Here is a 144,179-nt window from a genome sequence, read left to right on the forward strand (position 1 = left end):
CTATCGGTCTATCACGTAATAGTCTGTCATAAATTTTTCCTTTCCCTAAAGCAGAGAGAGACTCCGCACATAGAACATTCCAATAAAAGAGAGTACAGTTCTCTGCGCTAACAAAACTCGGTTGGTATATTTCACAACACGAATATTAATTCTTCTATATGGTTTATAATTGGTTCAAATATCTTTTTTGTGTGGTGAAATCTCTTAGCCGAGTTTTGTTAGAGAAACGGATTTTAGCAGGGAACATCTAAAACAAATAAGGTGCAATAAATGTACTAAAACATGTGAAAGAAATCACCATAGCAAAACCGAATTGGATTTTAATTTAAAATTTTTTAAATAATAAAATATATCGGCCACTCTGTGTCAGTGCAATTCGTATGTTACACAAAGCTGCTTTGTACCAAACTCATTCCATGAAAACAACTACAAATGAATACAAAAAGCAGATGACACCTCTGATAGCAGTCATAAAAAATCTGTAGCAGCAGCAAAGATAGTAGCTGAAAATTTATGAAAGTTTATTGAAATAATTGGAAAAATGCAAAAGTCAATTAGAATTTATGCAGTAATTGAAAATAAACAATAATTAGAAGCCTCGGGGGCATATAAATGAAAAAAAAAAACAGTACTTAAGTTGGTTGTATGCAAGCAGAAGTATCAACAACGACGACGACGACCTCCATTCAAGGAGGAAACGAAGTCTAGCAATTGTGGAATTCCAAGGTGTGATTAAGCTTGCTTTTTGCACAAACACAGATTGATGTAGAAATAATCAACGTTCATAGATATGCAATTTAGTTAAATAAATAAGTTCTTCAAATAAACAAACGCAAGTGGATAAAAAAAATATGACCGGCAGAATGCGTAACACAACAAAAGTTGAGGCACTTATTGAAAGCTGTCGCAGCGAAGGCAAGTGGCAGCGTGTCATCGAGCTGACGGAGGAGCTTAAAACGGGTTCGCCCAACAATGGTGAGTGTGCAATGGAAATATATCAGCAATACGGTTAATCTAATTAAGCAATTAGAACGCGTGTACTAGTTTTAAAAGATTTCTACAAATTATTTAAAAGTGTGTAAAATAAATAAGAAATGGATAAGAAGATAAAAAACATATCAAGTCTGAATTCGTTTATTGAACTGGGCAAATAAAATGTAAAAAAATACAAAACTTGCTGGCAAGGTTATTATGTCATCAAACAACTAATAGCAACAAAACATTAAAAAAACACTTCGCATACGACAGTAAACACAACAGAAGTATTCATATGTTGTCATTGCCACCCCACCAAAAAAGGGGTCACGCACACACCTATACAAAAAACAATTAGCTTAGTAATCTGCGAAAAGTAAGACAAAAAGCAATTATTTACGTTTGAAACTATACCAGAAACTAGTGATTCATATCAGTACTTCGATTTTAGGAACTAATTTAGTTGTGTACCAACTCTTAATTAGTGTGAATTCAAATTATCAGTGTTCCTTTACGTTTGTTATATTATCAGGTTCAACTGATAAGGCATGCCTTAATTATTGTTTTATAATTAGAAAAATGGGTTCAATTTACTATTTCACTCACTTTTCAGAATGCCTTGCAAATTTCTTAATTGGTGAGGCGAAACTTGAAAACTACCTCGAAGAAAATGCACCCATCGAAAGTAATTTTGCCAAAGCCAAAGCTGGCCTGCAAGATGCACGCCGTTGTTTACAAATAGTTACCGGTGAAAATGGCCAGAAGGCAGGCATTGCGCTGGATGCTTACTTGCTCTTGGCTAAGCTATGCTATACCTGCGGCGAATACGAAAAAAGCTTGGAGAACTTTGTGAAAGCTGAGCTCAATACGTTAGCGGAAAAAGAATTGACGCTGTAAGTTGGAATATATTAAAAGACAAAAAAAAAAACAACAATTAACAAAGTTTTATGTTTCAGACGTAGTTTAAAAATCTTAGCGGAATCATATGCCATTAAAGGTTTGTGCTTGGAAAATCAAACCAGTAAACCAACCTCGAAATTCAAAAAAGCCGAAAAGGAAGCTGAAATGGTAAATACTTTGCAGTAAGATATCAAATTCTACACTTCCTCTATTGAAGTATTGTTTTCCTATTAAAAAGTGTGTCATTAATAGTTTGGTTCTTCGAAATTTTGCACGTAATATTTTCTCATTTAATCTTCTTTTTTTTTTTGTTTTTTAAGATTACTTGCTTCGAGCGCGCCACTGATTTGGGGCTGCTGTATTTGCAAGAGCAGGATATTGCCACATATTCATCAGCGACGAATAACGCTGCCAACGCCGGTTCCATGCTAGCCATAAACACCACTAGCAACATGAGTGGTCTGCAATCTTCCCTGGGTGGTAGTAGTCTAACTATAAGTACCACCATACCCGCCAATCCACTTGAACTAAATCGTCGCATGGGTGCCATACTCGAAACTGCATTACAACGCGCCCCCATTGTGCTCATCAAAGCGGGAAAATTGCAAGAAGCAATCGAACGCTATCGAGCCATGTTGAATGCCATTGAAACAAAAACGACACAGTCTTTGCGCTTGACATTAGCACGTCAATTGGCCGAGGTGCTGTTGCGCGGCGTCTCTGGCACCATTTATGCAGCGCCTTTCACCAAAAAGCCAACAGGTCAAGCACTGCGTTCGACCACAACAAAACGTTTGTGGAAACCGCGTAAATACGCGGCACGCAATCAATTCAACCCGCGTAACCATCACGAGGAAACCCTCCTGCTTTTACTTATTTCAGAGGCGTTGGCGGTGCGCGATACTGTGCTCTCACAGAGTCCAGAATTCCGTGTTGCACGTCAACATGCAATGGGCAACGCTTCTGCAGTCTATGATTTGCTCACACTCGCAACGGTACGATGGGGCTTGGTGAATATGCTACAGGAATCTTTTGAGAAAGCGCTGAAATTCTCATTCGGTGAGCAACATGTATGGCGACAGTATGGTATTAGTCTAATGGCCGCAGGCAAGCATGCGCATGCGCTACGTGTTTTACAAGAATCCATCAAATTGACGCCAAGTGATCCGCTGCCCTGCTTGCTGGCGGCACGGTTGTGCTATGAGTCACTGGCATTAGTCAAGGAGGGTCTTGACTTTGCGCATCAAGCACTCAAACGCGAAACGAAGGGTAAGCGCTTATTAATTGTACAGTAAAATGAGATAAGAAACTTCTATCTTGCAACTTTCACAGGCATACGTCCGTCGCGCAGTCAACTTTTCGTCGGTATTGGTTACCAACAATTAGCCATACTGACCACTCTGAAATCCGAACGTGATTCGTACAATAAATTGGCGTTGGAAGCGCTAGAGAAGGCGGTACAAAATGATGGCAACGATCATCTATGCGAATACTATCTTTCTATGCAATATGCGTTGCTCGGCAATATCGCCGAAGCTCTAACACATGTACGCTTTGCGCTGGCGTTGCGCACGGAACATGCGCCCAGTTTGCATTTATTCGGTTTGCTTTTGACCGCATCACGACGGCCACGCGAAGCATTGACTGTTGTCGAGGATGCACTCGAGGAGTTTCCGGACAATTTGAATTTACTGCATGTTAAAGCCCACCTGCAATTGCATTTACAAGACGCCGAATTATCGCTGGTCTCGGTGCAAAAGATGCTGGCCATTTGGCGCGAGTTGTACGAGGGGCAAGTGAGTGTGGAGGAGGAGAAACATTCGGATACGAAGAGTATTGTGGTGCATATGAATCCGGCCGCCGTCTCGTCGCAAATGTCCGACAAGGATTCAAGTAAGTTGAAAGTGACGGGGGAGAGAAATGAAAATTAGAAGATTTAGCAGCATTTAATGGAAATATATTTCGTTATTTCTAAATTGATTTATTAGCGCTTCTTTTTAGAAGCGCCAATTCTTTTGTGTACGAATCATAGTTAAATATTAGGTACGTGCATGTAAAAATTATCCAGTAACTTAATTTCCGAGAATTCGCTTTCAAAGGGAAAAATATTAAAAAAAAAGGATATGAACACAAAACCAGTAACAATTTGCAAGTTTTACGAGCAGCTGATTAAATTATTGGAAGGAATCACAAAAATTAAACATTTTTTCAGTTGAGCTACCTCGTATTTAATAAAAAAAGAAATGCTAAATAATGAGCTTAACATGACTTTATTTTGTCCTCAATAATTTGTTCCATTTCATCTTCGCTGTCAGATGAAGAACTTTCCATTAGTCATTGTATTGTTGTGACAATAACAGCTTTCTTCATATTTTCGATTTGTATTTCGGAAACTGCAGCAACGGTGACTGGAGGTTATGGTTCAGAAGTAGATACTTGTATATCATTGGCCGATTTCTATTTAATATATAACTTGAAATAAATTGTATCTAAAATATATTTACTTACATTTTCCATTTTAATTATCATTTTTATTTAAATTTAGAATTTTGACAAAATTTGCAGATTTTAATTCGTACTTGTTTTTACTTTGCGATCAGCTGTTTTTCTCACTTGCAAATTCTTACAAGTACAACTTTATCCAGTAAAATCTTGTAACTTCCCCTCAAAACGAAATGTCGTTTCGCTCTCTCACTTTCCCCTACTTTGTTAGTTTTTGAATACATGAACAGCAAAATTTGAAAATTTTAACAATTGTTACAACAATTGAACAGGCCTATTTTTAGAACATACCAAACTGGTTTATGTCAAATTCGTAGTTACCATCCGTAGAGAAAAATTTATTGAGGCATTTTATGGTCAATTAGTTCAGTATTTATGTTTTATCAGAAATAAGTCAAATTTACAAAGAAATATGAAAGTTTTTTCAATATTTATTAATATTTTATATAGCTGCAAATGTTTCTTGAAATCATAAAAAAAATTTCAATAATATATCTAGTTTTTGGCAATAATATTCATTTACATTTTCATAAATTTTTACTACCACATTTCATGTCTCGTATACAAACATTAGCGTCCAAGAATCATGAAATAATCTAATGAAAATAATTTTGAATAATTTCAACTAATTCTCATTTACTATACTTTACATACGTATACAAAAAACTGTCTAATAATATTTACTGTTGGCCACTTTTCGCAACAACGTATTTGAAATTGTAAGTTTAACTGTTTATCTCCACTTTTTGTTAAAAAACAAAAAACATTTGGCTATGCTTGCGAATCACACACTAGTTCTCTTTTCGAGTTGCTTGTTTAAAAATATTTGAAATTTTACAAATTCTAGACTAAATTTTCAAAAACAAGCCGCAGCACTCACACCAACTAACAGACTATTGCTATTTGCAAGAAACAAAAAAAATCTATTAGATTTATTGCTACTCATTCTCTCAAGCTGTCCTTAGCTTCAATCAATTTTTCAAGTTGGCGTTTAGTTTTTGCAATTATTATTTTTTTTTTTTTTTAATTATTAACTACGTGTTTCAAAATTTTATGACTTCGTTGTCCATAGATTCTGTATATGCTGCTTCTTTGGCGGCAGTTTCACGCGTCGAACAGGCTTTGAGTGAAGCGGCCAGTTCGCTGAGTTCTTTTACGCCACGTCCCGGACCCCAACGTCCATGGATGATACAGATAAAGGTGAGTTAGTTGTGAATAATTTAAATCAACGTAAAATTTAAAAATCCATTACAGATTTGGTTGTTACTTGGCGATGTCTACTTGAATATCGAGCAACCGCATGAGGCGTTAAATTGCATACAAGAGGCATCACAAATCTATCCGCTCTCACATCAAATTATGTTTATGGTAAGCGAAAGTTATCATCATTTTAAACTTTTTTTTCTGCTAGTCGAGACAGTGTGAAAGAAATCTATGAAATGTAACGAAAAAGAGAATTTCAATAATAAGCTGTTATATAATGAGGCTTTACTAAAATGCTCCAGTCAAAGAGCACAAAAAAATGCTCAGCAAACAGTTTCTACTCGGATGCTACCGAAAGTTTCACTTCTGTAGGCACCAGCTGCCTCATAGGCACATCAGGAGGTAATTCTTCAACTATTCTGACGGAACTCAGGACAAAATGAACCCACAACTACTGTAGTGGACTGTATTTAGACATAGATTCCTCACCAAATTAAGGCCGGCGGGCCAATTAGATGTCCTAAATTCAGTAGTTTTCGCGAAGCGTTGTAGGATGAGAAAAAAAACAATTAGCCAAATGAAGTTTTGGGGATAGTTTAATATATATTTGAACTAAAAAAAAAATTTGTACAATCTCCAACAATATATTGTAAGCCGAGTTATCAATAGATTCCCAGAGCGCCTGTATCCAACTTCTGTACAAGATACAACTTGCAATTTTCATCTGAAAACAAAAAAAAAAAATTTATTAATTTTGATGTAATTATCTTCTATGTGAACTAAAAAAACATCCAAAAACTTTTTTTAAGCGACTTTTTTACCCAGTTGAAAAGTTTTTTTTTTCCTTGAAAAACCACTTTTTTTTCTACCTTCCCCAAAAATTCGAATTTTACGTGTTTCTCCCAATTTTCTTAGTTCACATCGAAGATAATTACATCAAAATTAATAATCTTTTTTTTTTTTTGTTTTCAGATGAAAATTGCAAGTTGTATCTTGTACAGAAGTTGGATACTTCAGTGGCAAGGCGCTCTGGGAATCTATTGATAACTCGGCTTACAATATATTGTTGGAGATTGTGGAAATTTTTTTTTTTAGTTCAAATATATATTAAACTATTCCCAAAACTTCATTTGGCTAATTGTTTTTTTTCTCATCCTACAACGCTTCGCGAAAACTACTGAATTTAGGACATCTAATTGGCCCGCCGGCCTTAACTGGCCTTTCGTTAGTACGGTGGTTGGCTTCATCGCCGAGCACCGCCTAATGTAAACACATGATAAACGTTTGAGATTTCCCTCAAATGTCTTCTTTCGCAACTGCAGGAGGGATGAAGAAGTGGAGAGCGTTAAGCACTGACAAGCTTTTGCCAGAATAGGATTTTGATGTCTAGCGGACTAAATTCTACACCTAATTCTCTTTTTACGCAATAAAGACGTTCACAAAAAATTCCTGTAAAAAGATAATTAGTGAAAACAATATTAAAAAATTCTTTTTAGAGTTCACTTAAGGGGTTATATGCAGTTATGAAGCAAATAAAAGACGGGTTGTCAAGGATTTATCCTGAAGAAACTTCAGAATATTTTAATTTGAAAATTTTTGGCGGTTATAAAAGCGTCCTTCAAGAACGTAACAAAATTTTTTATTTATGAAAATGTTGATTATAGAGCGCGCTGCAGGCGATTTCTGGAACCTCCTTTAAAAAAAGACGATTTACGGTGTACATCGTAACTCAGGATTGGATTATCTGAAATCAAAAAACCAAACAAATTTTGTTAATATATTAGATTATCTAGTAATTAATCGTTCGGCTAATCAAAATAGTGAATTTTCACAAAATGGCAGCTTTTAAAAGAAATGATTTCGATTTTTACGTTAAAATTTGGCCGTAAATTGATTATGAAATGGAAAATAAGTATCAGATTTACAAAAGGAACGATTAATTACTAGAAAATGTATCTTTAAAGATTGAGTTAAAACGGTTGACCGATCAAACAAGCCGTTTTCGAGATATCGTGTACACCGACTTGAAAAATGCCGTTTTGAAAAAAACACGTTTTAAGTTTCAATACCTACCTTAAAACGTGCCGAGGCATCTCTACATATTTAGGTATAACTCCGAAAGTATTGCTTAGATCTACTTCAAATTTCGTGCGTATACTTTTGAATATATGTTCATTACAAAAATGCAATAAAAAAAATCGATTTTTTTGAAAGTCATAACTGCGTATAACCCCTTAAGAATTTATTTCGTGCTTACACATTTTAATTCATTAAATATACTATACAAAACAAATTATTAAACGGCGAGAGCAAAATCTACCCAGTTTCAGAGACTTTTCATGAGACTAATTTAAAAGCTTCGGGCATGCGTCGAAAAATCTCACTCTATTTGCTCTATGAGATTAAAAAAAAAATCATCAAATATTGAAAATCGTGTTAAAATAAAGCAATTCGTGTGAAAAGAGAATTAAGTGTATTTTACCGTTTGTTCGTGGGACGAAGTATTTTCACCACATTGGGAATTAGTGACAGTCCTTCGGCGGATATAAATCCATGCCGTGACAGGGGGTAACTTGAGTCCAAACTAGTGGTATAATAATTTCCATCAAAGCCTAAGTGGGCCCGCGCTACACACTTATGCAGAGTGGCAACCACCGTAGCCTAACTTAACATACGCTATAGCAACAACAACAGCGACAAAAATCATAAAATATTCGATCACATCTATCATGTTTTTCTTCTATATGAAAAGTCAACCAAAAATTTACTTAATAATTTACATTCCTTTCAGCGCGGTCAAATTTACTTATATCTGGAGCAATGGAATGATGCCAAACAATGTTTCCTCAATGCCGTATCGGCCAATCCAAATCATACAGAGGCCTTGCGTGCGCTTGGCGAAACACATCATGTACTTGGCGAACCAAGGCTAGCGGAGAAAATGTTAAAGGATGCAGCACGTCTAGATCCCAACTGTCCGAAGATATGGTGTGTTGCAATCCAAAATTCATTTTTCCATATTTTTTTCTAACAAACTTTAATACCTGCTTCACACTACTAGGTTCAGTTTGGGCAAAGTTATGGAGACTTTGGGTGATTACACTGCCTCTGCCGATTGTATGGCGACAGCGTTGCAATTAGAGCCTACATGTCCTGTACTTCCATTTACCTCAATACCACTAACCTTCGATTGAGGGTGACAAATGCAATGTTGGCGCGTGATGTTGTTGTTGCAATTCACTGATTGTGCGTTAAAGTTTAGCAGCGTTTGATACGTGTAAAGTATGATGTGAGCAACAACAAGCAGGTGGAAAATGAGCACTTACTACGTAGAGTATAACGTAAAAATTTACTTTAATTAACCTTATCGGTGTGTGTGTTTTATTATTATCAATTGTTAAACTAGTTGATTGTTAATTATAGACCGTTAAATTTGTATTTATTTATTTTTGGTTCTTTAACGAGTTATAGGTATATTCTAGAAGTTGTAAATGAATTTGAATAATGTCTGTAGTTATGGTGTCTGGTGGTAAAACAAGGTTAGTTTTTTTTGTTTCTTCTTCGACTCCATACAATTACATTACGCCTTTGGAAATTGCAATATTTATTCACACAGTTTAAAGTAGATAATTAAATTTAATAAGAAACAAAAGAGCATCATTCAACAAAGCTGATGTAATAAATGTGTGTTTCAGGAATTTATAATTAAACATTTACTTATATACATATATATTTAGTATATGAATTATATATACCTCCTCCGTATAAAAGTGTAACAACTAAAACTCTATTTCAAATATACATGCAAACATATGGAAATTAATAAGATACAATTATTAACACTTCACGTATTACCAAGAGAATTTACAAATACATACCCGCATACCCTTATATCTAACATTAACTAATATCAATATTTGACTTACGACTTACGTACATACATACATATGTTATAAACTAAAAACGGTAATAGTTATGCTAACATTACAAAATGAATAATGTACGAAAATTCAATGTAGAAAATGACACTTCAAATTATTGTGTACAATTATCAACAACAGTATTACAGCTTGTTGTATTTATTATTTAAACTGAAAAATTGAAATTCGAATCGAATCACAATTACGTATTGCCAATAGATGTATGATTTTTAGTTTGTTTACTCGCTTTTGTTCAGTTCCAAAAATCGAAATTAAATGTACTAGACAATGTGTCTTACCAGTAACATATCTAGAGTTCAATTTATTATTTTGACTTAATGTTTTGTAGACTTTAAAATTTCGAAATGTTTGTTGTATTCCCTTCTTGGCAGTTTTTCAAAATTTTAAAATTACTACTAAATTATAATTAATTAAAAATCATTATTAATAACAATACGGTAGCATACAGTTTTAAACAAATTTTTAAAAAATGTTGGTTTTGAAAATTTTTGAAAGAACAAAATTACTAACAGTTTTCGAAGTCGAATTTAAAAATATTCAAAAAAATCCAATCAAAATTTAAGTGTACTTTATTTCGTTATATATATGTACTTAGTCTTGCCATAAATTCTGTGACAAATTTTACAATACATACGGCAAGAACAAATTTGCAAACAAAAAATTCCGTTATTTTTGCTTTTGTTCGTATGCATTGTCTATTCGAAAATTATACTTAGTTTCGTGGCAAATTTCGCTCGTTAACAAAGGAGTGGGGAGCTACGGAAAATCGCATGGCAATGGTTGCATTACAAAAGTATGGTAAATGTTGAATGTGAGATTCACGAATTGCTGAAAAAACTTAATATTTCAAGAATGTTTGTTTACCACACGATCAATCGTTTCTCCCAAACGTCTGAAGTGACAGACAGAAAAAGAAGTGGTGGTTCGAACTAGTGCAGCCGTAAAAGCAGAAAATCATGTCATGGGAAATGAATGTATCGAACAGATCCACGTCAATACTAGTCAAAGATGGTCTCCATATGAGAGCCTTTTGACAACACACTTGAAGAAAATTAGGCTCGACAAATGCAAGCAGCATCTTCGGTGACACGCGGTCAACGGCCATGACAATATTCTTTTCTCAGGTGAGAAAATGTTCACTGTTGGAGAAGCTTTTAATAATCAAAACAACAAAATCTATGCTAAAATTTCTAAAGACGCAAAAACAAAAACTGCTTGGAACAACGTGGCCACTATCCAGCCTATGGTTTGGTTGGGAGTGCCGTGGAAAAAGGGGGTTAAGACCAAGGCAAAAGTGAACCAGGAGGATGTCTTAGAAGGCGTGCTGATGCAGTTGAGCAGTACTCTCTTCCATAGATAGCCTTGGATCTCCCAGCAAAGATTCCGCTCCAGCCCATAAGGCAGAAACAACCCAGCAGTCATTAAAAAACAATATTCCTGGGCTCATAGCCCCAGAAGATTGGCTGTCTGGAAGTCCAGATCTAAATCTATTGGGCTACAATTTGTGGTCAGAATAAGAGAACATGGCCTGTCAAAGACCTCACAGAAATTTGGACAGTCTCAAATCATTGGTGCCGAAATAGCTGAATGGCTTAATCGTTTGAAGGTTTGTGTAAAAAAAAAAGTAGTGACCATTTCGAATGAAAATAAACTTTTTTTTCTTTCTAATATTTATTTTGCATGATTAAATATGACGAACTTCATTAAAAAAGTATTATAATTTCATATCTATAACAGACTTCACTTGTAACAGAACTTATGGTAGGACTAAGTATATATACAAGTAGTTCGCTTTATTCTCTACACTTCGACAAAAAAACGTAGTTTAAAAGGGATTTAATCTATCAAAACGTTATTTGTTGAAACAGCCCCTAAATTCCACAAAAAACACATTTTATTCGTTTACTAACGCGTTAACAAAGAAAGTTTAAAAAACAATTTAAATTTTGTGTCTTGAAAAATTTTCAACTACAAAGTTGTTGCAAAAAAAATTCATTATTTTTTATTTTTTTGTTTTTATTAAGAAAGTTATACTTAGAGTTAAAACTAAATTACAACAAATATCTAAGCTATGGCTACGGTGGCCTAAAGCTAAAAAAATTGTAAGTAGATTTTATTTCCATTATAAAAAATTAAATGCAGCCGAGTTAAACTTAATATTTTACATACAACTTAAAATAGTTTCCAAAAACTGAAAAAAAAACATATTTTTAAGTAAATTCATTTCGTTTACTGGTAAGGCACATTCTATAGCAGTTTTTAATGTAATTGGACCGAACTACCGAAAGTATTTTTAATATCTTCATTTCGAATTTTTATTTTTATCTCGGCGGCCGCTGCGATCGGAATGGGTTAGTGCGTGACTACCATTTCAGAAGTGCCGAATCTCCGGTAATTAAACGCTAGATGATAGTAGAAGTGCTCAGCAGGCAATGAGAAACCTCCGAGTGTATTTCTGCTATGAGAAAACTCCTCATAAAAACACCACGTGCCGTTCGGTGTCGGCTTAAAACTGTAGGTCCCTCCATTTGTGAGAAAAGAAGCAAGCCACAGATCACAAATTGGAGGAGGAGATCGCCCAAACACCCAATAAAGGGTGTAAGCGCCAATTATATATATAATTTTTATTTAAAATAATTAAATTATATAAAAGCATACATTTTGAAAAGCAAAAAATTCACCATGCGTTTAAAAAAATTTTAAAATATATTGCCAAACAATTGTGACTCAGTTAAGCAATAGTTAAATTGTTCAATTAGTTGTTATACGCAAGAAAAACTAAGAACTCTTATTAACCTAAATACTATAATCGGTTAAATATTACTCGGTAGCCAATTGATTTATAATTGCTTAGCAGTTTACATATTTTTGTGTATAAAAAAAGAATAAAAAGTAATATAAAAACCCACAAGGAAGTGAAGTTACATTTCTTTATACACTATGTGAAAAAAAATTAATAAAGATAATAAAGTGAATTGGTATCTTTGTTGCCTAAAAAGATACTGCATAAGAAATAATATAGTTTTCCATCACTCATAAATAAAATTCTTAAAAACAAAATGTATTTTCGATAAAAAAGAATAGAGGCCGATATAAATTCTGAATCAAGAAAAATACTGTATATTTTCGAAGGTTTTTGAGGCAACAGATTTTTGAATTTCAGATTTCAGAAAATAATACGATTTTTTGCTATACATATTTCAGAAGTTCGTGGAAGGCCCAAAATACAACACTTCCCTAGACGAATTTAAAATCCACCTTGATTTTTCCCAAGGATCATTCATTAATAATAGATTCGCCCTTATTATTTCCTTGAATAGGGGATATCAATGGTGAACAGATTACTACATAGCAGACCGTTATTCGGCTGTGAGCGAATTTGACAGATATGCCGACGTCATTCGTTTTCTGTTTCATTAAAAAAAATTTAGCTTTAGCTTAGTGAAACACGAAACGAATGACGTAGAATCTAAAGTTCCCCTAAAAAAAAATTGTTTTCACCATACCTATCGAGCAAACCTGATAAGTATCATCCTTGGGGGATACCGGCTGTTGATTTTACTCGCTAGCACCATAACGAGGAAAATTTGCTCTGTAAGTCAAGGGAATTTTGGGGAATGTAATGACTTTATGTTTTAAAACTTTATTGTTTAAAAAATGTGTAAGTGAAGGTCAATTAAATTTGATTAGTCTTGAAAGCCTATAAGGCAAGTCTTTGGGTGCCATGAAATGTAGTTTGGGATAAAAATAGTCTAATCAGAAACAACGCTCATAGGTTCGCAACACTTTTCGTAAGTGTTTTTCAAAGACTCGTATTTTTTTATCTTCTATAAAGATCTTCGAGATTAATCTTACACAAGCAATACTCTACAAGACTACATTAGTGCGATTTGAGACATTCGGTTGACGTGCGCTCGTGTTTCTTTTGAATGCAATCGGCTTGCCCATCAAACTTTTTCATTCGCCGATTCCGAGCACCTCCGTCAGTATCCTACCGATTAAAGGAACTTGACTTCGATCTATATTTCTTGCTTCAACACTATAACACATTTCCCATATAAAGGGTTTTCCAATAAGAGGTGTTACTTTGATATTCGAAGAAAAATGCTATTTTTAATATAAATGATTGGATGTTTATTTCATTATAAAGAGGGAGGTATGCCGTTAATAGTGGAAAATAACATCAGGCAAATAACCACCACGACCACGCTTACAGGGCAATATCCTTTTCATGAAATTTTCCATAACCGAATTGCAAAGTGGCTGCTCTATGTCCTCGATAGCCTCACGAATTCCATCTTTGTGTTCTTAAATCGACCCTGGGCTGTTGGAGTAGAACTCCTCTTTTACGTGGCCCCAAAGAAAAAAGACACTAGGTGTTAAATCACAAAATCTCGGTGGCCAATTGTTATCACCTCTTCGAGAGATAACACGGTCCGGAAACTTTTCCCGTAAAAGATCAATGGTTTCGTTACTTGTGTGGCACGTAACGCCGTCTTGTTGAAAATAAACGTTGTCCAGATCAATACCATCCAATTCCGGCCATAAAAAATCGTTAATCATCTCTCGATAGCGCAATCCATTCACCAATAACACCTGTTATTGGAAAACCCCTTACATATTTTTGGATCGTTCGAATAACGTAGATCTGACTTCTGTTGGTACGAAAAATTCTTATTTCGTTTATTGTTTTGGATGTCAAAATATTTGATTAACTATTAAAAAGTCTTTTGAAACAACTCATGAGCCAAAAATTGTGTATGCCTAATTCCTATCCCTAAAATAATACTGTACCTCCGGTGTATTTGAAAATCTCTTCCAGCAAGTTTTTTGTCACCCTGAAATGGGTAAAGTACTCTAATAAGTTAATAATTTTTCTTCAACCTTCGGAAATAACATAAGATTTGTGTGCCTTTGAGCATTTAAGGGGTCCCGGTAATCACTTCTCGAAAATGTTGGGTATTTTAAGGAATTTTTTTACAATAAAAAAAATTAAAAACGATATTTAAATTTTTATGCTTTTTATCTAACTTCTTTTACATACAAAAATGAAAAAAAAACCTTTTTTTTTTTAATTTTTTTAAGAAACAGTTTTTTTTAATTCTTTTGAGGAAAAAAATTTTTTTTTTTAATTTTTTTTAAGAAAAAAATTTGTTTTTAAATTTTTTTTAAGAAATTTGTTTTTTTAAATTTTAATAATTTAAAAAACGGCGCCCTCCCGAAAAATTGGACCTAAACGGTGAAGTCCATTTTAGCTCTTCTGTTTATCTGAAGCACAAAAACCAAATAAATTATAAATCAGTATTTTTGTAGTCATGTCCCGTACTAGATTAAAAAAAAATTGACAAAATGGCGCGGTTTTGAATTTTACACTCTAAAAATCGAGGTTTTTTGAGTTTTTTAATCAAAAAAATACGAAATAATTGAAAGAATAACATGATCTAATACGGGCAATAGCCATTAATGTTGTGAACGATATATTAAAATTTCAGACGATTCAGTTGATCTTTTTTTTTTTTGACAACAGGCCGAAAAAAGTAGTTTTAAGATAATTGAGTTGAAAGTTTGGAGAGTGGATACTTTCCATTGATGCCGCCGCGTGATGAATCTGACTCTACCTGCTAAAACGGCTGTAGAATCGAAAATACTGGGAATATCCTTTCAAAAATGTTAGTGTATTCTACTTTCGAAATATCAAAAAAAAATCGATTTTTTGAAAATTCTAGACCACCCAGACCCCTTAAATATGTCTAAAAACAGCATAGAAAATGTCATTAGGTCAGTTTTTAGCATCGCTAACTGCCTCTGAAATGGGCTTCCACGCACCCATAACGACAAATAAAAATGAATTAGTTCATAACCTTTTGGATTGTGCTAAATGGTAGACAATCGATATTTGTGGTTATAGATAATATTATACATTTTTTGTTTTCAGAAAAATTCAGCATTCCAACATATTTTTTCTATCTTCATATCTCTTCAACTTTAATTACATACTACATATAATAAATAACAGGAAAAAGTAACATTCAAAAATTCTTTGCTGCTTTAAGCGCTTTTTCCTCCTCAAATTTCTCTTCGGCCAACTGCTCTAAACGTTTCATTTTCATAGTCAAACGCCAATTCTGCTGCTGTTCCTTATATGTTATATACATAGCCACCACAGCTTGTCCAGCTAGCGCTGCACCTAATACCGGCAAAATAGGTCGAGTCATTTTTTGCCATAACTTAAAAACAGCGAGCGGCTCCTTTGTCACCGATGGCAAGCTGTATGTATAATGGCGTGTAGCAAACATGAAAGCAGCGAATGGAGCCAACACAGTGGGATAGCAAACACCCACTCCACCTTGAAAGAAGCTGGCACGCATTTGTAAGCATAGCGGACACTCGGCGCGTTGATCCAATAAGACTAATCGTTGTACTAGAAATTTGTGTGCTAGCACTGAAAACATGGCTGGAATGACGACTATGGGTAAATAAGTGGATCCCTTGCCATAATTGCCCAGCTTCAGCTTTCTACGGTAATGACTGTTTACGTAAACTCCAGTAGCTGCTGCCATAGCACCGAGCAAACCTGGTCCATAACGTAAGCTCCACACATCCCAGCGATTGTCCCAATTCGAAATGACACTGTACTGGTAAGCTAGCGCTTCCTCCTCATTGATGATAACGGCATCTTTGGGAATATCTTCTTTGCGAGCGTGTGAAAGCGCCATTTGTGATAAAAAAAAACAGAAACAGCGATTACGTAGGCTATGCGGCAATGTGATTTTGTAGAACTTATAGAAAATTGAACAGCTGTTTATAGGGGGTGGGCGGGCAATTGTTTTTATTCTTCATTTGAACAAATGAAAAGGCTGCCACCCTACAAAAGAACACTAATTAGAATACCCTTTAAGGCAACTAACTGGTATAATTGTTTTTTAATTCGAATTCGAAGCGGATAATTATCCAGTTTATATGGCACATGCAAAAATTTATCAAAACAAGCCAAGGGATATACCAATCTATGCGTATTGGCTCCAGTATTAATAACTGAATCCTTAAAAAATATTTAATCCTACGTTAAATCCAACGCAGTTGATTGGCATTGAGGAATTTCGGTGCCACACTCGTCAGCTGTCTTCACCTGACAGCTGTTACGGCTGATAGTTTACCGAATTGTATTTCTCGCGTGTGTTTTGCATTTATTTGCTGGTGCGTGTGATTTCCACAATTTTTGCTACAAATTGGGCAAAACAAGTGCATAATTTGAACAAATTTGTTTACGGTAAATAAACAAAAGTGCATAAGTAAAGTGTTGTGTGTGTGGCAACTGATTGGCGTATGTGAATTTTAAGGTAAATTCAGTATTGTAAAAATTAAGGTTATATAAGTTGTGTGTTAATTTTGGTACATCGCGAGATATTTTCAGTGACGAACATTGCTTCTCTCAGTAAAACAGTTAATTTTTATTTATAATAAGCGTAAATAAAGTAATTGAATAGATACGTTCAAGTACGTTTTGTGAAGACAATAAAATGCTTCAAGAAGCAAAGCACATAAAGTGCAACCACCTGATGCCGTACTCCAGCGCCAACCAATTGGAAAGGGTGATATAAAAAAACAAATTTGTTTGATCTACAAAAATATTTTCGTTATTATTTTATATGTGTAAATACATTCACATTTCAAATCTAAATATTTGAAGTGCAAAAGCCAAAATGCATATTTTTCTCAATCAATTATTACAGAGAACAAAAAAATCTATGATGTCATAACACTGCAAACTTGAAAGATTTCCATTGTTGAGCCCATGTAACAAAAATAGCATTTCGAAATGGAGAACAAATGATTGTTCTTTATTGAGAAAAGTAAAAAAGGTTTTTCTTTTGCCACTTAACTCTCAAATAACAGACTATGCAGGCATGAAGAATAATTAAAAACGGAATCTTCTTGTTTTACATTTAAATATATGTATAAGGTTTCTCATGTTCACTTGTGATGCTTTGCGATAAGATGCATTCGCATTAGCATTTCCTGTTCCTGATGGCATTGTTATCATAAATTTCTACCTAAAAGTTTCTTTTTCTTGTTATAATTCCATAAAATGCTGTTACATTATATATATATTTTCCCGTGGTTCCTAGGTGGAACAAAGGGCCTCAATAAATAAGTTAAAGTTAAATCTATTAGAAGCTAGGAATTTTATTTACCGCCAGGAGCGGCCTGCTTGTTGCACTTCTGTTTCTACTAGTCGCCTCCACGTGTTAGATGGTCTGCCAGGTCTGCGGCTGCCTTGGGGGTTCCAATCCAGGGCTGCTCTAGTGATATCACCATATGGCTTTCGAAGTGTGTGACCGATCCATTTCCATTTGCGGCGTCGAATTTCGAGATAGGCTGGTATCTGTTTCGTTATAGTCCACAGATCGGAGTTTGATATGACGTTAGGCCAAAAAATGTGCGTGATCTTGCGAAGGCTGCGGTTGATGAATACTTGCATTGCTTGTATGTCGCGTGTTGACGCGTTCCACGTTTCGCATGCATACAAGAGGACAGATTTCACATTGGACTCGAAGATTCTCAGTTTCGTGCGCTTCGTTATATGCGTTGCTCTCCAAACTTTATCAAGCATGCCAAACACTACGCGAGCTTTCGATATCCGGTTACGTATGTCTGCCGCTGAACCGCCGTTTTTATTTATTACACTGCCTAGGTAGCAGAATTCATCTACAGCTTCGATGTTAGTGCCGCGTATCTGAAAGATATGTGAATCGGTGGTGTTGATGCGCATTATCTTTGTCTTCGCAATGTTTATTTTCAGTCCAGCCCTCGCTGCGAATTCGCTCACCGCCTCTATTTTTGCTTGCATATGTGAGTGTTTGTGTGATAGCAGGCAAATATCGTCAGCGTAGTCTAAGTCCTCAAGGTTGCCGCTCAGGCCCCAGGATATGCCTCTGTTCGCCGCTGAGGCTTGTCGCATCACTAAGTCCAGTACCAGATTAAATAAGAGCGGAGATAGCACGCATCCCTGTCTTACTCCTGTTCGAACTCGAATAGCGTTGCTCAGGATGCCCTCATGTCTCACACGGCAGCTTGCTTCACTGTACAGTTCTTTGACAAGTGAAATGATTTTTTCAGGTACTCCTTTGCAGTAAAGTGCTCCCCAGATTGCCTCGTGGTTAAGAGTATCAAAAGCTTTTTCAAAGTCGATGAAGCAGAGATAAAGTGGCGAACGCCACTCGACCGATTGCTCGACAATCACTCTCAGGGTGTTGATTTGATCGACGCAAGAACAGCGTGGTCGGAATCCCGCTTGTTCATTCCGTAGGCCACTTTGCAGTGCGTCGGAAAGCCTTTTATTAATTATATGCGCTATTACTTTATTGACCATGCTTAATAGTGTTATGCCTCTCCAATTCTTGCAATCGGATAAGTTGCCCTTTTTCGGTATGAGCGTGATGACACCCTCCTTAATGTCATTCGGGATCTTCCCGGACATCCAAATGTTTTGCAGTAGAGGGAGTAGCCTTCGAGCGCTCACCTGAGGGTCAGCCTTAAGTAGTTCAGGATTGATGTTGTCTGGTCCTGGCGCTCTATTGGCCTTTAGGGCTTTAATTGAGTTCATAAAAGTTACATTAAAGCCAATTTAAAACCTCAAATTAAATTACTAATCCCTACCTTAACTTAATTACCACTCGCGTTTAAGTGCTTGCATATTCTTTAGATAAACAAAACTATATATGGATGTGCGCTGAGCGTGAACTTTACAATACTCTGAATTCACCAAGATCTACACTGTAATTTTCAATCAAACCTTTCCACCACCAACAACTACAACAACAACCAGTAGTCCCCACGACAGCCACTTCCCAGGCACATCAGCAGACACTTCCTCAACTACGTGGACGAGATCCAGGACAAAACAGACAGACCACTCCAGGATCAGACAGTGTACAGACAGGCCATTAACGACATTCATCGGTAGACCCTTACCACCTTCTTAAGCTCCCGATCTCCGAATGCCGTTATCGGAGTCCAACCACCACCTATTGCAGACGAAGAGCTCCAGCTTCCCCGAGTCCCGCGTAACCTTGGCACAATTGGCACGTTCTGGATACTCTAGCAGGTTAAACTCCTACCTATCCAGAACCGACCCCGACATACTAAACATATGTCCAGCATGTGAAGGCACCCCGCACGACACTAACCACCTTTTCACATGCCCCATCAAACCCACTCATCTAACACCTCTTCCCTCTGGACCCAACCCGTCGAAACATCCAGTTTCCTGGGCCTACCGTTTGATGAGCTAGACGAAGACGACCGATGATGGGCTACCTATGCTGTTAAAACAACAACAACAACATCCAGTTCTATGGTACCGGGTTCACTTCAATAGCACTCCCCATATATGTATATCGATGGGGAAATGGTAAAATCTTTAAAAAATGTTATTTGTAAGGTGCGTCTCATAATCATAATTTGGTATACAATTTTTGAACTACCATAGGCTCGCTTTTACTTTCCGGAGTAGCTTTTATTTGGCGTAATTTTAACAGTTATACGGGTAGACTTAAGACTCCCATCAATTGTTTCTAGTGCGAAAGCTCACTCTATTTTGTATAACCGTTATGTTGTTTCCAAGAAGCTGCACTTTTGCTAGTCCTTTCGGCGTTTCATAATGACAAGACACTAGTCGAAAATAAGTTTCTAAAGAGATAGAAGGTGCTGATTGTTGTTTTGGATGACTTTAATTATAATTTTATTCAATTTAACCTAAAATGCCGAGGGGTACAATCTTATCACAAGAGAAGCGTGGAAAAATTTTGGCCTACAAGAATTCAGGCTTGTCAATAAAATTAATTGCAAAAAAAAAAAAACAGGCAGAAGTCGTTGTGTTGTCCGGATATAAACCTAATAGAAAACATTTGGGATACATTAGTCAGAAGAGTTTACGCCAACAATCGCCGATTTGACAACACCAACGAGTTTAAAGAGGGAAGAAAGGACGAATGGGCTTCTCTAGATGTAAATTTACTTAAAAAGTTAGCAGAATTGATGAAAAAAAAGGTTATTTTGTGTGGCTAAGGCAAATAGTGTAATACTATTACTAAAATATTCTAGACGACAGAAAAAAAAGCATCCTTTTGTCAAATGACCACTTTAAGTAAACAGTGTCTTATCATTTTGAAACGCCTGGAAACACGTTTTTGCTAAAAAATTTCTTTATGTAGTAAAAAAAAGTTCTAAATTCTGTAATGAAATAGATAACTCTTGTTACTTTAGCCGATCTGTAAAATGTTTATTTCCCTCTGGAATCTATAAATTAAAGTACTTTGATAAATTAGGGGTGTCTTATGATTATGAAACGCACCTTATATATGCACGGGTGAATTTTGTTTGATGCTAAGCACCAGGACAGTCGTTCTTACCTTACCAAAACAACCCAGATTTTTAAACCTGCAAAGGACTGTCACCACAGCAGCATTTCCCAAACCTTTATGCGAAATGCTGCTTGTTCATTCATCATTCTAATCTGATTTATCCGAGTCCCTGCTATCAGATTGCTAGGTTAGCAAGAATTTGCAACGGAGTTCAGAGATTACATGCAATCAACTGCCCACTTCAAATAATAAAAAGTGTCACATGTACTTTATTATATTCCTATGGTTTATTCGATTTTTATTTTCTATTTGTAGGCTTAAATTCAAACATTTCAAGTGCTCTCTCTCATTCGCATTATACATTTTATACTTAATTTCTAATATTACATACATATTTAATACATGCTTTAAAATGCTGAAACACTTGTGAATGTATGTGTGTGTGTGTTCATTATTTCTTAAGCAAGCATTGTAGTGTAGCATAGAAATACAGGTATTATTTTCTTTTTTTGAAATCTAAATCGTTTTTTTTACTATTTTATTTACAAATTATTAAAATCCATTCATAGCTATTATTATAATGTTTAGTGGTTCAGACAAAAAGCTTGCCATTATCCATTTACATTTTTATTTTAATACAAATTATCACACGATTTGTTGTTAGTTTATATCATTAATTTTTATGGTGTATAAGTAAACTCAAAAGAAAAAAAATTTGATTCTTAAGAACGAGCTTATAATTTTTTTTATTTTATTGTTTTATTATACTGATATTCCTGGTAATTTTTTTCGAAATATTAAAGTGATTCTTCAGGATAAATTATTATTATCTTAGTGCTCGTTTGCATTAAATTCTGCTTCATATGTTTGAAGATTGCAGAAGAAAATCTACACAAATTTGAACTGAATTTACCAAATAGCAATAAAAATTACAGAAAGAAAGCTTAGGTGATTTTTATTTATATTTATTTTTTCAATATGTCGGGTGTTTTTTAAGTGCTTGAGAACTTAAAATGATAATACAAAATAGAAATAATGTTGAAATGATTTTTTTTTTTTTATTATTAATGTGGTAGATAATTTCATGGCATTTATTTGTTGAATATTATATCCGTCATATGTTCATGTACAGGGTCCGTTCGATCAGTCCAATTTTTGACTACTTTTTCCAATACAGATGACCGTATGGCGTCAATGGTGGCTTGAATATTGCAATAAATCGATTGTTAAGCGCGCTGTATGGCAAACTGCGCCATTTTGTTGGGACCAAATGTCGTCGATATTTAGCTGATTAATTTTTGAGGAAAAAATAGTCAACGTGGCTCCCTAACGCTCGCCATTCACCGTAATGGTAGCTTCTTCCTCATTTCTAAAGAAATAAGAACGTATTTTGTCACCTCTGCCTTATGAACTTCGCACAATTTTTATTACCATATTATTATTTTTTTTTTTTTCAAAGAAAATTTCCATAATTTGTAAGCGCTCTTCTGGTGACTTGCCAAACCTTACTGAACAGAAATTTCGCCACAGTTTGCCATTCTCAGCTGTCATATCATAGTTGATATCGATATCGATGTTGGTTCTCATGCAGCTAAAAAAAACACCCGATACATTATTTTATTAACAACAATAATAGTGTAACTCATATAACCTTCACATATATATACATATAAGTGTGCATGTATTAATTTTTTCACAAATGAAGGTTCCTTCAAATTTGTGCGCCCTCCGTAGGGATTATCTTTTGTAAAAAAACAACAACACTGGCAATACTGCGCTTGGAGGTCATCCATGTCTACCGACGGGGACCGTTTATAGAAAAAAACTTATGAATCTATACAAATATGATTTTTTTTATTAAAAACCGTAGACACGTAAATCCGAGTGAAAAGCAAAATACTGACTCGCTTGATATGATTCATTAGTTTAACACACAATTTATTTAAATGTGTTTTTTCTCTTCTCAATACATACAAAGGTGCATTGAAACAGTTTACATGTATATTTTTTCCAAACATTTAGTTGTTTAATTTTTTTTTTTTTAATTTTTTTTTCAAAATTTTCTTCATTTAATATTCCTAGATAATGACATTATTTAAAGCAAATGTATTATTTTTTTTATTTCACAAATAGTTTATACCTAACATTAGTGATGTAGAGTTTAAATAGTTTCGCTTTTATTCAAGACATTGAGCCTTTCACTTACGCAGTGCCATTCTAACCTTAAATCCCATTTACACTGGCGACTCTTACTCTCAAATCATCTCTCTCAAACTATAGGCGGGTCTAAGCTACCGAAACGTCACGCTACTCCAGGAATATTCGTTAAAAACTGTGTGCAAAGCGTTATGCCAGAAGAGTGATAGTTCCTAGTTCGCTACTCCACTCCTTACACTCCCCTTATCCCTGCAACAGCACTTGGCCAGATATAATGCGCGTAGAGCCAGAAGCGAAAACTGCATTTTTTTTGTGGTGATAGTTGGTTGAACCCTCGGGGTAATCTAAGTGTAGGTCTAGCACGCGTGCTGTTTTGAGACTCATTTGAACTCAAGTTAGGTCACTTGGTCTAAGGACTTGATCGTTTGAGGATATTTCCCAATGTAGCGCTCATTCTGAATAAGCGGACATTTATCTGTTATAACATCCAACACAGAGTTCTGTCCGCTTTTCGGAAAGCAAAAGAAAAAGTTCCCAATGAAATTGACGATGTTATTCCTTAACCCATTGAGCGTGGCGTCGATATTTCTGATCTTTTCCCTCGTCCGGTAGAAAGCGGTCGTTCTCTAAGCATGCGATAATGCAATATTATCAGCGATCAATTAACTGTTCCTCTTTCAAAAAGTAACCGGAGAAAAAATATCAGTCACGGAATTTCGAAGACAATTGGCAAATGGACTGACACAGCGAGTAGATGATCAAATTCCACTTCGGGAAGAAAAAATTGTTCATAAATTACAGAAAAATTACAGGAAGCAGACGTCCATAAAGTCGTTCTAGCTGTTATGATGAAAATTCAAGATTATTTGGGTTTAAAAAAGCCACGAATTTAACAAAAAAAGTTGTTGGATTTTGTTACATGTGCAAATTCCAGCCACACTTTTGCTTAGAATGCTTCAATAAAGTTCATTAAAAGTATATTGGACTACATTCATTCAGATTACATTTATCTTTTAACTTTAATGCTGTGGATCCCACGACGATACCCAGGGACCAAAGCCGGTCACCGGGAAAGAACAGCGCCGGTCCCCAGTGGTCACGTTCAACGTTTTAAGCTTGCTACTACTCTTCCAACTGTTCATTAGCATTTAATTAACCATCTTGCTGCTGCTGCAGTTATTGGAGTAGATAAAAAATATCCCATAAATTCTTGTCGATGTAACAGTCGGGGCATCTCAATCAAGTACCATAGAGCCAAATGGCATGCCATTTTTCTAGTAAACCTATTCAGTTACATTATGTGCAATGGAACTATTGGCTGAATTTTTTTTAACGTACATTTTATTTTCAATTATTTATTATAATTTCTTTTAAGCATATTTTTTAAATTTATTTCACTTATATTTCTTCATTTATAATTGGAAATTTGCACTTTTAGTTTATTTTAAATGATTTGTGTACCTACATAAACAATTAGAAATACAATTAATTATATCTTTATTTACTTTTACAATATCTCAAATAAATATTACATTTGATTTTGCCCTGATTTTCACTTTTACATGGTAAACAATTTTAACTGCGAATGTATCCATTGCAACTTTTTTTTAATTCTTATTTTTTTGCACAAAAATAAATATTTCACAAATATAGGTATACGCTTATAAGTATGTGTATGTAGTAGTAACGTACTCCAAGCAATGCTTTTCTCTGCGTTCAAGTAAATCATATACACACATACAGCAGACGCTGTCCCGCTATTACTACGTTCCCCGCTTATGGCTAATTAGTGCTCGCTTAAAATTACCCGCTTCAGCTGGCCACTGCAACTGGTGCACGCACGTTTAGTCCAGCGAACGTCGCCGCAGTTGGCGGCCTTTGTTGTAGCCGGTGGCCCGATCGAGGATTTCGTTGGATAGGCGCGCCAGCAGCGGCAACTCGCGCATCGAAACGTTTACCGTTGGCAATGGTCCCAATTTTTGTTGCAACTTTTTCACCGGCTGCACAGCATGTTCGGGTGTGGCTGGGTAACTGACCACGCCGACATCGCTTTGCTGCTGCAGTGGCGGTTTGGCGTGTGTGATTTGCACAAGCGGTCCTCGCTTGCCCGTCACCACAACCACATCAACATCATCTTCGTCGGCTTCCTCAACCACTACCGCCGGTTTGGCATGTACGACATCATGCATTTGTGCTGGTGCCTCGGCGCCCAATGAATCGGGGCGTACACCAGCGCCAGCTACTTGTCGTTGTTGTTGTTGTTGGTGGTGCTGCTGCTGTTGGAGATGTTTAATCTTAAGCTGCTTCTGCTGTTTTAGCGCACATTCATTCATCAACATCAATTGATCCAACTTATTGACAGTGGCGGTCAACTCATGCTCCCACGTATCATTGCGCTGTTGCTGACCATCGCCACCCTCAATGGGACGCACTGCGAGTATTTTCACTTTCTGGCGTAGCTCTTCGAGATCACGTTCGTCCACAACGCCATTCAACTCGACACTATCCGCATAATCGGCCTCACACTCCTCCGTTTCGGATTCATCGCCAACGCTGTGACTAATGGAGGCAGGTTGCGTGCTAATGCTTGCTAGATCGCTGGAGCGATGCGAGTTGCCACTCAGCGAAATCTGACTGCCTGCAATTGAGGGATAATCGCATTTCTCCAGTTCTAGCTGGAAGTCGGGCAGCGACGGCAGCGTGGTCGTTGTAGGCGAATTCAATTCAGCACCCACACCAGGTTCACGCGGCCCTGGCGGTGGTGCGCCCATTTGTGGAAAATCGCCACGTTGACGATGTATATCGTCGCTAATGCGTTCCAGGTTGCGTAGCGCTGTAGAGTAGGTGGTCTTTGCCGATTGTACCTGTTGCTGCAGTTCTTGTATGCGATTCTTTTGAGTTTGCAGCTGATCTTGGCATATTTGCTTCTCCTCGAAGTACGGACGCGATTTAGTAATGCTGCGACGAAAGCGCTCCTCCAGTTGTTGAACCTGAATAATGAGGAAAGTATTAAATCAGTAAGCGTGCATAATTTGGAAGCCATCACAAACAAGCTTCATTCAGCTTGCAATTCATAGTGATTTCTTACCTTCTGCTCAGCTGCATTGAAGATCTTGGTACGCCGTTGATGTTCCGCATGGCAATCAGCTTTTTGCTTTTCCGCATCCATTACCTTCTGTGTGGCGTGATTCAACATTTCCTGCCAGGCATTGTCGAATTGCCACTCATGTGAATTGGACATAAAGCGTTGCTCCGCTAAGGCTACAGTTTCCTTCGCAGCGGTGTGAATTTCTGTGGGGTTTAAGCGAGTAAATATTTAAAATTTTGCTGACATATCTATAAACTTTTTAAGCAACATTTTTTATTTGCTTATTTCATTTTATTTATTTACTTAATTTTTTATAGCTTAGCACTTCATATACAGGCAATAAACTTTCAACATTTAAATTGAACTGTTTCTTTTTGCACTCACCATTGGCGCGTTGAAATTTCACCGCTGCTTTCTGGCACTCAATTTGTGCCTCTCGCGCTTTCTCCAACGCTTCATAGTAGGGGCGAGCCTTCTCAATGCAGCTGCCCAATTTTTTTGATGATAATTTCAGACGGCGTGTCGACTCATTTAACAGTATGCGGAATGTGGAATTTGCTTCCTAAAAATAAAAGGAGGCGCAAAAAATAAAAATAAAAAAAGTAGAAGAAAAATGTTGAAATCGAAAGTGTCAATTGAAGAATTATGTTGAATTCCTGAATACACAGTTCAAAAGGTAAATACGGAAAGCATTTTGTAGAGTTCAAAGCGGTTCAGCGATCAAAATGAAATTAAAATGTAGAGGTCAGCGCGTTACTTCAAGCATCACTATTAGGAAGATCTCACGGGGAGGTATAAGAAATATTTCTCAGCGCTGAATTTTAGTAGCAAAGAACCAATCCGACCGGTCTTAAATTAATAAATTTTTTTGGCGAAATTTCGCTATTTATCGAAGCTTGGTTAGTTTGGTGTGGTTTGATAAATTGCTTGAGCTTAAGTCTTTAGCAAACTGACTTATACAGAACGATTTATGCTGGGCACCCCCACAATCTTAAACCAAAAAAATTTAATTTTAAACTAGAATTGCTTGTCTTGCCAAAAGTAAACTATTCACCCCGTTTAACGGTGTTTTCAGAGTTCCTCTTTCTCATTATATTTACCTCTAATTCAATTTCGAGTTTGTTAATGTCATCTGTTGCACTATTGAGATTCTCCAGCTCGATCTGCAATTGAAAAAAAAACGAAAATTAAGTAAATTGAATACCATAAAAGTTTTTGTTGTTTATTTGAGTGTGTTTGTGATATGCGTAAATATATCTGTACGTGTGTATGGACAAAAGTTAACCTTCAAAACTCAATTACAGACTTTGAGGCAAGTGCTTAAAATAATTTAAATTTTTTGACTTGCCACGCAAAAGAAAAACTTATTTGCTGCTCTACTTAGTATGCAGAGCGTTTTTCTGAAGTTAACTAAATATAGAAAACTATATATTCAAACGTTTGTGTCTGCATTGTGTCCATTATAGGAGCAAGTAAAGAAGAAAAAATCAATAAGAAAATAAACAAAAATAAATTTGTATATTAAGAAAGAAAAAAATTAAATAAATAAAAAATATTGAATAATAAAAATAAATTAAGTAATAAAAAAAAAAAATTAAAAAAATAAGAAATAAAAATTTCAATAAATAAAAAAATATAAAAAAATTGAACTAAATGAAAAAATATTAAAGAAATATGAAAATACATTAAAGAAATAAATAAAAAATATTACATAAATAAAAAAATTTAATAAATTAAAAACAAATTAAATAAACGTGAAACAGTTTTAAACAAATTAAAAATCTTAAAAAAATATTAAACAATGCAAGCATTAAATAAATAAAAAACAGTATTCAATAAGAAAAAAATATTAAATAAATAGGAAAATTATTAAACAAATACAAAAATATATCATACGAAAAAATATTAAACAATTAAGAAAAACATACCAAATAAATACGAAAAAATATGAAATAAATAAAAAAAATATTAAATAAAAAATAAAATAAATAGGAAAAATCTATACTATAAAGGTGAATGTCTGTAAGTTGTCCGCGCATCACTACGAAACGACAACACCAAATGACGTAAAAATTGTTATACATTCATATTTTCACCCAATGAAGGTTATAGGCATGTTTTTATGTTGGAACTCCCTTCCCATAGTCCCCAGGCCGCACCACCACTCTCATTCGTCACTAATAATCGAATATTTACTTAAATTTAATCTAAAAAATCTTAGTTTTTCCAATTCCCACTATTTATAGCACACTCTAGACTTCATAATCCGCATAAGCTGTTAACTATGACCCAAATGCAAAGTTAAAAAAAAAAAAAAAATATATAAGAAACAATAAAAATAATAAATATATAAGAAAATTAAATTAAAAATATTAAATAAAAACAAATTTAATAAATATAAAATATATTAAATATATCAAACAAAAATATTTAAAAAAAATTATATACAAAATAAGAAAAAAATTTTATTAAAAACAAATATTTTTCATATATATGCTTTTTAAATTTAATTGAATTAAACTTTATTTTATTTTAATCCATTAAAATTGAATTTGAATAACCTGCCTTTTTTCTGCCCCTACAGAAACACATTGCATTTAAAACGTAAATACATTCATAGTTCAACAACAAATTAGCTGCAAAATGCCGAAAACCACACGAACTGTGAGGGAGCAGGCAAAAGTGGATTTGTCCAAAATACCGGTGAGTTCATATATTCACACCCGAATGCAATGCTCATTGCCCTCAAAAATACTCATTCATATGCTTTATACAAATTTCCATTTTCCAGGCACAAGTCGAGCGCGTTAATGTCAGCGGCTTGCTGCGCACACACAATGACTACGTTATGAAGGCAGCCGAAGGACTCTTTAAGGCGCGAAATTTCGAAGATGTCATGATTGAATCAATGAAGTAATTATATATCAATCGCTTCAATGTTTTCCATAACTTCATGAAAATGTCTCGTTATCTCTTACAGCGCCAAGTCCTACCTTCACGAATTGGGCATTTTCAAAGATGTACAAGTGCGTATCGATATAAGCAAAGATGCGAATGCCTCACCCAATGGCTATGAGGTTACACTGAAAGGTCAGGAATTGTCACGTCTTGTCGGTTCTGTTGGTACTGAGGTGGGCCAAAATGAGGGTTCACTACGCACCGAATTGAGTATACCAAATTTATTTGGACGCGGCGAAAGCATTTCACTACAAGGTTCCTATGCGACAACGCGCACCAATGAATTGCAGCTAAAATTCTGGAAATCATTCTTTCATACGCGTTTCGTAGAAAATCGACCTGAGTGAGTCACGCTTAAGTTTATTGATACATATATGTATGCAGATAATTGCTTGAATAATATTTTTGTCATATACATATCTTGTTGGTGTGCGCAGAATCTCCTTCTCACTCTTCCGCCACGTCGATCGCATGGACGTTAGCTTATTCCAAAATTCTAATTTGGGTTTCATTGCCGATTTCTCGTGGAATTCACTCCTCCCACTTGAGGTAAATCATACATGGAATTTTGTTTTTTTATTTAATAATAATTTTTGTGTCTTGCTCTCCACAGCTCACGCACTCCGTACAGTATGAGGCGTCTATACGTGAACTCTCGTTGCTAGCGAAACAAGTACCCTTTCCCATACGCGAACATTGTGGCCCGAAATTGGCATCACTGGTGCGCTATTCGGTAATCTACGATCAACGCGATAATCCTGTTTTCCCCACACAAGGCATTATGTTGAAATCGGTCAACGAGTATTGTGGTTTGGGTGGCAATTTAGCTTATATGAGTACAACAACACATGGTGAGATAAGTGTACCGTTATTTGCGGGTCTTGTAGCGCAAGTTTGTGGGCGTTTGGGGTTAGTGAAGGAAACGAAAAATACGACGCTACTGCCAATTAGCAGTCTATTCTACTGTGGTGGACCGCTGACGTTGAGAGGATTTAGATTTGGTGGCGCTGGTCCGGTAGTGGAGACGACATCGATTGGTGCGCAGGTAAGGAAGCGTAGAATTTGGACGTGGAAGCAAATTTAGCCAGACATTATTTCTTTTTGTTGATTTGTTTTTTTTTTTTTTTTGTTTTTTTACGAAACTATTTTGTTTTGTCATTACCTCTTTTGCTAGTTATTGATCGTTTTTATTTTTATTTTTTCAGACCAACTGGTCCATGGGCCTCCACTTATGGGGACCGTTGCCTTTCAATCACGTATTCAAAGGATTGGCAAACAATTTCCGCACACATTTATTCTACAATTTTGGTGGATTCAACACGTTTACGACAGGTAAAAAAAAATCAAGCATTCATAGCAGATGATTTATGTGGCTTGTGAGCAGGATAAGACGTAACTTTTGAAAGACCCTTTACTATTTAGATTTGTTATGTTTTAAATTCGGAATTCATATATTTGCTAGTGCTGTCGCACATCTGCGTTGATCGCGTTGATTTTTGGCAATTATTCTTTTTAATAACGGTGCTATGCGTTTTCTTCCATATAAAAAAATTGCGAGCTTTCGTTATATGAGAAAATGCAACACGATTTCTTTCGAGCCAAGCCAAACTTCTCTTTGTTATACCAAAACTTACTGTGCTATAAAACTGCATAACCGAAATGTGTATAAAAAATTTAATTGAAAGGTGCCAAATTTTCATGAAAATTTGTTGAATTTTTTTTTTGTTTTTTCTAAATTTGCACAAAATTTGGATCTTGGATTTATATGACTTTTGTAATAGAATGAGCTATATTTTCATAAAAAATTTATCCAAATTAAATAAATTGTCAAATCGTGCCAATAAGTCCCTGTGCTATAGTTGTGAAACGCGCTGTATATATTCTTTCGAAATCTTTCGACCCCACACAAACTTTAAGATTCCAGACTTCTGTTCCCACGACTGTCGATTCTAGGTAACCGGAACGATCCGGATTTATATTCGGCCAAGGACTTAAGCAGTATTTCCCGTATATGTATGGGGAATGTTTTTGCTACAACAACAACAACAACATTCCAAACTTTAATTAAAGTTCATGAAGAGATTAAATTCGAAACATCTTTATCATTTAATAACAATTTCTAAATGAAAAGTTTTCAGGAGCGCCATAAGAAAAACATCTAAATTATTGTGCAACCTTTTTTTTCCTATACATATTTAATTTTTATAATTTTTTATCAATTACTTTTTTTTTCTTTTTCAGAAAACATGCGCAGCGCTTACGGCGTTGGTCTGGCATTTAAACTAGCGGAACGTGCACGCATCGAATTGAATTACTGCATACCCATACGAAAATATGCGACCGACAAACCAGTGAATGGTTTTCAATTTGGCATCGGCTACGAGTTTGTATAAATTTACTGGCATTTAATGCTTGAAAAACTGGAGGCGATGACGCAGCAGACGGAAGGGAGGTAGCAACGTAAACACTACCACTAACACTCACACAGCTCTTTCTCATTCATTTACTGTCGTTTACCCGTTTATTTTTTGTTGTTGGCTAATCGAAGACATTAATTGTTTAATGTTTGTTATTTTATTGTAGTAATTTAAGTTAAATATTAAATAAGCCAGACAAGTCACAATTGCATTATGCCCACGAATATGTAATATATTTATTTGTATGTTTGCATGAAAATGAACAAAACTCAATCAAGCAAAAGTGAAAGAAGCACGAAAAACAGGCAAAAGGTAGAAAGCAAGTGCAAATACTTAAAACTATGAAACAAATAAAACTAAATTATTCGAAAAAAATTAAGTGATGTGTAAATAAAATTGGAAAATTTATCAAATCGTTTATATATTGGTTGAATAACTAAAAACAAAAATCATGAGTGGTATATGGTGTGAATGGTGAACGCAGCGAGTGAGCAAAGTGAGCATCGCAACAGCAGAGTGAAAATGAGAATTACAAAAAATGACGTTACAAATTTCTCTACCAAGTGATAGAGGGAAATCTGAAAGACATTTGTTTGCTAGAACAAAAATAATATTATTACGGCAGGCGCATACATTTTGATAGGTATTTCGGCAGAGCAACTCATGGCTTTGAGGTAGCAGGAACTACTGTTTCTTTGAACTTTTTTTTTTTGTTTTTGTTTTTTGAATCCAACTTTTTCATGACAGAAATGCACTCGAATGTTTTGTCTCTGCCTATCGAGAGAGATGACTGCCTTATAACTTTTTTCATATAGGAATTAAACGCAGGACCCGCCGCCGATGTGTCACAAATAGTCTAAACTGGATAGCCGGAAACAGTTTGCTTAGAAAATTACTGTTGTTACTGTTGTAACAGCAGAAAACAGTCCTCGTAAATATTTAGTGAATGCTGGTGGTGTGACAGTCCTTAGCCGGTTATAAATCCGGGTCGCTCCGGTAATGCAGAACCGACTGCCGTGGAAAAGAGAAAATAACTGTACGAAATTGGTGCTAAACCGTTTTAGGCCATTATTAAGTTCTTAAATCTCAAGAGGTTGCGTCAAAAGTTGACAGAAGGGATTCGGCTGTAAGTTGCGACAAAAGCAAGGAACTTTGCCTCTGTCTGCTAGTTGTATGTCATTTCCTCATGTTAGTTACTTTTTGCAAGAATCATTTTCATGTCATCTTACAGCACGCGAGAAGATTATTATTAACAGTAACCTTTTAAAGAATTACCGTGAAAGCATCCGATTCACCAAAAAAAGCCAACACGAACGCGATGTCTCGACAGTCGACAGCCCGCGATATCTGGATTATTTTGTGGCCACAGACAGTCACACCAGCACTATTCCGCAAAAGTCTATGAGGGAAGCTTATGCTATTACAAGAACAACTATAATCTTTCATTAATCGGAGAAATCATGAAACCATGCAATCAAGGCAGCAGTGACGTCCCACTATCATTGAAATATTATTAATTGAAGTTGAAAAAAGTGAATCGATATCTAAATAGCCACGCCTAAATATATCAATTGCTGTCTTATCTAAAAGTGATATATTCAGTTATCAAATGTTTGTGTAAAAGATGGTGCGCCCTTTTTTTATCTAAGTGCCAATTCATATTGAACAGATAGCAGCACATTTTCCAATGGCATTTAAAGAGGCACAAAATGTACTTCAGAGCGCATAAAATATACGTCTGGGAATGTAAATCTTCATCTTCTTAGGATCACAGTTCTGGGTGAACCATTGCTTCATTCACAACTACTGCAAATCTATAGGGTGGGCCATGTAAAATTTTTTTAAGCACATTTTCGATTGTTTGGGCTCCAATTTCATGAATGGCAACATTGATTTCGTGTTTCAAAGCATCAATCGTCTCTGGATGGTTCGCATAGCATTTGTCCTTAACAGCTCTACACAAAAAATAGTCCAACGGGCTTAAATCACAGCTCCGAGGCGGCCAATTGATATTGGAATTCAAAAACGATAGCCAAAAGTTCGAGTGTAACTTTGGCATTGTGACAAGTTGCACCATCCTGTTGAAACCAAATGTTGTCCATGTCATCCTCTTCAATTTTTGGAAACAAAAACTCGTTGAGCATGTCACGGTACCGCTCGCCATTTACTGTAACCGCGGAATAAGAAGAAGACTTACCACTTTGGAAATAGGTTTTCAATATTTCTCAATTTTGTTCAAGCGTATAGCGTCCCATTTCGTAAATGTCAAACCTTTAAGTAAATTATGAACACATTTGACATGTCATTTGTGTTACCATTCTCAAAAAAATAGGTGGTTCAAAAAGCAAACGCTTTATGGCCCACCCTGTACTTCAGAAAATTTGGAATATATTTTTTAAATGTTTTTAAAATAAATATTCTGAATTACATTTGATATATTTGAAAAGAGATTCACGCTTTGTATAGTAAATTGGGTTATTCTGAGGTGCATTCAAGGACTTCGGAAGTAAAATGAGGAAATGTGTAGAAAAGCTGATTTGATTTTTTTATTTTATTTTTTTATTAATTTATTTATCTTTTTCGTTTCTTTTTTAAATTAATTAATTTCTTTGTTTTAATTTCTTTGTTAATTTAATTTTTAATTTTTTTTTTTTATTAGTTAAGTATTTTTTTAATTAATTAACTATATTTTTTTATTAATTAATCAATTTTTTTTGCATTATTTATTTATTTTTAAGTAATGAATTTATTTATTTTTAAATTAATTAATAAATTTATTTGTTTTAGATTATTGTTACTTAATTCATTAATTATTTTGTTTTATTCTTTTTATTTAAATAATTCATTTATTTGTTTGTTTTATTTATTTATTTGCTTTTTTTAATTCCTTTATTTATCTATTTGTTTTATTTTTTTATTTACCTAAAAAATAAAAAATATCAGTAAAATATGTGGGAAGAATAAAAGAGATTAGTTTTAGTTAGTGGCAGCATCGTAGTTCTATGCAAACTCTACAGTTATGTAAACCCAAAAATTCAACAACAAAATTACGAGCTAACCAACGAAAAACGAATATGGGCATATTCAAGTACACACTAACAATTCCATCAATTTAATAAATCATAAAAAACGAGATTTCATTTATCATAGAGATCAGTGAGGGGGAAATTAAGCCCTTTGACAGCCCAAGCGCTTAGCACTCCCACTGAGCGTAGCACATTTTTATGACACTCAATTGTTGGAAGTAGGTCAGCGCTATTTAAAGAGCCATTTGAACAATTCAACGGCTATTTATTTACATAAAAGTGGTTTTAACAACAAAAAAGAAAAATCTATTGAATAACGTTGCAGTTTCACACAAAGGCAGAGTTTAATTGAGTGGGACACAAAAAACTAACGAATTGAAATTGTTTAGAAAAATGTAAATTGTATTAAAAAGTAAATAAATAAACAAAAACTATTTTAAAACTATAAAAGTTCAGTTTAAAAAAGTCTATTAAATAAAATAGCGATTCACTTTTGGAACAAACAAAAACTATTTTAAATCTATAAAAGTTCAGTCGGCTTAAAAACAAACAGAACATTTGGCTTGCGAATATTGGATTGGCATTTCGTGCCTATTATTCAGTTCGTCGCAGACTGGATGATGCCTACTGTGGGCGTGAGACATCAAATGATAGGAAAAGTTTTAGCTTATCTAGCGGTCACCTTCAAGTGTATTTCTGCTATAAAAAAGCTTCTTAAAAAAAAAAATCATCTGCCGTTCGTATGCGGCATGGAATTGTACGCTCATTCCTCCTGGACCACATCAGAACACCAATAATTGAAGGAAAAAGCTCGAATAGACATATAACAAAGAAGAATATTTAGAAATTTACTATGATTACATACAAATAGCCGTGTTAAAATATGAAATTAATTCTGAAAAAATATTATAAACTAATAACACCTACTAATCTGGTATAAAATGAAGAATAATTACAGTGAGGTTAACAAAAAAAATATCATTTAATTTTTATTTTTCGTTTTCATTGATTACCCCGTTCGAACCGAATTTTAGAAATGTCCTGCCTCATTTTATGGGTATCAACTCACAGCAACCGAAAGCACCGCTGGCTAGCGCCGCGTGGTATTATTGGTTTAGGTAATAATTAAATGGATATTTTTATAAGAATTTCGCTTTAGGCAATAATTACATTGCTTGAAAACGCTTATAATATAACATAACTTTATATATTTATAAGAATTTCGGCAACTGGAATTCGAAATTCATAAAATTCACATCTGCCAAATGTAAATAATTTTCATATACTTTAGAAAGCAGGTTTTTTAGTTGGTAATTTTTTTATGGGTTTTTACTGTTTTTATAGGTAGTTGGGTTTTTAATAATTTTGTATCCGTTTTTTGTTGTAAATCTAAATTAATTTATTTTTTATTATTATTATTTTTTATTATACATTTTTTTTTTAATTTGATTTAGCTTTTTCTTACACATTTCATTGAGTTGTATTTTCTTACATTGATAGTTTTTTGGTTTTGTAAGTGCACGAATAAATTGAAAAAATGCGGTTTTTTACTTTCTAAATCTAATTTAAGTAATTTCATTTTATATATTTAACTTTTTATCTCACTCTTTATATTAAGATATATTTTTAAACATTTAATTTTGTTTGTTTTGCGAGTTTCCCAATAAATTTTTAATTTTTTTTTTAATTTTCTAAATCTAATTAACTTTTTTTTATTTAATTTTTTATTTTACTAGTTTTATTTAATTACAAGTTTTATACAAATATTTTTGTTTATTTTGTAAATTTCCCAATAAATTTAGAAATTTTTATTTGACTTTTTAATAATTACTATTTTTATTTAATAATATTTTCTATAGATTTATATTATATTTATTTTGTAAAATTCCCAATACATTAATTTTTCTTCATTTTGGTAAATTTTATTTAGTTAATTTTTTTTATCTTTAATTAAATTTTTTTTCTTACTCTTCATTCTTCATATTTTTTTAATAATTAAGTTTTTTAACAATATCGAGATATTTTACATGCAAAATTTTTTCATTTTTTTTAAATAGTTGATTGCATAACAATCAAAGTTTCAGACTTTCTAACAATTACACAAAAATTCAAAATTTTCATCTTTTTAAATGGAAGAAAACTTTCAACATAAAAAAACTCATCTTGTGAAAAAAATAAAAAAATTGTCTGAAAATTATGCAAACTTTTCAACTTTTTTATCAGAATTTTTAGTGAACTTCCGGGCTTCATATGAAAGAAAACTCTCATTACAAAACAAAAACAAGACAATTCTCATTATGTGGAGAAAATTGGATTAAAATTTGACTTTTTTTTAACAAAATTGACTGTACTATAAAATTGCATACTCAGAAATTTTCAAAAAAATTCTTTTTTGCAAGTTGAAAATTTTGATGTTAATTTTTTAATCTATTAAATTTTTGTGAACTTTGCACACAGTTTGACTAATATTTGTTCTACAGTGTACTATACTTAAAAAAAATTACGAAAAAAATTTAGCATGTAAAATGATGCAAAGATTAATTGACTTAATTATGTGACCATAAGTGTAATTTTGGTTTGGTAAATATCCCAACAAATTTGAGAATTTTTTTTATCTAAAAAAATGTAGTTAAAAAATATTTATTTTATTTAAATTTTAAAACTTTTATTAAAACAACAAAATTTTATTTAAATTTTTTTTTTTATATTTTATATTTTTTAAATCTAACTTAATTAATTTTTTCCTTTAGGTATCTTTTTTGCTTCGCAAGTATATTAATTAATTAATTTTTTTTTATTTTTTTTTTTTTTTTAATTTTTTTTTTTTTTTAATGTAAATTTCTTTCAAAAAAATTAGCTTAAACAAATTTTTTTTTTTAATAAATTTTTAAATCAATTCAATTAACTTTTTTCTCACTCTTTATAGTTTTTCGTTTCGCAAATATCCAAATTTATTTTTTTTTTACATTTTTTTTATACATTTTTAAATCTATTTAATTTAATTACTTTTTTTATTTAATTAACTTTTTTTCCCACTCTTTATATTTTTTTGTTTCTCAAGTATCCAAATTAATTAATTTTTTTTTTACATTTTGTTTATTTAATTTTTTTTTTTATTTAAATTTATTTTAAAAAAATTAATTTAAACATTTTTTCTATACATTTTTAAATCTAATTTAATTCCTTTTTTTATTTAATTAACTTTTGTTCTCACTCTTATATTTTTTGTTTCGCAAATATCCAAGCATGTCTTCATTTACCTGTTTTTACTGCTGCCGCAAATCGCTAAAATTATTTTTTTGGCGAGCTCTCCGCTCATTTACATACAGATGAGTGTATAAATAAATACAAAATATAAACCCAATTTGCTTTAGTTTTTAATTACTTCACATGAAAATTAAATAACTTTAAGCGAATCTATTTTTACGAAGCGCGCTTTAAGAGCAAATTTTTATTTGCCTTCATTTGCTTTGTAAATACCAAAAAATCAATTAACATTCACATTTATATTTTAAAAAATTATTTTTATGATTTTAAAAAATAAAAATGAATAAAATGTCAAATTTGAGAGTTGAACCCTGGTATTACAAAACAAAAAATTAAATAAAAATTAAAAAAACATAAATTAGACCAGACTTTCAGATCAAACCACTGACAGCAATCAGCTAATTAAAAGTAAACATAAAAAGAATGCCGATGCTTCCACCGAACTGATTGAGTCCAAAAACTGTAGAATGAATGTATTATTTATGAAGGCAATAAACGTGAGATTCACAACAAAAGGTCATAAGAACTTTGTTAAATGTTATTAAATGTAGAGGAGTTCGAAAAAACAGTAGAATAGAAAAAAATGAATAATAATAATAAAAAATATATTCTAGCCATGAATATAATTTTATATTTTGTCGAACTCTCAGGCAGAAAAATTTGTCGAAGAATTAATGTTTAGATATTTACAAGGAAAATCAATATTTACAAAGAAAAACAAAAACCCATAAAATAAATAAAATATCAATATATAGAAATAACTTATTTGTTTCAAATTAAATACATCTTGTTTTTGAAAAATAAATAAAATTAAAAGAGATGAACGTGGAAAAATATGATACATATGCATAAATTATTCCTAACACTTGGGCTCGATAAACTATTCAAATAAAAATTACAGCGTTGATTCTTTTCATTTAAAACGTTTGTAGTCGAATCATATAATATTTTAAATGTTTCTATATATACATATTTATTTGTTTGTATTATTATTATTTCTGAAACGAAACTGCCGCTATTGCCTTTTTAGTGCTTTTAATAATTTGCATTCTAGTTTTTAGCTGTTATTTTTTGTACATTTATGTATCACTAGCTGCATAATTTAAAGTGTATTAAAGTGTAACACATTTAAAATAAAAAATTAAAAAACAAAAACAAAAAAAAAACAAAAGAAAAAAATTAAATATATTATTTTCCTGCTGTCCAAGACTTTTTAGTTCTGTTTTCTGGTAGGTTTGAATTAAAAACAATTAAAAATGTTCCTTTAATTTATAAGTTGCAAATAATAGAATAAATCACCGAAAGAAATTATGAAAGAATTTTACAATAAATTAAAAAACAGATATAAAACGCTTAAAAAATTAATAGTTAAAAGCCATAATTTTATTATTAATCGATTTTATATGCTCACCACCGATTTAATTATTATTTTTTCCGTTTGTTACTTAAATTTCGTGAAAATACACGCATTGATTTCTTATTTTTCTGTTTACTAAATAAAAATTATATTTTAAATTAACTTAAAAACATGCCACTAACATTTTTTATCAAAACATAAAAAATAAAAGGAATTACATTTTTAATCAAAACATTAAAAATAAAAGGAATTACATTTTCAATCAAAACATAAAAAATAAAAGGAATTACATTTTTCATCAAAACATAAAATAAAAGGAATTTGTTGTCCCCGGGTTAGTGGGATCTACAGCTTTGAGAATACGCAGAGACCCCGTGGAGTGAATAGGGAACATTCTTATAGCCCCGTTTGTAGAATGGAAATCGCATTTGAAACAGCAACCTTCCTTTGGTACAAATAGGGGCACAAAGTTAACAAACATACGAACGACCCATAGCGGAGAAGAAATATACAAATACAACTTCTATAATTAAACTACACCGCAAGGTAAAGCGCGCGCTCGCAGTGCAATTCGAACTCACAACCAAATGGAAAGCAAACGTATAAAATTCACGTTGCTAAACCAATTCGACCAATGTAACAATCATTCAAACCCTGCCGAATGTTTTACTTGATTGCTTGCGTGTGTGTTAATAGCCCATTCACAATGAGTATTTAGTGTACAGCATGGCGATTGAATTGTGAATGAAAACCAAATGTTTGCTTCAGTAAAGGGCAAAGGCAAAGAGGTAGTACAGGGTGTACTTGAGGATTTAAGATAAATAGTAATAGGTGAAGTGGAGAATGATAAAAAGAAAAATGTTTATGTTAAATAAATAAAATAGAATATTTTCTAAATAGAGAAAAAAAAAAAATATATATATATACATATAAATAAAAAGAAAATTAAAAAAAAAATAAATAAAAAGAAAATTAAAAAAAAAATAAATCAAAAAAATTAAAAAAATATAAATAAAAAAAAAATTAAAAAAATATAAATAAAAAAAAAATGGAAAAAAACAGAAAAAAATTAAAAACAAATAAGAATTAAACAAACAATTAAATGACTTACAAAGAACAGATATACTTGAAAGTTATAGTTAGTACATATTAACTGAGTTTTTTTTTTAATTTTTCAATACTTGTATATTAGTTAAAGTGCTACATACGTGCCCAGTGACTTCAACTGAAGATGGTACAACTGTTTCTTTATTATTACTATTTTTTTGTACATTTTTTGAATGGAAAATTTATCAATAATCAACCATAAATTTGAGACAATTCTTCTTAATTGACGCTATAACCGGTTACGGGATTTTGGCCGTACAGACAAATTCTACTTGCACTTAAATTAGGTTAGGTTTACCCGGCTGGCCTCGAGCCACGCAGAGACCTTTTGGTAGACCTTAATTTAGACATAGGATGTAGGATGTCAACGCTTTTAGTAAATCTAAGCAGCGCTGGAGGATATATTTTTGAGATATGATATCTTCCAGACCCTCAAACTGTAGAGCTCCTAAGCATTTCGAGCGCGTTTTTTGATAATACCGGACAAAGACACAGAAAGTAAACTTGCACTTTTAATGGGCTATAAAACGGCGTACCCGAATTTTTTTTATGCCAATTAAAAAGGCTGAAGTTTTGATTTTCTTGTAGAATGAGCTACATTTTTATAAAAAAAAGAATGAAAAAAAAAGTTTGTCAAAGTTCATCAAAATTTCTTGATTCTACTATTTTGTCCATAACTGTATGCTGTGACTTTTAAGTCGTTCCTCTTCTTTTGAGTATTCAGTCTGGTAACGTTCGACGCGCCTATTTTACATATGAAGTTTTTGTGAGAGAAGAGCACAGCGAAATTGTTCAAGTAGTATATTTTGTAGAAACTTTTAAATCAAACTATTTTTTTAACAGCACACTTTAGGTGCTTGTCAAATAAAGGTGTCAAACAGATGCATTGTCAGAGAAAATAATGGGCTAAAGAGTTTTATGCAAAAATTGTTTCTCAAGTTTTATTTCGCAAGTCCGAACATTGACTTGAACAACTCAGATTGATATTTCAAAAGTTATTTCTAATTTTTCGAAACAACATTGGGCGCAAAAATGAAAATTTCATTTGACCAAAAAATGTATGTCTTCCAAGGGTCTAAAGCTTTAAGAGTTCATATATGTTTACCAGACGCCATCGTTTTGCAAACGTATTTTTTACCCTCCACATACTGACCTTCAATTTGTTGCACGGCGTGTTCAGGATTGGCAATGCGAGAGAAAATGAGATATCAAGCGAGAAATAAATACTCCTTGTCCTTAGGCCAATACTGACACAGCTGGATGTAAGCTGAATTCACTTTAAACTCTTGTGTATGTGGTTGTGAACCTTACATGCTCGCCCTAGCCTTCGTGGAGAACATCCTTCCACAATTTGGGGCCTTTTTTTATTTTTTCAAGGGATTCAGCAAAAGCGTGGAGGAAGTGATGCTGGACTAATAAGATCGACCTTACCATTTCAAACTTATTTTTACAGTAATTTGTTTACAGAGCGAGAGGTACTGCACCCAGAAAAGAGATGGCTTCACGCTTAGCGCATGGCGGGATACGGTCTACTTTCAAGTACATTAAGAAATAAATGCATTTGAAGTTCGGCAAACTCTTCAATTAAATTTTTTTTTATTACATGCAGTGAAAACAATTACACTCCACTTATGTAATTTAATTGCGTAAGTATTTAATAGACCAAACAAATTATAAAGCGTACATCATTGCCTTACACAACAGTGATCTCACAGACGGCGCAATACCCTGGCGTTTTGTGGATTTTCATCGCACCATTTAAATAAAATTAAAAAAAAATCGAATACTATTATAATAAAGCACTTTGAATAATTATATTTTCTCTCAATACGATTACTTAAGTTTTAGAAATTATGACATCATCATCATCAGTCGATATTTGTGTAATTCATTACCAAATACTTTTTCATCAATTTATGCATTCAATGAATATGGAAGTGTGTCCGGCACAAATATTTGTTTGTAAGTACCCACCCTTCACTCAAATGGCCAACGCATATTTACGTTAATAATCCAGTAATACATCCATACATCTATGCACTTAATCTATTTGCATTGGCCGCCGTAGAGCAAATACGACACGAATGAAATGATGAAAATAGCACAAACTTAGCAAGCCCCCCGTTGTCAGATGCGAGTGTGAGTGAGTACCTACCCACTAGCGATGACATTATTTGCGGTAATTAGTGATGTCGGAATTTCGGATTCTTGCTTTTAGTTTCGGGATTTTTTCTTGGTTACAGCTTTACTGAATTCAGTAAGCAAAAAACATTTTGACTTTTGTTTTTTTTTCATAAGCTAGAAGCTTTTTAATGAATCTCATTATGGCATGAAAAATATACTGAAAACCAGAGTCAACACGAGCAAGCAATTGCCAAAGCAGAAACGAGCTCAAAGATTAGTACAGCCTGTGAAAAGAATAGAGCACCTAAAGATTTTGAATAGTTTTTACTACTTTTATTTTATTTTAATTTTCATGAGTTTTTTATAAAAAAAATTTAGAGATATACCTTTTTGGGTGTACGGCCGAGCTCCTTCTCCTATTTGTGGCGTGCGTCCTGTTGTTGCCCCACAAATGGATGGACCTACAGTTTGAAGCCGACTCCGAACGGCCGATAATTCTTATTTGGAACTTTTTCATGGCAGTAATACATTCAGAGGATTGCCATTGTTTGCCGAGAGGCGACCGTTATTAGAAAAAAAATATATATTGTAGTTAATCTTTAATATCAAAGTTTCAAACTTTGCATACAATTTATAAAAATTCCACAAATTTTCTGAATAAAAAAGATTAAAACTTTTGCGAAACTTTTTTGAATTTTTATAGTTTTTTTATAAAGTTTGAAATTTAGATTTATATAGTTTTTGTGGGCAATGAACTACATTTTTATTATTATATAGTTTCATTGCCTACAAATGATTATAAAAATATAATGAACATCAACAACAAAGAGAAGTTGCCGAATTGTTTCGCGGGCCATTTTTGTTCAAGTTTAGTTTTAAGAACATAAGTCAGATGGAAAATTTTTCTCTTATTTCTTTCAGAGCAGGGCTCAAGAGAAACTGGAGAGCATCTCCTTTGCGGATGTCCTCGTTATTAAAACGAAAACCGCACCACAGTTTGATGGAATGGAAGATATCTATCTCAGCAGTGGGTTGTCTGGTGTCTGCGGGTGGACTATTCGAAAACGCATAACTCCATCTGGTATCGTTATAGACCGAACCGGTCTATGCGTGACTGCAAGTCAACCAGTTCAACACTGCAGAAGCGGAAAAAATAAGCATATCGGCGCAATGAAATAAATTTAAATTCTAAAAAATTTACTTTTGCCACAGCTTTTCTGCGACGAAGCATTTTTGTTTTTATTTTTTTGAAGGGAGTGCCGGCTGGAACAATGCATACCAAACTTTTAATTTACAGTGAAGAAAATTTTTTTTCTATTACATACTATTTTCTATATAGAAGTGCCTAGGCCTTTTTAATACTTCGATTATTGCGTAAAACGCTATTTTTTTATTTTGAAAGAAAGTTCAAAATTTTCAGAAAAACGAATCATCCCAATGATGTAAAGTAAAAAAGAACTATATAAAATATGAATATAAAACAATTAAAATTTCTACTTAATCCGTTAAGATTTGTTTCAGTGAGGAGTCCGGCCGCCTTGGAAAAGGTAGATTCTTTTAAAATGCTCTTTCGAATATTGGGGGCTGCATCAAAATTTCAAATAGAAGTGGTTAGACATTATTCACAGCTTAATCCTTTGCACGTGCATTTTTCAACATTAAAAAAAAAAAAACAAAAAAAAAACATTTTTCCAAGTCAAAGTGTAAGAAAAATTTGGAATAAGGAATAATAATAAATTAAAAGAAAATTTAAGTTAAGACACTGTAAAAATTAAAAAAAAAAATTTTTTTGGAGAAAAACATTAATTAACATTCAGACACTAAAAATTAAAAAAAAAGTTTTTTGAAAATAGACATTAAGGCAACAAAATTTGTTTTGGGAGAAAAACATAAGGCAATTTTAACACAAAAAAATGTTGTTCGAAAATATACATTAGGACACTAAAACTTAAAAAAAAGACTTTTTGCAATAGACATTAGCGCAAAAAAATTTGGTTTTGAAGAAAGCCTAAGGTCTTTCTTTCACCAAACACAAAAAACTTGTTTTTTTGAAAATAGGCATTAGGAAAAGTTTCTTTCCACTTCGTTTAATTCCAAATTTTTCAATTTTCAATTCATATCAATTAGTGCCGGGATTTTCGGCACGTGCGAGGTCCCGGGAGTAGCATCTCTATAATATATATAAATAAAAAAGTGCAAAACGAACGAGGCAGAGAAGCGCAGTAAACGCAACGTCATCGGTTTATCCCTAATTAAGTAATGAAGTATTGTTGTTGCAGAGAAGTGATGGAGAATAAATAATTAATGCGGTGAAGTGAATTAAAATATAACCATTATGAAAGATATTGCATAAAAAATGTGTGGGAGTTACGCTATCACAATAAACATTTTATTTAAATTAAATATGTACATATATATTTCTTTTGGACGCAAGAGGGTGAAAAAATCAAAGCTCACATGGGTGAGCACCATGAGATATTGGTACAACGAGTTTTAACATGGTTATACATACATACATTGAATGTTTGGCAAATGTGATTAAATTAGGTTTTGATGTACGCACAAAAAGCAGTTAAAAGGCGGTTTGAATAGTCCCCGAATGTTTGGATTAGTCAAGCAGCGTATTTTATAAAGTTAAAACTCTTGTACACCCTATGCTTGAGCAAATCCATATGCAGAGAATTGTGCTCAAACGCTCGTTGAGTGAATGGTGGCCCCTCCTTTCCCCAAAACAGTTGGACATTTGCACTGGCATTGCTCAAATATTCCCTGCTAATTTTTATTGCGGAAACTTCTGCAGAATACCCACACAGCCTTCTGGCGTTTACATTGCGGCCAAATGAGATTGAAATTCAGGTTGTGAATGAAGCCAGCGCCAAAATAGCAGCTCGAATCTATCTCGAAAATATCTACGCAGTCGCCTAGACGCGCCATAACTTAGATGTATTTCGGATAAAATCAATACTGGGGCAAATTTTCGACTGTCTGCTAATATTAATTTTATATTTTCACTTTTCGACAGCCAAAAATTAATTCAAATTCCGTTCAACGGAAGATCAGCCAACCCGAACCAACAATTTAAATACAAACCAACTGTCAAAAATTCAATGAGCTCGCTTGAAGAGGAACTTTATCAGCTTTTGTAAGTTAATTTAGAACAAATGTAATAAAAAACAAAAACAAATTTACATATAAACTAAAAAGGCAACGTCAAACGCATTTGCGATAGCGGAAAGTAGTGAACAAATAGCAAAACAAAAAAAAAACTTTGTTAAACATTTTCCAACAGCGACATACAATTTTCCAAACTCAATGCCCTGCTCATTTTGAATGCATCTTGTTGCTGTGTTTTGCATTGACTATCGTTGGGGTCTGCTGCTGCTGGCAGTGCCATCCGTCTCACCATCACATACCGCCCCAGCCGGGAAGTCAATAAACTTTACTCAAAAGCTTAGTTCGAAAAACGACTGTAGCGATTGCTGCTGCTGCTGTTGCAACGATGCAGCGTTGCTAATACATACAACTACAAAGCATGAAAGAAAAAAGGGTAAGGGGAGGCAGAAGCCTGCATAAAACTACTTATGTATGTATGTATGAAAGTAGTTATAGGCACACACAATGGCTGAAAAAGATCGTAAAAATCCAGTGGAATTATATATTGCAAATTGCAACGGATGCGAGTGGCTACAGCGAACTTTTTGGCGTTGCACTTCACGAAAAGGAGATTAAAACAAAATTCAAAAGCAAATGAAAATTGAAATGCATTTCCAAGAGCAGCAGCAGCAACAGCAACAATAAAAACAACAACTACGAAGTGTGTAATGGCATTAAATTCAATTGAAGTAAATAAAACTCCTTCCGCTGCTTGCAAATTTTCACAAAATATTCACTGTGCAGGCATTTTTCATGCAATTTGCTTGCAAGTTAATTTAAGCAATCTAACGGGTTTTTCAATGGGGATGACCCAACCTCGAATTACCACCAATATCATTTTTGCTATTATTTTTTGGAGCTTGTTTTCAGAAGCGTTTGTGGCGCGTTTTACAGGTAAGTGAAGGTAAGTACCAAAATTACGAACGAACAGCACGACGAAATTATATTTAGCAGTTTTTGGCAAGACCAACGTCGTTTTAATATTCTTAATATTTGTTTTACTAACCAAAAAGACCCGGCAAATGTGGAGAAAACTTACAGAAGATTTTGTCCATCGAATGTAATGTTTGAAGTAGAGTTGGGCAGTGCATTTAGAACAAATCTTATGATATGATGGCGTAAGTCACATACCATTCTTACTTTTGTGAAAAAAAATCATGCACCATAATATTGTCATGTCAAGAGTGGCCTACCATAATAAATGTCTTGATAGAAGTGATATATCGTGAAAAGCATTTGTCACCAAGAATTTTGTGAAAAAAACCATAGAGTGTTTTACCATAATCATGTGTAGAGTGGTATACCATAATTAAAGTTATGGCAGGAGTGATATATCATAATTAATGTCATAGAAGCAGCCATTTGCCATCATTAGTTTTGTGAAAAAATCATATACCATAATTCATGGCATGCCAGAAGCTGCATACCATAATAAATGTCATAACAGAAATTGTACCATATACCATAATAAATGTCATGCCAGAAGACACGTAAGTGTCATAGGGGAAGTCATTTTCCACTATTAATTTTTTGAAAAAAAAAAAAGAAAAAATCATATATGCTATTTAATGCTATGTGTGGAATGGTATACCATAATTAACGTTAGGACAGACGTCAAATATCATCATTAGTGTCATGGGGAAAGTCATTTACCATCATCCGCTTGCGAAAAAAATCATACGACATCATAAATATCATGTTTAGAGTGGTATACCATAAATAATGTCATAGTAGGAGTGGTAAATCATAACCAATGTCATGGAAGAAGTCATTTGCCATCATTAGTTTGGAGAAAAATCATACACGATAATTAATGTCATGGCAAGAGGTGTATACGATAATAAATGTCATGTCAGGTATATATTATCATTAATGACACGGAGAAATACACTATTTATTATTATTTTTTCGGAAAAAAAAACCCGCGTCGTAATTATGTCATACCATAACTAATGTCGTACCATAATTAATGTCATACCATAGCTAATGTCATATCCTAATTAATGGCATACCATAATTAATGTGTTGGAGGAAAGTATATAACATGCATATGACTATAACAGTTAAATACCATGAAGCAAATCGTTTACAATCATTAATATTATGCATGACATTTTCATGTCATGGAAGAATTGATTTACAATATTTAATGATTATTTTCAACATTTTATTACCATTTCTTTTTCATAAAATTTCAGGCACGCTTTCTGAAGAACCCTATACCTTATCAAGCATGACGATAAAAAACAACTGTATCAAAAAATAAACACGCTTAGCCATAAATTAATAAATGTTTAATTTAATTACTTTATATATCATCTGTACACATTTTGTTCATTTTAAAATTTGCTACCTTTTTGCAATGCACACAGAGCGCACTGTAATCTTAACCCTAGAAGAGTAAACCTCGGAATTTTTACGAGTTCGTTTTAACCAAAGCAACCAAACGCTAGACTTGCTCTAACTACGAATTACGAACTTTTCTCAACTTTTTTCAAATAAAATAATTAAAAGAGATATGAAAACTTGAATTTTATACATACTTGGAATTGCAAAAGAAATAACACTTTCTTTTAATCAGGTATAAAAGTAAGTAGTCGTAAAATTTACGATGTTTACTTACAACGTAACTTCAAATGGGTTAACCTTTCTAGGGTTAACAAATACAAACAAGCATCTTTTACTATTTATATTTATTTCACATATTTGCATTCAATGGAATATTTGTTTTTATTACAAATGCATTTCATTGAAATCTGTTCAAAGCTTTTCCTGTTTAGGCAAATGGTGTGACTTGCTGTATGCGAGTAAATATGCATATGCGTATATAAATATGTGCATATGTATGTGTGTACATTTGTATGTTCATAGAGCTCATCTCTGTTGCTGAGTTGAATTGTGTTATTTTGAAAACAGCTTGAGATCTTAACTGCGCAAAAAGAGGTTTCATTGTTTTCTCCGTCATTGGCATTCCAATTGAGTTTACTTGCAAAACCTTAAATAAATTGATTTTATTTATGAGCCAATTTCTCTAATGAATTTGTACCTCAGCTTGAACTTGCTGGTCACTGAGGAAGTGATAAATAAAATAGAAAAATTTACGCCTTTTTTCGCATTGAATATTATGAGCACAAATGGGTTCAGTTCAAAAAACGGCTTTCCACAAAGTAAAATATAATATTTCAAAAACCCACTTGAAACAAATAAAACACCTCTTGAAACTTGATTTGGAACAAGGCGTAGTCATTAAAGGTTGTGGCACTAGACCAACAATATTTTGTATATTACTTTTGATTGTCAAAGAAAAAAATCAGCTGATTTACCAACCCCACCTTGAATAGATTCGCCTTGATTTGGAATCTCCATTTAACACACAGCACTCACTGACAAAAAATTTCAATTTGCCTGAACATGAAAAAATTAAATTTAAGCAATAAAAATAGGAAAAGTAAAAGTAAAAGAAGTCTGTATATGTATAGAAAACAAATCATGAAGTAAGTCTGATAAATAAAAATTAAACAAAATTGAAAAAAAAAATTCATTTGAAAAAAAAAAAATTAAAAAAAAAATATTCATTGTGTCTTCTATTATTATTGTAGTAATAAGTTAAGTAATAATTTTTAATAAGACCTCAACAACGCCCTCTCGTAAGATTTTGAGTGAGTAATCCAAACTCCGCTGTTTCACAGCCGACTGAATAAAGCCTGAAATCGTTTAATCCCAATTCAGCTATTTCAAGCCGGTATCCAGCTCGATCTCTACAACTGAATTTGTACATTTGGACATTTAAGTTGAATAATTTGTATATATTTTTTAAGGATGGTTGCGTAAATTTTCTACATACTTCCCAATGTGGACTCAAAAAACCTTCATTCTACATAAATCGACAAAGACTTTCTAGCAGATGATTTTTTAAGTCAGATGTCATAAATAAAAAGTAGTAATGATTAGCCAGTAAGTAAGGTATTTTACAGGGTGACGCAATTTTCGTTTTGAATAACTTTTTTACTAAATACTATAAAAAGAAATGCTTTTGAGTGATGGAATTCTTTATTTTAAACTTTAAGCGCTCCTTTGCTTGTCTGGTTGTATAAATATACTGCAGCTGTCTACTTCAGAAGTGTCAAATATGATTGGCTTGCGACGCTATTTGCAAAAATTATATATCTTCCCATAGAGTGACTAATTTTGCGCCACCTTTTATTTATTATATGTAAGACAAGGTCGACAGAAATTCTAAGGAACATTAAGCAAGCATGCTTTAATTGATTCTCAATACCATATTTCTCAGCAGTTAGAGAAAAATTTACAACATTTTTTTAGCCGAAAATAGTGGAGCTTGAACTCATTTGGGAACATATTTTTTAAGTATAACAAACTCTGATGAAAGAGCAGCAGAAAAAAATGTAGTTTACAAAATACCATCGCAATAGCAGAATTAACTCTATTTACTTCAATGGAAACATTTAGTTACTCTTTTATTTGAAAGCAGAAAGCTGACATATACTCGTTATATTAATTTTTATGAAAAGCTTTCGCGTATCTCACAGCCATTTCCTTTCTGGAAAAACTAGTTTAGTAGACTAAAAGGTTTTTTAACTACGACGATCTGGTTTATACAATTATAATTTCCTGTCTATGAAGGCTAATTAGCACTTCAGAAGAGTCCAGCACAAAAGCCAGTATGTACGTAGATTCCTCGTATAATTCTATGAGTTTGACAGAGCACTGAATTATTTAGAAAGCTAGCATTTCAAGTACTAATTTGTATATGCATACACTTTTTGTATATTTCTTCTTGATATCTGTTTTAGCGCCACTCACAAATGCATAGTCGAAATAAGATATAAAGTGAATTATAAAAATTTCTTTGTGACTTTTTAAATGGCTGCCATCTCTTACAACATTTCGGGCAATATTTGTTTTCATGTTGGTTGTACTGTCATTGGCATCTGTGTCAAATTTCATGTCAATATTAGCATTCGCTAACAGATGTGCGCGTGCTTTGTGAAGAATAAAAAACGAATTTAGCGATTTCAGCAAAGTCTGATTCGGTTGTGGAATGAATTTCCGTTGCAGAAAAATTAAGAATGTGGAAGAAGGCCTTCAACGACTTCTTTATGCACATCAAAAGTCCAAAAAATTGTATAGGTGGTACAAACAATTCGAAAAAAAATTAAGAGATTACTGCAGCATTTTCCAAGCCGAGATCTACGCTGCAACTAAAGGAGTTGAACTGACAGTCTGACTGACTAGCAACTCTCTCGGCAGCGCAGAACCAAAATAGAGCAAAATTTGCGTTTACTGAGCAGTCTGTAACTACTGGCTGCTTAGGCACAAAGGAATAAAAGGAAATGAGCGGGCCGATGCGTTGAAAACAACCGGTGCAAGCCTGACATCGGACACCATGTCACACACCCGCCTGATGTTAACTATCTCAAAACCCAGCTAGACTTGACTATGGCATCGAAGACAAGGCAATACGCTTTGATTGCCCTTTGCCGGACTGTCCAAATGAAGCGGTAGCATCAGAGAACATCAAAAAAAATCCATAAAATCGTTTTGACCGATGGGGTACGGTACACTAGACAGTGCTAGTTTACCAGGGCGGCAGCCCTTGGGCGGGAGAAACCCGAGTCATTCCGGTAACGTAGAACCGGCTGCCATGGAAATGTATTTTGCGTGAGTTAGCTGACTACGTAAAGATATCAAAAACGTGTTGGCTTTATATTGCATGAGCATTTGAATATGAGAAAGCTCTGTTCGAAGTGGGTGCCGCGTTTGCTCACTGTTTTGTTTCACGACGACTACGCACCGTGACACAAATCTATCAAAACAATGGCAAAACAACATGAATTAAACTTCGAATTGCTACCACATAGACCACCGTATTCGCCAGATTTGGCTCACAGCGACTACGGGTCGGTAAGAAATTTCGCTCGAATGAAGAGTTTATCGCTGAAATTGAGGCCTACTTTAAGGCAAAAGATAAATCGTTCTCGTACAAAAGTGGCCTTGAAATGTTAGAGCGGCGCTTCCTTGTTCTTGATGGAAATTACGTTGATGAATAAAGCTAATTTTTAACAAAAAAAAAAAAACATGTTTTCTTTGTTACGCCAGAGACTTTTCGGCCCAAGTGTTATTACCTGACTTTTACCATTGTTGCACACCACAAATGCCGAAAACATACTTCCGAAAAATTGGAAAAGTTATTAAAAGGAAAAAAGTTTTTAAAAGTAAATTTAAAAACTAATGATGCAGCATTTTTTTATTTTCATTCCTCTATATGAAGGAGCCATTACATATTCAAATATTGAATTTTTCTAAACGTTTCTTAAACAATCATAAGAGGGTTGCGCATCTGCTCAGCTTCCCTAGAAACTTCGTGTAGGAAATCAACCTTCAAAAAAAAAAAAAAACTTTATTTATAACTGTTATGGGTACACATACTTATAATTTCAGTAAGATGTGTGTACATATTTTTTTGGACATATGTGTACCATACTCCCACTAGATAAACTTGTAAATATTCCTATTACCCGCCATATTTGCGAAAATTTCAAATTCAAATTTGTTAAACGCTTAATGTCATTATTTAAATACGGGTGACAACTTAGCTTATTAATTTTTTTAATTTCATTTTATTTTTAATTCATTTTCCTTTTTCTTTTTTTTCAATTCCCACAGACAACCTGCTTTCCATGCAACTGAGTTATGGTCAGTAACTGTGACGCAAAGCGCACCTCAAGCAGAAAAAACAAGTAAAACTAGTCTCGTACACTTGAATACAGCGCATATAATTTCTTGGCGACCCCAGAGTATCTGTTTATATTTCAATTTTTTCGCGATTTTTTATATTTATTTTTTTGCGCAGTTCAAAGAGACGCGCTTCAATAATTCAGTGAAGCGGATGCAAACATAAACCCAGTACAAAATTTACCCAGCTTTTGATCGTCAGCGCTTGAACTGATTGAGTGTTTCCTTTGTTTTCTTTCTTTACTTTTCGATTTTTATATTTTTTATTTTCATTTCTTCTTCGATATTTACGTTTGTGTATGTAGGAATATCGCTCAACAAGCGTAGCGACGTTTCAACCGGTTTCTACATACATATTTACCTTTTTTCGACAGATCTTACCAACTGGGTTTACATTGTGAATGCAGAGTAGTTGTTCGAAGAAGGAACTTTTAGCGTCACTTAACGTGCGCAGTTAGCTGTGGTGCAGGCAGGTACATAAATGTGGATACCTGCCCTCATCACTGCTTTACGGTTTTTACAATACCGCCAGTGTGCGTATGTAATCTTATACGTGCTTGCATGCAAGCATACATACAGACATATTTATTTATGTTGGCGGCGTTGATGACGGCCCTACCAGCGCCGTACCACGTCACGCCGAGTACCAGTGGTTCAGGCTGGAGTGTGGTGTGTTGTTGTGTTTAGCAACCAGTTTTTGACGAGTATTTTTGTGAGTTTTTTGCTTTGTTTTCATTTAAATTTTTTTTTGCTTCGACGGGTTGCTTTGCTTGGCTTTTTTCTTTCTAAAACACGTTGCTCATTTCTTGTGGCTGCTTTTTGTTTGTTTGATTTGAACTTTCCTGGAATTCATTGGTGTCCAGAGCAAACCACGCCAGCACTGAATTTGTTATTATTATTATTTTTATTTTTTAATTTTTTTGTTTTCTTTTACCACTACCATAAAAGCTGTGTGCCCATTTTTGGGGTAAGCTTGGCTTAAAAGGGACGACACGCATTAAACAGAGCATGATTTTTTTGTGAGTGCGCTATTTCCACGAAATTAATACAAATAATAAGCATTAAAATTCTTTCGAAAATTTGTAAGCAACAAGTTTAGGTAACTGGAATAATTATAAATGTAAGAATTTTAGGGAATTCAATTCAAAAAATTATTTAAATGCAATTCAGCGCGTTTTAGAAGCTATTCAGCGCATTTTAAATTATATTGAACGCATTTGAAATTCAATTTAACACCATTTATTTAAATTCAGCGCGTTGAAACTAACGCAACGCAAAGGCCAGTCATTCAGATTAGTAAAAATCAAGTCGGAAGGATTGATGAACTAAGTTTGGAAGTATTTGCTGGTTATTCAGCTGTTTTCAAAGTCGAGCATTGCTGTTACCGCGCTTTGAACTTGTAAAAAAGCAATCAGATTGCCGCTCATATTGTTCAATGTTTAATCTACAAATCAAACATTTACATACATATATAGAGCTGCTGGTCACGGTATTCAGCAAACTAAATATTGAAATTATTTTGCAGTTCTTTCAAGCACGACATTTTTTATCAACACTTCTGATTTAGCGCATTCTTTGTACATAATTCAGCTTACTTTAAAAAAATCACAATTCAGCGCACCTTTTATGCGATTAGAGGCATTTTTTGAAGTATTCGGCACTTTTTTTTTTTTTAATTACAATTCAGCGCGACTTTCATGCGGTTAGCAGTATTTTGTGCATTATTCAGACCGCTTTTAGACATAATTCAGTTAATTTTTAATGCAATTTACCACGGTTTAGGATTTATCAAAATGGTTTTTATAAGCATTAGTTGCGTTTTTAGCCGCTCAGATCCCATTTATGTAATTCAACACACCCTAAACTCAAAGTCGCGTACTTTGAAAAAGTTTAAATATGGTTTTTACAATATGTAGTGCAGTTTCGGTTAGCTGAATAGCAATTTGTGCTAGCAAATTGAGCCAGATTTAGGGGAGTAAAGTCGAGAATTGTCTCAGCTTACTCCTGCGCACTCCAACATACCCGCCAGCAACTCAACTCAAGTTTATCTAACTACTAAAGGTAGATAAGCCATTAATGCAATTTCGAACGAATGCAGGTAGTTTTATTGCAATTCAGCGCATGATGAAAATATGCGCCACATGCATTAAAGAGTTCGAATTCTGTATTACGTATAATAAATGAAATTAAGCTGTTCGCAAATGAACTCCAACTCGGTATAGCAAAATAGGAAGAGAAACGACATGCTATAAAATTAATTGTTGAATAATTATACCCGTATTAAAATTTACATAAAAAGTAGTAGATAAAATTTAAAAGTTTCCATTAAGTAAAAAAGGTTAAAGTACAATCTTTAACAGCCCAATTTCTGTTAGCTTTTTCCAAATGTATTACCGTACATTTGCTATTCAGCACTTTTTAAAATCGTGAATGTGCTTTTCATATTCTCGGTACTTATCCTATTTAAGAGCGAGGAGTGAAAGTCAGCACGATAATCACCACAAAATGCTAAAATATTTAACGCAGAACATTCGTGAAAGTCATGAAAAATAATTTTAAAATATGTAATGGCTACAATAACGTCATTTTCTCCTCTTAACGTCATTTGCTCCACCGAAAATTTCTAAAAACAAAAAAGTGCACAAAAGTCATTAAATTTCACAACAGTGGAAATCGCTCGCCAATGTGCAATTAAAATTAATTTTCTCGTGCAGTAAAATGATTAAATGTATAAACATTTCGTTAATAACAATTTGAAATCTACATTTGTACATCTATTTGTGCCGTCTATCCAATGGATTCAAAGTAATGATAAATACTTGCGATGTGCTGAGAAGCATTTGAATAGCATTGAGAACTTCTAAATGGAATTTTCTGTATATTTTTTGTAAATTTACGAATGCTTAAAAATCAATTGCGTGTGTGTTTGAGTTGCTCCAAAACATAGTTTTTTTGTTTCTTTTTTTTTGCTTCGAGTGTGGCTGTGTAGGAATTCGTGAAATTCCATGTAAGCGCAATAACACCACATGCAAAGTAGGTATATGTGTGGTGTGTATACGTAAAAAAACAAACCAACTGACATTAATAATGAGTCAATTGTGGGCGTCAACAATGGCTGGAGATTGCGAGTTCAGTGTAGTTCACACGCAGCAAGTTGGCAAAATTTCAAATTTCGTTTAGTCTACTGCATACAAAACACAGGAAAAGGTACTTGTTGGCGGCGTGAGTACAATTATTTTCAATTTATATAAATAAATTGAATGAAATGAGACATATGAGATTAAAGCAGATTACTGCTAGTGTTAGAATGAATACTGCATACAACTGGAATGTTATTCAGCGGCTCATGCATGCATGATTTTTTTATATGCGAACTTTTTCACGATTTTTACGCAACTCAGCGTTATTGGTATGCCGCTTAAAAGTCCCCACGGAAATGTATGGTATATTTTGTTGCATTTAAATACAATTCAGCTAAGCTGAATACACTTTAAAATATTTGCAAACGGATGAAATGTTATTAATACTTAAGATAAGGTTGAAAAAACTATTTTCAGCTACAAATTTATTCATAATTCAGATTACCACTGCAATAGAGCAAATATTGTATTAAAAGAGAGATTTATCAAATGGCTTCGGCATACATAAGCTTTTTCAAACTTTCTACACAACTCAGTGGAATTTGTATGCCACTGAAAAGTCTTTTCTGAAACACAAGTAATATTTTTTTTAGTCCAAACGCAATTCAGCTCTGCTGAATATCATTTAAAATAATTCCAAAAGGATTAACTCTTACTAAAACAACTCAAGTATTCAGGTGTACCATGTTAAATGCAATTCAGCAGAGATCAATCATTTATACTACGCGCGCTGCTCAACAATATCATGTGTAGTGTGGTATTGATATATCACTGAAAGATCTTTTCTCAAATACAAGTAATATTTGATATTTTGTTTAGTCCAAACGCAATTCAGCTCAGCTGAATATCATTTAAAATACTTAATAAAGGATTAACTCTTATTAAAACAACTCAAGTATTCCGGTTTACCATGTTAAATGCAATTCAGCAGAGATCATGTATATCACACGCGCTGTTCAACAATAGCATATGAAACATATTTTGTACGCAATTCAGCGGTATTAGTATTTCACTCAAAAGCCTTTTTTGAAATATAAGTAGCATATTTTTAGTCTAAACACAATTCAGCTCAGCTGAATACCATGTAAAATACCTCCAAAGGGTTGAACTATTTTTAAAACAAGTCAAGTAGTCAGGTCTACCATGTTCAAATGCAATTCAGCGAAGATTAAACATATAGGGTAGGCGGGCTGTTCAACACTGTTATTTAAAACATGCTTTTTACGCAATTCAGCTGAATACCATTTAAAATACTTCCAAAAGGATTAACGCTTATTAAGACAAGATATGTACTTAGATCTATTATGTTTAAACGCAATTCAGCTGAGATTGATCATTTATATCACGCGCGCTGTTCAATAATACCAATACCGAAAGGCTAGCAATGTCCTGTTTTTCATTTCAGCATAATTCAGCTTAGCTGAATACTATTCAAAGTTCATGGAAAATAGTTTAATGTAATTGAAAAATATTAAGGTTAAAGTTAACACTTTTAAATTCAATTCAGCAGTAACTGTTCGTAGATTTATGATCAGCAGATTAATCAAAAATGGTCTTAAGCATTCAATTAAATCTAAGCTGTTGTATTGCAATTCAGCTGAGATGAGTATAATAAAATTTACTTCGAACTGAGTTTGAAAGTCTTGGTTTATATATACGAGGTTTGATAATACCTATGTACATATGTATATTCCGTTAAAGTCTAATTGAATGTAATTCAGCGAGCGTTTTACTACTAGTAAATTTTAAAATTCTATCACACTTTGCAAACATTCGTGCATTTCGTACAACTAAACACATCTAAGTTTGTGCTGAATCAATTTTACGTGCCGTCTACACAATTTCATTTACTTAGATGAACACCTGAATGAAATTCATTTAAACTTAAATGCTATTCAGCAAGACTTTTATGAAAGCAAAACTAAATTTTATGTGTTTGGCGTATTTTCGTTGTTTTAAAATTGCAGGTGCTATCAATTCAGCGCTTTTTAAATGCAATTCAAGTAAAGTTCATTATGGGAATCACACTGCAGTGCGAATGTCCAACATTTTAGTTGGCGCATTTTTGTGAAATAATTTGGACATTTTTTTTAAATTAATTCTGTAAATTTCGAAGGCAATTCAGCGCTGCTAAACAGGTTCTGGAAGTTCAGCGATGAAAAATGTGTTGCAACAGTGACTGGAATTTAAATTTATCATTTTTGAACAATTCAGCGGAGCTGAATCAATTTGGCATTGAAGCACCTGAGCGTAATAATGAAATGTAGACAAAGTTTAGTGAAATTATAATAATTCCACGTAAGCTAATTGAATGCCAGCGCAAACTTCATTAATTAAAAGAAGGTTGTCAATTTGTGGGCATGCAACTTATTTTAATTTTGTGCAATTTAGCATAGCTAACTCAATTTAATGAGCTTAGACTATGGGCTATAAGCGATAAGCTTTACTTTCCTAATTCAGCAAAAACGTTTATTAAAGCATCAACGAGTTTGTTAAAACAATAAAAAGTATTTGAAAAATTTTATTTTTGGAATTAGTTCAACTGCGCTGAGCACATTTTAATATGCGTTACCACGAATTCTCAGTTTATATTTAAATAATCCAGGCCTACTAAAATGCAATTCAGCGCAGCTTATTAATCGAGAATTGTTGATTCTTATCTATTTATTGCGAAAAACATTACTCCTTTACAATAATTCAGCACAATTCAGCTGAAATTTTATATTTTAAATTGCAAAAATTAACAAACTTGGACAGTTTCTATACTAAATAAAATTCTCCTTTATCTCATTACAAATCGCTGCTGAATACAAACAAAAACCCAGAATACAGCAATCGCCCACAATAAGCCAAGCAACAAGGGACATTCAATTCTAAAATCAACAATTGCCGCACTCATCCACTGCCGGTACATCCAAGGCGGCTAGAAAATAAAATATAACTGAAGAGGAAAATTCGAGCACAATACTGCCACTTCTGCTACATAAACCGTCCTCACACAATGCAATTTTCCATGGCATTGTTGCAAAAAATAAATCCACAAAGGTGTTGCAGTACGCTAGGGAAAATTTTCAAAACAAAATGCTGCGCCTGAGGTAATAGCAAAAACAGTGAAAAAATACACCCACACGCCTAGCCGTATGCCAAGAGTTGTTGTTAGTAAGGAGAAAATATAAGGAGAAAGGCGAACACATCGGTTTGATGAGAGGTAGAGCAAAATTGGAGAAGCAGGAGATGTTAGCACTTCAGGTTAAGGCAACAGTTATAACTGCAAATTTTTCCTTTCGCCAACGTGACTTAACCTTATGTCAAGCTCGTTAGAAAGTTAGGGTGAAACCATATTGGCTTAGTTGCATACCTATGCATATTGTTATTGTTGTTTCCTTTTTTACTTATGCAAATAAGGCTGCACAGAGGTGCTTACGCTTTGATGAGCTGAACTGACTGTTTACGTCTTTACTGGGAAAGGACAAAATACAATATGCCATATAAAAGAATGATGGAGTGCAAATTGCACTAGGGATATGGAAAATTAAATGGGTTGATGGAAAAGTTGGAGTGGCTGTTGCAAATAAACATTCGAGTGGCGGAAGAAAGTGGGTAAAATAAAGTTAACTTTTAGGTGTGAAAGAATAATGTATTTTAATTTATTGCTGAGCAAGAACACATAAGAGGAAAGGGTTTTAGTAGATAAGAATCCGTGCTAGTATTATTTTCAGAGTTCCGAACATTGCACAAGACGCTCCATCTCTTGAATAAGTCAATTTAGTGCTGAGCTGATTATGAAATTATCTGCTAAAAAAGTTCAAGGGTTAGAGATATAAAAGAGAAGAAGAAAAAAATTATTTGCGTAAGCAATTAACTTTACCACGCCATGATACCAAATATTTGCTCGAGCAGCAGCAAACAGTGAGCGCAGAGCGAAAAAAAAATAATGTACAGCACGTGTCGGATATGGATTCTCGCCGACATAGACGAGCGTGTCTGCCCTATGCATTGCATATTTTTTTGGTTTGTTTTTGTTAAACTGAAGGCTGTAGGCGCAATCCTTATAGTCTTACGGCAAAAACTAGGTACATAAAAACCATTTAAGAAGTCTAAGTACGTCCTAGGTATGCACCCGCATACAGTGAGTGTGACTAAAAATCGTACTGCAATTTTTTTGTTTTTTTTTTTGCATTTTTTGGAACTTTTGTTAGATAATTTACCATAAAAAAAATTTATCCATATTCGAAGAAAACACATTTCAATTAAAGTTTCGCACTTTTTCGAACACTTAACAAAAATTGTCGAAAAAATTGCCAAACAATCTTTCAATTTTTTTTAATTTGTTAATTTTTTTAGAGTGTTAATTAAAAAAGTCGAAAAAATTCAAAAAAAAAAAAAATGTCCCAAATATTAAAAAAAAATTTGGATATACAATTTTTAACAATGTTGATATGATTTTTGCAAGCCCCAAACTTTTTTAATCGAAATTGAATTTTTTTTTTTAATTTTAGATTGAAGAAACAAGTCGAAAACATTTCAAATTTTTTTATGAAATATTTTGGCACTGCAAAGACTTTTTTCTAGCTCATTCAATTTGAAAATAAAATTATTTAAGTTTCAAACGTTTTCAATCAATAAATAAAAAAATCAAAAAAAAAAACTCCTAAACAAATTTTCAAACTTTTTTAATCGATTTCTCGAAATTTTTGTAGAATTCAATGAAATGATGATTTAAATTTCAAACTTTTTCAATTTTTAAGAATTTTTTTGTTTTGACAAAATTTAAAACTTTTTTAATCGATTTCTCGAAATTTTTGTGGAATTTGAATTCAAAGAAATTTTTAAAATGTTTTGCCACAAAATTTTAAACTTTTCAATCGACTTTTCGAAATTTTCGTAGAATTTGAATTCAAAGAAATCGATGATTTAAATTTCGAACATTTTAAAATTAATTTTTAAGAATTTTAATTAAAAACAAAAATTTTAATTTAAGTTTCAAACATTTTCAATTAATTTTTAAGAATTTTAATTAAAAACAAAAATTTTAATTTAAGTTTCAAACATTTTCAATCATTTTTCTGGAATTTTTATTAAAAAAAATCGAAAAATTTTGAATCCTTTTTTTTACAAAATTTCTAAAAAATTTCAAACTTTCGATTTCTCAAAAAGATTTCTTCGATTTCTTAAAAAAATGTTTGACAAAATTTCCTACACATTTCAAACATTTTCAATCGATCTCTCAAAAATTGTGCAGAAAATTTAAAATAATATTTTAGAATTTTAATCTAATTAAGAAATTTAATTAAAAAACGAAATCGTAAAATGTTCAACATTTTTTTCACAAAATTTCAAATTTTTTTTATCGATTTCTTGAAATTTTTGTGAAATTTTTATTCGAAAAAAAAGATGATTTAAGTTTCAAACATATTCAATCAATTTTTAAGAATTTAACTTAAAAAAATCGCAAAATTAAAAAAAACATGTTTCCTAAAAATTTCAAACTTTAACCGGAGTGAGTTTATTCAAGCTCACAAAAACATGCAACATTCGGAAGAAGGTTAAGCTATAGCGTTCACCTTTTGTGAGACAAAAATTAAGTCACACACCATAGGTTAGATTAGGTTGAATAGGCTGCTATGAAAAAGCGCTCACTCAATGTGGGTCATGTAAGATGTCTCCAATCCCATCCCTGCATGTCCTGAAACCATATGTCCTGAGACACTATGCCTAAACTGTTCGTATGCTCGAAGAAGCAATTCTCCACGTATTTCAAGGGCATTCTTCAAAGTATGCGGTATTCACACAAGAGATGTTGAATGGACTCTACCTCCTCCTTCTCATTGCTACAGTCTACAGAAATGGTTAAGCGATGCCCTTTCGTAATATAATTAACGGTCCAGTTCGCCGTTAGTATTCGCGTGAGAAGCTGGACATCACTTTTTAACAAGCTCAGTAAGTTAAATTTCCTTCGTTCATCTAGTGTTGGTTTGGTTCTGAACTCAATTCTTCAAGCTCTGTCTCAGACTCTCTTCTCACTCTCACTCGCCGGCAGCCTCATTTCCCAAACAAGCCAGTATGTTTCCGAACTCAGTACAAATTTACAACGCACAAGATCTTCGACATTCCAGCCATCCATCATAAATTTGTGAAGAAATTTTGCCTAAACAATGTTAGTCTGTATCATAATTTTATTATTTTGGTTAATAGCTGTAGCAAATATGAAATTCATGTAATAAAATCATAGCTTTCACATTGACATTCTAGGCTGTTACGTCCTCTTATTGCTTTGTACATTTAACTTTGTTTTATGAGCATTCACGCCACACAAATTCCATTATAGCCACTTCTCATTTCACTCAAATATTTAATTATTAGAATTCATTTGAAAGGCTATTGACCCCGGCAGTGCACAGTGGACTCGGCGCGTGTGGCCAGTAACATTTTTGTGTAGTTACCGAGTCATAGGTCATCCACGAGCGGAATTTATTTTAGGTGATTGCTTAAGAGAACACTAATGAAGATAGACACTATTATAATTTAAATGAAAATATGATACGAAATATTCAAGAAATTCTGAGGCAGCAGCAATTGCTACATCTTCTGGATCGAAAGCATTTGACGCTCAATCAACCAATTGAATGACGAATCAGCGAACTAGAAATTTCTAAATAATAATTTATAAATCATTAAGCTTCCATATTTGACACAATTCAGCGCATTTAACCGGCACACAATAAACTAAATTTTATTGTCATTCATGTCATAGCACGCAAAAAGCTCGAAACAGGAACTTGGTGTGGTCAGCGTTACGCCTTGACCTGCAATTCAGCAAAATTTTACAAGCAATCTAAGAAATGTTTAATGCGATAATTTTATTGTTCGCCATTTGGTGTCATTAAAAATCAGCAAATTTCAACATATCCGTAACATCGTGTAAAAGAGTTGTTAGCTTTACAGCTTTCAGCTACTTTACATAAATGTTAAAGTCCATTCAGCGCAATAAAGCGCACAATACGCTTGTTGTTGGTGTACATTAAAATGTTGCAGTTGCTGCCCAGTATCAAGTGTTTTTATATTTTTAAAGGCAACTCAACCGGACTTTGTTTGATGCCATGGAAGACAGAAAATATTTGCTTTAAAGGCTTTTAGCCAGCCATTTTGAGACTGCCATGTCAATTCAGCGCCACCTTTACAATTTGAGTTAAGCTAAAAACCAAAAAAAAATTAACTTAAAAGATACTAAACTGGCGCATACATCCTTGAAAGTTGTTTAGGCCGAGCTGCTCTGCCATTCACTTGACGTGTATCCGACAATTCGAAAGCCCGTCCAACAGTTTTAAGGTCCAGTTAGAGTTGCCATAACCATAACTATACAAATCTGCTGATCGAACCAACCTATGGCCAAAATTGTAATCGATTAGAGGTGGCATGCCATAGTGTCGTAGTCATAAGCGTAACTGTACGGACTAATTGAATTTTGGTTTTTCGCCGTAACCATAAACAGCTGATGGTTGATTTGCTGTAATCTGGCTATAAGCCATTATATTAATGAATAAATTACTAATTTCCTCATCACTGTTCAAGTTGTTATGTTTTCTTTAGTTTCTGCACTTTCGAAATGAACAAATAAATGACAGTGAATGTAAATATCAGCTGCTTGTGGCTATGGCGCCAATAGATGATATTAAATATCGTTATGCGTTAAGATTACGGTTAAGGCTATGGCATTATGATATGGCACCTCGAATTTAACCTTTAGAAATCCTTTTGTATTGTAAAAAAAAACATTTGTTCTTTTTCTGTTCTTAGAAAAATCAGTTTTTATGTTTTTCTAATCGTCGCTTGCTAGAATTCAATAGCTATGGTCGGCATGTCACCCAAGAACACATTCAGCTACGCCTCCCCAGGGCATGCGGTACCGCATACAAAATGGTCTTAAAGAAACTGGTTGGACAACGAGCCGCATCAGTCGAGCTGCTCTATCGAATTGTAGTAGTGACGATATTTCCCCAGATCATTCGTAAACAGTCAGCAAATCCCAGTCGTATCTGCATCAGAGGTAATGGAAGCGTGCAAGAAAATCGGCGATCGAAAGGCACCGAGCCCGGATGGCATACCAAATGTAGCCCTGCAAGGTGTTTTCCTAAACTGTGGAAATTGCAACGACTTGTGTTTTTACCAAAAAAGAAAGGAGCAGTCGATGTTCCGTCCTTATACCGGCCGAGTTGCCTACTGGATACGATAAGCAAAATACTTGAACGTGTTATTAGTAGTAGACTAGTCCCAATATTAGAGCAAACTGGAGCGTTGACTTTCATGCAGTTTGACTTTCAGAAAAATCGCTCGACGATTGACGCAACTAATACGCTTGGCAGCATGGCTATTGACGCAATAGAAGGAAAAATGTGGCGTTGGAGCACCAAAAAATACTGTGCGGTAACCACATTGGACTTAAAAAACGCCTTTACTGTGCGGTAATCATATTGAACGATAAGAACGCCTTTAATTTGGCCAGTTGGTCGCTCAGCGTGGATAGCCTCTACGAAATCGGCATCCCACCGTATCTTTTCAAGATACGAAAAAGTTATTTTTCTGATAGGGAACTTAGATATGAAAGCAGTGCTGGAACAAAAGTTTAAAAAGTAACTGCTAGTGTGCCGCAGGTATCGGTCCTAGGCCCTGTTTTATGGAACATCATGTACGACAGGGTCCTCTGCTAACAGTACCCAGAGAAGTATAAATAATAGGCTTTGCGGATGACATACTAGATGACGGTGGAAGTAGAACGTATGTATAACAAACGAAGCGAAAAAAAAGATGAAAGAATGGTTGAAGCAAGCGGCGCTGAAACTGGCAGAGCAGAAAACGGAGGCGCATAAAAGTTGGGGATATGAGAATCAGAGTGAGAGAGCAAACTATATGTTCTCAATTCGCACTGAAATACCTAGGCGCCATGGTCGACTGAAGTCAACAACTCAATAAGAACTCAAAAAGAACTAAGATACATTCAGCAAGTGAGAGGCCATAGCGGATAAATATTGACGAAGCTACTGTATATAGCTAACAAGCCCTGCGAAGTGATATGTTGAAGCAATACCGCAGGGAGAGTGGTGGAGGAGACGGAGCCGTCTTAAGGTTTAGTACGTAGGCTGTTCAGTCCAGCACAGTAAGATAATTATTGACTGGGCGTCGTCCCGAATGAGGTGCATGCAGTCTATGTGACGGTATCTATGAAAGATTCCCCCCAAACGACCGCCCAAACAAGAACCTGTGAAGTAAAATCTAAATTTACGTAGTTTTGTTACATCTTATGACTTTACTGAATAAACACGAATTTCAATGCAATTCAGCTTAGCTGAAAACGCGAGGAACTGAACTAAAAGCACAATAAACAATATTAATATATTTATGAATATTTTGGCACATTCTCGAGATTCGTTTAAACTATTAAGTACCCGAGTAACTTGTTTTATTCACTGAGTAACGCTAAACATTTTGAGTAGCTATTCAGCGCACTGTAATGTAATTCAGCAAAGCTGAATATACTAATTATGAACCAGCAAAGATTTTTGCTTGAATAAAAAACAATTCAAACACAAAAACGCCCAAAACATGCCGCCAAAGCAGTATATCCACAAAGGCATACCAACAAATACTTTTTACAGGCAAAGTTCCCTTACATCGTTCTTCTTCTCACAACATTTCCTGAATAGTTTACCAAACGAAAAATAAATGTTGCATATTTAAAAGCGTCAAGCCAGCTGGATGACCTGGTTTTCTTTATGACATTCATGACGCTTACGTACGTTTTTTCTCGACTTTCTCTAAGCATTCATCGGACTATGAGTACTCGTATGTGTGTGATGATGTAAGTTGGTGTGCTTTTAAGGATAGGAAGCGCGAGTAGTGTAATAGTAGATATATTTTACAAGAGCCGACATAGCTTTATTACCACTTAGTAGTAGTATAAGACTTTACGGTCTCTATTTATGTACAATGTCAAGTAAAGGAACAGAGTAGAATGTTTGACGGAGGACGCAAGTTTGGTGTGACAAGGCGAAAAGAAATGCTGTTGGCCGCACAGTAAAGGAGCAAATTGTAGCAGTTTTTTTTATTCTTCTTTGATAGCATTTCGCAGTGACATTTTGAGGTGTAACTGAAGGTATGAGTGTCGCCGCACAGTTAAATTTGATAACTCATATATGTATGTGTATGTATGCATGTATGTATGTGTTACGGCATGAGTCTATGGTGCGTGCACAAGTACGTCTTCGCCTGCGGATGTGTAATATGGTGATGTGATTCTTGCTCCGGTTCCACTACGTGCACTTGTAATGGCTTTATGTTTGTGTCTATAAGTATCGCTTTACCGCATTGCCGGTGACAGGATGTTTGTCGAGTTTGAATTTGGCCTGTGCCCAAAAATTAAAATTTTAATTGGTTTATTTTGAGCTTGCATGTGTACATATGTATGTGTGCATAAAAGCATCCAAATTGGAAGTACTCTTAGGATTTAGATAGAAACTGAAAGTTTCTTTTAAAATTAATGACAGTTTGCGTTCAAGTACAATACATATTCTGGTTGCTGACTGAATGACTGTATTTTGGTACTGAAAAATAAGCTACTGAAATTGAAAAAAGCTCTGAAAAATGTCGATTTCAGATGTGTTAAAATTTATGTTATATGTATTGTACATATAAAACATAAAAAGTAATTCAGCCGAGCTGAAGAAAAGTTCTAACCACAAAGAACACTGCTATTGATGACGAAGACATTTGCAATTTAGCTGCGCTGAATTTGAACTTCGGTATTCTAAAAATATAAAAAGTAATTCAGCCGAGCTGAAGAAAAGTTCTAAGTGCAAAGAATACTGCTATTGACGTTAATCGAAGACGTTTGCAATTCAGCTGCGCTGAATTTGAATTTTGGTACTTTAGCTTGATTTTATTGATGCAAAATATAATTTTATTTAATATAAGTCATTTTAATTCAGCTTAAAGATATTTTATAAGTGGGAGAATGCTGCTCAAGTATTCTGTCGAGATAGGTGTTCAGCTGTATAATATTAGTATAAAGATCTTGCTTTTTAAATAAATTTCAATAAATCGAAATATAAGAAATGTGTGCTGAATACTAGTTTTGTTATTAAAATCTACATATTCGGTATCAAATTGCAAATACCCTAAGTCTGAATGGATATTGGGTTAGGTTATGTTTGTAGTCGGTCTGTACGACCAACTAACTTAGACCTTAGAGGTCCGTTGTGTACCACTGAACGCAATTCTGTTGTGCTGAATAGGGGATTTAGATAGTCAAGGAGGAAAGGAGAAATAGGATAACATAGAGAAATAGAAGTAGTTAGAAATAGAAGTAGGAGAGATAGGATAGCATAGAGAAATAGAAGTAGTTAGACCTGTGAGAGTTTTCGAGATTTCCAGTTCCAGTTTGAGAGAACGAATTTTACTCGTTCTCATGACATCGAAACCCAAAATTCGCAGGTTTGCTCTAGCAAATGTAGGACACCCACAGTGCTATCAGCCTCCTCTAAGCAAGACAGGCATATTTGGTCCTCAATGATTCCAACCGACCATTAACCGAACGTCTTTTCTTCCAAGTTTTAGAAGAAAGTCCGGCAGTTTTCTGTTCGGGCTTTTCGCAAAATAATTTGCAGTTCTGCAGCGTTTTAGATCGGACCATCGCTCTTTATGTAAATTGCCTACATAATCGCTGATCCACTTCCTGATTCCTCTAGAACTGATTACGATTATTGGCTCTGGCCCCTGTGGGAGAATCGCTGATCCACAGTCAATGAGCGCGTTTCTCTCCTCATTGAAATAATTAAACACGAGGACATAAAATTTTCCTTCTGGTTATGTAGTTATCAACTATAATTTTGACACCAATACAACAAAGCAAACTTTAAATTTTAGAGCCGCAAGAAAGATGCAAAAAGGAGGTAAGTCTATTTTTACAGTTCAAGACTGCAAATGTTATTCAACATACCATAAAAGGCTTTAAAATGAGGTAACTATGCATTTTATTTTTGAAGTATACTTTTATATGCTTAAAATGGAAGTCTCATAATTCAGTTGAGTTGAATTACTACACTAATTATTTTACTTCATTTCCATGTTTTGTGCAATAAATCGGGAAATTTAATGCGCTGAATTGAATGATTCAAATCTTATAATCAAAACAAATGTATTTTCCGGGCACGAAATGTCATTTTCATGTGATTTAGCTGAGCTGAATTGATGTTTTAATGCTTGAATTTATTTTATTAGTATAAAGTAATAATTCAATAGTAATTTAACTGAGTTGAATAAAAATCAAATATGACAAATAGATATAATAGGCGCGCAAAATGTATTTCTATGCATAAAATGCAAGTTGAAGTGATTCAGCTGAGCTGAATAAGGTTTTTTCCTATAAATAATTGTATTACGAATGATGTTGGGGAAGCTCTTAGGCTTTTAAAGTTGCTGAATATAAAACTTTCCACATATGTACGCTGTACTAGGAATCTACTTCTTAACTCACATGCAATTACCATTACACACGCACATTTTTGTGCCAAATTTCCGCCAGGGTAAGCGCGGCACGTATTAAACTAATTAAAACGATATTGACCGCAAAAAAAAACGCTCGTGCCTACGAAAGTGTGAAAATCCGGTAAATAAGGGGGAATGAAAATATATTTGTAACATAAAAACAAAAAACCAAATTCATAACACTGACCAACAAAAGTTACGCATGAACGCAGCTTTTTTCATAAATACCTATAAAATATAATTATGTATATATGTACAAAAACAATGTTCGTAAAATTCAGTGAAATGAGTAAAAAAGCTAAACATCACTAGGTCAGCTAACCGTGAATAGCACATATGACGACACTGCCTGCAAGTCGGAATTTTATGTAAGCACGAGAAAGTAACTGAATAACATCAGTGTGCATAATTCAAAACTGTGACATCCTGAGCCTACATTAAGTGAATTTAATTTTTTTCTTTTTTGTATTTTGACTCTTGCCAACTAATGGTCAATTTGAGCATTGCAGTGAACTATTTTTTGTTGCTGTTGTGTTCATCGTGTAATTTCGATACGATATGACATTGCAGATATTTGTATACGAGCACCTCAATACCGAACCACATTTCCCCGACTAGCAAACGTATAAAAACAAAAAGTTATCGAAGACGAAAACCAACAATACCGTAATAAATACAAACAACAAGTAAAGACAACATCAACACATCAATATGTAGATGGTCATGATTAGTAGGAGAAGTTCCTACACGAGTCATTTGAGATATGTACAGAGTGGTCATCCGTTTGTTAGCTATCTGTTTGTGTGTATACACAAACAAACAGGCGGACATGTGTAAGACAAATTCATTTGATACCCATTTTCTTCAGTCGATGCACTTAAGTGATTACATTGAGGCATTTTGCGTCAATAGACATTGAATTTGCGAGTTGCTGTAGAAAGGGGAAAGCGCACGAAGGCAGTCAGATGACATAATATACGTAATATCGTTAAATGGAGACAATTCAGAACGCGTTGATTAGAAGTAATAGGGGTGTTGCATATGTACTTAAGATGAATAATTTATTAATGGAAACGAGAATTGCAAATGCGTAGAACTTATCACGTTTTAAAGGTAAAAACTGTGTAAATAGATAGAAATAAATTAGAATATTAAAAATATTAAATATTTTTAAAGATACAAATAAAAAACTATTGTATTACTATTTGATTTATTTGAAATAAAAAATAATAATAATTTCAGTAATGAGTACTGCCTCCTTTGTTAGTAATAACTTCATAAATCCGGTCCTTCATAGAATGATACAAGGAATCTATGTAGTTCAAGGAAATCTCGCTCCAAGCACGTTTAATATCTGCAGTTAATGTTTCCTTATCTTCGTATTGCTTTCCTCCTTCGTATACCTTCCGTGTTAGCGAGCCCCAAACATTTTCAATTAAGTTAAGATCTGGAGAATATGGTGGCCAGGTCATGATATTAACGTTTTAACTCGAAATAAAAGATTTTACTACTCGAGAGTTATGAACAGGAGCATTGTGTTGTTGAAAAATCCAAGGAATTGGTCCAAAGAGATCTTTTAATTTTGGAAATACGGACTCCAACAATGTTTTGAAGCGATCGCCGTTCATCGTTTGATCGATAAAAATCAAGTAAATTGTTCCATAAAACGTGATAGCACCCCAAACCATTATTCCCCCTTTTCGGCTATGGTGGCGACTTAAATATAGCTCATCTTTCCGCAAATCGTGCTAATAATATTGAAATCCATCAGGGCCATCTAAATTAAAACGTTTTTCATCAGTAAATACAACTGAACGCCAATCATTTAGTCGAGTGTCAGATTGGACAGTCTACGTCATGTATTCTTTCGCGAATTGAAGCCGGTTTTCTTTGCGTATTGCATTCAAAGGGGGTTTTTTCTTGATTTTTAGACGCTTCAGGTGTTCTGCATTTCTGATCGTACGCTGAACAGTTGATAGGCTTGCTTTTACTCCAGCCAATTCCTTGATCTTAGCAGCAGATTTAGTCGAATTCGAAGCAATTCTAACAATTTGGCGTACTGCTTGTTTTGATAGTGCTTTTTTCCCCCCTTTGAAGTTATTTCCATATGCCTCTGGATCCTTCAAATATCTGTCAACAGTTCTGAAGCTACGATTTATTTGTTTGGCAATGTTCCGATTGGACAGTCCTTGGGAGTGAAGAAAGTCTACTTTTTGACGTTCCAATAAGCTCATAACAGCAGCTTTTCCCATTTTTTTCTTCAAATGTAGCTCGAAAACACTTTATTTGTTTATTTTTGATATTTTCTCAATACGAAAGTTTACACTTGTCCACGCAATACGAAGAAATTTAAGCTGCGTCTAATTCAATGATCAACCGAAAACACGTGTGATTGCCATAGACATTTCTATAATCTCCGAATGTACAGTTATTTTTTCGCAAATCAACCAGCTGTCAGCATTTTTTTTCGAACAAGATTCGCACTTTGATAGGAAAAGCATTTTGGACAATTAGAACAAGCATGATAATAAATAATTGATTTTGTTTAAAAAAAAACGATGGTGCGTCTAACCTAAGACCAACAGTGTATATACATTTTTAAATCTATATCTTTTAACATAATAATGGTAAACTTCATAAAAAATTCTCATTTTGCTTAGAAGCATTTGGACGGAACTCAGCGCGCGCTGAATTAAGCGGAAAATACTTTTAAGCAGCCAAGAAGCGTTTACTTAAATTTTAAAATTCACAATGAAGAGAGGGCTGCACTAAATTGAAGCGGAATGAATAAATTTTAAATCTTACTTCAAAATGAATAACCGAATTTTAGACACGTTAGCAACTTAGTGGAAGCACAATTTTAATCAAAAAATATATGCACATATTTTACTTAAAAATGCACTTTGCACATTGGTAGACTGGGCATTACGAGATTAAAACACGAAAAATGTGTAGTTCGTACACATACCATTTTTAATCAAATTCAGCAATGTATTAATACTATTCAGCTAATGTCTTTTAGCATTTAAAAGATTTTACAGTAGCATATATAAATCCGTATGCTCTTCAGCGGAGCTGAATTCACACATATCACCGTTATATGCCAAAAAAATGTTTTTAACAGCACTGAATACATTTTAGCTGCAATTCAGCAGGGTAAAAAATGAGCTGAATAAGCTTTATAGCTCGGCAAATGTTTTTTGTATTCAAAACATTTGTGCCCATAACGCTAAACATTATGATTAGCATATATTTACATAAATTACAAAAGCAAAAATGTATTGCATAAATTTTACAAAACGTTACAAATCGCGTTATGCATCATCGATCTGCATGATGACAACGTAAAATAATTACGAACGAAATAGATATATTAGTACATTAGGGTGGGTTAATTTTTTTCGATTTCGTTCCAGCATTTTCGAATTTTACATAAAATTGTAAGAAATAAAATCCATTAGAGCAGAGCTTCGAAGTCAATTTCGAGCCTCCTAAATTTTAAAAGAAGCTATATTTAAATAATTGAAATTTAATATGAACAATAATATTTTTCTAAAATATTATGAACGTAATTTTTGGGTTTTTTTGGTACGAAGAATTTTTTTTTTGATACTGTTTTTATTTAACGAACCGCTAGATGGCGCCACAAAGCAAATTATAGTAATTCATGAATACTGTAAAGTGACTGTATATAATCCTTTTTATACAGTCCGGTTCACTTGACAGGTGGAAAAAAAGGAAGAAGGGACTTCGGATTAGAGTATTAGCAGCTTCAAGCTCCAGATGAACTTCATCAGATGTGTGATATCCGTAGGTGTAGCGAGAAAGTGAGAGCCCAAATGTTTAAATCTTTGCCCGACGAGAGCAGGGTAGCTGAAAAGAAGGTGCTGAGATGGTGCCACCTTGCTTCCAGACAGCTTCTGCAGAAAAGACTCCCAAGTCTCACCGCATGGACACCTAACGGACAATGTCCTCTAAGAATGCCTACCAAATTCGATAGCTGTACCTTTGTTAGCCTTGATGTTCCCTCGAGCGTCCCCGATCTACCCGTAGCCAGAAAGATCACGCGACTTTGCACGTATGCGCACTATCCCAGCACTCGACGAATTGACGCGGGGCCCATCTTTCAAAGAGCAGGCCACAGGTTCTCAAGGCAACCCCAATCTTTTCATTTTGCGATGAAACCGTCTCCAAGGTCTCGTGTCTGGCAAGCTCATCAGCCCAGCGGCGTTAGCACTGTGCATACAATAAATTATTTGTAAAACTTAAAAAAAGAAGTGCCGAGAAAAATGGAAAGTGCTGACAAAATTATTGCTCGCATTACTCGCAAAAGCTCGATATACTCGAGCTCACGGTCGAAAATTTTAGACGAATTGTGCATCAAATAGGTGTGTGTGCACTCATTGCTTATTTGTCCAGCTGTTTGAAAATGTGCGTACAAAATTGAGAGCTCTATAAAAGACTCGAAGAGGGTGCTTGCGAACATTGAAACTCATTCTTTCTAAAAGATAAGAAAAATCATTGACACCTTGAATAACATTAAAGGTAAGCGATTCAAAGCAGAAAGTAATGAATACGAACCAAGAATGAATAGTAATCATACACAAAACTAAGAATGACAAAGAAAAACCAAAACCAAAATCATGTTTGTAAAATTATAATAATTAGTGGATTTTGTGAAAGGTTTGCACGAAAAAAGTTCCATTTACTGCTATAAAAAATGTATGCCAGAAGTTTGTATTACGGGTATTCAAAAGATAAAGAACTCAATGGCCAATGGCAGACTATTCAGGGTCGCTGCTTCAAGTGGAGAACGTATGCAAAGATAAAAGACAACTCAGACAACCTCAGCATGCAAGCTTCCATAAGCGAAGAGTAACATTGACATGCCAGCGAATGAAATGCGTTAACTGACAAAGAATTCAGCATTCCTTTGGAATATAATTCATACATGCATATATACACACACATGCACATACATATCTACATGCATATCTGTAGTTATATCCGAAAGAAATATGTGAATTCCAGTGGGAAAATGCATACATATGCACAAAAATTGTATAAAGCACTGCCCATTAAAGTAAATATAGAAATAATTACAAAAGACACGCAATGGCACAATGACAGACATAAAAATAAAGTATAATTCACTGACGCAAAATGTTGCATAAAGTTGAAGCTGGTGCTTATGCAACTGACAAACTTACTTCAACGGAAGAAAAACATTGAAAATAGCCCCTGGGTAAGCACAGGAAATAGCTGCTATGAAATTTGCACGAAAATTACAGGAAGTTGCATTCGAGATTTTCGTGGTGTATTCATTCAAATCATTAAGTGCAGGTGGTTAGCAAAAAGCCACCTGCAGCGGTTGGGAATAAGTGAAGGGATTTCTTGGGTAAATGGTAGGTGTAATATTGAAGCCAATAGCAACAAATTTAGCCTTTTGTTGATGGAAATATTTTACTGTACACCTCAGCTGGTTGAACGGCTTTGGATGTAATTTTGCAAGCGAAAATTCAACGTTTCTTACGATTCGGCCAAACGAACGAAAATTTATATAGAGCTTAGAAAACTTAATTAAGCGAAATTGCATTCAAATTAATTAGTCTGCATGCAGCTGAGTAGAAATTAAAAATGGAAAGTAAACTTTGCACAAAAAAAGAAAGTCGTATGCAATTCAGTTGAGTTGGAATTTGCCGAGAAGTGAAAAAAAATTAAGTGCTTTTCTGCAGCTACGTAATACTTCCACGAGTAACAATTTGTCTAATTAAAGCATTAAAGCAATATATAAAATTTTTAAGAACGTAATTAGTAAGTTTTCATGCCAATGTTACAATTCAGCGCAGCTGAATAAGATCTTATTGTAGAAAGTGCGCGTCTTAAGGCGTAAAATGAAAGTTGCATTTAATTCAGCACAGCTGAATTGTGTTTTAAAGTGTTTAAATTAGGTAAAAAGCAATTCAAACTCTACTTAGTAGAATAATACATAAAACTGTAGCATGTGCGAGTATAAAATTTTAGCAACATATTATATTTTATAAATATTTGGGGAAATGGTAAGTAAACTTTGCACAAAAAAAAAGAAAGTCATATGCAATTCAGCTGAATTGCAATTTGCCGAGAAGTAAAATAAAAAAATTTAGTTTTTCTTCAGATACGTGGAAGTATTAAAAGCAACAATTTGGCGCGCCCAATATATTAATTTTTTAAAGACATAATTACTAAGTTTTGATGTCGATAATGCAATTCAGCGTAGCTGAATACGATTTTATTAAAAAGAGCAAACGTGTAAGGGCGTAAAATGAAAGTTGCATTGAATTCAGCCCAGCTGAATTGTGTCTTAAAGTGTGTAAATGTATTAAAAAGCAATTCAAACTCTACTTAGTAGAATATTACAAAAAAACTTAGCTTGTGCGAGTATAAAATTGTATTCTTCTTCTTCTTTTCAGTATCACAGTCCTTGGTGAACCCCTGCTCCATTCATAATATTGCGCCATCTGTCTCTGTCTAAGGCTACCTCCTTCCACCGCCGCACGTTTAGCTTTTCAAGGTTAACTTCCACGTTTTCGAGCCATTCTCGGGCGTCTTCTTCTGCGGCCTCCAACAGAATGTAATTCAACTACCTTTCGAGTTGATCTCTCATTAGACATTCTAAACAAGTGTCGTCCGAGCCATTTTATCCGCTGAGATTTTATAAATTTTATCATAGTTTCGTTTTTTGCTAATAGTTCCAGCCCATGATTATATCTAATTGCATAGGTATCGTCTTGCAGTCCTAACGGTTCATATATTTTCTTTAAAATGCCATTAGCTGATTAAAGTCACTCGTTTTTAGCAGTCATAGTTCGCAACTACTTAATGGGGCGTATCAAGGTTTTGCATATCCTTGACTTTTGGTCGCGAGATAATAAGCAGAGACTTAAGCAGCTTCCAACTAGAAAAGTAAGACATATTCGCTGCTGGAACTCTATCATTTATTGCCTTTGATGTATCCTATTGGCTGATATTTTGATACCCAAATATGTGCATTCTTGTACACTCTCGAATGCATTGTCTCCGATCAGCAGGACATCATGCCTTAAACCGGAGCTTGATCGGACAATAAACTTTGTTTTCTCTGTGTTAATTCTTAGTCCAGTATTTCGTATTATTTTTTCTAGTTTTATAAACGCACTATTTAAAATTTTATTAAGTTATTTATCAAATATGGATACCATAATACAAATGAACGTTGACCAGTTGCCTAGTGAGTTAAAAAATAGTACTCTCGCTAGTTTTCTAGAGTCAGCAGCAAAAAGCAGTAGTTTAACTCTCCGTTGGACACATTTTTTAAAACCGAGGACCGAGCACCGAGGTCGGACCTTTTTTTCGTACTGTTTGAGGATCCTTTTTAAAATATTATATCCATATCGTTAGCTATAATAGAAATATGTTAAATTCCCGAAACTCAACAAAGCCGCGGGCGAAGATGGCATACATCCAGAAATATTGATCGCCTACCCGCAAATTTCAGCGGAAATTCTTCATCCCCACGTCACCGCCGTCTCGGACAATGAATGCCTATGTCCGGAGCTGCCCAAGGAAGGCGATTTGCGTGACTACTGCAACTGGCGAGAAATAACCTTGCTTAACGCCATCTACAAAATCCTAACCACGAAACTTCTGTTGACCTAGCGAACACTCTTCGCATCATAGTAGAACTATCAGTTGAGTGGCGCCCCCCGCTATATGGACATGCATTCGACACAATCAAACGAGACTCAATGTGGTTGGCGTTGAGTAGAAAGGGAGTTCCCGCTAAGATAATCCGCCTCATCGTGGCAGTGCTACACAACAACATCAGTGACTCATTCGCCGCCAACGCAGGCGTAATAAAGTAAGATTGTCCCCTGTCGCCCCTTCTTTGCGCCATCGCCCTAGACGACGTTATGAGCCAATTGACCCATGCTTAGAAAACTACCAGATATCATCACGAGATTGGCTCTGGACTGGAACCCGCAAGGGAGCAGAAGTCGCGATCGGCCAAAGATTACTTGGAGAAGGTCGATGTTGCGCGAGCTAGCACATGCCGACATCACATGGGACGATGCAAAAACAGCAGTGCAGAACAGTGTACGATGGTTGAGTCTTGTGTGAACAAGGATAAAAAAAATTCACGTCCAAAGTCGAAAAAGCCTGTCTGGCCAAACAAGGGTGCGCAACGGAGGGTTCAGGGTTAATTACCGTAGAAATAAATTTAAAATATTTAAATAGAATATGACAAAAAAAATGTGTGTAGTAAAATTTAATAAACAGATCTAAAAGTGAAATTGTTCAACTCTGTGGCTTCTAAGCAATGAATTTAAGCTGTTCTAGAGCGCTTTTAGTACAGAAATTACATACCGAGTAGAGCACAAAAGCACATATTTTGAATATAAAAAAACACCAAACGGTGTGAACTTATCAGACACACTTAATTAAAATATGTAAAGCAGTCAAGAAATAGACCAGCTTGCCGTGTGTGCAAAGTAGAATAAAAAAAATAAAACAAAACGAAAGTCGCGTATTACAACGTCACAAAAAATTACCTACCTACACCCCCAAACAGCACGCCGCCCCATATGAATCATCAGATACGCGTGGTAACTATTTCAATACGATTATTATGTCCGGTTTTAAATAGCTTGAGTCATGGAAAGATATATTTGCCCGTAAACCATTTGTGTACATAATTCGAGTGCTGGGGACAACTTGAGTGTCAATTACTACCCATAGATAAGAACTTCATCAGCGACGTAGAACTACAATCTGACAGTAGTAGTTTGTGATCAGCAATAATTACCTGCAAATAGAGAAAAAACATATAGGGAATTAGTATGCAAAATATTAAGTATTAAATGATTTAAATTAAAAGCTTAATTATTTTCAAAGTTTATTTAGAAGAGAAAAATTACTTTGAACTGAATATGGAAACCCTTGCAAGTTATTCAGCACATATTCAGCGCTGCTAAATGGCCATAAGAAATTTAATTTTAAGAAATTAAAATGTTTTGCTATATAGTTGCGTTCTTTTCGATATGACGCATTCAGCTAACCCCACATATTTGTTCATAAGCTAACCCCGCATATTTGTTCATAATTCATAAACATTGACGCTCACGCAAATAACTAACCTATGTGCATATGTCACACAGCCGTTTTTATATCTGACAATCAACGTAGCTATGCACTAAATTCCATACGAAAGCAGCTGACCTTTAAAGCAACGATTAGATTAGTTGGTATTATTAAATTTAGAGCTATTATTATTTATTGTATGCTTGAAGTAAATATTTGTAAAAACTCATATGGCGAGCGCAAGCAAAATGTTACAAGCTGGGCTGTTGGTCTACCTTATAAAGCGCGTGATAAAATAAGTAGCATTTATTGGCCGGCTTGAGGAATTTGTCAACAAATAAAATCAGGCATGTGATAGCTAAAATTGGAGTTTTTGTGCAAAGGCAAGTGTAATTTATTAAAGTTAAGTGAGATAAGTAAATTGCTTGTGATATGTGAGTCCTAAAGGTGGTTAGTGTAACGCAAGCAAAGCAAAAAGTATGTGCAAACTAATTAATTTAAGCGCAATTCAGCTAAGTTAAATGGGTGCTGAATATAATAAATTTAATTAATATGACGTCTTCATCCGGTTATGTTCACTTTTGTCATGTTTCACTTGCGCTGAATACGCTTTCGAACTTGCTTAAAAAGATTTGATATTCCCCCAAAAAAGTTTTGCAGCTTTTAGATGAAACTATTAATGCAATTTAGAATTTGAAGGGATGTAAGACCAATAATGCATGTATTCCATGCATTTAAAATGAATTTTGCGTTAATTTACTGTGCTGAATGATAATTTAGCCTGCTGAGTATATCAAGGCGTTATTCAACAACCGCTATAAGTTTTTTTTTTGCGTTTTGAGTGCGCTGAATGACGAGGAAAACGGAGCTGAATGTATCTAAAATAAATTTGGAAGACATAAAAACTATTTTAACATAGCACAATTGCCTACAAAGCCTGCTGAATATGTCGAGGCGTTCTTCAATAATCGCTGCAAGTTATTTTTTGCGTTTTGAGTGTGCTGAATGATGCAGAAAACGGAGCTGAAGACATCTAAAATAAATTTTAAGGACATAAAAAATATTTTAACCTAGCAATTGTCTTTAAAGCCCGCTAAATATACGAAAACATTCTTAAATAATCGCTATAAGTTTTGTTTTTGCTGTCTGAGTTCACTGAATGACGAGGAAAACGGAGCTGAATGTATCTAAAATAAATTTTGAAGACATACAAAATATTTTAACTGAGCACAATTGCCCTCAAAGCCTGTTGAATGTATTCAGGTGTTCTTCAATAATAGTATAAATAATATAAGTAATTTTTTTGCATTTTGAATGCGCTGAATACATCTAAAATAAATTTTGAAGACATATAAAATATTTTAACGGTGCACAATTGCCTTCAAAGCCTGCTGAATGTATTAAAGTATTCTTAAATAATTGCTATGGGTTATTTTTCGCATTTTAAGTGAACTAAATAATGAGGAAGAAGATGCTGAACACATCTTAAACAACATTTGAAGGCTCAAAAACCATTTTAAGCCATTCAAAGTCTGCTGAATGCACGAAGACGTAGCTGAATACAGCTAAAATAACATTTGAAGGCCCAACAATCGTTTTAAATGAGCGCAATTATCTTCAAAAGCCAGCTAAATGTATGAAGACGGATAACATAACATTTGAAGGCCCAAAAAACATTTTCACTGAGAACAATTGTCTTCAAAGCCTGCTGAATGTATTAAGGTATTCTTAGATAATTTCCATAAGCTACTTATTATGTTCTAAGTGAGCGGAATAATGGAAAGAGCGAGCTAAATATATTTCAACTCACATTTTTTGTGAATTTTTCCCTTTTCTGCTTCTTAGTAAAATATTCAGCTCAGCTGAATAAATATCACGTGTAACTTAATTCAAACCCTATTTATTAACAATTGAATAACGCATATATGTATATTAATATTTTTGTGGCACTATGGAATTTCCTGAACTTTCTTTTTTTTATTTGAAAGAGCCGCTTATAAGGCTTATAAATTTTAAAGGCCTGAAAACCATTTTAATTGAGCGTAATCGTCTTCAAAGTCTGTTGATGTATTAAGGCATTCTTAGATAATCGCCATAACCTAAGTTTTGCGTTCTAAATGAGCTGAATAAAGAAAAGATCGAGCTGAATATATTTTAACTCACATTTCTTGTGAATTTTTCCCTTTCCTGCTTTTTAGAAAAATATTCAGCTCAGCTGAATATATATCAGAAGTTGCTGAATTCCACAACTATTTACTAACAACTAGATACAGCATTTATATTAACATTTGTGTAGCATTATGGAATTACCCCCAAACTATCTTGGGTTTTTTTTTTGTTTTTTGAAACTACAAACAGCTGCTTATAAGCCAAGCAGTCAAGCCAACTAAGCCTATTAGTGATTGGTAGTATCACTATTTGCAAATATTTCTCCGGCAAAGAATTTTGTTTTTGTTCCAACAATTGATTATATTAACAATTCAAAACGCCTCCTGTACAAATGGATTGCAAACGCAACCTTAGCACGTTTTGTACCACAAGCGTACATATATAATATGATTGCTGGGGCATATGCGGGGCGGTGAAATAAGCATAGTTTAACATCACGTTGTGGTTGCCCGGCAAACGAAGGCTTGGTATAAACAACTTGACGCAAATCAAATGTAAATTAAGTGGGGAAAATAGTAATACTGAACGCCTCCGAGGCCAGAACAGCAGCTATAGACAGGTGAGGGTTTATTTACTAAATATAACAACAAATATTGTACTTGAAAGAATATCGTGCATTTGCATTCAACGGCACATGTTGTCGGCGTCTCATTTCAAAAATATCTGCACGGTTAGATGGTGGAGCGAGTCTACCGCCTACTACCCTACTACAGTCTGTTATTGACAGCTCTTTGTAATGATAAATAAAACTTCTGAGAATAAGCATTGTGTGGAAGGACACGCTCAGGACGGGCTCACCTCAAACTAAAGCGTATCCGCATTTTTTCAAGCCAAATATTAGCTTGTGTCTGACATCACTTCCTCGAAAAAGCTGAAATGCCTTTTAGGTAGTCAGACGTTTGCTAAATGTAGTCATCAACTTTTAATAAAAACAATTTTTATTTGTTTAATTTGGTTGCTACATTTTTCGCAAGTGTCATTATTAAGAAAATAACAAAACAAAATAACGAAAACTTGTTTCAGCAACACGCAGTAGAAATGCGAGAGAGTAGAAGCGTATCGAGCCAAACTACGTTCTCGTATGTATGTAATTCATCTAGCGAGAAATGAGAATGTGTATGCAGTCTTTATTCGTTTCAGAAATTGTTCAATACATATGTCTTTAAATATCTAACAGATATGCCCATAAATGCCAGTCTAAAAAGTACGTAATTTCCGCTTGGTTTTCTTATCGTTTCAATGTAATGAATGTTAGAGCAAAGTGACGGTATTTGAGGCAGAGGTAAGTCACAAGTGCTATTTGGCTTAATCAGCAGTGATAAGCATTTGTTTGATTTGCAGAGATCAGAGAAATCTCTCAGAAAAAGTATATTAAGTAAAAGGAAAATAGAGTTGTGTAAAGGAAATTTGAATAGAAAAGAGTCAAATTCCATTGTTTGATACAAATTTTCTATATCGGCTTAGCGCATTTGAACCTTTGCAAGAATAAAGAAGACAAACGCTTTGGTCGATTAAGAGTTTAGAATGTTTTTTTTTTTTGGTGTTATCGGCTCCATACAATACAATTCAGCTCCACTTTTTTGAGTTATAAATATTTAAGAGATAATTTTAAAGCCACTAAATTGACTTGAAGTCATATTCAGCGCATATATATTGAACTCAGCGGCATCTGATATTATTCCGAGACTTAAGTTGTAGATTTTTTTTAAGCTTAGTACTCAAATACGAGTCTAATTGTAAATTTTTTTAAGCTTAGCACTTAAATGATACTCTAAATAAGCATAAAACTTACACAGAAGTCAATTAATGTTATTAAAATAAAATTGAAATTGCTTTCTCTTTTTTTTATAAACTTAGCACTCTATTATGATTTTCTTGTAACCTCTAGGAATATTTAATATATGTATGTACATATAATATATTAATATGCATACAACACAATTCCGCTCATTTGTTTTTAAATTATAAGTTGACAAGAGATAATTTTAAAACCATTAAATTGGATTCAAGTCATACTCAGCGCACAAATAGTGAATTCAGCAGTATCTGATATTATTCTGAGACTTAATATGTATTATTCTGTGCCAATAAATTGGCACAGCAGTCAATTAATGGAATAAAATTAAAACAGTAAATTTATTTTCTCTACTTCTTAATAAATTCACCAATCTATAGTATCATGATTTTCTTGTAAGCTATAGGAATATTGGATATAAATATATCAACAAATTATACCCAGTTCCATATAACACAATTCAGCTTAACTTTTTAAGCTATAACTTCCATGGAACACAATTCAGCTCAACTTTTTTAAGTTACAAATATTAAAGAGATAATTTTAACCCCATTAAATTGACTTCAAGCCATATTCAGCGCACCTATAGTGAATTCAGCAGCATCTGATATTGTTCTGTGATTTAATATTGTATGTATAATTTTTTTTAAGCGTAGCACTCAAATACGCAAAAACTGGCACAGAAGTCAATTAATGCCATTAAAATAAAATGAAAACAGTTAATTTATTTTCTCTACATTTTTTATAAATTCAGCTCTCTATTATAATTTCCTTGTACATATAAATTATAAGCATGCAAAACAGAAGGGAAGGTATTCAATTGCGCACTAATCAATAACCCAATATTTTTTCTAAACTTTGCAAAGAAGCAGCTGAAATCATAATGAGTCATAGTTAAACTTTTATGACAAAGAATATCTACTCGAATAGCTGCTCACAATTACTTCGGTAAGCAGAGACTCACATCAAGGCGAATCTATGCAAAGTAGTAAAGAAATTAAATTTACGTATACTTTGTTTTTGCTTTTGACTTTCAGATTGTCAAAGCAATTTGATTAATTCTAAGGCGCATGAATTCGCTTTTACAGAAATAATTTTTTTTAGATGATTTCATTTTGTTGATGGTTGGATTGAAAAATTAAACCAAAATCGTACGCAATTCTTAAAATAAAATGTAAATAAATACCTCTTTCTGGCAATCCTCAGTAAAAACAAATAATAAAGAGCACAAATCAGGTGCTCTAATGATATCACCAAGGCGCATTCATGAAAGGTGGTGGCAGAAGACCAACAACAATGTTTTATATATTACATTTGATTGTCAAAGCATAGTATTGGCTAAGTAGAAAACAAAGCATGAATTCGCCTTATTTCATTCTGGGCTGACAGTCACATGGAAACGGCGAAAGAAAAAAAAAAAAAACACAGCTGATTTACCGATATCACCTTTAATAGATTCGCCTTGGATGTCACTTTGAATAGATTCGCCTTGAAATTTGAAATATGAATTCTAACTATTGAATTTTTTGTTATTTTAAAAATTACTTTTATTGCACAACAAATTTTGGATCTTGTAGAAGCAATGAGGAATCTCCCACACATTTCTGTTGAACCAATTCTTCGCAACTGTGAGCACAGCCGTCCCGTTTTTGTCGTTGTAGCAGCATGAAACATTCCCCTTACATTTTTGGGGAGTACTGCTGAAGTGGCAATCCTTGGCCGATCGTTACAGTAACGAAGTACCAACTGTCGTGCGAATAAACGCCAACTCAGCCATACTGTATGCATCCGCCCGAATACCGCCTTTGCTTTGTTCAGCCTGCAGTTCACATCTTCATCTTCTCCGCCGCCTGTCAGTGAGTTTGTGAGAGAGGAGGCAGATGTCATCGACGAAGTCCAGGTAATCAAGATGTCTGGTGAAACTCCATGCAATGCCTCTTTTGTGCAGGGTCAATTGGCTCATAACGTCATCTAGGACAATGGAGAAGAGAAGAGGTGCCAGGCGACAACCTTGCCTGCGTTGGTCGCTGATGTTGCCGTTGCGCAACACTGCCAATTCGGAGTTTTCGTAAAGGGCTCTGATGAGGATGACTATCTTAGCGGAAACTCGCTTTTTACTCAACGCTAGCCTCATGATTTATATATAATATAATCATTTAATTTCCGGGCTTCACTATGGCCTTTTCAGACCAACGAGTGGTCTCTTCAACCGCAGACTAGACGTCTATGGAAAAATTAATAAATTTGCATTATAATTAACTAATTTAGATAAACTTAGATTGGTGCCTTTTTTGTTTTACTTGTATTAGTTTCCACAATAAACTAAAAGCTCGCACACTTGAGATAACATTGACTTAGTTACAAATTGAAAAAACTAGCCAAGGCATGTGAAAATCTCAAGTTGCAAGGCATTTTTATCGGCTTGTCTTGCTTCTGATTAGATACACGCCATACAATAGATTTATCAATATTTAATGTGTGACTTCCATCAGCGATTATCGTTTTCTAGTACGCGGGCATATTTAAAAATAATAGTATGTTTACCAAGGTACTAACCTTTATGCTGTGACGTGCAAACGACTCGCTTATGATTGACTAAACAAAGCAGTCACAGGGTAGCGAGGCCATAAACGGCTGTAAATCTATGTGTGTCAAGGGAAATGCATGGAAAGGGAAAGGTCACAATCGCACGAGCCGCCGAAAAGAAAAGCTATTGGGAAACCATGAAAAGAAACTTATGCTGAACTGCTTTAGTGGATATAAAAGTAATAAAATGAGAATTGTTGGTGGTGAAAACGTATAAATTTATGTAGATGTAGGCAATAAGTAAAAGAATTTTACAGTAAATTGAAAAAAATCGATTCACATAGACCATTTAACTTCATTTTAGGGAAATTCGCGTTATTACAGACAAAAATCAACTTCGTGACAATGCATTTATGCTGTTTGTACGTACTATGCGGGTTGGAAGGGGCATAATGAAATGCACCACAGCTGAATACACAGTAGAAAGTGCTGAATGTTTTACTTGAGTAACAAACGTGTTTCACAAAAAATTTATTACTACTTGAGACAATAAATTTAAATGAATATTAAATGAGTTAATATGCATTCATAATTTATTTTCTTAAGCTTCAGCTTCTTTTTGAATGAGTTTCTTTGGATAAAAAATCAATTTAAGTAATTTGTAATGCACTAACATACAATTGAATGCAATTCAGCTGAGCTGAATTTGTATTATGCTGCCAAAACATTAATTTTTATTACATTAACACGCAATTAAACTCAGCTCAGCTGAGCTGAATTTTCCCTACGCTACCAAAATATTAATTAAATACACTTCAAAAGTTGCTAGCATACACAGTCTGAAGCAAAACCCTAAACTGCAAGCCAAATAAATTGCATTTCATATTTAATTCTTAAACTCTATTTTCTTTATGCTAGATTTTTTTAGGTAAAAATGAGTTTTTCATACATTAACATACAATTGAATGCAATTCAGCTGAGCTGAATTTGTATTATGCTAGCAAATTATTAATTAAATACACTTGAAAAAGTTTCTTGCAAACAAAGACTGAAATAAAACTGTGCTGAATTGAATGCATGGCCAGAAAATTATTTGAAAGCCAAATAAAATGCATTTAATATTATATTGATTAAATACACTTAATATAAATATTAATTAAATACACTTAAAAAAGTTGCTAACATACACAGTCTGAAGCAAAACCCTAAACTGCAAGCCAAATAAATTGCATTTCATATTTCATTCTTAAACTCTATTTTCTTTATGCTAGATGTTTTTAGGTAAAAATGAGTTTTTAATGCATTAACATACAATTGAATGCAATTCAGCTGAGCTGAATTTGTATTATGCTAGCGAATCATTAATTAAATACACTTCAAACAGTTTCATGCAAACACAGACTGATATAAAACTGTGCTGAATTGAATGCGTGTCCTGCGAATTGTTTCAAAATCAATTAAAATGCATTTAATATTTAATTCTTGAACTCTATTATTTTTTTTAATATAATAATAATATAATTTAATATAATTTTTAATGCATCAAAATACAATTAAACCCAATTCAGGTGAGCTGAATTTATATTATGCTGTCAAAATATTAATTAAACGCACTTTAAGTAGTTGCTTGCTTACACAGGCTGAAGCAAAACTATGCTGAATCCATTTCTCAGCCTCTGCATAAAATTAGCAACTATAAAAAGGTAATTGCCTCAGTCATAGCAATTTTGCTAAGCTGAATTTATTTGCAGTGGCATGAAATGCTTGCATGTTTTAAAAGAACAAAAAGTGGCGCTGAATTGATCTTACAGCTCAAAAAAATTCATTAAGTCAACATTTAGTAACGAAATTTTTAACAATGGCCTCTACACATACAATTAAGAACGAGTGAATTACTAAATGCAAAATATTTTTTTCTTATGCGTATCTAGGATTTAATAACTAGTTATTTGAGATTTGACTTATAGCTTAGCTCAATTTAATGCTTCTAAACGCTTCATTGTATGCTCATCACTCCGACGCGCTGAATTACATCTAGGTAATACAGGATGATCAGATTGGAGGTTCTTTTTCGAACAGGGTTTTGTTGACAGATCGCGCGTGACTGCTGTCAAACTAAATACATAATTTTTTGAGTATTCATTGGTATTTAATCGTGGAAAGTCTGGCACCTGAACAAAGTCGTAAGGGGCTGAAGAGCAACCCGAAGTCACTCAAGAACAGCCATTACATCCATTGAAAACAACAGAAGGAATCAACGGTCCATATTTCTTCAAAGACAAATCTGGCACCAATGTAAAAGTGAATGGCGAACGCGCCATGATAAACGACTTTTTGATGCCACAACATTTGGTTCCAACAAGCCTGTGGAACGGAACGATGGATTTACTGCGCCGTCGTTTCGGATCGCAATTTATCTCTCATCTCGGATTGTGGCCACCAAGATCGTGTGACATCACACCTTTGAACTTTTATTTGTGAGGGCATGTAAAGCTTCGATTGAGGTATTGGTCGCCATCTCTACTGAAGTTATTCACGAGATACCGACCGAAGCCCTCCAGCGAGTCATTTAAAATTGGTGTATACGGATAGCCGATTACGGATTATATTTAAAAAATAAGTGTCATGATTGGTTCTACACAAAAATAATAAAGATTTCCCAATTCATTTGAATTTTCATTGTTTTATTTCAATTTGAAATCCGATACCTCCAAATTCATCACTTTGATTAAGCGACTCAAAATTAACGCCTATACTATATACCCCCCATACTCCTGTAAGTAAGCTGTTTTATTTTTTGTGGTAAAAAGTACTAGAGCCTTAAAAATTTATTTTGATAATTTCTGATTTTCCTTTAGCTTTTTAAACTCGATATGTCTAAAGTACTTTGAAAGGTTTAGTGCAAAGTACTAGAGTACTTGAACCAGAACTAAATAATATTATCGAATTCCAACTCAAATAACATATGCACATACTTATTATCATTGAAATAGATAGATATACATTCGTGAACTTGGCATTTGCTTGAAATCATAATATTTATTCAAAAGCTAAGCAATGCCATTGAAGTGAGCAAAGTGAATAGGCGAGATAACAAAAACATTAGCCAAAATTCCTTGTGTACACAAATATGAGCTGAGAGACTTACGCAGGCGAAAAGACAAAATCTTGGGTAAAATAATATCGCCAGAAATGAGTTTTGAGTTGATTTGCGTATAAAAACGTAACGATGGCAAAACAAGGATGTGTGCGCGGTGCAAAATTACCGCTGCATGACGCAAAAAATTACTAAGTATTATAACACATGCGAAAATTAGTTAAACAGCTGGCAATTTGTTGAATTAATTAATGTTTATAGAGGATTTGCATGAGGGGAAAGCACTAATAAAAGAACTAAAGCATGTGAGAAAGACTTTTAGATAGGAAAGTAGAAATGTGTGAAAAAAAAATATAATAAATAATATTTAAAAATGAAAGACAAATATATATGTACATATCTACTTGTATGTTTGAAAGGCAATAATAATAACTGAAAAAATTACATGGTTCTTAATTATAAATTTGAATTTTATTTTTATTCAGCTAAGCTGAATAGGCTTAAACGTGAGTTATAAATATTTAAAATTTTAAAAGGCTTGTTTCTAAAATAATCCAATTTCTTCAGTTGTGCTGAATACTATTCAGCATAGCTGAATTGAGTTAAATATATAAAAAAAGATTTTAAATAAAATTATATAATTTCTAGACTTGAGCTGAATACGATGGAGCTTAACTGAATAGGTTTAAATGTAATAATGTGAAAATGCAAAAAATTAAAATAATAAAAAATAACGGTATACACAAATCCTCCGCTAAGCAGAATTGTATATTAAGAGATAGGTACTTAAAATTTAAAAAGAAAAGAAAAACCTCATGTAAATTTTCGACTAAATTTGTTATAAACCACTTTTAACAGCATAATTCAGCTAAGATGAATGCAATTTTTTTAGTATACTGATATTAGCAATTTAAGAGGAAAGCTTTTTTTTCAAAGAAACTTCTTATTCAGCTCAGCTGAATTTGTTTTAAACCGCTTTTAACAAACCAATTCAGCTAAGCTGAATACAATTCTTTAAGATACTGATATTGACAATTTAAGCGGACAGTTTTTTCTAAGGACCTTGTTATTCAACTCAGCTGAATCTGTTTTAAACCACTTTTAACAGCATATTTCAGATAAGCTGAATGCAATTCTTTAAGATACTGATATTGGTAATTTAAGCGGAAAGGAACTTCTTATTAAGCTCAGCTGAATTTGTTTTAGGCCACTCTTGACAGAATAATTCAGCTAGGCTGAATTCATTTTTTGTAAGAAACTTCTTATTCAGCTCAGCTGAATTTGTTTTAAAATGCTAAAATATATATATTAGCTTAAAATTTTTCAAAGGCAAAAAGTATACGGTTTTCTGCTGCTAAAAGAGCTAAATAGGTTGGATATTCAGATTGAGGATAATATATTTTGAGCATTTCGTCCAATTGAATTATTTTTATTAATTGACAGTTGACAATTAAGTAATTATGAAAATATCAGGCGTTTTCTAAAAGCTTGAGAATTAAAAAAAAATCATACAAAACAGAAATATTGTTGAAATACATTTTTTTTTTTGTTATAATCTGGTTTATAATTTCATGGCATTTATTTTTTGAATGTATGTAATATCCGGTATACATATGTCCGCCCGGGCTACGAGTTACACAGTCCATTCGATCAATCAAATTTTTTACTCTTTTTTCCAACAAATCTGAGTTATAAATTTTAATGAGCGCAATCAACAAAAATGCGACGCAAACACTCGTAAATTGGCTTCAATTCTTGCACGGGTTGTATTTTAATCCTTAAAATTCTGTAAAATCCAAGATTCTTACGCAAATTTTCCTCGTAGTCAAAGGACGAAGGCTAACAAGTTGAAACATTTTGCCGTCTGCTTCTACATTTCGCTCTATGCACTTCGCGAACAGATTTTTTTTATTTATTTCTTTTTTTTTTTCAAAGTAAATTTCCATAATTTAGATGCGTTGATCTGGCGTTAAACAATTCATGTGAAACCGATTCACCTCACACCATCTTGTCAAACCTTACTGAACAGAAAATCCAACTCTGTTTCCATTCTCAGCTGTCAAGCCATAGTTATCGATATCGATAGTTCGCTTCCAGCTAAAACACCCGATATTTATTTATACGCGGAACCAAGTGTTTCCAAAGTATTTCCGCATATTTCAGACCAATTTGAACTAAACACATTTTGTATATTAATTAATACAAATATTTTGTTACTTTTTGTGGATATTCTTTTTCATATACTCGTACTTGAATTAAACTTTGCATCTCTAATTCAATGATTTTTTATCTACGGAGATCTTAGGAATATTTTTTAATTATTTATTTCCAAAAATATGCGAGTTTCAGCTTTTTTTTATAAATTACTAACGCAGCATAATTAAAGAAGATGTGCATATTTAAATAAGTTTTTTCGTTAATTATATTTCACCATGCTTTGAATTGATTTGCGAGCTTATTTTTGGACGGAAAGTAATTCTAATTTTATTTTTATTTGATAAAAAAATTTCTTTGGACTTAAGTACCAATTCTATAAGAATAAGTATAAGTTAACTTGTTAAAACTGTAATTCAGCTCAGCTGAATTAATTGCAAATAGCGTAGAAGAGTATTTTTTATTGAAAGCTCCTATTTTCATATGAGCTGAATAAGTTTTTTGTGCTGCTTATAAAAAAAATACAACTGGATACATCTGAAAGTCATAGTTTTATTTTTATTAAAAAAAATCTTTCTAAGAAATAAGTATAAATTTGTATAACTGTAATTCAGCTCAGCTGAATTAATTGCAAATAGCGTAGAAGAGTATTTTTTATTGAAAGCTCCTAATTTCATATGAGCTGAATAAGTTTTTTGTGCTGTTTATAAAAAAATGCAAATAGATACATCTTAAAGTAATAGTTTTATTTTTATTAAAAAAATCTTTCTATAAAATAAGTATAAATTTGTTATAACTGTAATTCCGCTCAGCTGAATTAATTGCAAATAGCATAGCTAAGTATTTTTTATTGAAAGCTCCTAATTTTATATGAGCTGAATAAGTTTTTTGTGGTGTTTATAAAAAAAATGCAAATAGATACATTTTCTCATGGAATATAACGCTAGCTGTATAACTCAGATGCTGAATTGGATTTAAGGGAAGAAATTATTTTTTGCTGAACTGGGCTAAGTTGAACCCCATTTAGTTTTGCAGAATTTAATATGACTTTTTGGTAACATTTGCAAACAAAGCTTGTGTTGTTGTTTGCATGGAATGTAAATAAATATTGAAAATATTCTTTCATAATATTATTTCATCACTTAAAAGTTGCTATACTGAGTGAAATTTTTTGCTGAGCTGAGCTGAATTGCATTCAAGATCAAGTATATGTTTTTTTTCATATGAATATACATACATACATATGTATATTTTTATATAATTTATAATTATTAATTGTAATGTGCTTGGACTATAATTGAGCTAACCTGATTTGCATGTAAAGAGTGCAGTGAAATATTTTTTTTATGGAGCATAGCACGTAGTTTGAGAAGAATTGCTTTTAGTTCGTCAAAATGCAGTAAAAAGTTATTTGCAAGGTTAGTTATTCATAAAACCATTTTTAATTTAAACATAAAAAATTATTAACTTTTTTTTTAGAAAAAATAAAGGTAAGATGAAATAATGGCAAGGTTTGTTATTCTTAAAGCCATTTTCCTTTATATCTACTAGCAAAGGTAAAAAACATAAAAATTGATTAAATTTTCCGCCCCCCTTTTTATTATACAAAATAAAAGTAAAATGAAATAACGGCAAGGTTAGTTATTCTTATAGCCATGTTCCTTTATATTTACTAGCAAAAATAAGTTAAACATAAAAAACTACTATTTTTTTTTCTTTTTTTATTATAAAAAATAAAGGTAATTTATGATATTATTAAAGCCATTTTCCTTTATATTCGCTAACAAAAGTAAATTAAACATAAAAACTTATTTTATATTTTATTTTGTTTATATTATAAAAAATAAAGCCAAGATGAAATAATGGCACGTCCAATAAGTGAAAATGTTCCAATTAAACTCAGCATTTATATGTGCCCCTGCTTTCGTACCTTATGCCTTATACTTTTATTTTCCGTTTCTAGGTTAATAGACACGTGAGTGGTCATTGCCAAATGCACCCATCACTGGCATAAGTGGCGTCACGAAATGGCAAAGAGAAAGCATTCAAAGGAGTGTACTAAAAATATAAACAAATATATCTACACACATCCATCTGTACGTATGTAGATATATGTACATTAGACAAATACTCTCGTAAAAGGGCAGCACGCAAATGCCAAAGCGATTTAGCTACACGCAACTAACGCAGCACAACTTAATTTACATATACTAAATAACGCACAATAAGTATTGTAATAAAATCGAAATTGTGGGTGCCTTTTTTAATTCTGACACAAAATGTGCTGCTTTTTAATGATTCGCTGAATAGGCAAAGAAAAAACTAAGATAGATTTGTATACATTAAATATTTAAATAAAAAAATTTAAGACGCACAGGAACGCGACGTGAGTTTATGTAAAAATAACAATAGAATACAAATGTTATTTAATAAGAATTTTGTTTCGTACAATTCACCAATGAAAAAAAGCAAATATGAAAAAAATGTGTTTTTTTATATAATAAATGGTGATTAATAGGAATGCTCAGCACAAGTGTAACAGCAATTTGCAATTTTGTAACCATTTTTAATCTAAACGAACGCTGCGCCAGATATGTTTTCTTTACAACATATTTATGTGTGTAGGTATGTATGTATTTTAATTATATCAGCTGTTTTGCTGTAATTCCAACTCTGTGTCATAATGGAAGTTTGATGAATGGATTTTTTTTTTAATTAATTACAAGAAATAATAAAAAAAAAATCTAATGAAACTTTATAAAGCCGACATTTTATTTGGATGTGTAGGAGAATAGTATTTAGCTGAGGTTAGCCAAATTGATCAGATATATCTGCATCGGACTATCAGTAGTAAGAGAGATCAACTCTCTCATTCTGGCGATATTCTTTATTATAGAGTAGAGTAATACTCAAGAGTAGTGTAATACCAATCGCCAAAAGAGTAATACTAGAGACACATTCATATGTATATCTACATAGCATTCCTTTGCACGAAAGGCCCAGCAGATTCTGATTCACAATCAAAAAAAGTAGCAAATTTATCACAATAGCGACTGATAAGGACAAAGCGGGAAAATAACTCACAAAGGCACTTCAATGTCTCGCACCTATTTCGAATCAATAATATCAATCTTGGAAGAGACAACAACTATGATGCCAGCAATCATACTCAACAAGTATGAACTGAACACGGCAGTCCGTTCTACGTTACCAGAACGACCCGGATTTATATACGGCCAAGAACTGTCACTCCCGCAGCATTCGCCGTAATTGTATGGGGAATGTTTATGCTGCTACTACAACAGCAACACCATCACCACCAACAACAACCACATCCTCAACAACAACAACAAAGTATAAACAAAAATGATATCCAAAGTAATCTAATCTTGAACCTTTTGCTTTCCGCCTATGCAAAAAAGGGCTGGATTGTCGTTATTTAAGGTTACTATGTCATTTGTTGATACTAAAGAAGTATACTAGGCATTCAGTCTTTATTTCGTGCAGCAACAAATTATTAAAAAATTAGCCGTAACTTAATAAGTCAATCTACATTGGCGAAATATTCATCCAGTTATTGTATAGGACAACCAAAGCATTAACCAAATAGCAAAGTTAACGATCAAAAGGCAAACGGCTTTAATAAGATAACAATTAGGCCGCTTATTATCCCCTCCGCGGTTTGTGTACTCATATTACTCACTCACTCATCAAGGCTTTAAAAATTGTCGCTGTTAAAAAGTCGTGCAAGAAAAACGAAGGTAGATTGGCTTTCCAACATGAAAGTTTTGCTAATAATTTCCAAGTGCATGTGGACCTTTAAAAATTATTACACCAAAATGTAGTCAAAGTATCTGATTTTCGATTTATATCATTTTTTAGTATGAAAATTTAACGTTAAAAATGCTTATTTTCTGCATAAGTTTCAAATAATGCCCTATTACGCACGCTTATTTCACTTTAATACAAACACCGAAAAGGAACAGTTTACACTTCTTACCGGCTCTTTGTTGATTGAATATTTGATTTAAAATTTTTTGACCAAATAATACAATACTTTAAGTCTTATTAACATTTTATTATCAAAAATATTCTTCCAAACGTGCTTAATTAAGCCACTTCGCGAACACTTTTTGGCAACAACAATGAAAACGATCGACCGAGGATTGGAGAATAGAGAACACATTAGCATGCCTGCCAAAATGCCGCGTTGTTCTATGAAACTCTACATACAAACTTGACAACTTCATAAAAACAAACATTCTTAAAATTTAGTTAGTTAAGAACTAATTTTTTTTGTTTATTTCAAGAAGAAAAAACTCGAAATCTGCATAACCCTGACCCACCAGTATGTGAATATGAGTGCGTATTATTCACAAACCAACTCACCTTAATACGCGGATCCAGTTCGCTGCACTCTGCCGCTGTAGCCATTTTATTTCTATATTCGCTAATATTTTCACTTGCACTTTCAGCTTTCAATGCACAAATTGCAAAACACTTGCAATGCCAATTAAGTCTAGAGTGTTTGAAATTTGTAAATAACTTAGTTAGAGTTAAGACGATTAATAAAGGTTACAAATTAATTTGAAAAGGCTCAACGTTACAAGAGCCTGTGCGAGGTGTGGACAAAATACTAACTATATACAAATGAATGTATGTACATCCATTGACGTGAATTGCCTTTGCGTTATAACTGATTTGTTGTTAGCATACGGCTGTACATACTTCCTTTCACCGCGCGTAATTTTGGAATATTTTCACTTTTGCACAAATTTCTAGAGCTGAAAATGGCTTTACGTATAATCGATATTTTTGTGCAATAAAACAAATGGATAGACAAAATACAGTTTTGTTACAGCCAGTGCTGTTGAGACTTTCGTTTCACCAATTATAGCATAACAATTTGGAAATATACAATATGGACATTCCAGGCAGTCTTTTGAGAACGAGCGGCTCTTCTCCTACTCCGCTGGCAGACCGTGTGTTCGCGCAATTTATGTATTCGCCCAAAAATATGTATTTGCACGTACTTATATAATTTTTCGCAAACCCGCACTTCACTTTAAATTTTAAATCGAATAGTTTGAATAACATTTGAACTTTAAACTTCAAATCTTTATATTATTTTCCCTTTATTACCAGCCATCCATCCTTCACGCAGCTGGCAATTTTGTTTTGTGTCTGACTTTACACACCGTTTCTTTTCAATTTTTTAGTGTAGACTTTGTTATTTATTTTTCTCTATACGAATCGCTGAAGATTTGACAGCCACTGACTGAGGCAGCGCTTCACTATTTGCAAAATTGTGTTTGATTTTTGCTTTTGTTGACTCTTATTCGACTCCCAACAATGCCAGTCAGCCGTCTAACATGCAACAACGATTCAGAGAAAATGACAGCGTTGACGCTTGCTTCAGCAGCGTACTGTGGCAGCAGATCGAGCGAATGGTGGAAGTAGCAAAACATAAATGACAGTATGAATGTCAAGTAAAAGAGGAAGTGGTATCAACGATGGTGCCACCTTGCGATAATTTTCAAAGTAAGGCCAGATAGCATTTGTAATCAACGTAAAGCCATTAGAAGTAGAATTATCGATAATAAATTTTTAATTGTGCTGCTGAACGCACAGCACTCGAAGGTGCAATCGATTTGGTAAAGACTTATCGCCTCGGTAAAATTGACTTTTATTGCGTTACCATTTAAATATTTTATTAAAAATTATAAAAAAGTACATTTCGCTGAAAATAATGACTAGAAAAATCAATGTTGTTTTATTTACGTTGATCGGTATGTTCATCGACGCAGTGAGTTCAAGATCAAAATTAAGTCACGAAGTCAATTAGCTCCATAAAAAGTTAGTTTTTTCAACGAAAAAGTTCAAGTTGTATTTTTTGCATTATTAAAAAAAATATGGTACGAAATTACAAAAAAAAAAAAAATCTGAAACCACGCAACTCTCTAAGAACGCTACCGCCGCACCGAGCGGGTCAACAGCTAGAAAATTTTCTAGAATAAAAACAGGCAGCGATATCGATGACCTATGCCACTTTATTTACCACACCAACGTGGAAGTGGATCTAGAACGAAATGTCGACGGAGAAAAAATTTTTTTTGTCACGGTAAAGAGAATTCAGAAGTTGTGACCAACATAAGACCTCTAATTGGCTCTCAACGATTTTTAATAAATCAGCTGATTTGCTGGGGCAAAAGGGTATGTGACAGCGGTTTGTTTACAACAAAACTGATATAAGAAAAATCAATGCAGCCATTGCTCAGGTGACTTCGTTGTCGTCTGAACGTGTGATTGAAAGAGCGTAAGAATACGTAAGAAATAAGTGGGCACAATTCTACTGTCGAAACCGCTATACCGTGTAATTTATTATCCTTGCAAAGACCCAGGGTGTTACATTTTTTTTTTAGCTTTAAGACAGTCTTCTGCTAAAGCATAGTACTAAGTTCGTGTTTCACGTGAAATGGCTGTCAAAATCCATAAAAATTATTTTAATCAAAGTATTAAGTTCGCCTTCCACGTGAAATGACTGTCGAAATGCATACAAATTGTCTTACCGTGAAATATGCGAGGAATTGAATATGAATTTCAAGGCAAAGTAGCTCTCAGCCAAGGCGAATCTGTTAAAGTGGGTGTTGGTAAATCAGCTGATTTGTTTTTTTTTTCTTTCGTCGTGTCCATGTGGCTGTCAGCTTAGAATAAAACAAGGCGAATTCACTAATTGTTTTGTACTTCGCCAATACTTTGCTTTGTCAATCAAACGTACAGAACATTGTTGTTGGTACCACCACCTTTAATGAATGCGCCTTGTTCTCAGCTGTGAAAGCATGCCAGCAACATGATGCCAGCAACTTATTTCCAATTGCTTCTGGGGCGATGCTCATATAAATTTGTTTGTTTGCATTTGTACCATTTCCTTTTTGATGTTTCTTCACACTTGACAATCAATGTTGCTAGCAACATTTCACGTAGAATAACATCCATGTTGCTGGCGCTACTTCACGGCTGTTAACTTAGTACTGGCCTTAAGGTCTCGCAAATTAAACAACCGCTGCGCAGCATGTCGCTGGCGGCGGAAACACTACCAGCTAAAAGTTGCAACGAACATTTTCAAATCAATAAAAAACCATTTGTGCATATTTTTATATTTTATATATTTTTTTGTTGTTGTTGTCCGTTTGTTTCATATCTATATTTATTTATTTATTTTTTTTTTTGCTATAATATTTTTACTTGTATATAAATTTATTTATATGGAAATAACACTTACATAATCATTTTGATTTCAAGTTGTTTTTGTTGCCCATTCATCACTAAAATAATAATAATAATTAGAATTTAAATTATAATGATAAATCATTTCATTACTATTAAGCGATTAGCAGTAAACTTTACATATTCAACGGTACATCGGCGCATATATATGCTTGTTTTTCTTTTTTCTTCAAAAATAAGAAGTGAATAGAATTAATTTTAATACATAATATTAAAATACATACATAGAAAATAAAACACATATTTTTTAAATGCTCGCGGCCGCCGTGAACTCTTTAACGCGCTGTATGAATATGTACGCATTCAAATAAAAAATATTTTTTTATAAAAATGGAATGTAAATATACAGACATGTATACATATGTATATAATTCAAAATAAGGCAATTGGCATTTGCATACAAATAAAGAGGCGTATCATTACTTTTGTAAAAAAAGAGGATATAAAAAAAACATTTTAAAGAAATAAACACATAAACATTAACGCCGCTTTCATTTACTTAAAAATATTTTTTTTTTGTTTTTGTAAATTAAGCTAATATATGCCGGCTGCGTGCGTATTACGCTCTTTTTCGCTTCATTTTGTTCTTATGTTCAGTTTTTTTGTTGTTTAATCCTATAAACGCCTATATTTATTTAATTTATTTTTTATTATATTTTTTTTTATTTATTTGATAGTTGTTGCTGTTGGAATTTTTCAAGTCACTGCACTTTATATGATTTAGGCTTTTCTTCTCTCTTTCTTTCCTCGATTTGTTGCTGTGCTTTTTAGTTTTGCTGTTTAGTCTATTTTACGACTATATGTTTTTCTTTAATAATTTTTATATATTTTTTTGTTGTTAAGTTGTATGCAAATGGATTTTGTTTTACATCTGTAGATTATGCTATTAGAATTAAAGTTAATTTATCGCAATGGAATTCACTGATACGGATTTTTTGAAGTTCTGTGTATGGTGTATGTGTGTTTATGGGCTTGAGTGTGTGGTTATGTGAGAGGGAGAGAGAGTGGGTCAGGCGATTGAGTAAGAGAAAGCTATTACTGTTTCTTCTCAATTTCTTTAGTAGTTTGTCTGTGACATTTTGTTATTTTTTTTTTGTTTACAAAAATCGTGCTTTCTTTCTATATAGAAAAAATAGTAGCAGCAATTTTTTATCAATCTTCCAACATCGCACACCTCTGTATTTAATATTTTAAGTAAATTTTCTGTATGTATGTAATTTCTTGTTTTTTTTTGCTTAAGTCAAGTCTATGCACCTTTCGCTACATTTCCACTATATAATGTTAACACTTATTTATTTTATTTTAAATTTAATTTAATATAAATATGTATGTATATATTTAATTGTTATTCTTTTAGTGTATTTAAATAGTACAAAAGTATACATCATTTTGTTTTAAAAGCTTTTCCAACTTTTAGTTTTCTTATTTTTACTTCTAAATATGCTGTTGCTTGTTGTTTTAGTTGTTGTTGCTTGTTATTTACTTAATTTGGATTTAATTTATGAAAATATGTCACAGAGTAATGATATAGTGAGTTATGAATTTTTCGAGTTTCAGGAATTTTCAAATTTTCCTTAAGAAATGCAATGATTTTTTCCGAAATTTTTTGCACACTGCTGTTTTGGGGTATTTGCTGCTGAGTTACGTTCGGATATATGTACGTATTGTGAATGGAATATTTAGAAGTTTTTTGGAATGTGTTTAGCATTATAAATGAAAATGTGTTTGTATTTGTTAAAAAAAACACCAAAAAAGAACAAAAAAAACAAAAACGAAATTAACTTAAAATACAATAATACACAATTAGGTAGGAACGGCCTGGCAACAGGGCAATTTGGTGATTTCAATGTGTTTGAAATTTCAATGAAAAAAAAAAAAGCAAACATCTAAGAGGTCAAAAATATACTTTCAGTATCACTTGCTTTCAGCATCATAACGGTAACCAAACTCAATAATAGTAAATAGTATGTCGCTTTTACAATTAAAAGTGATTTAGGCCAAGCTTGCCGATATATGTAGGTTACTTTTAAGACAAAAACAAAAACCGTGAGCTGCGTAGTCGGAAAAACCCGGATCTACATATATCCGGCCAAGGACTGGCACTTCAACAGCATTCCTCGCACATGAATGGGGAATGTTTATGCTACTACAACAAACAACAAAAACTCAGAGATATGTTTTTGCCCGGCGTTGGCTGAATGCCTATTGGAATAAAATTTTGTGTTCTATGCCCGAAGTAGAAATCGAACCCAGCGCCATGTCAGGCACAAACACACACGGCTACAATGAGTGCCGCAGCAGAATAATAACAGTATACTGCAAAGATAATTTAAATTTACAGTGGGTTTTTTTGGGTTATCACTGTATACAATTTTTATTAGCGCTTTTAAGTCTTTAAAATTGCGTTTGTTCAGTGAATATTTAATTTTTTCCAAATCAATTTGCAATCACATTAGTTCGTTTTTGCCTTTGGCCAGCACTTACCCCAAAACAGCAGTTTTCACACAAATACAGCGATAAAAGTACACAAAACCTCGATAATTTGAACATTAAAATTTCTAGTTCGTGAACTACGAGAAAATAAACATTTAAAAATGGTGTAAAAACCATATTCTACATATTTCTTTGAAAACATAAGAAATAAAACACTTACAAATACGAATTTATATGATATCTACGCTTCTGCTGGGCGTATTTACAGTAAACGTAATTTATAAAAATCAATTTGTAAATAAATCATAAAACCTACGTATTTTTGTAAAACATGAAAAAACTGACAACTACGACACAAAAGTGTTAAACGCAATCAAGCTACGCATGCGCGCATGGGCTTCAATTCTAAGCGCACATTCCGCCGTGCGACGAAAATCTATTTTTTTTATGTTACCCAGGAAAAATTTCATATACTCGTTAATCTGTAAATTTTACATAGCAAAGTTGCATACTCAGTTTTTCAGTTTTAATCAATCTTTTTAATGTAATCAGCCCCTGGAGGGTACTTTTTTAATACTAGAGAGTTTTATATTTCGTCTATGAATAAAAAAAAAGAAAAACATTGCTCATTTTTAGTTACTGCATTTCAAGGTTACTATGTAGAATTTTATTTCGAAAAAAATTTCCTTTGGTTCATATAATTTTCTATGGAAAATTTCTGTAGTACAAAATTAACCCGTTGGGATTGAACATTTCGAAAGAAGTGTTTATGGCCTGCTTTGTTACAAATTCGCAATTCGAGATGACGCTCTGATGGCTATTCACGCACCAATAAAGATAATAAGCGGAGATATGCATGGGTTTATCAGAGTACCGAAAATAATATGAGGAAAATTGTGTTTTGTGTGGGAACGGAAGAACATTTATCACTAAAATCATGTTGACACCATTACGAGCCCTAGGAAAAATAGCTTGTGAGCATGCAAATGTATGCTCTTGCTTTAAAAGGCTTATCCGGAAAGTGGCAAACTGTATAAACTGTTATCAGAAAAAATTATATTTACTACGAAACTCTTATCCGAGCTTGTTTAGCCACTTTTTATGGTTGAAAAAATTAAAATCCATGCGATATACAACTGAGGGAGTCACTTTGTGCTTATCCGATATTATCCGCAATATTCCGACTACGTTATATTTGTAAAAAAACTTTAAAATTTTTAAAATAGAAACAACGGAACATTTGCTATAGCAGTATATAAAGAAAAAGTCAACCACTTAATAACAAAAAAAAAAATACAGCTGTAATCTAATATTGTTTTCTGTCTAGAAATTATGAAAGTTTTAACAATAAATGCATGAAAAAACGGAAACGCATAAAAAGCTTTATTCAAGGATAATCAATTCTTATCCGAAGTTACAACATACCCTATTCTGATCGTAAAAGGTAGAAAAAAAAAATATTTACTACGAAACTCTTATCCGAGCTTGTTAGCAACTTTTTATGGTTGAAAAAATTAAAATGCATGTATGGGGAATATTTATGCTGCTACAACAACAACAAGCAGGAAAATTTAATGGAAGTAATCAATTAAACGTCAAAAAATTACCGGCATCCACTTTGAATTGAAGCCCAAACGAGCGTTTACGTCCCACTAACAATTTATGTACCCACATACTAACATTTAAATCCCATTTCTCACTTCAACACGCAAGAACAATTTATCCAAGTGTATGCATGTATGTACCTGTGCATTACCCTATGAATGATACCCCACTTATGTTTATTCACTATCGATATTCAGGCCAATACGTTTCTCCTCCTCCAGCATGGCGTCTAGTTCGTCTGTTAAATTGGCCAACATGTTGCCAATGTCGTTGAGCACATTCACAGACACCTTTTGGCCAGGCGTCGGAATCGTAGCTGAATTCGCACCAGCAGATGCACCTGACGCATCGACGTCTTCACTGCCAGCTGTTGGAACGCCGCCTTCACATGCTGCTTCCCCAGCACCTTCAGCGCCACTGGGCGTATGCAAATCCGCTGTGGTGGTGATAGTCGTTGAGGAGCCGCCGCCGCCGCTAACGGCATTCGTTGCATCAGTCGGTGGATATTGTAATGTGGGTGAGCGCAAGAGCAGTAAGCCACTGCCGCTACCACCGGTACTGGCACCGGCGCTGCCACCGCTCGTGTTGCTGCCGATGCTGTCGCTGCGTATCAGCGATGCGTCGTGCAGCGAGGCAGATGTTTTAAGCGAGTGGAATGAGTGCGCTATGTTGGCAATGGTGTTGGTCGACGATGAAGAGGACGACGACGAGGAGGAATGCAGATGCGAGCTGGTGCTCGATTGCAAGGGCTGCTGCTGACCACCAATATCTTGGCGATTGAGTAAGCGTTGCTTGATGGTGCCTGTGTTTTCGTTGGCAAATGGTATGGTGTCGATGGAATCGATGCTGGAATTTGACTGTGGTGGCGTAGTAAACAAAAATGTTATGCAACATGAAAAATTTCTTACTTTATAATCTATGTTACCTTATTGTCATGGAATTTTTCGCAGTGTATTTCCGCCGTGGTCTGCTGTATGGTTGCGTAATTCGCGTAGATCGGTTGATTGGCTGCTGCTGCTGCGGCCGCCGCTGCTGCCTGTTGCTGCGCATGCGTCATGTACATGCCGCCATGGTGCATGCCACCAGCCCCGCCATAGTAGAGGCCAGGCGTTACTGCGGCACCGGCATGCAAGGCAATCTGCTGTTGTTGTTGTTGCAATTGTTGCTGCTGTTGCGCGCTATCCGCACTCAACGTACGTGAATTTCGTATACTGCAATGGCGTCGCGGTGGTTCTGGTGCGATTTTCTTATTACTCATTGGACTGCCGGTCAAGTAGGACTAGTGCAGGGAGTGGAGTTGAATGGAAATAGAAAAAGTTAGCATAAGTAAACATGTAATCAATATGTAACTTACTGCGTTCAGACCGGCACCGTCCAAAACACAACCGGATGCGCCGACAGCGGCGCCGGCACTACCGACATGTGCGCCCGCACCTGGCACGCCTCCGCCAACGCCCAAACCAGCTGCATGACATACATATTCTGCTGCAGCAGCTGCATTCATGTAGTGATGCTCCAAAGGCGGCATGCTATTCAACACGGCCCGCTGTAAAATGCCGCGCTGCTGACGGGGCAATGTGCCGCCACCCTCCTCGTACATAAGTTCGCGTGTGGCATCGTTGGTGGGAGTGATATCACCATCGTCGTAAGAGCGGCGCCAAGACTGAAGGAAATGAGAAATAAAGCATAGAAATGTGAAAAACAGAGAGTTATATGTTTTTATACAGTTTTATGAGGATGTAGAGATTTTTTTTTTGTTTTTCAAAAATAAGGCACTATATATTGAGTCCTACAGCAGTTAGAGACTTTCAAACATTTAAGCTTGGAATATGAGACGATTTATCTTTAAATAGTAATACAAAAAGACTTAAAAATACAAAAACATAAATTAAAATCATAAATAAACTATCAGGTATAAGCAAAAACTTATCCGATGGTATTCAGAGGTGAAAATTCAATGTAGGGACAACGTAATCTTATGCTATAACAATTTTTTGCATATAAAACTACTAGTTAAAGGTTATAAGAGCAAGTGCTTGCAATTATTCAGGACATTTTTTAGAGAAATTGGAAATAATCGAATTAAAACGCATAAGCACTTATCCGACGCTATCCGAAAGAAGTTAGTATATCGAAAACTCAAAATAGACGATTTAAAATCATAACTCAGTTATCCGACGAAAGTGTTGAAATTTATGCGCTGTTATCCGGGAAGCAAAATTCCTAAAATATGGCAAAGTAACTACAAATAGAGCAATTTATTGCCACTTGAGAAATAGGAGGTGATAAATTTTTGTGATTATCCATAAGTTTTTTGAAGAAAAAATTACGACGCAATAAGAAAAAAAACCATTATAAGCAAAAAAAAAAATGCATACCGAACACGTCGGTGTAATAAAAATACAAAAAGCCATTAAACTATCATACAATATTATTTAAAACGCGTAACCACTTATCCGACTCTATCCAAAAGAAATTAGTATACCAAAAACTCGAAATGGGAGATTCAAAACCATAACCCAACTATCCGGTGAAATTATAGAGACCTATATACAAGCGTAGAGCAGTTTATTGCTGGATAGAGGTTTTAAGAATAAGTGTTTGGGGGGAAAAATTGGGATGCAATATAGGTAAAAAATCTATACCGTGTTATATTACAATTTTTTTTAGCTTTGTTAATTTAATTATATTAACATGAAAATATGTATTTACTTTGCCTATAGAAAAAGGTTTATTTTATTATCATACAAAATTAATACACGCAAATAAAAGTAAGCTAACCGCAAAAAAGCGCTTATGCGGCATAAAAGAAGCTTATTCAGGCTTATCCCGGACTTTTTTTTTTGTAAAAAAATATTATTGAATACAACTATATGAAGAATGCGAACAAAAAACACGTATCCGAGTTTATCGAATTAATATTTTTTAAAAGAAGCTTACCCAAGATAATCCTGAACATATTGTCTATAAAAAAAAATTATTGATTGCAACTATATGGGGTATGCAACTAAGAAGTACTTATCTGAGTTTATCCGGAGCTATACGAATTAATACAATATTTTTTTCCGGGCTTATTCTGGACCTATTTTCTATAAAAAAATTAATTGCAACTATATGAGGTGTGTGAACTAAAAAATACTTATCCGGGTTTATCCGGAGAGGTGTAAATTAATATTTCTAAGAAATACTTGTTAGTCAACTCAATCTTAAAATAAATTGCTTGAAATACTATTCTAATCCTTCTGCATTTATTTTTAATAACAATCAAACAAAATCGCCTTATTTGTAAAGAGCAAATCTCAATTTGCATCCAATACTCACCATAGCGGCTGGATTGCTAAGCAAGCGTGCACCGCCAGCACCACCTGGACCGCCCACAACAGCGCCGCCCATTAATGCGGCCTGATGATGTTGCATGGCCTGCTGATGTTGTTGCTGTTGGTGTTGCAAGGCTTGTTGATGATGTTGCTGTTGCATTGCAGGCGTTGGATGCGCAAAGTGGCCATAATCAGTGGCTGTATAATGGCTAAAGGTCAAATGGCTGCGTGTGCTATTGTCGTGAATATCCTCGAGTGATTCTAAGCTTTTGCCGCGTGGCTGGCGCACCTAAATGAAAAAGCGCGCGTGGGTGTGAAGAAGAGAGAAAAATATGTTGGCGTTTAAACGAACAAAGAGTGGGTTGGTTCGCAAAAAAAAAAATATGCACAAAAATAAATGGTTTTATAAAGAAATTATTGAAAAATTATTTAAAGAGCAAAAAATGCAGCTGCGCCATTTAGCAGCCGCCTACACTTGTTCGGTGTTCTTTTGAAAATGCCAGCTGGCCGTCTCGCTGTGCGCTCGCTCACCTTAATGGGCACCACATCGTTGCCATTGCAGCACTCGTGATGGTTGCCGGTGCAAAAGTAGACGGCATCAACGCCGGGCGAAGCATAAATTTTAGAATCGTCCCACGAAACGCGCGTGGTTGGCAAATATGTTGGTGTAGTGGGTAGTGGCACGGCAGTGGGCCAAACCTTATTGCGATAATCCTTCGGTTGGATAGTTTCGATATGAATTAATCAGGTGCGAGAGTATGCATGGCAGCAACAGAAATCCCAAATTGAATTAAATTAAAATAACCGAAAAAGAGAAGCAAATTAGGAAGAACTAAATTATAATGAATTAAAGAGTAAAATAAATGTTCACTAAATTTTAAAAAACAAGTTCTCAGATAATGTAATGTCATAAAAATAAACTAAATTGCCATGGTTTTACTTTTTTCTTTTTCTTATATTCACTCACCTGTTGTTGGTAAGCATTGGTGCCGCCTGGATTCCACTTTCCACTTATGATATCTTTTACACGCTTAATGGCCAATAGAATCTTCTTCTGATGTCCCAGCTTAACAATACCAATGTCCTCCAAGTCTTCCCAAGTGACTTGAGTGACATCGCGTACAGTTTTATAGTTTTGATCGAGCAACGGTTGGATGTATTCTTCGAGGCGTAACAGCTGTAGCCATTCTTCAATGGAACCCTAAAAAAAAGAAGGTGATGTATAAGAAAATTGTTTCAAAGAAGGCACTAAAACAACATCTCGCTTTATAAAAACTACACAAACTTGCGCTATTACTTATTCAGCAATAATATTTTTCTAAAAATAAAATATAAGGAAGCTCAAAAAAATATCTTTCGTTTTGAAAGCAGTTTTTCACAGTTATGCAAAAAACAAAACAACATTGCTAATGAAAGACGTGACAAAAACTTTTTAAAATAGTTAAATATCGTTCAGAGAACTTTTATCCGCGCTTATCCTGTAAGATGACAAGAAAATCGCTGTTAAAAAAAATTTTAAGAAATTTCTAAAATTAAATTTCGTTTAAAAAAAGGTTATCCGTATTTATCCGAGGCAACTTTGTGCACTTCAAATGGAAGAAATTGACTAATAACAGCCCTAAGCAAATGTATGATCTTATCTCAAATGATTTGGCATAGAAACAGAGGATTCGTACATCATAAACATTTTACCCAACGAAAGAGTGGATAAAGTATGTCGAATTATCCGACAAAAATAATCCAGAACTTAGCCCGATAAACACAAAATTTGAATTAGTACCAACCCGCGCCTATCCCTGATCATCAAACAATCTTTTGTTCCCAATTATAAAACTATACGAGAACAAAAGTATGTAGGTTAGTGACTAAACATTTTTCCGAAGAAATTTGTTTCTTTTGTTAATAAAAGAAAGTGGTGTTATAGCTTTCAAAAAATGTATTTTGAATAAAAGAAAAAATAAATGGTTTATCGACTAGACTAAAAGTGTGAATATGATATACTACTTGAAACTATGTTTATAAAAAATAGAAAGTAAATGTTGGTATTCACTCGAAGAAAAATTAGTTCAAAAAAAGTTATGATTCAGAAACTTTGCAAGTTAAAAATTGAAAGTAGACGAATTGCTGCTGCCAATATATTATCCGGGCTTATCCGAAAGTATGTATGCATATAGAAATTGGAAATACGCAAGCAGGGAGCAAGTCGGAAGGTTTAAGAAAATGAAGAATAATTATGCTAGAAAAAAATGATCAGTCGATACAAAAATAAAGTAAATATCACTCAACCACATTATCCTCAGGACCTCTGTTTATTAAAAATAGGCAATACACGGATTACTGCTCAAACATATTATCCGTGATTTTCCGAAAGTATTTATGCATAAATAAATTAGAAACACGCAAGCAGAGAGAAGGTCGGAAGGTTTAAGAAAACGTTTTTTTCGAAAATTCTTCCTTGAACCATAGAACTTGTGTTATTTGTTTGCACACTAAATAGCACAGTGGTGACCTAAGATTGGTTGTCCATCAAGAAATATTTCTCCACTGCTACAAAGAACACTATCCTCCCGGGGATAGAGCTTCAGAGTTTACTTAGATTCGCAAAAGACGCAGACGTATTACAAGATGTCTACTACAAAGAAACGTAAAGGGGCTAAACCCCATCTGGTAGCACAAAGGACCAATAGGCATATGTGATGGCTTTCAGCCAGCAAGGTCAACATAACCTAACTTAACCTACAAAGAATTGTGTCCCATATTAAAAATAAACGAATTCAAAGTATGAAAAAATTAACCGAACTTAACCACAGACTTTTACGCACAGATAAATTAGGATTATGAAAGGAAGGCGCATTTGCTAGAGGATAAGTATCGGCGCGTCCGCAATTTCTTACATAAATGTCTAGTTTTGTACATTTAATTGCATAGTTTGCAATAATATGTAAGTTAATTAAGTTAAATACCTTGGTTTCTAATGAATAATACTTATCCAAGATTATGTGTTAGATGTGTTAATTATAAATACGAGATAAATGATTTTAAATTATGCACAAATTATCCGAGCTTATCCGAAGACATTTATTCAAATATAAAGTAGTTAAACAAGAGTAAAAATTATCCCAGCTTATCGGAAAACATTTATTCAAATATAAAGTAGTTAAACAAGTGTGAAAAAATTATCTGCTCTTATCCGGAGACATTTATTTAAATATAAAATAGTTATTCAAATATAAAGTAGTTATCCGAGCTTATCCGGAGCGATTTATTCAAATGCAAAGTAGTTAAACAAGAGTGTGACTTCGCTGCATATTTTATGAGTCACCGTGTTTGCGCATTTATTTGCATACTTCAGGTGAAAACAGCCATTAGACAAACATTCCAGCACTGTCATGATAATTATGGTTTTTCATGGAATTAATAAAAAACTCATATATTTTTAATCAACGTCAATATTACTGATTTGCATAAATTGATTACAGAAGATGGACGACATTTTTATTGTAATTTTTTTACCTCTTTTGTTTTGTATTTCGTTGTTTATTTTGATTCACTTTGAAGCGTATTATTTATTCAACTCAAATCAATTTCCATATATTCATTGAATATTTCATTTCTCTAAAGCAACACAGCAAACGCATTTAAAATGAATATTGTCTTATTTGATTAATGAGCGCCGAGCAACGATGTGTGTGAATGTGTTTGTGTTATTGGTATTTTCCTTTGTTTGTTTTTTAGACTCATAACAAAATCGTTTTTTTTTTCTTTTGCAAATAGTAGAAGGCAAATAATAAGGCGACAAGCAATAAAAGGAATTTATCGCAGATAAAGAATGACAGCTAACTAAAGCAAATTAAAAATATATGAAAAAATTTGATAGGAGAAATCGCATGCGAGCTTAAAAACATTGGAAACCCGTCTAGTTGGGCTCAAGAGCTGCGGTATGAGGCAAAGGAAGGCAGACAAGTGGAGACAAGTTGGGGTAAAGCGAGATAGGCGCGGTGTGGCGCGGTAAGGTAAGATGCTACTTATGGCAAATCATCGACCTTGAGGGGTGACGCCAAAATGAATTAATACAGCAAATGTGGATGCGGCGAGTAGTGGCGATAAGCAGCAAAGCAAAATAAAGATAAATGAGTGGCAGATAAAGTTAAAAACTTAAAAACAAAAATAATACAAATAAAAAGAAAAAAGTGGCAACAAACAGCAAATAATTAACAACAGTTGGGAATTAGAAACAGCACAAAAACCGGTTTTCAGCTAACTTCTACAGCGCAGAGGTAAAAAAAACATCAGAAAAACAGATCGTCTGTAATTTTGTTATTTGCGCGTTCGCTCCAACGAGTGGCTGGGCTGGCCAGCTAGCTTGTCACGCCATTAGCTACCTGCAAGCGCCCGCCAAAAGCGCTGCCAACCAAACGAACCGACACATGCACGAGAGGTCTGACTTTTTAAGCTTCAAATGGTTTCTTAAACGTGCGGCTTTGCTATCTTTTATTTTGCATGTTTTTCTCTGTTTCTAAAAAATGCTATCTGCCCGCTAGCGGTCATTCCTCGACTACTCTTGGTTTGATCTTTTTTGTTTTTTGTATTAAGCTTTTTGTTGTTTTGTTTTTTCTTGTTAAATGTGAAATAAGTGGCAATAACACAACAGCTACATTTTCGACAACAAAATAACCATGGAAAACAGCAAATCGTAAAAGCGCAGAAAAAAGCCAATAGGAAAAACCCAAAATCGGAAATTGTTGGCACTTCGACGCTTGTCGATTGTCGGTGGTTAATCTCCATGGAAAAGAGCGAATGGCTGTCGAACGTGACTTTTGAGCGCATGGTTAACGTGTAAAATTTGCTAATTTGCGTTGAATTTGAAATGCTTCAATTATTTAGTTTGCAAAATAATCGCTTTGGCATTTATAAAGTTAGCTGAAGCGTTGAAAAAATCGACAACAGCAGTGAAAATTGCCAAGCGCGAGGCAAATACTGGACTTGCCATATGGCATGAAATATCAATAGTACACATATGGTTTTTTTTCGACACATGCAATACACTCAGAATTGTATTGTGTATGCAAGTGAACAGTTATGCGCCTTTTTTTTAATCCTACGTCATTAATATCGAAAAACACAGCCATAATTAGCATTCGAAGCGATTAGAGTTATTTTTAATTGGCTGCTTAATTCTAACGATCTCTGTTTTATATTTTATACAGATTTCTTAAATTTAAACCTAAATTTGAATGTTGAATATGTTTCAGAGCAACAGAAATGTGAAATAAGCAAAATAAACGTAAAAAATAATTATTCGAACATATCTGAAAAATTATCAGGAGGAAGATTCCTAGCTTTAACACTCAAAATAGCTAAAATAAGGCTACAAAGACGTTATGCGAGTTTAGTTATATATTAAATAATTATCCGAACTTATCCGAAAAATTATCCGGAGGAAGGTTCCTGCCTTAAACACTCAAAATAGATAAAATAAGTTACAAAGGCAATATACGGGCTTATCCAAGAAGATTTATATTAAAAACAAAAAAAAAAAAGAAGTTAAATCCACATCTTAACCTACAATTTCCACAACGTTTGCCTTTAAGGAAAGAAAAATATAATTTGAGATTAAGCAACGCTAAAACAAATTAAACGAAATAAACACAGAAAACTAATTATCCGGAGGAAAGTTCGTATATTTAACATTCCATTTTAAACCACATTAAACCAAATAAGGCTTCAAAGGCATTATACGAGTTTATCCATGTACAGACACATCGAAAAGGCTTAACCGACGCCAGAGTAGTTTCTTCAAAATTAAAATTGGCAAAAAATATGTTGATTTTAGGCAAAATAAATTTATCTGCTAGAAATGTGAAAATTTACTTTCTAATACAATAATTTTTTTAAAAATAATTATTGTCCAATATTAAAGTATTAAAAACAAAAAATAAATTTAACTTCAAAAAAAGTTGTAGTTCATTCGGAGGCTAGTTTTCAAACGTGCATGAATAAAATTAAAATGTGAGCTAAGGCAAGGCCTTCAGCATCGAAAGCTGTCTTACATAAACAGCTGCCGTAAGCAAATTGGTAGGTCACAATGAAAGGTATACCGCATTTCGCGCAATAAAAACACAATAAAAGTAATAACCCAATAAAAATATTCATAAAGAATAAAAACATTTTTATTTAATAAATTTTCGCTGTTATCTCTGCTGCTCGAAATGCTTAAACTATATTTAAACTTACAGAAACGGAAAGTAAATAGTAAAATAAACTTGTAGCTGCTGTCGCAAAGCAGTTTTCCGAAATTATCCGTAGAAAGTTTTTATATTAAAAATTTAAAATAAGTAAATTGAAGTCATACGAAAGTTTTTCGCGTTTATGCGGAGAGGTATGCAAGTATGTGAAACAAAGAAAATGCAAGTAAACTGAAGAGCTTAGAAATTCATATGCGATATTATCCGCATAAGGTTTTCGTATAATAAAAAATCAAAATTTATATAATTAAATCATGAAGGAATTACCATTTTATAGCCCGTAGTAACTATAAATAAAAATGATGTTTAAATGCTGTCACAAAATAGTTATCCGATATTATCCGTACAAAGTTTCTTGTTTATTAATGTATAAAATGTGCACCTAAGGTCATACGAATACCACTTGGACTAGATGCTGACACAAAACAATTAACCGATATTATCCGTAAAAAGTTGTTGTACAATGAAAGCTAAAAATCTATGCATCAAAGTTTTTATAGCCCTTAGTTGCTATAAATAAATATGGGTGCTACCCCAATTAAGTTATCCGCTGTTATCCGTTCAAAGTTTTTTGTCTATTAATACACAAAATACGCACATAAATGCCATATGAAGAAGATTGTGTCACGAAAAACTTATCCGATATTATCCGTAAAAAGTTTTTGTACAATGAATGCTAAAAATCAATGCAACAAAGTCTTAGAGGAGCTATACGTGGATACGCGTGATAGATAGTAGAAAGAAATTTTGTGAGAAATTAGGTCGACGCCCTTTGACTGTTCGAAATTTGAAAACAAACATTACATAAAAAAGAAATGGGGTAAATAATCCAATAATATTCTAAGTTAAAGACCTTAGTAATCATAGTTTTAAGTTTGAACACTTTTTTCAATAAGACACACAATTAATTTAAAAAAAAAAAAAATGTATTAACGATGCTAGTTTTATGTTTGTGCTCGCGTTTTATGTTCCAATTTCCAAAACACGATTAAAGTTCCTTCATACTAAAGTTTCTACATACAGTGGCTCACAGAAGTATTTTGCATAATAGCGCGTATGTACAAATTTAAGATTTTGTATGTACTAAGTATCCGAAAATAAAAATGTTAATACTTACACGCATTATTGAGCACTGTCTTAGCAATTGGGCTACACATCATGCACAAAAATTGTACCGTTAGGTGCATATAACAAAAAACGTGCGTAGCAATAAAAATGTGTGCTCACAAAAGTATTTTGCTTATTGTTTATAGATACCGTTACTGGACGCAGTTCAGTTACTTTTTCTGTTTTCGCTGAAGTTGTGGCTACAAGTGCGTATTATAATCAATTTTATTTGTAATTGAGTTCATTTCGTTTGTAATTGTGGTACTGTGCATATCGGAAATGCCAAAGGGTAAAGAACTAACTACAGCTGAAAAAAAAATTATTTTACATCTCCATAATGAAGGAAAATCTACGAAATATATTTGCAATATGTTTAGTCGATGCCGCCAAACGATAGAAAATGTAATAAAACGGTGTAAAGAACGCGGTAATTTAGAAAATTTGGTCGACCAAAGTTGCTAACTGAAAGAGAAGAACGCCAAATATTGAAAGAAAATCGCAAAAACCCACATTTATCAGCCCCAAAAATCAATGACAAAATAAAAGCAACCTTTCAGATTGAAGTATCCGATGAGACAGTGCGCAGAGCCCTCAGAAGCAACAATATTCACGGTCGTGCAGCAAGGAAAAAACCACTGATTTCACAAGTCAATAAAGCAAAGCGGCTTTTATTCGCCAACACCTATAAAACCAAAAGTTTTGAGTTTTGGAAAACCGTCATATTTAGTGATGAAAGCAAATACAACATTTTTGGTCCGGACGGACGTCGTATGGTATGGCGGAAGCCAAATGAAGAGCTGCGATTAAAAAATGTTAAATCCACTGTTAAGCACGGTGGAGGTTCCGTCATGGTGTGGGGTTGTATGTCGGCCCAAGGAGTCGGAAAGCTGGTGTTTATAGATGGAACGATGGATAAACATCTTTATTTGTCTATTCTCAAAGACAACTTACATTCCAGTGCAGAAAAAATGGGAATGTCGTCTAACCACTTTTTGTTTCAACACGACAACGACCCCAAGCATACAGCTCATGATGCCAAAATGTAGATACTTTTTAATACAAAACATTTGCCAACACCTCCCCAAAGTCCCGATATCAACCCCATAGAAAATCTGTGGGCCTATCTCGAAGAAAGAGTGCGAGAACACAAAATTTCGTCAAAAAGTGACCTTAAAGATGTTTTACTCCAAGAATGGGAAAAAATACCTCTTGACTTTTGTCCCAAGTTAATAGAATCTATGCCAAGGCGCTTGGAAGCAGTTTCCAAAAATAATGGTTATCATACGAAATATTGAATTAATAGAAATTAGTATATTTGTACACCACCTAGTCAAAAGCAAAATACTTTTGTGAGCAATGAATTCTATTTTATTTTACTTTTTTTACGTTTACATTGGAACATATTTTTCTTTTAAAGTTTTAATACATTGTTTATGTAGATATAAAGTTTATGTTTAAGAATTTATGAAATAATTAACAAATGAATTTAAAAAATATACAGGAATTGAAGCGTGAACTTATTTGTCTTCTCATGCAAAATACTTTTGTGAGTCACTGTATGTACTAAGAATGCACAGTAGAGCAAAGCATGTATGTATGTATGACAGCATATGTATGAATGCATAACAGAAAATCTCTGCTGCAGTAAGACAAGCTGACCACATAAAGGTTTCACAGTAAACGCTTCGTTCCTAATCATAGTCCATAAAGTTTTCTCTAGAAGCTTAACAGATTTCTATAGAAATGTGTGTGTGTTTATGGATTTGTTTTTAAATATTATTTTTATTTTTTCCGTTTTGTATTTTTGATTGCTTATTTTCAGATTATGGTTGACGTTTTCAGTTCACCACATTACGCGTTTACAATTTCAGCATCCAAGTACTCGTACCTACTACGCAGTACAGCGTGGAAATAACGAAAGGCAAAAGGAAAAATACAACAGAGGAGTCCAAAGAAAAACAAATAAAAAAAAAACAGAGCCAGCTTACTTGTCAGTGTGATACCGTCAATTGGAGTCGAATTTCGGCGCTGCTGCATTACATGCAATCCGTAGGTATGTATGTGTGTGTGTGCACGTTTACATAGAAGAGGTACTTGTGTTTACATGCCTACGGTGGCCTCATACGCCTTACATCAGCAATTCGACAGCCACATATCGAACGTCCAACCAAGCTAATATCGAGTACACGCACTCGTATCAATTTATTAAAATGCGTGTTATATGTAATAAAGTAGTTCATGGACATATTTAGTTCAAAATATGCTCTACTTTATCTAAGTAAGTAACTGGGTGTATAATAGCGAACGCGAAAATGCGTAGCGCATTTTGCTTTATTTTTTTCTTTATCCTCTGCTGCCTACTCGCTTGCATATAATCGACATTTATTAACTTCCAACAAATGTGCGCATTTTTCCAAATCAATTACATAGATTTGCCCCTATCAGTAGCACACACACACACACATACTCGCACAATACCGCGTCGTGCCTAGACGGTTTGTTACACATATCGTACTTGTAAATGCCTTATGATTATGCTTTCCAATTATAGTTAATTGAGTATCCATGCGTTATTGTACATATATTGACATTCCGCCATATTTGCGCCAAAGTCACCAAAAGTCTCCACAACCACTGTGCACATTTTATTTTGTTGCGCTTTACCTAATCAATTAGCACCTAAGCAGCTGTATTGTGACAAAGTGAAAAAAAGTTAGTACGAGGGTTGCCTCTTATATATTTTGCGCTCAATAATGAAAGCAGAGTAAATGAGATAATAAAGATTGGCTTTATTGTTTTTCAAAATATTCTCCTTGGAAGTCAATTTATCAAGGGTTTTTTAAGAATATGAGAATTTACATTCTATCAAAAAAGTACCGGGAATTGTTCAAAAAAACGCAAAATAATTGTTTAATCATCAAGATTTGTTTTTTTATTTTCTCTATTCGAAACGATGCCAACAAGTAGTCCAGTCATCAAAGCACCTTTCACACGCGTTTGAAGAGGTCTTCTTCAGCGAAGAAGAGGTCTTCTTAATGGCCTCTATCGACTCAAAGCGGCGTTCGCGGGGTGGCAATTTAAGTTTTGGGACAAGGGAAAGAGTCACAGGGGGTTAAATCCGGTGAATACGGTGGTTATTCGATGATATTTGTCGACTTTTTGGTCAAAGTGTTCTCAATATGAGCATTGTGAGACGTTGCGTTATCATAGTGCAAGATCCAAGAGTTTTCTTTCCACAAATTAGGACGTTTCCTACGCACATTCTCTCTCAAACGTCGCATAACTTCCAAATAATGTTCTTTATTCTTTATTTACCGTAGAACCATTTGGAATAAATTTCGAGTGCACAACGCCATGAAGAAAACGAGTGCACCAAGATCACGATTAACCTGACTTTCACTGTGACCAACTTTGACGTGGTTTTTGGGTTTCGGCTCATGTGGATAGCGCCATTCAGCCGCCTGTTAATTACTTTGCATGTCAAACTCATATACCCACGTCTCACCACCTGTTATGATGCGCTGATTAAACGTTGGGTCCGAAATCACTTGCTCAAGCATGTCTTCAGCCACCTTCATCCGATGAATTTTTTGAAAAACAATTCAACTCTCTTGGAACGAGTCGAGTAGCCACGCGTCTCATGCCTAATTGATGGTGTACAATGTTGCAAATTGATTCGTGAGACACGCTAAGATCACGAGCTACCTCCCTAAAACTTAAATGATGGTTTGCCGGCATCATTTTCGGGGAAAATCTTCCACGAATTATCTGCAAAAGCTTTATACCACTCGTAGACCCGTGTTTTTGATAAAACACACTTGCCATAGGCTTTCTGAAACATTTTCTACGATTCGGTACACGAAATCACAATATTTTTTGCGAGAATGTAAATGGTAATACAAAACAGAAATATTGTTGTATTGATTTTTTTTATTACAATCTGATAGATAATTTCATAGCGTTTATATGAGCTACATGGTCCGTTCGATCAGTTAAATTTTTTACTACTTTTTGTAAGAAATCTGACCGTATAGTGTCAATAGTGGCTTGAATATTGTAATAAATCGATTGTTAGGCACGCTGTATGGCAATTTGCGCCGTCTTTTTGTGAGCAAATGTCGATAGCGCTCGCCATTCACTGTTGCGGCAGTTCCTTACTTATTTAGAAAGAAATAAGGACCCATGATGCGACCAGCGTGTAAACCGCATGTAAAATGGACGAGATGCTCTGCGAACTTCGCGAATAGATTTATTATTTTCAAAGTAAAGGCACTCCGGCCCTAAAAGTGTTCGATGCGGTACCAGCTGGTGGTAGCAGAGGAAGAGGAAGGCTTCCTCTGCGTTGGAAAGATCAGGTGGAGAAGGACTTGACTTCCCTTGGTGTGTCCAACTGGCGCCGGTTAGCACGAGAAAGAAACGACTGGCGCGCTTTGTTAAACTCTGCCAAAATCGCGTAAGCGGTAATTGCGCCAATTAAGTAAAAGAAAGGCGTTAAACGATTCATGATGACTTGCCAAACCTAATATATATATATATAGTTGGCGCGTACACCCTTTATGGGTATTTGGTCGAGCTCCTCCTCCTATTTGTAGCGTGCGTCTTGAAGTTGTTCCAAAAATGGAGGGATCTACACTTTTAAGCCGACTCCGAACGGCAAATATTTTGTATGAGGAGTTTTTTCATGGCAGAAATACACTCGGAGGTTTGCTATTGCCTGCCAAACTTTACTGAATAGAAGTTTCAACACAGTTTGTCATTGAATTTGTTTGAATCAATTTTCAAAGCACTTTTGCCATTCAGAAGTGGATACCTCCAAAACGAGCTGTTCAAGTCCAAAGGCTTCAATAGTTCTTCAGGTGGTGAAAAACGTTGACCTCCTTTTTATTTTTGATGCTCAGGAACAAAAAGACATCATTAGATGCCAAATCTAGACTATAAGGCAAATGACCCATTAGTTCGATCTTTTGAGCACACAAAAATGCTCTTGGTGAAGGATAATTCGTCTTAAGCGGGTAGTTTTTTTGAATTATCAGAAAACTCTGGTTGCAACATGACCAGATTTTCCCAAATCAAAAAAAAAAAGCAGGTGACCATTTGCTTTGAGGTGATTCTTCCGCGAATATCTTTAGTTGGATTGAGCTCGCCTTGGCACACCCACACTGTCGATTGCAGTTTTGTTTCTGGTGCATATGCATGGATCCAAGATTCGTTATCTGTTACGATACCATTGACGTGCTCTGAACTACCGCGGCTGCATTTCTTCAACATTTCTTTACAGCAATCGACACGAGTTCTTTTTTGGAATCCCGAATTCTGCGGTATCCAAATAGAACAAATCTTCTTGACGATCAAATGCTTATGAAAATTGGAATGTATAATGGTGCCACTAATGCCTCTATCACGCAATATGTCACAAGACACACAGTCATACAGCAAGGATCGGCGGTCACGTTCGTTCCCCCGACAATCGGTTCTACGTTACCGGAACGACTCGAATTTATTATACATTATATAATTATTTCCGGCCAAGGACTGTCACTTCAGCAGCACGACTCATACACATACGGGGTGTACGAGTGTTTTGTTGCTACAACAACAGCAACAATTGCCACGCAGGAGCTCCATCTGACAGCGTTTCCCAGTGGCTAAGTTTGTTGCTTCAACGCCAAAAGTCGAAGTAAGTTAATTAGAGCACTCCTGTGTAGATAATCCAATAAATCGTAATAAATCATTGCACGAAAATTTTCACGTGTTATTTCCATCTCTTGCATGAAATGAATTTTCCAACTCACTGTAAAAAGAAGAAATAAAGCTTGTAAGTGGAAATGTAATAGGTATATAAGCTTTTGCTAGAAAATATCAAATTTATCGATACAAATATTGAATTACAGCTCATCATTCGGTAGTGTTACAAAAGCGCAAAATACAAAAGGCAGCCCTCGTACTTAAGTGGCGTACGTGCACTGATACTCGGCAATTGTACTTAGTTTTTGCTTTGTGCTTGCTTTTAGTAGTTGAGCAGCATTTTTTAGTACTTAGTATGCATAAATATTTTATGGCAAACATTGTTAACTGCTGTTAATTGCTGAGTTGAGCCTTATTGAGAAGCTCAGGAAGTTGAGACTCAGTTTTGTATGTGTGGTAGTAAATAGTTTCTAAACTAAACAATGGCTATAAAAGCATTCTCAAAAGAATAGGAAATTCCATCTCGTGACTGACATACAGGGAATGCATGCAAAAATTTAGTAATTTCTCTAGCAGCACAGATCTCGGTTTCTAAGAACGCCTTTCGGGCTGAAAGTAATACCTCTAAGAAGAAACATATGTAGATATTCATATTTGGCGAAAGCTAGGCTTCTATAAGAGCTGTGGGCTCTTTCACTTTCAACATTAAACCGAGCTGTTAACGATTTTTCAACACAGAACAGACTCCATCTCAGTTTTCTTCTAGGTTTTAGTGCCATAGAGGAAAAAAACAAAGACCGATGAACTTGCAGATACGACAGAGCAGATTCTGTCTGGAAAAGTACGCATTAACTATTTTATAATTAAATGCCAAACCCTCACTTAGAGAATTACCAGCAGGCAAGATGAAAGCAAAACAAATTTGGTGGGATTTCGAGGCAAGCATTACCAAAATGTGAACTGAAACGATCATTCAATGTGTACTCCCTGAGTAATCGAAGATATAAAGGGGTTTCTAATAATAGGTGTTATTTTAAATAGCCCGCTATTTCGGTAGATGTCACTTTTGAAGCTGTCATTTTTTGATATCTGACAAGTAGAAATTACGCCATTAATAAAAATGGAACGATACACGCTTAAACAACGCATTAAAATGGTGAAAATTTGGCTCGTACATTTTTGAGTCATCGTGACGCACCTTGTCGGACCGCAATACAGAAATTGGTGAAAACATTCGAGCTGTTGGGACAAGTAAGTGATGTGAAGAATAAAACCGTGCACGTCGCTCAAGAACAGCCAAAAATATTGCTGTTGTAGCCGAAAATGTTGAAGAAAACCCAGGTTTGTCCATTCCTCGCCATTACACCGTATTTTGCATAAAGATTTTGGTCTTAAGGCTTATAAAGTCCAGTTAACACAAGAACTCCAGCCGGCCGATCATCAACAACGTCGTGTCTTTGCTGATTGGGTCGTTGAAATGCATGAAAATGATGCGGAATTCCATCGAAAAATCATCTTGCGTGATGAGGCCCATTTCCACCTCAGTGGCTTCGTCAACAAGCAAAATTGTCGGATCTGGGGCTCAGAAAATCCAAGAGTTATGGAGTTGAAAAGCCTCTCTATCCTCAACGTGTGACTGTTTGGTGCGGTTTATGGTCCGGCGGAGTCATTGGACCTTACTTTTTCGAAAATGAAGCTGCACCAACAATTACGGTGAATGGATTGCGCTATCGAGAGATGATTAACGATTTTTTATGACCGGAATTGGATGGTATTGATCTGGACAACGTTTATTTTCAACAAGACAGCGCTACGTGCCACACAAGCAAATATCAAAATAGCACCTCTTACTGGAAAGCCCTTTATATACTGATAACGGGTGTTGACTGAACGTGTCGCCGATACTTTAGAAGGCAATAATGCAAGAATACAATGCAACAAATAATTTATCATCTTCCCTCTTACAGAGCTGCGAAAATAGTGTGGATGAATTTGACTTCCGGCATGCACCTTAGGTTAAGCTACGATGGTTGCCATTTTCCATGAGAGTGCCGACTTAGACATTTTAATAACGCTTGCTTCAATCCAAGTTTCGCCGTTTAATGTCTAATGTGGGGAAAACACTTCGTTTCTATAATAAACGGTGAAATGTTGTGAATGACTGCGGATTCTAAGACTGCCAGGCATCCAAAAAAAGTAGAGCAGCATTCACACTAGGCGATTTTCTAAGCCTTTTAACATCGCTCAACAAAAATCGCTTATGTAAATGGTAGTTGAACAATCGGGCGAAAAAATAGCTTACCTCAAAGTAGACAGCAGGTCAGCTTTCGCCAGACGATTTTTCAAAGTCTTCAAAGAATCACCTCATGTAAGTCTTTAGAGGCAAACCCCATACGCTTCCCATTTGGCACCTACTACCTACCACCTACTATACGAAGGGAAGATCGATCGAGATCTGTTTTCATTCATTCTAGGCCAGACATGTAATTTAAAATAGAAACGAAATTTACGCCTCATTCAAATCGATATGCCCAACACTAAGCTCCTCCTATAATTCAGTTCGATTCATTAGTGCGCCGCTCACGATTAAAAAAAAAAAGGCAAAAACATCTTCACACCTCGAAACTATGTAAATAAAATACCCGTTGTGTTGCTAGCCTTTATTCTACCTCTTCAACGCAACTCGTTCCCCAATTCATATGCGCAGCGCTCTCACTTCCTCTTTGTCAAACTCCAGCTTTATTTACACCTTTCTCTTATCGCTCCAAATCTCTCCAGTGCGCCGCGCATGCGAAATCAATATTCGTAAACGCTTTCTATGCTGTCGCATGCGATTGTTTGACATTTTTTGTGTTTGCTTTCCATGCCTTTCATTTCATCAACGTCGTATAAGTATTTTATTGACTTGTGACTTGTGTGTGGGTTATATTTTATGTGCGCGCAAATTTGGCAACATTGTGGCGTAAATGTCATCGTATTGAACGCTTTAAAGAAGAAATGAAAGAAAAATATACTTTTAAGTAGCAAAAATGCTTCATCTCTCCATTCAGCCACCTCTTCATAAATGCCGCAGCTGAGTTGAATGGCTTATGAAGTAAATTTTGCTTTTTTCTTTCTGTTTTTTTTGTTTGTTTTTTGTTTTTTTTTTTTGCGTTGTGCTGGAAAGCATAAGCAACGATGGTGAATAAGTAAATAAAGAAGCTAAGATATTGGCAAATTTTGAAAGCAGATAATAAAATCGTCTCAGTTTTTCGTACCTACCTACCTGCCTGCCTACCTACAACAAGCCCGGTGTTATGTTGGGTCTTCGTACTTTTTTATTTGTTTTGCTTTTATACTCTTCCAATTCTTGTGAAATTTATGTATATTACAATAAGTATTGTACACTCTCGAAGGTTTAGTTTTTGCACTTTGTAACCTTAATATTTTAAGTTTCTTAAATTTGGTTATGTTTTCTTTATTTTTTTATAATTTTTTCTTATTGAAGCGAAGCTTTGTGGCAGACCCAATGATTTTAATAGCAGTTATGTTATGCTCAAGGTACCTTTTCCAGTTACTCATTGTTGTAAAATTAATTTTACCTTTCTTTGATTTTTACTTTTATTGCTTTTGCTGTCAATTTATGACATTTTAATGATTCTCAATTATTGTACGCCTGGTAGAGCAGTCGAGCTCGAATGCGTTTTAGGTATTTAAATATAAATAAGCTATAAAAAACTTATAAAGAAGTTATGAATGGGTTAGTTATTAAATAATAAAAATAGTAATTTTAGTTTAGGAAAAAATAAATCCTTTATTTTTGCCTAAAATTTATGCGCAAATGGTTTAAAACTGTTTTATGGTCGATCTTTATTAGCTCCTCGGCTGTACTGACATGCCCGTCAACTTCGATTATTTCTGTGATTTTATCGAGATTTTCGAGATTACTGACATTTTCGACATTTTCTTTAACAACAAAAATACCTGAACGGGATCAAGGAAACACAAAATGCAATTAACCGTTAGAGTATCGGCCCCATAAACCCAATTCACAATCTCAGCGGCCTGGCTGGCATTATCGCCTTTATCAAAGAAAAACTGTAAAATGTACCGAATATTCTCATTGTTGACTTCCATTGTTAACACCCTGTAACTCACAACTGATTGGAACAAACAAAAAATATCAAAAGAATTTTTCTAGTGTGAAATGTCACATTGACAACGAGCATTAACATAGTAATACTAGGCTGGATTCCGCGACATGAAGGACATGAGGTAAATAAAATGGCTGATGTCCTTGCAAAACGAGGAGCAAATATGCAACTTACTGGTCCTGAGCCCTACTGTTGACTCACAAAAAGCCACATTAATGAATTTCTTAGAAAATGGGAGGAGGAAAGGAAATTTGCTGCACACTGGCTAAACTGTGCCGGTCAGCGTCAAGCCAAACAATTTCTAAGTCCCAGCAAAGGAATATCTGACAAGCTACTCTTACTAAGCAAAGTAGATCTGCGTATTTTAACAGCATATCTTACAGGTCACTGCAACCTGAGGTATCATTTAAATAATATTGATCTATCTGAGACCAATGTCTGCCGCTTTTGCCGAGTGGACATAGAAAGCTCAGAACATGTGCTTTGTGAATGTCCTGCATAAGGCAGACAAAAACTTCACCACCCTGGTGGTATCATAGTATCCCCATGCAATCTTTGGAACAACAAACTCAAAACTGTGGTAAAATTTTTAAATAGTCTAAAACTCTAGGGTTACAAAAATAGGCCTTGCACAATATATCAACTCTAGTCGCAGTGCGTAATGGCCTTATAATAATAATAATTAATAATAATGAATCCAACGATAGCCTTCTTCGTGTGCAAACAACACGAGGGGCACAGCTCACATGTACGATGTACGCATCATTTTTGTTTCAAGGCCGGGCCAAGGCAGGCAAAATTTTGTTAGGCGTCGAGATCTAAAACTATTCAGCTACAGAAAAAATTCAGCAGCTGATTAAAAATTGAGCGGCATACCATCGTCAATCGTCTACTGAGAGCAGATAGCATCGTTTTCTTAACAATGAAAAAAGCGATTCCGATATAACAGAAGTGATGGAATGTTAGTTAAAATTTGTTCATTGGAATTTTCTAATGGTTTAGTAAGTTTATAATTTATTTTACATAGTTTTAACCCTAATCCCACTTCGATGGGTCGTTCGTTGAGAAATCATGAATTTTTTATGAAACTACGGCACGGTGCATGTGTCCTACCATTTCTTTATGATAAAATATTATTAAAATAAAAAATTTTGAAAAAATCTCTTCGGATATGTTTAGTTAAAGCTTAGAACCTACCTTATGAACTTTTTCTAATTTTCGTTATACAGTAGAAATAAGCGCCAGGCGCGTACGACCCATCTACATGGGACTAAGGTGCCAAATGGAACGGCATGGGGTTAAGGTTAACAAAAGAGCCCTAAACTGATTTGACACTTGAACCCATTCTGTACAGGTAACTTTTCAACACATTTTCGGCACTGTTTCACCATTTAGAGCTTCAATTCCATGTTTCAAGTCTTGAATCGTCTATGGGTGGTTGGCGTAATATTTAGGATTAATGACGCCGGAAAAACATGTAATCAAATCGCAGCTTATAGGCAGCCAATTGACATCGCCGTTACAGCTAATTATTCGATTTTCGAAGATTTTGGCACTTTTTTTTTAATATTTCTCCAATTTCTTCATGCGAGAGTGTAAATGTCTAGACATGAGCTAAATTTGCGACACATTACGAATGTTGTTTTAGCTGTTAAAGTCAAAAAATGTATACTTCAAATTTCAAATTTTTTATGCGTCACCCTGTAGTAACAGCAATGATAAACAGGCTACTTGATTTCTGCCCTGAAAAATTTTCTAAGAAATCAAAAAGAGAGAACCGTATTCATAGTAAACCTGTCGTGCTGGTCTAAGCGTGACCGGCAAAATTCAAACTTGTGTGTGTTGATAATTTTCCATAAATGGAAAGATCTATAATTTTATGTCGCCTCCGAGCGGCAGAGGTTTTCTATGAGAAGCTTTTCCATGGCAGAGGTGCACGCGGTGGTTTACCAAGGCCTGCCAAGGGGCGACCGCTTTTAGGAAAAACCTTTTCTCTGGCATTCGGTGTTTTATGCTCGGGGTTTCAAACCTGTGCACTTCCGAATGCAAGTCACGCACCAAGCATTCGGCTACGGCGGCCATCTGTCATTGCTTAGTAGGATGAAAATAAAAGGTGATCGTTATCATTTCTCAGGAGTCTTGGACTCATTCCTGTGGAAGCAGATCACTGAGAGATAGTTCAGCACGGGTTCTTTTTTAACTAGATTATCTTTTAAACGAAAGCAAGCTGTGAGCCAACCGAACTAATCACTCATAACTGCTATGTGAATATCTACAAACAAGCACGCACCTAACCTTTCGGATCAAAGAAATCGTCGAGTGGGACCACATAAAGTGAGCACTTATTCCACTACCCAGTTATTGAGAATTAGTCAAAAAAGCGTTTCTAAACATTTACGTTAGAATAATTAAAAGTATAAGTCTGCTAGTTTTATTGTCAAAATAAAGCGAAAAACCGCTAAGAACTGTTTAATTCACCTGCTTCACCTTATGTAACTGAAAGCAATACTACTTTTTACTTTTATTTGAAGCCGCATTATGACTTCGATGATGCCATATGATTTATTAATTGATTATTTTTTATTTAATTTATCTTTATGCATATTTAATATATCAATAAAATCGATAAATATTTGAACCGGTTTTTATGTAACTATCATAAAAAAATGCGAATCAATTAAAAAGGGAAGAAATTGAATAATAAAATAATAAACAAATGAAGTCAAATTAATTATGTATTTTATGCGTTGAATTTCAATTATTTGAAGACCAACCAACTACACAGTAGCAACAAAAACATTGAACTTTATTAAATATTCAAAACATACACGCCGATTGCTATTGAAAACTAGCTTTGAAGCCGGTGAAAAAAAAAAATGTTTTAGAAAAAAGTTAAAAATCAGCAAATACACTTAAATTATGCGAGAATAAACATGCATTAACATTGTTAACATACACGCATATGTACATGCATATGTGTACATAGTTAGCCACATGCACACACACACACATACAAGCATAATGTATGACCTCACCTGCGCGATTGCGCATAAAATCAAGTTTTCAACCAACCAGCGGACTAGGCGCATAAATAGTAACTAGGAATGTATGAAAAGATCTGTCCATAAATTCATGACTTGTATGCGTACTTTGTTGCTTAATTACAGCTCGATATGGTGTTGTTACTTGAGTAATAGTTTGCAATTTTACGCTACAACTGAAGGTTGTTTGCAAACAATGTGCTGACTTTTGACTTTGCGTGAAATCCGTTAGCTGCCAATTTAATTGGAAATGCATACTTTAAATTCACGGTAAAGTATCATACTTTTGCACTACTAACCTTAAACTTGCCAAACAATGCGCTCGTTTGCAATGGTTGCTAATTCATTTAATTTAGGGCGTGAAGAAAATGATCTATCAAAATTTTTGTTTATTTTTTGATTACTTGGAATACTGCAAAGCATTTTTGAAGAAGGTTATGAAGTTATAATAATGAATGAGCAGTTGGTATACTCTACAAGGCTTTCATCATGCCCGTCCTAAACCCGTCATCATCCGATGAAGCGACGCGTAGAGTGCTCGAGAGAAAGATTTTGCAGACGATTTTTAGAGTATTGCACGTTGGCGACAGCGAATATCGCAGGCGGTGGAACTATGAGCTGTATAAGATTTACGGCGACATAGACATAGCGCAGCGCAGCGCATAAAGACCCAGCGGCTACGTCGTCCGAATGGTTACAAACACTCTGGCTCTGAAAGTTACCAACTGATGGAGCAGAGGAAGAGAAAGGCCTCCTCTGCGTTGGAAAGATCAGGTGGAGAAGGAGTTGGCTTGAATTGGTGTTTCCAAATGGCGTCGGTTAGCACGAGAAAGAAACGACTGGCGCGTTTTGTTAAACTCGGTCAAAATCGCTTAAGCAGTAGTCGCGCCAATCAAGAAGAAAAAATTGGTACAGTTTACTTGCGTTGCCCATAGTTGAATAATAGTAATATAATAACTTTAATTCAAGAAAAAATGTGTTCCAAAATGTTATCACGCAAATGGCCACATTTTGTATTGATGGCCAAATAAAAGTTTGACGACGTAAAATCGGACGACCTTGCTTGACTAGTAAAAGTCGCCATTTTTCAAATTCAGTCGCTTTTGTAAACAATGGCCGAAATAAATTGATTATTACGACACTGAATGGAAAGTGCAGCAGGACACAGGAAGGCAAAAAAATGTATTCTTCGTTCCAGAGAAATAGAAAGTAAGCTCTTAAGCCTGACTAGAGAGAACTTACGAACTCTTACTGAGTACTATGCGATGCACTGTACTCTTCGTTATTCTTTCGTGAAACTAGAATTCGTAGAAACAAACTTCTGCCGTTTTTGGGCGCTGGACGATGAAACTCCAGAGCACATTGCCTGTGAATGTGAACGTCACCTCCCGCAAGACGAAGAGACCAGAAATAGTGACTCTAAATCCATTGGTGTTATGGAATGAAAAGCATGAGGATGTGTTCAAATTCATTACAAGTATCGTATTATAACCCAATAGACCATCGAATCCAATAGGTACCCTTATAATTTTCACGAACAATGGGCATCACAAATTTCTTTGTCATATCCCTTCGGAGGTAGCTTACAGCTATACATATAATTTCCTACGGTTGCGCGTAAGAGAAAAGGGCCCTAAAGCTGGAAGAGTACCAAGACGTAGTCCTCAAATCGGAGGAGGAGCTCGGTCAAACACCTAACAAGAGATGTACGTGACATTGTATAAAACCACTGAAGGAATTTTGGTTGAGTTCAAAAACGCCCGCAATCATTTTTCGTATATTTCACGACTGAAACTTCTGTATACCTTCGAAGGTGGTTTATCCAACAAAAGGGCTATATTTCTATTGCTTGTTTGTGAATCTATCGTTTTGAGAGAAAGATGCAAGGGTGCATATTTTTCTGCAAAAGCTTCCCGCACCTCCTGTGAAATGCTTTCATAGTCCAGAGAATGACCCAGATTTATATCCGCCGAGGGACTGTTCCTCCAGCAATATTCCCCGTACATGTATGGGAAATATTTATGCTGCTACAACAACAAAAACTTATAAATCATGCCCTATATTCGTCGAGGCTTTTCGATTGCCAACTTAGTCCAAAGCAGATTTTGTTCGCCAGCGATATTCGCCGTTGCATATCGAGCTGCTGTAGAAGTTGTAGTAATCTTCGACAATTCATACTCAAAGTTGATTGTTATTGTCACTAGCAGGCTTTTCTATACACACACAAATAGTAACTCTATCGAATTGTAATTGAAGCCAATCTATGCACATTAAAAATGTTGATATCTCAATGATTCGTGGCTTATCGAAAGTCAAATAGCTACTAAAGCGAGCCTCGTATTGGCCAACTCATATTGTTAACAATTCCCAAAGCAAATAGTTACAGAAAAAATAAACAGACAAGTGAAATAATTTTGCCAGCAATTACAAACCACTTGAAACAAGCTTTGCGAATGACACAACAACCAAGTGTTAATATAAAGCTGCAAATCCAGTTGGAGAAAAATGCCGACAAATATGACAATAACTTAATTGAGCATTGAAATGATTATAGCAGCTATTATTTTTAATCTGTTTTATACAAAAAGTGGGTGATTGGACGTGTACTTGTATACTGCATTACAGAGCTACAGCTTAGAAATAGGTAATGCATATGAACAAGTGGCTTATACACGAGGATTGCTATTTAAGTTTTAAGATGTGGCAACACATCTGTGAATATGTCAGTTCTGGCATTGTCATCGTAAAGTTTGATTTCTTTAATGGTAATCGGAAAATATCTTGAGTGATATTAGAGTTGTGAACAGGTAGGAACTTCAAAACATTCAACTTGGTAAAAAAAAATGGAGTTAAATAGTGCGATAATTTTCTATAGCTTATGATTTTCTATACTTTTAGATTAAACAAAAAAATGTGTACCCAACAACTCGCTTCGACTTTGTTGATGCAACAACATCTCCAGTCACCGCATTTCGCTAGTTTTCCGAATTCAGGCGTGATCACACTTCGCTACGAAACGATTTTCGTCAAGGTCATCTAAAAATAAGTTGGCGCTAAAGAAAAAATCGATGCTGTGTTTGAAAGGATATTGCAAGAATATCATTAGGAATCAATCTCTCTCTCGCTGGATTGAGACATACTTGGGAACTCCCATAGGCCGTGAAGTCATGCAAACTTCTTGTGCCAATTGGTGCAAAGAAATGTTGACAAACTTCAATTAAGGAGGAATGAAACAAGTCTATAAGATAGAAATCGTGTGAGTTAGAGACAAACTAAACTACAGTAGATTGAACGGATCTCTCAAGATGAGCCAAATGCCAAAAGTTGTTCGCAGACGAGTCACTTCATAGCAAACATAAAGATTAACTGGACATTACGCCATCTTCCCATTCAACCAGCATAGAATAAACACTTCTGAAATGTACGCCAAACTGTTTCGCAAAAATGTTTGGAGAACTAGGGAGAACCAATCGCAGATGAAGAATTCTACTCCACCATAAAGCAAGCTGAATTGTTGAGCATTCAAAACATCGAACTGATGCGTCAACCGCCGTCCGCATCGTTCTGATTTGACACGAAATTTCTTCTTCTATTTCTGTAAGCGACCGCCGTAACCGAATGAGTTGGTATGTGACTACCATTCGGGAGTGCGTCGGTTCGAATCTCCGTGCATGAAACACCAAAATAATAAAAAAAAAAATTTTTTTCTAATAGCGGTTGTCCCTCGGCAGGCAATAGTAAACCTCCGAGTGCATTTTTGCTATGAAAAAGCTCCTCATAAAAACGATTGGGTTGTTTGGAAAGTAATTTCGTTTTTTCCCGACAGAGGATTTAATTATATTTTTTCACACTTAAGTCGCATTGTCAGTATATATGCTGATATTTAAGGGCTTGTGTGTGAATAAGTTCAATTGATTTTATGATGTTGAAGGCAGAAAGAAATTAACCAATGTGTATGGAGAAGATGTGTTCACAATATGCCAGTGCCAGAACTGGTTTCCAAAATTTCGATCCGGCAATTTTGAAGTTGAAGATGCACCACGTTCTGGAAGGCCGGTTGAAGCTGATAAATACGCGATAAAGACATTAGTTCATGCAAACCGGCGAATAACAACACGTTAGATCGGTAAGATGTTAAATTTATCGAATTCAATTGTTTATGATCACCTGAAAGGCCTGGCTTTAAGATCGTCTTTCATTTTCACCACAAAAAACGAAATTACTTTCCGAATAATCCAATATTTGCCGTTCGGAGTCGGCTTAAAACTGTAGGCGCCTCTCTTTGTGGAACAACATCCATACGCACACCAGAAATAGGAGGAGGAGCTCGGCCAAACACCTAACAGAAGTGTACGTGCCAATTATTTATTTTATTTTTTATTCCCGTAAGCAAAAATAAAATACGACGTCAATGTTTTTCGACGCCTAAAGAAGCGATTGATGCGTTTAACTAACATTTTTTGGATTCTCCGCAACCGGAGAGGAAGAAGTGCTGTGGAAATTGGTTCAAACACGTGAAAAAGCGCATTAATCTTCGTGAACAATATTTTGGAAACCAACGTACTAGTTATTTTCGAATATTCTTAAATATTTATTTTTACTTGTCTAACGTAAAACTCACAAGTAGCAACCCTCGTATAGATATCAAGATTAACATTGCTAGTTGGAAATAATTTGTCAAGGGAGTAATTACGGTTGGTATTTCGAAAACTGATGTTTCTACAGACATTTGAGCTATTGAGATAGGTAGCAACACAAGTTGAGTTGGAAATCGTTAGTTAGAAATGTACATATGTATATATGTTTATAATAGCTTATGTGTGTGTGTGTGTGTATTCACTTTGAAAGTAATGAGCAGCTGGTATGACTAGCGTAAGCGTACCGCGAAGCTAATGAAATGGCTTTGGTAGTAAAAGTTTGCACCCAACACAACTGTAATCATGTCTAAAGGCCAACAGCGCAACAGGTATACGCTTTTGTGCACCAACGGAAACAAAAACAAAACAAATAAATGAAAATAAATACAAACGGGTAAGGACAGAGGAAATATCAACACACTACAAACAATAAGAGATAACTTGAAACCATCGACAGCGCTCGGCTACAAGTGTCGGGAGTAAATTAGCGTTTGTATGAGTAAAAAGCAAAAACTGCTAAATGACGGTTTTTATGGTGATTGCAAAAATAGTAAAAAGACGAAACAGAAATGCAAGAAAAGAATCAGCAAAAAGAGAACCAAAAACAATAAATTTAATGCTAAAAGCAGTTACAGCAAAAATAAGCTAACTGAAAAACGCCAATGATAAACAAAATTAAACACCGTTGCTGCTGTTGGCGGCTTTGTGTGTAGGAAGGTGCATGCGAACAGTGGAATGTGAGCCCGTTTGTCACAAGTGTTGACATGGCATCCATTCGTTGCACTCCTTGTACATGAGTACATTTTGCTGCACACCACGAAAATTCGCAAACGCTGCTGGCAAAGAAGCAGCAAATAGGCGGGTGATTGTTATTATTATTATTGTTATTATTAAGTATTATATCGGCTGTTATCGCGCCACAGTTAAGTAAACAAATGAATCAGTAGCATTCAACATGCACAAGCCAATATACATACATTTGTATGCTCAAATTGTATGTATGTAAGTTGTTTATTGTGTCAACTGTAGGAAATAACTCACTCGCGCACCAGCTGAAAACTATTGTGCACTGAACGCTCGAATGTGCTGAAGTGCAGCGCGAAAAACGCTATTGCAATGAAAGTCACGTAAGCGCAGGCTGTGCAAAAATACATGAGCAATTGCTTGTAGGACTTTGTTTATAAATTTAGGTTTATGAAACAACAAAAAAACATTTTGTTGTTGCAACACCGATAGTGCTTGTGAACCTGTTCGTCGACGCGCAACCCACTCACGCAGATCGCCAGCCAGTCATTCACTCAATTCATTTGGTTGGATTTTTGCAAGTGAAAAGCCGTTAGCTCATGAAACATTCCATGCTGCTTTACATTCTTAAAATTGTGCCACTTGATCTACGAGTAAATTTGTAAGTGATCTTTGTTTGTTTGTTTAGCTATCAAATTTGAGTGGGTTTATGAAAAATGTGTATGTTTGGGGGCAGGTTCTTGATAGACACCGGGAAGTAGACATTTTGCACTTTGTTTGTGGGAAAATAAATGTATGACTACTTTGCTGTTTGTAAGGGGTCTTTCAAAAGTGACGCCTAGATGCCAGTAGTGCAGCGTTCCTAGACGGCACCTTTTCTTGTTTTTATCTTTAGCATTTGTCAAGTAGACAGACAAACAGTAGACAACTTTAACCCTGGATGCTTACACTATAGAACAACGAAATTTATTATGAAAATGGTCGAGCTTAAAAAACAACATATCGCAAAATTTATCTGGAATGATGAAGCTAATTTCACACTGGACGGATTTGTCAGCAAACAAAATTGCCGCATCTGGGAAGAAAAAAACCCTTCTTCCGTAAAATCATTACATCCATTAATATTTACAGTTAGGTGTAGTTTTTTGGGCTGGTGGAATAATTGGCCGGTTTTTCTTCGAAGAAGAAAATCAAAGCGCTGTTAATGTCAATGGGCATCGCTTTGTATAACTGATTTTTTGTGGCCTGAATTGGAAGGAATAGACATAGACGATCTTTATTTTCAAGTGGACAGAGTTTAAAAGCCACACAATACGGGGAAACATTGCATTATTGCCATCTAAGTTTCCCGATAGCATAAGGTTAAATAATTTTCAAGCCCTCAAAAGCGTAATCATCAGCCTGTGTTTTTTTGTTTTTTGATGGTAGTGGGCAATATCACTCTTGATTACTCGATAGTGTACACAGCACAATGTCAAACATCACTTTTAAGTCCTCGGTACTTCGAATGTTACGAGGGGTGCCTTTTATATGTCGAGATTAGAGAACAAAAACAAATTTTAATCATCGAAAATCACTTTATTGTTTTTCAAAATATTCTCCATGAAGATCTATACACTTTTGCATGCATTTGAACCAATTGTCGAAGCACTTTTGCCACTCTGAATGAGGTACCTCCAAAACATGCATTCTGAATGCCGCAACCGCTTCTTTAGGTGTCGAAAAACGTTGACCTCTCAGTTTGTTTTTTACGTACGGGAATAAAAAGAAGTCATTCGGTGCCAAGTCAGGACTATACGGCGGATGACCCATTAATTCGATGTTTTGGGTGCTTAAAAATGCAGTTGTTTGAGCCGATGTGTGAGAGCTCGCATTGTCTTGGTTTTCCTAATTTCTTGGAAGACAACTGGCAAACAAATGGTTGTGTACCACTCAGAATTTACTGTTCTGCGTTGTTCTAGTGGTACGGTTGCGACATGTCCAGTTTTTCCGAAAAAGCAGGCGACCATTTGCTTGGAAGTGCTTCGTGCGCGAACAATTTTTGTTGGATTTGGCTCATCTTGAAACACCCATACAGTCGACTGCTTTTTACTTTCGGGCTCATACGCGTAAATCCATGATTCATCACCTGTATCGATGTCATAGACGTATTTCGAAGCCCCGCGACCGTATTTTTTGAGCATTTCCTTCGACCAATCGACACGAGCCTTTTTTAGAGCGATTGACAAATTGTGTGGGATCCAACGCGAACAATTTTTTTTGACAGTCAAATGTTTATGCAATATTGAATGTATGCTGGTCCCACTAATTCCTAAGATTGTCTCAATCTCACGATAGGTCACATGACGATCTTGCAATATCAGTTCACGCACAGCATCAATAGTTTCCGGAACAACAACTGATTTTGGACGACCTTCACGAAATTCGTCTTGGAGTGAACTACGACCACGATTGAATTCACCATACCATCGATAAACAATGATCCTTGATGGAGCTTCATCGCCAAAAAATGAATTAAGTTCATCCATGCAATGTTGCTGAGTTAATCCACGTCGAAAGTTGTAAAAAATAATCGCACGAAAATGTTCACGATTTAATTCCATTTTTGGACCGAGATGAATCTTTTACGTTACTGTAAACAACACAAATAGCGCTGGTATTTCAAAACGTTCTGAGTACGTAAAAGCCAAAAAATGTCAAACTTTGCGATACAGCTGTCAGTTGCAAGATTGCAACACCAGGGTTGTCAAATCCCGAAATATAAAAGGCACCCCTCGTACTATAATTCGTCGACAGTATAGTAGCTAAATAGTAGAACTTTTTATTCCTGGACGATTAAATGGTTAGTATTAGTTTACATTCCTCAATAGTACAGTGGTTAGTAACAGTTTTTTTTTAAATACCATACACAGTAAAAATTTTACACCTGCATGATCAATTTTCATTCCTCATAGCACGACTGTCAATATCACTCTTAATTCCTCGACAGTATAGTGGTTAGTATCTGCTCATTAATATCACTCTTGATTCCTCGATAGTATAGTGATTAGTATTAGTTTTAAAACCTCACCGGAAAAAAATTTACACCTACACGATCAATTTTCATTCCTCGACAGCACGGTGGTGAATATCACTCTTTATTACTCGATAGAATAGTGGTTAGTATCAGTTTTAATTCTTCACCAGCCTAAATTCTGAAGAATACAGCTGTTCGATAGATCTGTGGATGGCATGACTCTTAATTTCTCCGTGGTATAAGAATGGCGCAGCGCTCCTAACTCTTTAACAATCGTAAAGTTTTTAATTTCTCAGTTGCATCACATTTGGGTGGGTAGCATCATCAATACTTAATAATAGGTGCTTAATTTCATAGCGTTAGCAAAATTAATTACTCGATAGTATAGCGGTTAGTATCAGTTTTAATTCCTCAATAGCATAATCGATAACATCACTTTTGAATACTACAGCCGTTCGATAACTCAGCTCGCCGCATGGCTCTGAATTCCCCGACCAGGCGGTTAACTTCATAACGTTAGAATATGTATGAATTCCTCGATAGTATAACAGTTGGTATCGCTCTCAATTTCACCTACCTTTGATAGCTATAATTTTCCATTTAAAGATAACATAAGTACAGTTTATCTCACGCATGATAAAAGTATACACCACTTTTACATCAAACCATAAGGTACGCCTTCTGCGATATTGGACAAATCAAAAGGGATTAACATTGAGTGAAGTACTTGCCCGATTGCTGTTTGGAATAGAAAATACTAGCACAATTCCTTCAATTGACGTTTGGTTAAATATTATATAACTGTGTAGCAGTGTCACTAAAGCGCAAGCTCTCAATATTGCACTAATTCATTTCATATCGGGTTTCTCTATCTATCATAACAAGATAAGTATTTATTAAATAAATATGTTTTATAATACTTTGTGTTACTAACTGCATTTTCTCGATAGCATAGTGGTCAGTACCCTTGTTACAATAGCCCAGTAGTGTAAATTCACATTTAAGCTATAAATCAATTCAATCAATTCAAACTTAAAACATTTTTTCTTCACCTTACTACGATCTTTGTTCAAGCGTATGCAGTTGAAAAAAAGATTAAAATGAATAAATTACTGTCAATTCTGTTGAAAGCTAACAATTATTAGACCTTTGCGCTGCCTCACCCTTATCCGTACGTTGTTTAATATTAATAACGTGCGAAACTCATTGCCACCCACATACTTTCAAACAAGTTTAGCATCGAAATTCAATCTCTTTTGCATTCTCACATCGTGCAACTTGAAATTATATTTACAGCTTAGCTTTTCAGCGTATTAGATTGCACTGTTGATTTATCTACTCTGTTTCCAATTAAATCATTTGCCATTTTTAATGCGCTTCGTTCACATGCCCATAAAATCCAGCGACTAGTCGATCTACTACAAACACCTACACAAAAATGTGAAAAGCATGACAAAACCAGCTACAAGCTTTCCACTTGTTTCCCCTATCTTCTCTGCCTTCTTCTCATCCACTCACTTGTAAATAAATACGTAGTTATTTCAAACTGGACTTACCGGCACAAAGTGTGGCAAGTTATCCAATACTTGCAACTTATCGATACGCTGTTTTATACGCTCACGATGATGTGGATTTTTTATGCCAATCGCCGTCAAATCTTCGGGGGTCATTCGTGCAATGGTCGGTAAATCGTAACCGGCCGCTATAAACAATTGTGCATATTCCTCATACTTCATTTCCATCAGCCAATCGATGATGAGTTCATCGTTACGTTGACGATCCACACTGCCGATGGAACACGAACTCACCGAACTGCAACGCGGTGATGAGAGTGCACCGCCCGCACTACCACGTATCGATGCACCAGACACGCCAGTCAAATACGATGAGGCACGACCCGAATCCAAGCTAGCGGTGGAGTGTCGCGAACCAGAACCAGCTGAACCCGACGACGAACCGGGCGAATCGCGACCTGGCGATTGTGTCAGATCGATGCCCTGATCCTCTTGCAACGCCAACTGTTGATGATAGTAGACTGCTGCTTTATGTGTGAGTGGTTCGCGTAGTGTGGCGCAGAACACGGGCGGAGGGCATGGCACTATTGTGGGTGGACAACCGCTGAGCAGCGGATTAGTTGCGGTGGACAAAAGTGATGCGCCAGCAGCAGCTGCTTGAACTGCCGTTTGTTGTTTACCAGCTGCAACAGCAGAGGATCCCGATGATTGTGATGTGCCTGACGTTGACATAGCTGTGGCGTATTCACTTATTTCATCTAAAAAAATATGGATAAACAAAAATAGAACCAATACAATTGAAAATTACCTATAAACAAATAAGTACGGAACTGTTGTGTGCAACATACATACATACACATCTACTTTTCAAGTACACGTACCTTTCATGCGCAGTGCTACCGATGGCTCACGTGGCAAATTAAAACCGCCCTCCTCCAATGATGGCGACGATACCATGCTACTCATTATGATGCCATCATCTAGCTGCTTACCAGCTGCGCTCGAAATGCTGCCACCTAAACGGTATAATGGTATTTGCTGTTGTTGTGGTGCCGGATCTCCAGGTAGCGCAGGTGGTGGTACCTTTTTAGCTTGTGCGTGCGGCTTCAATGATCGATGCATTGCAACAACAACGACAATGTATGGCGTACGGCTGAAAACCGCTGGTTCCTATATTGCGTACGCCCGTAAACTGAAGCGGATTCTATGAAGTAGAAAGAAAGGAAGTGAAGTGAATTGAGTTATTGAGGATTGTTGATAATTTTTATGTGTTTACTTTTTTTAAATTACAAATGTGTTAAGGTTTTGAAGAAACAGCTGTTCGTAAGAATCCTAGGTGCAAGGTGAAAAGGTAAAGGAAATATTTTCTTCTTGCGCGGAAGTTTAACAACTGCAGTTACTTTATTTTGGAAATCGAGCTACTTGCGACACATTTGACAGCATAAAAACTTCATTAAATATATAGTTGTTGTTGTTGTTTTAGCAGCATAAACATTCCCCATACATGCACGGGGAATATTGCTGGAGTAACAGTCATTGGCCGGATATAAATCCGAGTCTTTCCAGTAACGTAGAATCGACTGTCGTGGGGAAATATTGAGTAATTACGTTTGCTGTGGATATACAGTGTAATAGGTTGGAATTTTTAATGATAATTAAGGAGACTTTAACTGGCTTTTGTGTTACGATCACACATGGCACTATTCTGTTACAAAACTGTATTCCAATGATCAAAAAATTGAGAAAGATGATAATACAAAATAAAGGGGTTTCCCGGGTATTATTTAGATTAGATTAGATGATTAACGATTTTGTATGGCCGGAATTGGATGGTATTGATCTGGACAACGTTTAGTTTCAACAAGATGGCGCTACGTGCCACACAAGCAACGAAACCATTGATCTCTTACGGAAAAGTTTCCGGACCGTATTATCTCTCGAAGAGGTGATCACAATTGGCCACCGAGATCTTGTGATTTAACACCTTGTGACTTTTTTCTTTGGGGTCACGTGAAAGAAAAGGTCTACGCCAACAGACCAGGGTCGATTCAAGACCTAAAAGATGGAACTCGTAATATTGCCCTGTAAGCGTGGTCATGGTGGTCATTTGCCTGATGTTATTTTCCGCTATTACCGGCATACCTTCCTCTTTATAATGAAATGAACCTCCGATCATTTATATTAAAAAATAGCATTTTGCGGCGTAATTAATAGAACGTCTCATTAGAGGTCGATGAACTTTGAAACAAAAAACTAAATTGTCTTTTCGAGCCAAAAGCTCGTCGGTATACCATAGTCTAAGATCTGGCCATAAAAGCAAATTTGAAGGTACTCATGGTGCACTACGTCTTGGCAATCGAAGATAACAGTCAACATCATCTTCCCGGTACTTTTTGATCGTCGGATATATTACTGGTAATCAGTGTGCTTTATTTTCGTTCCCCTGTGCGATGGTCTACAATTCTCAACGTATTAATGAAACAAATGTTATGCATGGAGAGAGCGTACAAACTATTCACAGGGTTATTGCTGTGCTCTGCCTAATAGACTGCATGATTTACATGTATGGGCAGATTCGGTGGCAGTCTCCACCCCACTCAACACAATAAAATCATCCATTGCTTCACACTACCATGCTTTAGCCGAAAGTAGATGGCAGCAATTAACTACATGAACTGCAACAAAAACACATGGCCGTCGTACAAAATCCAAAGGACGAATCACCTGTTAGGATGTTCTCGACCAAACATTTCACGCATCACTGCAACCCTTACAGGACATTGGAAAGTAGGGGATAATGCAGCTAGACTCAACTTCAAGCGGAAGGGGTGAAGGAAAATCTTTTCTACTACTTATGTGAATGTCCAGGGCTAGCTAGGGCACGATTTCGCTCCTTCGGTAAGCCTTTCTTACAGCAAATTAATGAGATCTCAGACATCGAGATAAAGAATTTGCGGCTATACTTGGACCTCACTAAATGGATCTGACTTAGAAGTAAAAAATATAAAAAAAAGACATGCCACGAGGACAGTCGGAGTAAAACGGTGCAGGTCACTAATTAGGATTATTTTAGTGGAAATACTCAACCACTTCAACAACAGCAACAACAACATACCCTGCTGCGGTGCTTCCATATGATCAAATTAAACGAGCTGATATTTCAACCGATAGTTTCTCCAACGTAAAAAAAGTTTTTTGTTCACTCGAAGCCGCTTTGGTGCGCCCCAGCGGCGCTTTCAGCTGTAAATCTCAAGTGAACCGAACACCAATGTATGAATCCATCAACTGCTTCTTGATTTGGATATATGTACGCGCATGCACTTCTCAGTAAGCACTATACAAATTAGGGCTAAAGTGAAGTAAGTACTTTGCATTTTGCACTCCATCATTTTAACGCCTTAAAATTGCGCCAATTAAAACAAAGCAAAAAAAAACAAATATAACTCTCGGAAATCACTTTTAACAAAGCGCACAGCTCTCTAAACGCCTTCGCAAATCAGCCTCACCCTGACGAGGGCGCATAATAAGCATTAAGTGGAAAAAGAAGAAAAATAAAAGCATGAAACAATCAATTATTGAGAAAATATTGTAGTCAGAAATGCAAGTCAACGAAAACGGCCACCCGCACATTAATACAAACGATCAACGAATACATACACCCACATACGCAACATACTTATGTTCCTGAAATATGATATCGCCTACAACAAATCGCTTACAAAATTTTAGCTAAAGAAAAAACAAATCAAAAAAAGGTGGAAGGAAAAATGTTATGTCCGTTCTGCGTACACCCACTAAACAGTGACCGAGCGAAATTTTTGTTGCTTTTAATCGACGAGTGCGCCTACTATACCGAGAAATGGGAATGTCAATACACTCAGCAGCAGTTAAAGTGGATGCATTAGCGACGAATGTAGAACGAATGATGACGACGATGACGTTGACGTGCTGACGAGTGTTTAATACGAAAAACATCGGCTTGTTGGGCGTCAGGTGTTGGCTGTACGTGTATGAGTTGGTATTAATAAAATTGTAAAAGGTCATATTACGATTTCATTCACAAAAACACAAACAAAAGTCGGTTATAATATAGCCAACACGAGTGCCGCCGACTAACCGCCGACTTATGCCGCCGCAAGCCGATTGACACATGCGGAGGGGGGGATAGATTGGTGTGGGCGCGAACGAATGCAACCCAAACTGGAGCTACTGCAACAGAACGCGCCACTTGCCTATGACGTTTTTATTTTTTCCCCCTGTGTTTATTTTTTTTGGGGTTTTTTGGAAGGGCAGACGCATTCTTTGTTGCGGTTGTGAATTTGTGTTGGAAGTCCAGCCACCCCTTCCTACTGGAATTGAAATGAAACGAAGAAAAATAAACTGGAGCAAATGCCGTTGCTATCTTTGTATGTGAGCCACACGCAGAGAGCAGTCGGAACAAATTTGCTTATGGCCCACTGCCTGATTACGACACGCATACTATACAAGACGGCGGTGAGCGAGCGTGCATGCATTTGGATGGCTGAGAGTGGAAATACGAATCATGTACTTAGTAGCAGCGTTGCATCCAAATTAATATTGCTGTACAAACGAATGCATGCAAACGTGTGGCACGACGTATGGCGTGGCTCATATGCACATACATGCATACCTACATACAAATATACACATGTGTATGAAAATGACTTTTGAATGCATAATCACGATGTCGGGCGACGGCAGCCGGTGCTGGAGCGTGTCGTCGTGCCTTAATATGTTCAACGCGGCACGTTGGCGGCGGCGGCGGCCGCTATGAAAGAAACTTTGAATTTCGGCTTGAATATTTGAAAATGCAACACTGCGCATCATGACAAACGTGGGCGATAAGACAGCGTGATGCGGTGGTGGTGGTAGTAAGAATTATACAACACAACAACAACCCAAAAACTATTCAAGCAGCGCACTGAAGAGTAGAAAAGCTAAGGTACGCAAAGCTATGTAAAAATGGAAGAGTATGAGCGATGGAAAATAGGGAAGAGAGAAGTGGCGCAAGCGTGTACCGTACCATTGCAAGAGAAGGAGAGAGAGAGAGAGAGAGTTAGACCCCAACATGCTTAATGAAATTATGGACAAACCTTTTGCTCAGACTGGTATTTAAGCACATACGTATATGTAGGTATGTACATATGTCCGAGTACGTTTATTAAGTTTGTAGATATGTATGTATGTCACTGTGTGTGCACAACAAATTGTACCGGTTTTTACGATTCCATCTACTCGTAAATGCCAACACTAATCGACTGCTACAAATTTCAATCAACTGATTTTATGCTTCATGTTGTATGCGTCAGCAATAATTTTCACCAAAAACTGTGTAATGTGAAAATCTCATAAATATGTATTGAAAAAGACGATCAAGTATGTAGCAACAAGCTTGTAAAAGAAATCAAAATTGTCAAAAATATTTGTAACGCAATGACAAATGGACCGAACGAACAAAAGGTAGAGAGTTGGAGAAAATAACTGTACAAATTAAGCATTGGCATGTGTTACTGCTTTTAAATAAGATTTCGAAGTGACAGGTGGCGGTTAAGGGGAGAATAGAAAAATTATAAACTGGAAAGGAAGAGGCTTGGCAGTTATTTAAAAAATAATTAATTTTTATTGGACAGTTGTTTTTCTAGAGAATAAAGCAACCTACATATGTACATCCATACATATGTATTGACGTTAATGAAAAAAAAAAAATTAATTAAAATAAAATAAATAAATTAAAATAAAATAAATAAAGGTGAAGTTGCAAAGGGGAGCAGTAAGTAAGGGGAGCTGGGACCATTATTTTGGTTCAATTCTCAACAGACTTTTGAACATAAGTTGCGCCTGCAACATAAAACATTTCCTTACTAATAAACACAGTCGTAATTCACAACGGTCACAGCACCGAGCCGTCAAATTTGAGACATTTTGGCCAACTACAGCCAGAAGAAAGGCACATACGGTCAATCCAACCCAGCTATATCCTGAGGTTAATACTGGGTCTGGATGAGGTACTGTGATGAGTAGAGGGCACCAAAAAGCCATGAGGCTGAAGAGCAAACCTCATAAAAATATAAAGAAGAAGATAATATGACAGACCCAGGTGTAGTACGTCAGCTCAAAATTTTTGTTTACAAACAACTTTGTCATTTCTATTCGTTTTCTGACAATCTTCTTTGTTTACATTGACTTAACCTAACTTCTCAGTTTTTTGTTCACAAATCTTCGTTAGGTGGACACTCTCTTATGGCATTTCTCATACATGCCTCATCTAAAATTTCTTCTTTACTCCACTTCACGCTATATATTCATGGACTTCAATTTCGCTCCCAATCCCTAAGTTAAGTTATAGTACGAGGGGTGCCTTTTATATGTCGGGATTAGAGAACAAAAACAAATTTTAATCATCGAAAATCACTTTATTGTTTTTCAAAATATTCTCCATGAAGATCTATACACTTTTGCATGCGTTTGAACCAATTGTCGAAGCACTTTTGCCACTCTGAATGAGATACCTCCAAAACATGCATTCTGAATGCCGCAACCGCTTCTTTAGGTGTCGAAAAACGTTGACCTCTCAGTTTGTTTTTTACGTACGGGAATAAAAAGAAGTCATTCGGTGCCAAGTCAGGACTATACGGCGGATGACCCATTAATTCGATGTTTTGGGTGCTCAAAAATGCAGTTGTTTGAGCCGATGTGTGAGAGCTCGCATTGTCCTGTTGAAGAGTGATCCGTCTTTGGCGATTGGTTTTCCTAATTTCTTGGAAGACAACTGGCAAACAAATGGTTGTGTACCACTCAGAATTTACTGTTCTGCGTTGTTCTAGTGGTACGGTTGCGACATGTCCAGTTTTTTCGAAAAAACAGGCGACCATTTGCTTGGAAGTGCTTCGAGCGCGAACAACTTTTGTTGGATTTGGCTCATCTTGAAACACCGATACAGTCGATTGCTGTTTACTTTCGGGCTCATACGCGTAAATCCATGATTCGTCACCTGTCACGATGTCATAGACCTGTTTCGAAGCCCCGCGAGCGTATTTTTTGAGCATTTCCTTCGACCAATCGACACGAGCCTTTTTTTGAGCGATTGACAAATTGTGTGGGATCCAACGCGAACAAATTTTTTTGACAGTCAAATGTTTATGCAATATTGAATGTATGCTGGTCCCACTAATGCCTAAGATTGTCTCAATCTCACGATAGGTCACATGACGATCTTGCAATATCAGTTCGCGCACAGCATCAATGGTTTCCGGAACAACAACTGATTTTGGACGACCTTCACGAAATTCGTCTTGGAGTGAACTACGACCACGATTGAATTCACCATACCATTGATAGAGCTTCATCGCCAAAAAATGAATTAAGTTCATCCATGCAATGTTGCTGAGTTAATCCACGTCGAAAGTTTTAAAAAATAATCGCACGAAAATGTTCATGATTTAATTTCATTTTTGGACCGAGATGAATCTTTAAAGTTACTGTAAACCACACAAATAGCGCTGGTATTTCAAAACGTTCTGAGTACGTAAAAGCCAAAAAATGTCAAACTTTGCGATACAGCTGTCAGTTGCCAGATTGCAACACCAGGGTTGCCAAATCCCGACATATAAAAGGCACCCCTCGTAACTGCCACACTCTTAACCCAGAAAATTAATACACTTAGCCTCAAAGATAAGTGCATAGCATTCCTATGGGTCAGAGCTTCGAAGAGGAGTTTATTCGAAGAACAAAATGTATTTACTTCATGAGTATGCCAGAAGGATGTCAATCGTCTCGACAGGCATAGATTAGTTTATGGGCTTTATGGGATTATGGGTATATGGGTTTGTGATATGTTTTAGACTCGTTCTTCTTGTGTATTTCAAACTCGAATCTCTTATAGCGTAAAAGCTGATGGGTTCTTGCACGCAGGCCGGGAAACTTTCAGTGCGACAAATTACAGGTCTTCGAACTACCAAAGGGCGGGTTTGCTTGCTTTTGATAATTGCAGATAATATTGAATAGTGGAAAATTACGCTGAGTTGGGGAGTGGAGTAAAGCGAAGAAGCAAGAGTACGTGGACATCTTCATGTTGAGCTTTTGTGTTTATTAATTACATTTTTGGCTCGATTCGGGGGTTACTGGGACTTGATGACTTACTGCCTGGTTGCAACTAGTCTAACGCCCGAAAGGCTTAATAAGTCGGCTCTGATAATTCAATTCTGCATGTCTATGAATGATTTCATAAGCTTGTTGATATGGTTAATCATTCATGCTGAGCCTATCACTAGAAAAAACTCGCCAAGTGATAAATGCCGACTATGGAGCTCCAGGATGATTAAATGTGCACAGAATGTAATACGCTTGTAATCTCACTCAATATTGAAGCTCATTTAATTATCAACCGATTCATGTAATACGCGTTTTAATTAAATTCACTTTGCGTTCTACTAAAGAGATGAGCACCAAAAGTTCTACAAGCATACCAATAGGCCGTGAACCTTTCCTAGGTGCCAATTCTACATCGGTGCAACAATGGCTTGAGGTGTACCCATAGAAGACGTCGGCCTGCGTTGGGCTCCTGCTGAGTATCTAAGTGCTTTGAGAGAGAACCAAACAGGAAATTTGCGACCTTTTTCTTAAAACTTCGTAGGAAGGGCCTGAGAGTACGACCCAATATGCCAATCCTTTCGTGACAATGAGGACACTGTAGAGCATTTTCTCTGTAGTTGCCGGGCGTTTTCTAGAAACAGACTTAGGCTGTTGGGGTGCGATGTACTGAGTATGGATAAAGTTCATACTCTTCCGGATCTCTTGAAATTTATCAATGAATCCAAGAGATTCGCGGAAGAGTGACCTCAAACGAATTTTTCCATTTTACCATCCATACTGTATCTATCTTCTCTCGCTATTCCTTCCACTGTAATCTATCCGGCTGTAGAACAATGGTCTTCCTGACTGAGTGCTTGGACTTGTCCAACCCCCCCTAAAACGAGTCTAACGAAAAGCCTCTGTATTATTCACAGCGTTTCTTACCTCGAATCATGTGAGTTCACGCAATTTTTTTGAGCTTGTGGGATGTTTTTTTTTTAAACATTAATTTTATTTAAGCTAGATGCCTCAAACTTTTTTGTTTTTTTTTTTGCTACTTGGCTCTGATGATTAGAAACCAGTATCTGATCTTATAAATATTTAAGAAAAAGAATTTTAGTAGGACTTAGAGGTCTTTGCGCCTTCGTGAGACGATCAGTTTTAAGAAGCAGTGGCGCTCCGCCGATTTAGACGTGGTTTAGTAAATTAAGCTAAAGAGCTCCGTTGATTGGCTCATACATGTCGAGAGCTGATCCAAAGTCTTTCCCTAAATTATTCACCCGCCTTATGCAAAGGAAAGATGCAACTTTCTCTACTATGCTCGCTTTAATTCTCACTCTGCTTAAGTGATCTCTTAAAGTTCTAAGCGTTTTAATCAATATTCAGCGATATATACAAGTTTCGAGTTTAATAATTTTGTATAAAAGCAAGAGAATTCCATTTATACATATCCGGATTTGCGGCATATAAAGTTCTACATACGAAAAATTAAAATTTGAGAAGTAAAATTATAAAAAGTTTCGCCACTTGCGGCAACACGACGGTTCGTGTTGACTCCGCAAACCGGCAGTGATGAATTCGCTATACAATCAAGCAAAGGAAGTGAGAGCGACAGGTGAACGGAAAATAACTGGAGCACCTGGACGCAGACGAAACGACGTGATGGTAATGGTGATGAAGCTTTAAAGTGGCAAAAAACTACTACCAACATACATACAAGGAACATCAGCCGAGTAAGACACAATGAATGCCAACAACAAAGAAAAATTAAAAAAAGAGCAGGAAAAAAGCAATAAGAATAAGACATACGAAACGAACGAATGAGTGGAAAAAAGTAGTGGCAGGAAGAAGAAGCAATGAGTGCAACAAAAAGAGAACAGCATTCACTATGCAAGTAAGAGGCAGCGCAAAGAACGGGAAACGCCGTAAGGAAAACATAATAAAAACGAAAAAGGATAAACGTGGCAGCGCCGTAATATTAATACAAAGGGATGGTAAAATCGGATCTTTACGCCACACATACACATGCACATGCACGGTGATGGAAGTGAAACACCGGCAGGAACAAGGATAATGGTAGTCAAATAGTAAAAGGATATAGGTAAGTATGAAACTGAGTACAATAACGTAGTGTATGAAAACAAAAAAAACCGAAAATGCAATAAAGGTATAACGCAAAAATATTTTGGTAAGGTAAGGTGAAATAAGAATTGAGTGGCGGCATGGATAACAAAAAACACAACAACACTGTTAGATTATTCAAAATGTACATATGTATGTATGGTGGCGAAAGGACAAGTGCTTCTTGCAATGTACTCATAGGCAAGTAGTTAGGCAGGTCCTGCAAGCGACAGTAAATTACATTAGAATGTTCCAACTCAACGGAAGTTGAGAAGGCATGTTGTTATTTTTGTTGCTAATTCATTGTTATTATTATTCTTTTGTTGCCTTTACGGCGGATGCTAAAACGGTAAATGATGGCGCCATCTTGGCTATACACAAAAAGA

The 144,179-nt window shown here is 34.8% G+C and overlaps 5 protein-coding genes across 19 annotated transcripts in view; 2 read left to right on the forward strand and 3 right to left on the reverse strand.

Moving 5' to 3' along the window:
• Positions 1-452: 452 nt before the first annotated feature.
• On the forward strand, positions 453-9,278 carry LOC128866077 (tetratricopeptide repeat protein 7B). Its single transcript, XM_054106571.1, has 10 exons — positions 453-726; positions 789-975; positions 1,589-1,868; positions 1,932-2,043; positions 2,196-3,144; positions 3,208-3,768; positions 5,450-5,577; positions 5,632-5,745; positions 8,372-8,568; positions 8,642-9,278. Exons 2-10 carry the CDS (start codon positions 852-854, stop codon positions 8,772-8,774), a joined length of 2,598 nt encoding a protein of 865 aa, XP_053962546.1. The 5' UTR covers positions 453-726; positions 789-851; the 3' UTR covers positions 8,775-9,278.
• Positions 9,279-15,445: 6,167 nt separating this feature from the next.
• LOC128867953 (uncharacterized) lies at positions 15,446-16,341 on the reverse strand. Its single transcript, XM_054109593.1, has one exon. The coding sequence runs from the start codon at positions 16,235-16,237 to the stop codon at positions 15,551-15,553; it is 687 nt and encodes a 228-aa protein (XP_053965568.1). The 5' UTR covers positions 16,238-16,341; the 3' UTR covers positions 15,446-15,550.
• A 322-nt stretch (positions 16,342-16,663) lies between these two features.
• On the forward strand, positions 16,664-31,718 carry LOC128867952 (SAM50-like protein CG7639). Of its 2 annotated transcripts, none has more exons than XM_054109591.1 (8): positions 16,664-16,861; positions 28,717-28,835; positions 28,924-29,045; positions 29,113-29,433; positions 29,528-29,639; positions 29,704-30,135; positions 30,296-30,422; positions 31,332-31,718. In XM_054109591.1, the coding sequence occupies exons 2-8, from the start codon at positions 28,776-28,778 to the stop codon at positions 31,481-31,483; spliced, it is 1,326 nt and encodes a 441-aa protein (XP_053965566.1). In that variant the 5' UTR covers positions 16,664-16,861; positions 28,717-28,775; the 3' UTR covers positions 31,484-31,718. The 2 variants fall into 2 exon arrangements, with proteins under 2 accessions (XP_053965566.1, XP_053965567.1); XM_054109592.1 differs by lacking the exon at positions 16,664-16,861 and adding an exon at positions 16,978-17,113.
• Positions 21,387-94,225, reverse strand: LOC128867951 (SH3 domain-binding protein 5 homolog). The gene is made up of 5 exons (XM_054109590.1): positions 93,207-94,225; positions 27,233-27,295; positions 26,517-26,694; positions 26,133-26,335; positions 21,387-26,034 (listed from the first exon to the last, which is right to left on the reverse strand). The coding sequence occupies exons 1-5, from the start codon at positions 93,249-93,251 to the stop codon at positions 24,889-24,891; spliced, it is 1,635 nt and encodes a 544-aa protein (XP_053965565.1). The 5' UTR covers positions 93,252-94,225; the 3' UTR covers positions 21,387-24,888.
• A 2,309-nt stretch (positions 94,226-96,534) lies between these two features.
• The window catches only part of LOC128868276 (uncharacterized), an 82,992-nt gene continuing 35,347 nt past the window's right edge, over positions 96,535-144,179 (reverse strand). For 13 of the 14 annotated variants that reach the window (XM_054110167.1, XM_054110164.1, XM_054110162.1 and 10 more), the window contains 8 exons: positions 134,463-134,785; positions 133,624-134,339; positions 104,427-104,660; positions 103,991-104,173; positions 103,464-103,748; positions 101,497-101,805; positions 101,068-101,421; positions 96,535-100,999 (listed from right to left, as the gene is read on the reverse strand). In XM_054110167.1, the coding sequence (XP_053966142.1) occupies positions 100,319-100,999; positions 101,068-101,421; positions 101,497-101,805; positions 103,464-103,748; positions 103,991-104,173; positions 104,427-104,660; positions 133,624-134,339; positions 134,463-134,703 (3,003 nt within the window). In that variant the 5' untranslated portion in view covers positions 134,704-134,785 and the 3' untranslated portion in view covers positions 96,535-100,318. The remainder of the gene's footprint in view (positions 101,000-101,067; positions 101,422-101,496; positions 101,806-103,463; positions 103,749-103,990; positions 104,174-104,426; positions 104,661-133,623; positions 134,340-134,462; positions 134,786-144,179) is intronic. The other variant, XM_054110171.1, reaches the window with a different exon arrangement.

This window comes from Anastrepha ludens, chromosome 6 (assembly GCF_028408465.1).
Source record: "Anastrepha ludens isolate Willacy chromosome 6, idAnaLude1.1, whole genome shotgun sequence".
Taxonomy (NCBI): Eukaryota; Metazoa; Arthropoda; class Insecta; order Diptera; family Tephritidae; genus Anastrepha; species Anastrepha ludens.

What these genes read in the sequence shown, in the direction of transcription:
- LOC128867953 (XM_054109593.1), bottom strand. Translation starts at nt 16,237, where the DNA reads ATGGCGCTTTCACACGCTCGCAAAGAAGATATTCCCAAAGATGCCGTT.
- LOC128867951 (XM_054109590.1), bottom strand. Translation starts at nt 93,251, where the DNA reads ATGGCTACAGCGGCAGAGTGCAGCGAACTGGATCCGCGTATTAAG. An exon ending in AACTCGAAATTGAATTAGAG is followed by an intron (nt 26,695 to 27,232) that starts GTAAATATAATG and finishes TTTTATTTTTAG; the next exon opens with GAAGCAAATTCCACATTCCG. An exon ending in TCAATGCAGCTGAGCAGAAG is followed by an intron (nt 26,035 to 26,132) that starts GTAAGAAATCAC and finishes CTCATTATTCAG; the next exon opens with GTTCAACAACTGGAGGAGCG.
- LOC128867952 (XM_054109591.1), top strand. Translation starts at nt 28,776, where the DNA reads ATGCCGAAAACCACACGAACTGTGAGGGAGCAGGCAAAAGTGGATTTG. An exon ending in GTCATGATTGAATCAATGAA is followed by an intron (nt 29,046 to 29,112) that starts GTAATTATATAT and finishes TATCTCTTACAG; the next exon opens with CGCCAAGTCCTACCTTCACG. An exon ending in CGACATCGATTGGTGCGCAG is followed by an intron (nt 30,136 to 30,295) that starts GTAAGGAAGCGT and finishes TTATTTTTTCAG; the next exon opens with ACCAACTGGTCCATGGGCCT.
- LOC128866077 (XM_054106571.1), top strand. Translation starts at nt 852, where the DNA reads ATGACCGGCAGAATGCGTAACACAACAAAAGTTGAGGCACTTATTGAA. An exon ending in CATGGATGATACAGATAAAG is followed by an intron (nt 5,578 to 5,631) that starts GTGAGTTAGTTG and finishes AATCCATTACAG; the next exon opens with ATTTGGTTGTTACTTGGCGA. An exon ending in CACATCAAATTATGTTTATG is followed by an intron (nt 5,746 to 8,371) that starts GTAAGCGAAAGT and finishes CATTCCTTTCAG; the next exon opens with CGCGGTCAAATTTACTTATA.